The 144179-nt window shown below is 44.8% G+C and overlaps 1 protein-coding gene across 2 annotated transcripts; it reads left to right on the top strand.

Annotated features, from left to right (window-relative positions):
• Positions 1 to 77503: 77503 nt before the first annotated feature.
• On the top strand, positions 77504 to 141018 carry dusp10 (dual specificity phosphatase 10). 2 transcript variants are annotated; one of them, XM_070889529.1, is made up of 4 exons: positions 77504 to 77694; positions 78026 to 78979; positions 129207 to 129575; positions 130630 to 132413. In XM_070889529.1, exons 2-4 carry the CDS (start codon positions 78073 to 78075, stop codon positions 130896 to 130898), a joined length of 1545 nt encoding a protein of 514 aa, XP_070745630.1. In that variant the 5' UTR covers positions 77504 to 77694; positions 78026 to 78072; the 3' UTR covers positions 130899 to 132413. The 2 variants fall into 2 exon arrangements, with proteins under 2 accessions (XP_070745630.1, XP_070745631.1); XM_070889530.1 differs by lacking the exon at positions 130630 to 132413 and adding an exon at positions 140005 to 141018 and having other exon boundaries at positions 77509 to 77694.
• Positions 141019 to 144179: the final 3161 nt, after the last annotated feature.

The raw sequence follows: 144179 nt of genomic DNA, 5'->3' as shown, positions 1-144179 counted from the left end.
TCATGCCTGACGCGAAATTCGGTGGTCATTTTGTCCCGCCGGCTAACGCCATGGAAATCATGATGTCAGTACACGTGCAATGCCTCCTTGGCGCCCTTCTCGCCACATTCACTTTTGCAGCCTCACTTAACAGTTGGTGTCAGTGTCGCCTGAAAAAGTTGGACTACACAAAGTGGAGAAACTAATCTGGGGCTTTAGTTAAAGAGAGTTGCAGCCAGGGCTCAGAGGTCTCGGTCATTGCTGCGTTTGATGCTCGCACAGAGATTAAGGTATTGGCGTCGTACTGCTGTTAACCCGTCAGATTGAGTACTAGTATCTGGGACACATTGTTGGGTTCCATATCGGGAAAATTTGAAAGTTGCATTTTGCTGTGACCTCTGTCAAATGATGGGGGCAGTAATCGCACACCATGATGTCCTGCGCCGCTGACTTGATGCGGGCTGCAGGAACAGCTTAGGGAAAATGTGGATCCTCCATAGAGGAGACACCCCAGACAGCGGGGAAGGAGGCCATACACATCTTGAGATGTCCGAGGAGCAGTGCTTAAGAAGGCTGAGGTTCCGCAAGGAGGTGGTCTCGGAACTTTGCAACCTTCTGCAGACATACCTGACAGCTGACATCGGCACCAAGACCTCACTGTCAGTGGCAGTGAAAGTGATAGTAGCACTGAACTTCGATGGTACTGGCTCCTTCCAGTCTCCTGTAGGCAAAAAATGCAACATCTCGCAGTTTGCAGTACATTGCTGCATTCGCCAGGTGACTGATTCTCTCTACAGCAAACGAGTGGTGAATGGCCAGCCTATACATGTGGGCATCACCTCAACACATCACTGCACACCCTGCAGCCTTCCATCTTTAATAATCAGTGCCTCATCATGTGAACAATCCAAACTTGGTTTATTACAAACATAAATCATGTGTGTTGAAAACATGCACAAGACAACAACTTCATCCCCAACACATCAACATACCCACAAACCCCTTCAAACATTCTCATGGAATGAGTGGCTTGTCCCACAATGGAGAGATCTTTCGGAATCGCAAGGGATTCCATTCCCTCAATGTACAGCTGCTCTGTGATCACAGACAGATGATCCTTGCTGTCAATGCCCGATATCCTGGCAGCTGCCATGATGCCTTCATCCTGCGGGAGACCAGTGTGCCACAACTTTTCAAGCCACAGCATGAAGGCCGTAGCTGGCTCCTGGGTGATAAAGGATATGGTGCGGCCCCCGGCTAATGACACCCCTCCGCAATCCCACCACCCCTATAACACCAGCCATACCACAACTCAGGCTATTATCTATGAGCAAACTATCGGGGTTCTGAAGCAGCATTTCCGCTGCCTTGACAGCTCTAGAGGGGCATTGCAGTACACATCTGATAGAGTCTCCATGTTCACCGTTGTCTGCTGTATGCTGTTCAATCTGGCCGACATGAGGGGTCAGCCATTACCACCAGGGATGGATGATCCACCTCAGGAGGACGACGATGATGATGAGGAAGACTAGGAGCCTCAGCCAAGGAGAAGGCAGCCTGACACTACTGCGCCTGCAACTGCTGCTCGTCAGAGACTCATCGCTCATCGATTCCAATGAATGATTCTTGATGTGCCGAATGACCAGCCTATACACCTGGGCATCAACTTGGTTTATTGCAAACATAAATCATGTGTGCTGAAAATACTAGAGCCACCCTGTGAACAACAGCACTGCCTGATATGAATGGCCACTGAAAGAGAGCAACATTGGAGCCCCACCAGCGATGCACTGAATACAGACTGTGATCAGAAACATTTTAAGACCATACTGTAATCTCAGCGTTGAACTTAAGTCTGTCATGCTTTTATAAAGCAGAAATCAACCAATGCTGAGATATTGTGAAGCTTGCAATTAAGTTATAGTTATATTTATGATTTTGGCAATTTAATTTAAAAGTCAACGGACCTTTAAGTAATCACAAATCCTTGTGAGGGTTTGACCTTATCACTGCAGATGTATTTAAATAGAATATTGTTAATAATGCATCTCTGTGCCTGACTCAATCTTTGATGCCTTTGGTAAATAAGAAGTAAATTGCACTTTGTATTGCATTGAGGTCCTGCTTTTGGCTGATTTGCTTTGGTCAATAGTCAATGGCCTTGATTCGCAATCCCGCTCCAATGTTGTAACTGTGATGAAATAAGAATTGCAATTTGCCGGTGACTAAGAGGTTAGCTCGTTGGACTATTCAGGGTCAGGGGGTTTGAACAAATCCGGCTGGTGCAAATGCCAGTCAAGAGGTATCATGGCCACTCACTGGATGAGGCATAAAATACAACAGTGGAAATCCTTTAGCAGGGGGCTGATTTAAATTCTACAGTAGTCAATCATCTGGGATGTTCCATACCATAATCCTGGCCCAGTAACTCTGATTCCATCATTCCATAGTACAGGGCGTCAAAGTAAAATTATCAAAATTATCTCCTTCATTAAAAGTTGGAATCAAATTAGATTTAACAAAATTATGGGCAAAATGTTCCACAATCGCCCTTACCAGACTCGCTGTCGACATGAATTTCTCTGCTAGTTAAAGAACATGATGCTGCTCTTTATCCTTCTGTTGGCCTCAAATTCATGTCTATCTGCAGTTGTTCACACCTGCATTGCTCTTATTCCTGTCTGTGTTGCTCCAACACTAGTTGAAACTAGTGCTCTTTTGCTTTTGCCTCTGCTGCCAAATGAGCTAGCTCAATCACTGTGTGTAAATCTTTTGCACTTGTCGACATTTTTAAGTATCACTGTTTAATACTGCTCTTTAACACTTCAATTTTTAAACATTTTAAATTGCCTTCAGTCTGCAAATATAATTCCGATCTCAATGATAGCTGACACCAGTCACAATTTCCAGGTTTTTGTGGTCGATATTCTCTCGGGTACAGCGTTATTGGCCACATCCATAAGTGGACCTTGTGTGGCCTGCGGATCACAACTGAGATGTTTTGTGCCATATATTGGCCACTGAAATATTAGATGTGCCACCATGTGCATTCTCCACTTTTATGGATGGTCGCTTTGGCAGGTAGACTGAAAAACATTCTATCAGGACAATGCACAACTTCAATTAGCAACTGATTTATTTTAGATAAAATACATGAGTGAAGAGTTATATGGTTCCCACAGTGAGAACAATCAATTACCCAGTCCTTGGTTATCAAAAACATAAAAGACACAACTTACTAATGCTTTCAAAATTGGCTCACTTCCTTAAGCTAAGTTACTGAAGCAATCTGGCCTGGAGATTTACAACATAATAAACAGCGTCTTACTGATGTTATAAAAACACAGCTCACTCTGTGTGTCCCCGAGAAAGAGGTTTCTCTGTCACCTGTCTAAAGTAGGTGTAATGGGGAATTCTACCAACTGAACCATCAAGGTTACTGCCCTGTTGTGATGAAAGATTATTGACTTGAAATGTTAACTCTACGGGGTCGAAATTGCCCTCTGCCCCAAACAGGGCACACCTTCCATTTTTTAAGTGTTCTGTCCGCCCCCAATGCATGTTTTTTTTTAATCAGAATGGATGTAGGGTCATCAGCGGGATGGAATTGCGGGTGGGTCAGAATGGCCATCGCTCCGAGTCATCAGTGGCGCGCTGATGATGTCGCACTAACGTGTCACAACATCCCTCCTCTTCAGTTAAAGGGGAGGACTGCTGCGAACTCTGTAGCCACTTTAGTGGCAAACACTGGGCCACCAGGGAGGGTTTTGGCCCAGCCAGCGGCCCGGTACCCAAAAGGGGATGCCAAGTTGCCTGTTGGCGGCCCGGCCGAACCCGTGGCCACCATTGTCGGGCTGTCCATACAGTCGGCCATCAATTAAAATAAAATGGCAGCTGCAGCAGTGCACCCTCCCCTTTAAGGGTGGTCGCGCCGCCCAGCCACAAGAAGCTTCCTGCTGGGGAAAGCTGTCGGGGGCACTGAGTGGTGGCTGATCTGTTCTTACCGCGGAGCAGAAAGGGGGTCGTCACTGGTCGGTAGGGGGTGGGCGCATGCCCGACAGGGCGGGAAGACGGCCGGGGCGGTCGCGTACACCGCTCCAAAAATAAAGGAGAGCAATTTTCAAAATGGCGGCCCCTTCGCGCCGAATGAGTGGTGAGTCCTTACCGACCCATAGCCGCCTCTTAGATACAGTCACGGCGCTTATAGAAAGGGGCAATTTTAGCCCCATTTCTCTCTCCACAGAGTTATTTTCCAGCATTTTTTGTTTTTATTTCAGATTTACAGCATCTGCAGTAATTTTGCTTTTGCCCTGAGTGGAATGCCTACCATATTGTGTGTGAGAAAAAGGCTTTGTAAAACCTACCGTAGCTAAGCCATCAACTATGTGAATAGAATGGAACAATGCCTGCCTTCCTGAAGTGTTGTAAAAGGTAATCTTGTCAGTATGGTGTTCCATGTTTGAGATTGTACATGACCCTGCCATTGAGCAACTAATTAACACTTTAAGTCACTATTCTTGAGACTAATTTAAGGTAGAGTAAAGTCTGTGAGTGCAGCTTTGGGAGTTGTCTCCTGATAAGCTGAATCTATCATTACAGAAATATTATGCCGAAAAAATTCAGGTACAGCAACACAACCAAATGCCAACTCATCATACCTGACTTGTGCTAAATTAGCTGAATTCTGCAAGGGGAGGAGTGCAGGCATTAAAGTTGACCTGGGTGTCCCCAGACATGGGAGGAAAAAAGTCAGCAACATTTTCCATTCCAATCACAATCAAGTGCACTTACTCGGAGTGCATGCAGGTATGCACCAGGTGAGGACATCGCCCAACTTGGTTGTAATGGCACTATTCAAATATATCAAATATCCAGGTTCCCAAATTAAGTCAAAACAGAAAATGCTGGAAATACTCAGCAGGTCAGGCAGCATCTGTGGAGAGAGAAACAGAGATAATGTTTTAGGTTGATGACCCTTCATCAGAACTGGAAAAAGTTAGAGATATAACAGGTTTTTAAGCAAGTGTGGGGCAGGGAAAGGGGGGAGGGGAGGAAAGAACAAAAGGGAAGGTCTGTGATAGGATGGAAGGCAGGAGAGATTAAGAGACAAAAGGGATGATGGTGCAAAGCATAAGGAGATGCTATGGGGCAAGTTAAGAAACAACAGATAAGTCTAGATAGGGTGTAAATGGCAGAATCATCAACAGTTTCGTGGGAAAGAGAGAAAACAGAAAAAAGAAAAAAATAGGGGCAAAGGTTATGGTTTAAAATTGTTGAACTCAATGTTGAATCCATAGGCTGTAAAGTGCCTAAACAAAAGATGAGGTTCTGTTCATTGGAACAGTGTAAGAGGCCGAGGATGGAGAGATCAGAGTGGGAGCGGAGCGGAGAATTAAAGTGACAGCCGACCGGAAGCTCGCGGTCACACGTACGGATGGAACGGAGGTGTTCTGCAGAGCGATGACTGTATCGGGGCCATTTCCTGCTCTCGCCCTGATCTAGATAATTTTATTTACTTTGTATCCAATTTCCACCTTTCCCTCACCTTCACATGGTCCATCTCCGACTCTTCCCTTCCCTTCCTCCACTTCTCTGTCTCCATTTCTGGGCCTAGGCTATTGACAAACATTCACTATAAGCCCACAGCTACCTGGACTACACTTCATCCCACTCTGCTTCCTGTAAGGAGTCCATTCCATTCTCCCAGTTTCTCCATCTTTGTCGCATCTGTTCTGACAATGCCACCTTCCACACTAGTCTTCCTTTTTCCTTAACCAAGGATTCCCCTCCACCGTAGTTAACATGGCCCTCGACCATGTCCGTTCTATTTCCTGCACTTCCCCTCTACCACCTCCCAAGCCTAACCAATCAGTTGGCTCAGCATGGGAGTGCCTGTTCTCACTGGCTACATTCAAATCAAACCTGGAAATGGGTCGGGCCTCCCAACATTGGTTTCGGGTGAGCGGACGGCGCAGTTGTGCCCTCAACTTCCCGCCAATTTTGGATGTGAGTCGAAAATTGCCCCTTTCCCCCTCCCCGCCACTGAATTCTTTCTAAGGCTTTTTTTCCACTTTCTAACTCTCCTACATTACAAAAGTGACTACACTTCAAAAAAAGTACTTAATTGGCTGTAAAGCGCTTTAAGATGTCCAGTGGTCGTGAAAGGCATTATATAAACGCAAGTCTTTCTTTCTTTCTTTAACTCATGAAATCCAGAGATGGGTGAACATGTGGAACAGACTGCCCAGGGTAGGCAGCGAGTCAGAAAAAAATGGAGAATAAGATAGATATTTGAAGGAGTGGGCATTAGTTTATGGCACCAGGCGGATGTACTATAGTTTCTTTTCCACTCTGTTTTTTAAAGTTACGATTAATGCTGACTCCTTTACCAAGCTGCTGACCAGAGATGACAGCAGATGACCTCACTGGGAAGAATACAATCAAAGTGGTTCTGCTGGTGATTCACTCTTTACGTTAGCACTTTGATACCAAAGTTCACTGAACATCCACATAAAAAAAATTCAATAAAAGAGCTTTAGCTAATACAGAGGATGCCATTTTCACTGTAATTATCTTGTCTGTCTGCTTATCCTTTCTCCTTATCTTATATCACAACCATTGTCAGTCCTGCTGCATACAACTCATCATTCAACCAATGACATCATCCATTGAAACAATTCAATGCAACAGACTCAGGAGAAAGAGAGATATTTCAAAAAAACAATGATGCTGTATAATATATACTAGGCCCTTAATTCCCTTCTAATTCTACTTTAACACTGCAAAATAATTCTATTATTTTACCTTTCTGACAATCATCATTCTGTAGTAATGACATTGTAGTTATCTCTAATAGTCTTAAATCAATGGTAATTCAGTAATGCTTTTAACTCTTCATCAGCACCGTTTTCATTATACTGAACCCATAATACAGTTACAAAGAGCGGTAAATTCATCTCGGGATTCACAGAACACCCATAAACTAATCAAGCTTTGCTGCTGTAACCGATGGAGCCATCTGAACCCCCGCAGTAAATGTGGCTACAGCTTTATCTCTTTCTACATTCAAAAAGACCTGTGATGCTCAGGGATGGAGCTAAGCACTTAAAAACAATATTTTCTCTTGTCTTTTTTTTCTTGTGTTACTTTGAAAGGGCATGGCAGGGGATGGTGTATGAAGAGATATAGTTGGAATCTATTGAAAGATTTTCCCTACACTTGTGGTCTAGCTATCAGCCTACCTTTCTATTGTTGGTCTTTTTTTTGTAGCTTGTGTGTCACCCTGAAATAAATAAAATGTTATCCTTCAATAAAAATCTAACTACAAAACAACATTAACCAGAACTTTATTGGTCACCCCTAACACCGACAGGTTTAAAATCAGTCTAAAGCTTATATAAAACTATCAGTCCGTCCGTCCGTCTGCCTGTCTATCCACTAGTTAAAGTTCCAGCATTCTGGTGCACTATGGATTCTGATGTATAGATCTGGTTAACATCAGGTACAGCTAGTTAACTGTACAATTCTATATAATCATATTTTGAATTTATGCTGTTATTATGGAGCACTTTAGCTAACCGGAGAATGTAATCCTGTTTACAAAACAGCTGCTAAAATGATGCACCACACTTGCGACTGCAGTGAATTAACTGGGACCATGAAGATTCAACACTAAATAGGCTTGCTGGACAGCAAAAGGAAGTGTGTCCCAGGAAGGTGTGATTCTTTTTTTTCCTTAAGTAAAATGATGCAATACATAGCTATGTACAGCTCCTAGTGAATGAAAGACCCTTCACCCCACGACACTGTTGTACAGTAGGCCATGATGTTTATTGCTAATTGTTTCATCATGGCGCTTGCCTTGCACACAGCAGGATAGCACTGTGCACTACACATCACTGTGAATTACAATTCTGAGTGCGTGTCTAAACTCACTGCAATTTGAATGGAGAAGGTTCAGTTTGCTCTGGTAGAGCCAGGAGATGAATTGAATCAGTGCCAGTTGAGTAAGTATGCCTCATGTTTAAAGCTGGACTGCCCCCTAATTAAATTTTTTCTGTGTACAAGTAGCAACGGCAAAAGGTTAACCATGAATAAATGTTGTTCTACACAAAATACACTTTAAGATTTTTCATTTAGCGATTAATATTGGTAAGAGCACTGTTTGTATACTTACAGCTGTAACCTTCACTCTTTGCATTAATTACGGCCACTCACACAACCAGGAAATAGAGAAACACAGCAATAAATGCTGTCTTTACAGTCACTCAGATACCCACCATATGTCTCCTGTTGTATTCACAGTGATGGTGAGAAAAATAGATAGTGATATTTTTATTAGCTATTTTATTAAATTGCTAATTTGCTTTTATTCACCTAGCAGATGATTTGATGGGTGTGATGGATCTCCAGTTGGGGAGAAGAGAAAGTTTGCTGAGCTCTCTGGCACTCTCACTGGTGTGGGTGGTTGAGGTTGGCGTGCAAATGATTTCTGTGAGTAATGGGGTGGATGGGTGAGTGGAATGGGAATTTGCTTCCATAGTCATTAATACTCTGAGAAGGCTTCAGTCTCGACCTTTTGAGAATCGGCTATTGGCTTTGTGACCACCTAAATTCCTGAATGTCAGGAAGACCCATACTGGTCATCAATACAAAAACAATATGGCCTGCATGAACTTGTTCTGGGTTAAATGTAAAATAAATAAAATTTCATTCACAAAGAAAAGATATCTGAATTGACTGAATTGACACCCACAGCTAGACAAAATGGCATCCAGCATTTGTTTATGTACTTTCTGTGTTTTTCTTTATTTGTTCACAAGATATGGACAATGCTGACAAGGCAGCATCCTTAGTTCCCCAGGGAAGATGGGGCCTTCTTCTTGAACCACTGAAATTCTTGATCCAATCTTTGCTGGCAGGAGAACTGTGCCCGTAATGGCATGGAAAGCAGCCACTTTGCTTATATTAAGCTTATTAATGTTGGAGTTCAAGAAAACTCACATCTGATCCCATTGTACAGAATTCCTAATCTATGTGTAACAATCAAAGACAAACTCATAATCCAAGCATAGAACTTCTTGCAATTCTTAAAATTAAAAATATATACATTTTTGAAATAACATGGGGAGAGAATTCATTAAAAGCAAAATTTTACAAAGACCTGGGCCGCAAAATTCGGTACCAGCCGCAAACTAGGAATTCCTGCACTATGCGCGGAAGTCCCACCCCACGACCTATATTCGAGATATCACCCCCAAGAGGAAGTGCAGCAGAAAATATCACACACTTCCTCTTGGGGGGTGGGGGGGAGAGGGGTACGAAGCCACGCTAAGTTTGCAGCGCTACATGGTGGGATGTGCCAGTCTGCAAGATCACGGCACGGACCCTGCGATCGAACAACAAGAATGCTGTGACTGATAAGTCAGCCTTTTTTGTTCTGCCGCACCTCCCCTATAATTTTTGCCCCATGAGCAGCCTACAGCACAGTACGCGCCCCATGAAGCTGTCGTGGACATCGCCGACTTTTTGCTCCGGGGCAAAAATGGGTTTCTGCACACAGTGATGACGTTGTCATTGCCAGCGCAGTGGAGTGGGACCTGCTGGTTACTGCCGCCGCTAAACTCCCTTGGTGTTATATATGTACCTGTAAATACATGGTTAACCACCAAAGGTCTCATCCCCTGGAGTCCCAAGGGATCCCACAATCTCTTGGGAGCACCTGGACATAAGGAGGCCTCACAGGCTGGAGAGGCACTCTGAGACCTGTAATAAAGGACTATGGTCACACCTTACTTTGAGCTTGCACTTTCTGGTCTGACTCTTTATTCAAGACTTAACAACTGGCAACGAGATACAGATGATGAACCCCACCGCAACAATGCAGAGAACCGTGGGCATGCTGGAGAAATTTTCGGAGGGAGATGATTGGGAAACCTTCGTGGAGCGACTCGACCAATACTTCTTGGCCAACATGCTGGAAGGAGAAGCGAACGCTGCCAAACGAAGGGCAATCCTCCTCACCAACATATGGCCTTATGAAAAATCTGCTCACTCCAGCGAAACCCACAGAGAAGTGGTACGATGATTTGTGCACACTGGCCCAGGAGCATCTAAACCCGAAGGAAAGCGTTCTGATGGTGAGATATCGGTCCTACACGTACAAGAGGTCTGAAGGCCAGGAAGCGGTGAGCTACGTCGCCGAGCTAAGGCGCCTTGCAGGACATTGCGAATTTGAAGGGCACTTGCAGCACATGCTCAGGGACTTCTTTGTACTTGGCATTGGCCATGAAGTAATACTTTGCAAACTTTTTACTGTAGTGACCCCAACCTTGAGTAAAGTCATAACAATAGCCCAGGCGTTTATCGCCATCAGTGACAATACCAAACAAATCTCTCAGCACACGAGTGCTGCTGCAAGTACTGTGAACAAAGTAATGTTGTTTTCGAATCGTAATGTACAGGGCAGGACTTACATGCCTGCAGCTGCACGTCCGCAGGTAACCCAGAGCCCACCATCAAGGGTGGTGAATACAAGGCCATTAACACCTTGTTGGCGCTGCAGGGGTGATCATCGTTTCCATTCATGCTGGTTCAAAGGATACGTTTGCAAGGGCTGTATGTGCAGGCGAGCTACAAATTCTGCTAATCCTGAAAACCACCATGTTGCAGAGGACAGCAGATCCACAGTGGATCACTACGAACCAGAACCTCAGACTGAGGAGGCAGAAGTATATGGGGTGCACACATTTACCACAAAGTGTCCCCTGATAATGCTGAAGGTTGAATTAAATGGACTCCCGATGTCAATGGAGCTGGACACGGGTGCAAGCCAGTCCATAATAAGCAAAAAGACTTTCAATAAATTGTGGTGCAGCAAGGCCTCAAGGCCAGTCCTGACCCCCATTCGTACTAAACTGAGAACATACACAAAGGAACTGATTCCCGTAATTGGCAGTGCTACCGTAAAGGTCTCCTACAATGGAGCGATGCACAATTTACCACTCTGGGTGATACCGGGCGATGGCCTCACGCTGTTCGGCAGGAGCTGGCTGGGAAAGATACGCTGGAACTGGAATGACGTCCGAGCGCTCACATCCGTTGACAACACTTCATGTGCCCAGGTCCTAAACAAGTTCCCCTCGCTGTTTGAACCAGGCATCGGGAAGTTCCAAGGAGCAAAAGTGAAGATCCACTTGATTCCGAAGGCGTGACCCATCCATCACAATACGAGAGTGGTACCATACATAAGAGAGAGAGGGTGGAGATCGAGCTGGACAGGCTGCAACTAGAGGGCATCATTTCGCCGATCGAATTCAACGAGCGGGCCAGTCCGATTGTTCCAGTCCTCAAGGAAGACAGCACCATCAGAATCTGTGGTAATTACAAAGTAACTATCAATCGTTTCTCCCTGCAGGATCAATAGCCGCCACCCAAGGCAGACGACCTATTTGCGATGCTAGCGGGAGGAAAAACATTCACGAAGCTGGACTTGACCTCGGCCTACATGACACAGGAGCTGGAGGAATCATCGAAGGACCTCACCTGCGTCAACACGCACAAAGCTCTCTTCATTTACAACAGATGTCCGTTTGGGATTCGATCAGCTGCGGCGATATTCCAGAGGAACATGGAAAGCTTACTGAAGTCGATCCCGCGCACCGTGGTCTTCCAGGACGACATCTTGGTTACAGGTCGGGACACCGTCGAGCACCTGCAGAACATGGAGAAAGTTCTTAGTTGGCTTAATCGTGTGGGGCTCAGGTTAAAATGCTCGAAGTGCGTTTTCCTGGCGCCTGGAGTGGAGTTCCTGGGGAGAAGAATCGCGACGGACGGCATCAGGCCCACCGATTTGAAGACGGAGGCAATCAAGAACGCACTGAGACCACAGAACGTGATGGAGCTGCGGTTGTTTCTAGGACTCCTGAACTATTTTGGTAACTTCTTATATTGTTAGAACCACTACACTCTTTACTGTGTAAAGGAGATGAATGGGCATGGGGCAAAAGCCAAGAAAATGCCTTTGAGAAAGGTAGGAAACTGTTATGCTCAAACAAATTGCTTGTGTTATATGATCCATGTAAGCGTTTGGTACTAGCATGTGATGCGTCATCATATGGTGTCGGGTGTGTATTGCAACAAGCTAATGAATTTGGGAAATTGCAACCGATTGCTTATGCATCCAGAAGTCTGTCTAAGGCTGAGAGGGCTTACAGCATGATCGAAAAAGAAGTGTTAGCGTGTGTTTATGGGGTAAAGAAAATGCATCAATATCTGTTTGGGCTCAAGTTTGAATTGGAAACTAACCATAAGCCACTTATATCCCTCTTTTCTGAAAGCAAGGGGATAAATATGAATGCATCGGCCTGCAACCAGAGATAGGCGCTCACGTTGTCCGCATACAACTATGCCATCCGCCACAGGCCAGGCACAGAAAACTGTGATGATGCTCTCAGTAGGCTGCCATTGCCCACCATAGGGGTGGAGATGGCACAACCCGCAGATTTAGTTATGGTAATGGAAGCATTCGAGAGTGAGCATTCACCTGTTACCACCCGACAGATTAGAACCTGCGTGCTCCACGGGAGTTGGTCTAATGTCCCATTAGAGATGCAGGAAGACATAAAGACGTACCAGTGGCGCAGAGCTGAAATGTCTATACAGGCAGACTGTCTCCTATGGGGTAATCGGGTAGATGTACCAAAAAAGGGCAGGGACACCTTCATTAGTGACCTCCATAGCACTCACCAGGGCATCGTAATGATGAAAGTGATAGCCAAATCCCACGTGTGGTGGCCCGGTATCAATGCAGACTTAGAGTCCTGCATGCACAAATGTAATACATGTTCACAGTTAAGCAATGCACCCAGGAAAAAGCTACTAAGTTTATGGTCCTGGCCCTCCAACCATGGTCCAGGGTCCATGTCGACTATGCAGGCCCATTCGTGGGAAAAATGTTCCTAATGGTTGTAGATGCGTACTCCAAATGGATTGAATGTGTGATAATGTCGGCAAGCACATCCGCTGCCACCATTGAAAGCCCGCGGGCCATGTTTGCCACACACGGCCTGCCTGACGTCCTTGGGAGTGACAATGGGCCGTGCTTCACCAGTGCCGAGTTCATAGAGTTCATGACCCGCAAGGGAACAAACATGTCACATCTGCCCCGCTTAAACCAGAATCCAATGGTCAGGCAGAGCAAGCAGTGCAAACCATCAAGCAGAGCTTGAAGAGGGTAACTGAAGGCACACTGCAGACGCGCCTATCCTGAGTCCTGCTTAGTTACCGCACAAGACTCCACTCGCTCACTGGGGTTCCCCCCACTGAACTGCTCATGAAAAGGGCACTTAAGGCAAGGCTCTCGTTAGTCCACCCTGATCTACATGAACAGGTAGACAGCAGGCGGCTTCAACAGAATACATATCATGATCGTGCAAATGTGTCAAGCGAAATCGAGATTAATGATCCTGTATTTGTGTTGAACTATGGACAAGGTCCCAAGTGGCTTCCCGGCACTGTCGTGGCCAAAGAGGGGAGTAGGGTGTTTCAGGTCAAACTTTCAAATGGACTCACCTGCAGGAAACACTTGGACCAAACCAAACTCAGATTCACGGACTATCCAGAACAACCCACAATAGACTCTACCTTTTTCAACCCTCCAACACATACACAAGTGGCAACCGACCCAGCGGTTGACCACGAAGCAGAACCCATCACCCGCAGCAGCCCAGCAAGACTCACCATGCCCAGCAGCCCAGCAAGGCCAGCTGCGCAGCAGCCCAGCAAGGGCCCAACAAACGACTCACCAAAACCAGCATTTGCACCGAGACAATCAACCAGGGAAAGGAAGGCCCCAGATCGACTCACATTGTAAATAGTTACACTATTGAATTTGGGGCGGGTGGGGGGGGGGCGCGGGGGAGTGTTGTTATATATGTAAAGCTGTAAATACCATGTTTAACCACCAGAGGGCTCATCCCCTGGAGTCCTAAGGGATCCCACAATCCCTTGGGAGCACCTGTACATAAGGAGGCCTCACAGGCTAAAGAGGCACAATGAGATCTGTAATAAAGGACGACGGTCACACCTTACTTTGAGCTTGCAGTATCTGGTCTGACTCTTTATTCAAGACTTAACACTCGGAATTTCTTGGATGTCGGTAGCGGTGCTGCGCCTGAGCGGCTAATGGGATACGCAAACGGCCTGAATTTTTCCCCCCAATTTTAAAAAGTTATCTAACAGCCCTTTACTTTTGCCATTTTTAAGGAGCTTTCAGCCAGTCTGCTAAAACTGTGAGGATTCACTAAAATGGGCTACTGGGATGGCATATTTTTAGCTGGTTTTCTGGCAATTGGTCAACCAATCCTGGCAGTATTTCATTTGGCTTGAAGCTACCTGCATAAGACTTGCCCTTCAGTGAATCGGTGCCACTAACACAGGCCTCACACTGTATAAAACACATTTATGCTGGTGCTTTAGGCTAGATTTTGTAGACCAGCACCTGTGAGCCGACCAAATCTGGCTCCCAGTGGCAGAATTGTTGGCCATGAAAAAACAGTTACATGATTCTGCCACTGGAATGAAGGAGCAAGATTTAGTAATGGTAAATACTAGGAGCTGGTTCAAGGAAAGCAACTTAAACAATCACCACTATAACAATAGCTTAGAACTCACCCTGATAGGGAATTTAATCAAATGCCTCCAAGGGCTGGCACCGCCTGAGTCAAAAATGAAACAAATGCTACCATTAGCACATTGATGTTGGTGGTCAATTCAGACAACTTGTGTGAATCTGTTTTTCTGTTGTTGCCAAGTCAGTCCCACAGTTAGGATTGGTAACTCTCCCGATTATCCCTGGACTCTCGCGAAAATAAAGATGATTTTTAAAAATTCATTCACGGGTTGTGGGCGTCGCTGGCAAGTTCAGCATTTATTGCCCATCCATAATTGCCCTTGAGAAGTTGTGGTGAGCCACCTTCTTGAATACAACTGAGTGGCTTGCTGGGCCATTTCAGGGGGCAGTTGAGAGTCAACCACATTGCTGCAGATCTGGAATCACAATAGGGCCAGACCAGGTAAGGATGGCAGATTTCCTTCCCTAAAGAACATTAGTGAACGAGATGGGTTTTTACGGCAATCACGGTAGTTTCATGGTAACCATTACTAGCTTTTTATTCCAGATTTATTGAATTAAATTCCCCAGCGTCCTTGGTGGGATGTGAACTACATGTCTCTGGATCATTAGTCCAGGTTTCTGGACTGCTAGCTCAGTAACATAAGCACAATGCTACCGTAATTGCCCAGACATTTCTGTAAGCGACCCAGGACAAAAATCATAGGAGTATTTTCTTCGCCTGTTTCACTCTGGCTAAACTCATAACTGCAGGGCTGCAACCTAGGTGCATGCACGCTCTAATTAGTGAAACCATGTGATAGATAGTGTGGTAACTGGAGCACAGAGAATTGTGGATAGTATGGTTCCCATTATTGACCGATTGCTGTGAGGATTGACATGTCGGGTGACCAATGGGAGCATGGGGAAAAGATAGTTGGAGGTCGGTGGTCATGTGAGGAAACCTCCCAGAATACCATCCAACCATCCTCACAATCCTGCCCACAGTACATATTGCAGGACTATTTCCAATGGTAATATAGATGGGGTCTCAAATTCTATCCGGACACTCCAGCGATGGTGAGTTCCAGGTGTTCTTTCTTTTGTATGAGAGACCAACATTTTATTGGAGAGTGCGAATGAATATAATGCAGTCACTGATTAGAGTTTTCTGTTGTGTAAAATAAATTAATGTGGTTAAAGTACTGATGCTGTTGGGAGGCATCTCTACAGCCTCAGCTATTCACACATTCTCTGCGTCTTTACAAATGCCTTTAATTTCTTTCATTATGGCTCCTGTTGTCTCATGTTAACATCACTTCAACCTCTTAATCATCTCCTGATTTCCACTTAGCGCTTTACAAGTCATGGACGTGTATATTCGGTACCGTCCATTTTGAGGCGTTAATCCAGGTGGAGCAGTAAGTATAGCGCCTTTAAATAGTTTGCGCCTCCCACCAAGAAATTTGCTTGAATCGGATTGAGAGTTGAAGGGAGCACCAAATCAGCTGTTACACACCTGACCTGTGGGGGTGGGGGGCACAAATGAAAATCTTTGCGCTACATTTTGTAAACCATTGTGCATGCCCAAAGATCGATTTACATCCTGGAAAAAGCCATGTGTTAAAGACATGGCATGGTAAGTATGTGCATGCGCTGCTCCAGCTCCTCAGTGCCTTGAGAGCAGGAAATGGAGGAGCAAGGAGGAAGGCAGCGAGCACACCATCTCTCGGCCACAGCCCTCGAGGCCTTGCTTGAGGCAATGGAGAGGCGCAACACTGCACTACAGCCTGGAGAGGGATGAAAGCCATCGCCAAGGGTCAATGAGCCTATGCTTGTCCTGCTAAACTGGGAAGTGGGCTCAACGAGTGACAGTGGGGTCCCAGAGGCGTTCCATGGTTGATGTGGCAGCAACCATGACATCACAGGCCGAAGCCACGCAAGGTTTTCGTGATGTCATGCAGTCACTAGTTGCTGGCATGCATTTTCAGATTGCTGTATTTCAAGCTCAGTCTGCTCTGATGCAGTCTCAGAGTGATGCCATGCAAGCAGTGACTGCTGTCATCCTCTCTGTCATTCCCATAGTCCAATGGGGAACAGACGGTGCCGCAGCAGGCCAGCAATCTATGCTCCCAGATATTGCTCCGGATGCTGTGGCTCTGCCCCGGAGGATCGGCAGTGTGCCGCTGGAAATGGAAGGTGCTGTCGTTCCTCACGATGACAGCATTCCTACTCCCGCCACTGCCGTTTGCCTTTGCACTCAACACAGCCTGCACCCCAGCCATCTGAGACTGCTGCTGTCCATTCCGAGGTGGTGCAGTCAGCAACCGGGCCTTCCAGGCCCACAGCTGGTCCAGGGCGTTCTCGTAGGCCGTCTGTCCTGTCTCCCTCAGACACAGAGCAGCCCTCAAGCAGCCTTGCTGCAGACACTGAGGTCAAACTAAGGAGGAGCAGTAAGCATGGGAGGATGGTGAGACAGAGAGGTGGTAAATGCCTGCGGAAGACCCACTAATCACATGTGTCCTCATGGGAATATGTCGCTGTTCATTACAAATGCTTGCCAAAATCTCTTTGGTGTTCTTACACGTCTGCTACTGTTGTAAGGGGCTATTGCTAAGATGGGACATGGATACTGTTGCAGAATGAGGACTGACAGGGGTGTTTGTACATATGTTGTTGATGTTCATTATGTATTCTGGTGTTTGATGAGGCTTTTATTATTTGCTGGCATGGGATTTTTGGGTTAATTGAGGGATGTAAATAAATAAAATGTTACTTTGACCATTTCATTCAGCCTCTGGTGTATGACTGTTGACTTGTGACAGAGATGTGGCATTATCGTTGCACAATACGCGGTCATTATTAGCTGCATCCCTCAGTTTACTCCAATTATGCAAACTGATGCCTTATGGACCGCGGCTGAGTAGCCCTTGCACCGGCACCATTAGCAAGCTGCCTCCTCCGTGGTTGCTGCTGGTCCTCGTCATCTTGCTGGACATTTGGGGCCTCGCCAGGCTCCTGTTCCTCTTCCTCCTCCTCCACCTCCTGAGGAGGGCCTGCGATCCCCACTGGCAAGGCCTGGGCCCTCATGATGGCCAAGTTGTGCATGCAGCACACCACAATGAATAGCGAGATCTGGTAAGGGGAATATTGAAGGCTGCCTCCAGAGCGGTCCAAGCATCGGAATCGCTGCCTCAGCACCCCTAATGTCTGCTCGACGATGTTTCAGGTGTCGGCATGGCTCTCATTGTAGCGTTCCTCTGGTTCTGTGGTGGGGCTCATTAGCCAAGTGGCCAGGCCCAAATGGTGCTTGCAAGGCCACATGCATGCAGTCAATTGCTCTTTGAACCCTCGGGAAGCTCGTTCTTCTGGCAAACCCACATGCGTGCTCATTCTGTTTCTTCCTGGTCATCGGGAAGGTAATGTAGTCCATTCTGTATGTGTAGAGAGCCTGTGTAATGTTGTAGATGCAGCAATCTGCTGTGAATTGTGAGACGATATATATGTCCCCTGATGCAGCCTAGAAGGAGCTGGAGGCATAGAAGGTAAGTGCCACCGTGACCTTCACTGTGACGGGCAGCGCAGTCCTGGTGCCAATGTGAGGTTGCAGGTCTTCCTGCAGGACGTGACCTATCTCTGTAACTACCTCCTTTTGGATGGAAAGCCTTCTGACCCACTGCTCCTCGGACAGGTCCAGGTAGGAGCGTTGCCACCGGTAAAGCCATGGGGGATAAGGCCTCCTATCCCAACGTCTAGGGGCTCTCCTTCTTCAGCCGCCAATATGGCCAACAGCCCTTCTCTCTTCATGATGCCTTGCTCAAGCATGTAGAATGCGATGCTGCCGAACTAGTAATGCTCCCATTAAAGTTTTCAACTTCCCTTGTTATCAAGCTGTACTGTTCGGTCTGTCTGCCGCTGCAAACTCAGAGCCTCACGCATCGTGCTGTGTGTAAACGTTGCACTGATTCAGACCTCCGAGGGAAGCGCTTCCTCGTCCCTTTAAGTAGCCACCAGTTAACGACTATGGAAGGTTGTACTGACTGTTTTTTCAGACGTGATTATTGGCCGTCGCTAAATGAGGCGACCGCACCTAATTTAGCGAGCGGGGCACAAGCGTGGCCATTGCACCAGGGCTGACATCAGGATCACACTGATCGCCAGCAGCCAGGCGCCAGCATTTGGTGCCGCTGGTAAACCTCAACTAAATTTTCCAGCTGCAAGCTGTGCACTCTTTTGGAATTTATTACGCTCGTATTAACGTCCCTCCTGATCACTAACTGAGGCTCAAGGCAACCAAATTTCCATCCCATGGTATTTTTTCTTGTGGGTGTTTCTCCCCTTCTAAACCTTCCCTTTGATCTGTTCCCTTTTAAAATATAGTCCGGCTGTAATATCCTCCAGTTATTACAGAGGGTCTGCGTCTGAAGCATTAACTTGTCTGTTCTCTGCACAGATGCTGCCTGATTCTCTGGGTGTTTCCAGCATTTGCTGCTTTTGTTTCAATTTTGCTACTGTTCGTCCAACAGAGCACCATGTCAGGAATTATTTTTGTCGACATCACTGGTAGCAGTAATCAGAGCAGCAATGCAAGAATAAATTTTGGATATCCAGCATCCATATTGTTTTGCTTTTATATGCAAAAATACATGTTGGTGGTCATGAAACCATGTCTTCTGGCTGCGAGTGGGTCAGAAGCCCCGTAATAGCTCCTGCTATTCCCATGTTGTTCAGTGGTGAAAATTATAAGTGATCTCTATTCAGGAGAGACGTGTTCAATTTTACTAATATTAAAATAATTTCCTCCTATCCACTTTTCCCCTGGCTCTGTACTTGCTTACAAATTGTTAAATCTCTAACTTCTTCCCCGTTCTGATGAAAGGTCATCGACCTGAAATGTTAACTCTGTTTCTCTCTCCACAGAGGCTGCCGAATTGTTTACAACATTTTCTGTTTATATTTCAGATTTCCAGCATCTGCAGTATTTTGCTTCAATTTTACTAATGTTTTTACTGCTTAAGTATTGATTAAAATCACTGTGGGTGAGTAAACCAGACTGAAAGGTACAATTGCTTCTATCATTATTTCATTACCATTATGGAAATGTCTTCAAATGCCTTATCATTAAAAGCCTAAAGGGTTGCATTGTATTTGTATAATTACCGATGACTAGGCGACTGCAAAGTAAAACCCAGAAGTACTGCAGGGATGATGTCACAGAGCACTGATACCCTGCTGTGAAGGTCAGCCTACACTGGAGTCCACTGTTCAGTCATTATGAAAACTGCCATACATTAGGAGAAAACACAATCTAAAATATTTCAAAAGCAGGGTATATTTTTAAAAGGGATACCTTCCCACTGGTCAGAGGTATCTGGCAAGATCGCCTATCAAGGTGAGCTTTGGTGTTTCCAACAACACTGGTGTTGCTTTGTTTACCTTATAGCCCTATACATGAGAGACCAGAGACCTTCTTGAAATAGTTCTTTAAAGAGTTTTACCATTAATTCATATCCCTTACTTAGATTCTCAATTAATCTTTATATCAGACAAATTCCCTACAATAATTTCAGGTGTGAGATTGTCAGACTCTGACAGTGATGACATGATGGTCTCGAAATCTCCGCCTCCCCAGGTCTGTACTGAGTATGTACTTCCTCCACTTACACATGCTGAGCACCTCGAGTCTCGTTGCCAAGAGTATGCAGAAAACAAGCGCAGGCAGCGGAAGGAGCGTGTGGCAAACCAGTCCCACCCACCCCTTCCTTCAGCGACTGTCTGTCCCACCTGTGACAGAGACTGTAATTCCTGTATTGGACTGTTCAGTCACCTAAGAACTCACTTTTAGAGTGGAAGCAAGTCTTCCTCAATTTCGAGGGACTGCCTATGATGATGAGTGTGTACGAACCCGGGAAGGCATCGCAAAAGCCGGTTTTCAGCGCACAATGCGTATGTGCCGAAAACCGGCTTTTCCGATCTGTCAAGCTCTGGCTCTTGACAGATCCAATGCATCTCAGCAGCCAAAACATTCGTATGGGCAAGATTGCCGTATTTACCCATATCTTGCCCAGCGGATGTCCTGAAAACTCTTGCGTCTTATAAAAGCAGGCACATGGCTTACTTTTACAAGCGGAAGAGTTATAAAACAGACAAAAACATCGTAAAATAAAATTTTTAAACGACATAAAAACCTACCCACTAAGGTAAGTTTATTTTAAATCATAATTAAAAAGTTTTTTTTTAAATCGGAAAAATTTATTTTTTATGACATTTATTAACTTTCATTTAAAATAATCTTAAATATGTGGTGCATTTTTTCTATTTTTTATTTGTGTTTGGGTGTATGGAGGGATTTTTCTCAATCATAATAATGAGAATTCCTACTTACAGAGTTCCCATTATTATGAATGAGAAAATACTGTACCTGGATTGGCTGCCCAGTGCCATGTGACTCCAGCTCCAGCTTACGGACGTACCGACATGCACGCGCTCCGATGTGCAGGGAGAGGAGGCCTCAGGACTGGGATCATTGGTGGGCACAGCAGGATAAGGTAGGTACGCATCTTTTTTTACCATTTTCTGTCGAACACCCGCAAGAAGCAGAGGACCGGGATTTCAGGGCCAATATAAACCAGGTGTGAGTGAGTTATAATACTGTAATCTAATCTAATCTAAGTTCGGATAATAATTGCAAACTACTTACAGCTTTGTGACATCACCCAAACCCCTTTGTTAAACTGCATATGTGCGTTACCAGGTAGGTATACATTGTACATGTGTTAGTAGTTTTGTGGAATTACTTTCAACACCACTGTTTTCAGTAAACAGTAACAGAAATAGCACAAGATTGTGAACAGGCTTTGAGTATTTGATGCTTTATGATCTGTTCTCCTTAGAGCAGAGAGGAGATTTGATAGAAGTGTTCAAAATCATGATGGCTCTGGACAGAGTAGATAGAGAGAAACTGTTCCCATTGGCAGAAGGGTCGAGAACCAGAGGACACCGATTTAAGGTGATTGGCAGAAGAACCAAAGGCAACATCAGGAAAAACTTTATTACGCAGTGAGTGGTTAGGATCTGGAATGCACTGCCTGAAAGGGTGGTGGAGACAGATTCAATCACGGCTTTGTAAAGGGAATAGGGTAAGTACCAGAAAGAAGAACATTTGCATGGTTATGGGGTTGGGCAAGGTAGTGGGACTAGCTGAAGTTTTCTTGCAGAGAGCGGCATGGGCTCGACGGGCCAAATGGCCTCCTTCTGAGCTGTAACCATTCTATGATTTTATCTCTGCACAGACATGTAGAACTATTTTTACAGTCTTATTTAACCACGTAATGTACAAACTAAATAAGTTATTCAAAAAAGAAATATTGACAAGCATGTGTAAATCGTAACATTTATTTATTAGATAACCCTTTGGGCACTGCAAAACCTTTCGGACTAGAAATTTGGTATCGCCCACTTTGAGGCAGTGAGGCTGTTGGTGCACTACTTTTAGCGGCAGGTAATGTTTACAGCCTCAGTTATTCAGTTGTATCGCACCCAGAGAGTGCAGCTCTAAGAGAAGCGTAACACACTCCTCTTTGGGCACTAACGGAGTGATAGGGCAGGAGGCCCACTCAATCTTTGGCGGTAGGATGCCGGCATCCTAGCGTCTAAAGATGAAAAAAAAATCCTATTGAAAAATTCAATAAACCTCATCCACACTACTGCAAATGAGTAAAAGTTGAAAAAGTGAAATTTCAATACTTACCTTGCACTCCGGACAATATCGCCTCGGGATCGTCGCTGGACTGACTGTTTTCCCCTGCTGGTCTCAGCACCAGGCAAAAGACTGAATTTTGCAAACACGACACCACGGAGGCATTGCACACTCAGTAGCGCCACTAGCGAGCACAGCGCAAACTGTCAGCACCGCCGCTAAACTTTCACTGAAGTTTTCGGCAGGCACTGATAGCGCAGCGCTCGGGCAAGAGGTGCTTCTCTCTGGGGCGCTAATGGTGGTGCTAACCAACTGAATTTCTAGTCCTTAAGGTTTTCAATACATATCAGGCCTAAAATTGAGGTCGGGGCTTCCTTCGTACGAATGCCTCCGACCCCCAAAAAATCTACGAATCTACCTGTTGGCCTTGGAAAACGTAAGATACCAATCGGAGGCCTAGATTCGCTGTGCATCACATGGGGACCTGTCTTCAAAGTACGTAAGTCCAAGCTGGAGTCACGTGGGCCTGTTTGTACGAGTTCCCATTACTATCAATGAGAAAAAAAACCTAAAATACCCAAACACAGCACAATAAATAAATAAAACACCTCACATATTTAAAATTAATTGAAATTAAAAGTAACTGAATCGTTTAGAAAAAAACATATTTTTTGGAATTTTTTAATTGTGTTTTAATAAACTTACCTTACTGGACAGGATTTTTACTATAAAAATGTGTATTTACATTTAATTTTTGTATGTTTTAAAACTCTTACACTGATAAAAGTAGGCTATGCGCCTGCTTTCACCAGGCGTAAAAGTTTGAAGGAGATTCGCTGGGCATGAGATGGGCAAATAGCCCAATCTCTCCCGCGCGAATGTCCTTCTCCCGGGGATGCGGAGGATCTGTCAAGAGAAATCTTTGACAGATCGGAAAACCCGGTTTTCGGCGCATGCACATCGTGCCCCGAAAACCGGCTTTTGTGGGGCCTCGCTGGGTCCGTGCGCACTTCGTATGGACCGGCAAGGCCGGAATTTTAACCCCAATATTTCTTTCATGTATCTCCAAAAGTTTTTTTTCTGTAAATTTGTAATCATGGGGTCTATACACTGAAGAAATGTATAAAACATTGCCTAATTAAGGTGTCAGCCTTAGTTCAGTGGTAGCATTCTTGCCTCTGAGTCAGAAGGCCATGGATTTAAGCCATACTCTGGAGACTTAAGCATATATTCTAGGCTAACATTTCAGTGAAGTACTGAGGGAATGCTGCACTTTCGGAGGTGATGTAGTTCAGATGAGACGTTAAACCAAGGCCCTGTCTGCCTTCTCACACATACATAAATGATCTCATGACACTATTTGAAGAAGAGGAGGGGCTTTCTCCTGGTATCCTTGCCAACTTTTATCTCTCAACCAGTATCACTGCAACGGATTATCTGGTGTGTGAAAGATGTCGCAGATGCAGGGAGTTGAGGGGAGTAATTGTGAGGACAGCAGCAGGTGCAGAGTGTGGAAGAAGCAGCAGAAGGAGGCTCAGTGGATTGCACTGCAGTTATTGGAGGATAGTGATGAGAAGCAGAATGGGGAAATCTTGTGAGTATTGGGGCTACAGGTGTTGCAGCGCAGATTGTAAAAGAGCTGTAAGTAGGAATCTTACCGTTGCAGCTCTGATCAGATCACTGAACTATTTCCTAAATCGCAGCCAGGTTGTGGGTCATATGCTCCATGCATTCACCCGCTCAGCCACATCTGTCCACTACTGCAGAGCTATTTGCCTTGGCACCCTTCGTCCATCAACTGGAAACAGGACCTTCTTCCTCCTGCTGACCGCCACAGTTCTGACAGTATTCTTCATGATCAAGCACAGAAAGTGGTACGTGCAGTACAAAGTACACCTCCTATTTAAGAGGTGCAGGCTGCTTTTAAATTGTATCCTTGCTGCCCAATTTCCCAGCTACCCCGAACGACTGAGCTATCAATAACCAGCATAAATAATACTGACAGTTCTCGCATCATAGTCAAATCGGGGACGAACCCTAAACCAAATTTGTGTTCAGCATCTCGCCCACGTCATCAGGCGGGTACAGTGATCACCCTGCCCATTTCACATCCCCATGAGTAGTTGAATTTCTGCTCCATCAAGTTTCAGATGAATGACAATTCACAACTCCTCAGATAATGAGGCAGTCCATTCCCACATGCAGCTAGACTTGGACAACAGTCAGGCTTGGGCTGATAAGTGGCAAATAACATTCGTGCCACACAAGTGCCAGGCAATGACCATCTCCAACAAGAGAGTCTAATCACCTCCCCCTGACATTCAATGGCATAACATCATCAAATCCTCCATCATCAACATCCTGGGGGTCACCATTGACCAGAAACTTAATAGGACCAGCTACAAGAACATGTCAGAGGCTGGGTATTCTGCAGTGAGTGTCTCACCTCCTGACTCCCCAAAGCCTTTCCACCATCCACAAGGCAGAGGTCAGGAGTGTGATGGAATACTCTCCACTTGCCTTGATGTGTGCAGCTCCAACAACACTCAAGAAGCTCGACACCATCCAAGACAAAGAAGCCCGCTTGATTTGCACCTCATTCACCACCTTAAACATTCATTCCCTCCTCCATCGGTGCACCATGGCTGCAATTTGTACCAACTACAAGATGCACTGCAGCAACTCACCATGGCACCTTCAGTAGCACCTCCCAAACCCTCGACCTCTACAATCTAGAAGGACAAGGGCAGCAAGCGCATGCGAACACCATTATTTCAAAGTTCGACTCTAAGTCACACAGCCTCCTAACTTGGAAATATATCGCCATTCCTTCATTGTCACTAGGTCAAATTCCTGGAACTCACTCCTGTAATAGAGCTCCCCCTAGTGGACTACAACTCCACCCAGTGGACTACTGCAGTAATGCAGTAAATACAATAAAAGTATCATATGACAAGGTCACATTACAAGTTCCTCTAGAGCCATCTTATATATGTGTTGGGATGTCATAAAGAATGTATCACATTGGCAAACGAGGATAGGATTTCTGGATTCCCTTGCTGAAATTTGTGTTGTTGGATGAATCCTGCCAAACAACAGAGAGACTTTGAGATGTTCTTTGTTTTGCAGCATAGCTAAAATTTCAAGGTAAATTTCATGCACACTTGTCTTAATTGCCAGAGTCCAGATGGCTGTACCTATGGAAATAATAGGGCCCTAGATGAGTACCTTTGTGACCAAGAGACTTTTTGGAGCGTATGTGGAGTGGCTAGAAATGTTTTTCCACCATAATTAATGGCATCGAAGTCCCCGATGATGAAAACCATAACCAGATAGAAAACGGGCTATTTTCCTGACTGAAGTAGTCCCCGACGTGTATGACACCCTGAAAAATGTGCTTGTTCCCGTCAAGCCGAAGGACGCAATATTGATGGAGATTCCACCATGACAGTCCTGAGCCCCCGGAAATTGCTGAAAGTTATCATTTTGGAAAACAAAATCAATTAACTGACGAGAGAATCAGTGAGTACATTGTAGCATTAAAAAAGCTATCCGTTCACTGTCATTTCGGAAACATTCAGGACCGAGTATTGCATAACCACTTTTTTTTTGGGATGAAAAATGAAGCAATCAGAAGAAAGTTGTTGACAACCCCAAAATTGACTTTTGATTTAGCTTGTCAGACAGCTATGTCAATGGATATGGCCGACCAATACTCCCGAGAATTTCGCGCCATTTACGGTCATCAGACAACCAAGGTGAATTGCCTGCAGGTTAATAGTAAAAGGCAATTGGGCCACAAGGCCTCAGCAACTGGCCAAGGTAACAATAAATTGAAATCATGCTATCGGTGCCTAGGACAACACATTGCTCAAAGTTGTTTATGTGTGAAGGTAGAGTGTTTCTTCTGTAAGAAAACTGGGCATCTTGCAAAGGCATGCCGACTGACGAGAAAACAGACTTTCAATGCTAGAAGTAGAAATTGCCAGACAAAAAGCAACAGGTTGATGTTTTGGAGATAAACATCATCAGGGGAGCATGATGGTATCTAACAGCGATTCGCAAAGTATCGTCATCCAAGTAGACATTGCAGGAAACAGGATACCCATGGAAATCGACACTGGTGCATCCATGAGCATAGTACCTGAACCGCTATATCTCGACAAGTTGAGTGATTTTCCTCTGCAAAAGTCGAAGATAGAGCTGCGAGGCTACTCAGGAGAGCAAATCCCTGTGATAGGACGTATCACCGTACCGGTGAAATACAAAGATCAATTTCAGAGCTTGCCTCTCTTAGTAGTAGCAGGAGACTAGCCTGCCTTAATAGGTAGAAATTGGTTGGGATCACTGAAGCTGGATTGGAATGAAGTTTTTCGTGTTGTAACGAGATTTGCATTGGAGAATGATGTCATCAAGCAGTATCCAAAGGTGTTCCATGAAACAGGCAGTCCGATCCAAGGCTTCAAGGTGAGTGTCAGAGTACAGAAGGATGCTAGACCAGTTCACTGCAAGCCACGTCCCGTACCATACTCATTCAAGGAGAAAGTTGAGCAAGAACCCAAAACACTAGAAACTGAGAACATTATCTCTAAGATAGAACTAAGTAATTGGGCTACACCCAATGTTGTTGTACCTACATCAGATGGTAATGCTGATGCTATGTCCAGGTTGCCATCTCCATCACAAATTACACCCAATAGGGAAGAGGTGTTCTATTTTTCATACATTGCTGAACTGCCAGTCACAGCTGAAGAGATTGGTGGAGTGACGCAGTTATGTCAAAGGTGTATGATTACATAGAAAATGTCTGGCCAAACCAGGTATCAGAGAAATATATTCATCCATACTTCATTCATAGGAATGAATTATTAGTGGATAAAGAGATTGTATCACGTGAGGTGCAAGAGTAGTTATCCAAAATAAGTTCAGGTCCAAATTATTAGGAGATCTTTATGACCAGCACCTGGGAACGTGCTTGATTAACAGTTTTGCATGCAGTTGCTTATAGCAGTCAGGTCTAGATACATCGTTAGTCAGTGTATAACATGTCAATGGGTAAGCAAGAAACCATCATCAGTACCATTATAGCCATGCAAATGGCCTCCCAGGGTATGGCGAAGGTTACATGTAGATTTTGCTGAGCTAGAGGGACAATAATTGTTCATTATGATTGATAGCCATTCAAAGTAGGTAGAGGTGTTTCCGATGCTGAAAATAACAACAAGTAAAACACTAGACAATTTGCGAAGATTGTTCTCTTCCTATGGGCTTCCAAAAGAAATTGTGTCTGATAATGGGCCATAATTTTGTTCAGAAGAATTTGCACAGTTCATGAGCAGAAACGGTGTGAAACATACCAAAGTTCCACTGTACCACCTGCTTCAAATGCTGCAGCAGAGCATACAGTACAAATTGTAAAACATGCCCTCATCAAGCGACTGTTGGATCCAAATCCAAAGACACGCCAATTGTCCTTGGATCACAAACTAGCAAATTTTCTAATTACTTGTCGTAATACTCTTCATACAACTTCTGGTCGAACCCCAGCAGAGTTGTTTCTCAAATGACTTCTCGTTGATAAGCCAAACCTGGCACGGTCAGTAGAAGAGAAACAGAAGAAGAGTAAGAGAGGGAGAGGTGTGAAATTGAAACAGAAGGTAAGAGTGAAGAACCATCACCATAAATAGTTAAAGTGGTTACCAGAAAGCTGGAATGATTTGATTATTTCTGATGAGTCAAATATTCTTGTTACAACTACAGTACAAGTAGCAAATCCTGCATCAGATGCACTAGAAACAAGTACAAGAGAAAGTCAGAATTTAAGTCTGAGTCCGAGTCAGGCAGACAAACAGTCTAAAGTTGTAGAGAGTCAAAATGTAGATCAAGGGTTGCCCTTGGAGAAAAACTCTCATCAGGCTCAGCCCAGAATGAGTCTAAGTTCGACACCAAGTTTGGAAAGTTCTGTTCAAGAGCGAAGGTATTCTCTTCAAAACAGAAAACCAGTGGTTAAGTTTGATTTGTAAATATGGCAAAATAAGTCCATGGGGCCAAAATTGCCCATTTGCTTAAGGCCTCTTAACATTGGAAAGCAACGGCCATGCTGCTTAATGCAATGACCACCAACTTTTCGTGTAATGACTGTCATTATCAAAATTCCGCTCCCGTTTTATCCTGGCGATGACCTGCTCCCCTCATTCCGCTCCGCTGCTGCCGATCCATGCTAAGAGTGTCATCACAGTGCACACCACCGATCTAACCCCCCGACGGCGAAATTCCACCGTGAACATTTTCGGCCCGCCCGGCAGTGCCAAAACCTCTTTGTTCCTGGTGATCCAGTGAGGTTGAGGCTTTCTGCAATGGCGATGCAGCTTATCTTAAAGGGGAGGACCTACTGTCACTGCCACCATGTTTTATTTTCGGCCGACTGCCATGTTGGCCGACAATTATGCCCCGAGTTTGGCCGGACCACCAACAGGCAGCCTGGCACCCCCTCTTGGGTGCCAGGCTGCTGGCCTGGCCAATGCCCTCCCTGGTGGCCCAATGGACCGAAGTTTAAAGTTTGCGGAGACTCTCCCCTTTAAGTGAAGGGGAGAGCCATGGTAACATGGGTGCCATGATGACATCATCACAACAGCCAGTCTGCACCACCCTCAACTTCCGCCACTGCAGCATAACCACCCCCATTAAGAGTGACTTCCAGACCTGAATAAAAAAAAACAACAAAGAGTGGAATGTCGCTCAAGAGGCGACCTCAATCACCGTGGCAGTAAAAACCATTGAAACGGGGTGTGTGCACCCGTTTCTGGCAGGACGCAATTTCAACGTCCATATCTTTTGTTGTGTATAATCATGCAAGTTATTAATGATGATTATTTTGTTATGATTACTTCTTCATTCAGGAGGGAGAAGTGTAATAGAGCTCCCCCTCGTGGACTACTGCTCCACCTAGTGGACGACTGTGGTGATGCAACTGCTGATGTAAATACAATAAAATAATCAAGTGTCAAGGTCACATGACAAGTTCCTGTAGAGCCATCTTGTGAATGTGTGTGTTTGTGATGTTGTAAAGAATATATCACACCTCCCGAACAGCACTGTGGGAGTACCTTCACCACACAGATTGCAGCATTTGAAGATGGCGGCTTACCCTCACCTTCTCAAGGGATGGCAATTAAGGATGGACAATAAATATTTGCCTTGCCAACGATGCCCACATCCCATGAATAAATAATGTTTTTTAAAATTCCTGCAGAAAGTTGTTTTAGTTGTACAGGTATGATCTCCCAAATCCGGAGTTCCAAAATCCGGAATGTTCCAAAATCCGGACATTTTTTTCACAACAGTAAATAATCTCCGCCCCCATCCCCAACACACACACACACACACACACACACATGCACAGACACACACACAAAAAAATGTTGCAAAAAATAAGAAATCACAAAACATTCACAAGACACTTACCTATTGATTCGCTGCAAAATAATTAAATAATAAAAACGTTAACGTACCTTTTTTGCAGGTCTTCATACCTACAGCTGTCGCAAGGGCTGCAATGCAGGTTTTTCCTGGGTGGGTTTTTTTTCTTACTAATTACGGATCACCGCTGAGCCAAATTGGTTTATGGGTTTGGGACGTTGTATTTCGTCTCTGAAATCTGGAAATACCCAAAATCCGAAACGGCCTCGGTCCCGAGGTTTCCAGATTTGGAGCGTCGTACCTGTACCTTTCCTTGAAGGCATGGCTAAGACTAAAGATTAGAAAATATACGGGGTCATCTTAACTTGGAACAATAGTGTAAAATGGCTGATATCAAATTAACACCACATCCATTCTCTATTCCGTTGAAGTCAATAGAAGGGAAGATTGGATGAGGACTATAACGGGAGTCAATTTCATAACGACTATTTTACACTATTGTCCAAATTAAAATGACCCCCTTTGAATTTTAAGTATTTTTGATTTTATTTGTGATTTTGTATCATAATATTTTGTAGTCCTTAAAGCATTGAATAAACTGTGGTTAACAACCTACTGTATGAGAAGAGTACTGCAATTTAAAAGTCAGAATGAAATATGTTTGAACAGCAACTGCTACTACTTACTTTATGCAAATACTTTAAAGTGTATTGTGCAAAAATAGTAAAAATGAGTACCCTACCATCTTCCGTTCAGTAACAGAATAGCTTTCAGTCACAGACTGTGTTTCAGAACTTCTCTGAAGTTACTTATTATGGGCTCAATTTTCCCAGGTCATTTGCGCCATGTTTTTGGCACGCGCCGTTTTTTCTGGCATAATTATTTAATTCAAAGTTTCCCCTGATCTGCGCCGGTGCTTTAGTTACGATTTTTCTACGTTAGGTTTTTTTGACAACATAGCGATCCCTCATGTCTGCGCCAGTTTTCAGCATTTTTCGCAGTTTGCCCAAAAATGTTTATCCGAGGTTGGCGTATCTGGCCACTCCCGAAAAACCTTCTGGTGAGTTAACAGAAAGCAGCGCGCATTGAAAAATCGGTGCTAAAAATCGCCATTGTTTTTCATTGAAGTTTTTGGAGGAAGTCTCTAACACTTGAAATATCCATAATAAAGTTCAACTTTTTTTACCTTTGAAAGTTTCTTGGATTTCTGAAGTTTTCATATTTTTTTTACTCACAGGCCATCAGGCTAGAGGGTCATAGCATCGGCCGTCAGAATCGGCCCCGCGTCCGGACACAGGGGCTCGGGGCTCGGCTGGAAAACAAGCCCAGGGGCGGCGGGGGGGGGGGGGGGGGGTCGGTGGAGAAGTGTTGATAGCAAGGCTTCTGCACTGACCCCGGAGAGGGAGGTGCCAATCGGAAGGCTGCTGCACTGAGCCCAGGGAGGGAGGTACTGATCGGAAGGCTGCTGCACTAGGCACAAGACAGCAATGAGTTGGGCAGGGTGGGTGGGGAGAGAAGTCCATCCACACAGACCTTGGGGAGAGAGAACAAAGAAGCTGTCCTGCCTGCTCTGTTAATAATGGAACAAATAATGAAAATTATTCAGATTTAATGTAAAATATATTTTATTCAAAAGTTTAACAAACAGTTCTTTGTACTTAACTTTAATAAAGTTATTCTTGTATCAAACTTTAAAGTTTTCAGTTACGATCACTTACAAACTTTAAGATCACTTACATACTCAAATTTTTTAAATGATCTTAAAGATCACTTACTAACTTTTAAACTTGTAAATTTGCATAACTTACAAAAATGTTTTAATTTGAGAACAACATTTACAAGAGTAACAATAATAACAACAATAACAACAACAGCAGCAGCAGCAAAGACTGCACCCATCTCTCCTCCACCTTATTCTAAGACCATCCGCCGCATTTGTTCTTGGCGGTGGCGCAATGTTTCTGGGATTAGTACCAAGCTTATTCTTTCTAAGATCTCGGGTAGTGCACATTTGTTGGGGGGAGGGTGGGGGCTGGGCAGCAGGCGGCAATGTGGAGGGCCCGGCTTGGGGCTCTTCAGAGGCTGGTGTGGGGATTGGAATGGGAGTGGCAGTTGATTCTGACAATGGGCGCGGGGTCTGTGTGTGTTCCCTTATTGCAGCAGCTAACTCCAACATGCCGTCACTCATGTGTCCTGACAGTGCTTCAACGACCTGCAACATTCCCTTCCTCATGTTGAGCAAAACTGTCTCAACTACCTGTGACATTCCCTTCCTCATGTTCAGTGATAGTGTTTGCACATCCCTGACATTCCCTCCCTGAGGTTCACTGACAGCGCATCACCTACCTCTGACATTCCCTCCCTCATGGTCACACATCGTTCCCATTTCTCGTGAGATTGCTGTTACTTCTCTCGACAGTCCCGCTACCTCATCACCCACCCCACTGATGGTGTCCAGGAGTGATTGCATAAGGTCAATGCTCTCCCCACTCATGGTCATCATCTGAACCACATCTGTTCGATTCTGCACCTCAGGAGAGCGCAGTCCAACTCTCCTTCCCCTCCTCCCCATGGGTGCGCCTCGCTGCACCACACCACTGGAATCCGCAGCCTCGATAGGTGGGGCCCTGGGTGTGCCTCGCTGCACCCCACCACTGGGACCCGCAGCCTCAGACATCAGGAAACCATGGAATGTCCCACCAACACTCAAAGCACTCGTCATGGAAGGGGCTGTCACCACAACGGGTGGCACCTGCACCTCCTCCAAAGTCTGTAAAACAATGGGGGCTTCATCCATCTCCATCCCCTCCACTCCCCCTCACCCCCATGCTCTTGATCTGGAGGTTGGGATTGGAAGATGATCTCCTCTTCCAGCTCATCCTCATCTGAATCTTCTTCTGCATCGCCAGGGTTGGCCTCAAGTTCTGAAAAATATAACAGAACACAGACTAATGGTTAGCAGCAGAGGAGGGGACAGGATGGCATGAGTAGGTTCACACCATGCAGGCAGCAGGCTCATTTGAAAGACCACGATGAATCTTAGCACATTGCATCAACTAAAACGTAGCTGACAGAAACATCCCCAGGAACTGAAGCATGGCTAGCCCGCACAGTACTTAACATTTAGCAAAGCCAGACTGTGGAATTTGCAGGACTTACCCTCTCCCTCGAGTGTGGGCCCAGCTTGTGCAGTGGTGGTTGCTTTTCTCCAGGCAAGACCCATCAAAGCAGTGACCCTCTCTTCCAAGGATGTCAGTGGCTGCAGATTTGCCGGGCCTCCGCCTGTTCGAGTTCTTTCCCTTTTTATTAAGTGCCACCTTCCTCTGCAAAGATGAAAATGCAACTTTTTAGAGAGGGTGTCTTTCTGCTGGGTGCAACATATACAGCTGGTCACATTTACAATTGCAAATGCATTGAATAAATGAAAATATTACTTACACTAACTACTTGACCAAGGTCCTGCCACTTCTTTTTACACTGACCTCCAGATCTCATGGTGGTCACCATTGCGCAGTAATCTTCTGCAACTTGGTTCCAGCGTTTCTTCATTTCTTTGGCTGAAAGTTTTGTGTGACCTCAGCTGGTGTCCAGCTCCTGCCATCTGGTCTCAATCACAGTAACTAGTGCCTCCACTCCACTGTAAGAAATTTTTGGTCCTTGTACCGCATTGCATGTTGTATTGCAGCAGATTCGATTTTTTTCAATGCCCTCACACAGCATTCCTTCTCACACACTCAACTGGCTCTTTAAAAATGGCCAATTGCTAACCCAGAGCTGTACTGTGCATGTGTGGCCATTGAACTAACGTCAAAAAGTCACATTTTTGTCGCAAATGCGTAGAAGGTGCGGCATCATCTTTTTGGCGCAGACAGCAGGCTCCACGCCCGAGGCGACTGGACACGCTGCGGGACGCCAAATTTGAATTATACATCAGGGAAACTTTGGCAAAATATTTCTGGCGCATTTCTGGCCTAGAAGAACGGGCGTAATTCTGGCAATACACTAGAAAACGGGCTTGGGCAAAACTGAGCTCTATATGTGTTTCCTAGTAGCAGCAGAGCTGGGGGCAAGGAAGTGACTGAAAAAGTGGAAGATGATTCCTTGGCCTCGGATTACTAGCATATGCACCTCAAAGCAAGAATGGATTTCAAATGCACCAGTGAAAACCTGATAAAATCAGATAGTCAGAACAAAATTAAACTGTGGCCTAAGCATAATACCAACTCAGCAAGTTTTCTCCTATTGTTCCAAGGTGAGTGGGTGGGGATAGAACAGAACATTTACATTTGAGTGATATCATCTCCCTTAATGAGTCAGTGGGGAAATGCACCATCTAATGTGATACTGAGCCTTTGAGATCAGAAAGGTCCCAGGTTTAATTGACTGTCTGTGGGTACGCCGTTGATCTCAGCCAGGGCTACAGAATGGGTGATACAACTGACCTCAGTGTTCTTGAGCTAGGAAGGGAGAAAAAAAAATCAACCTGGGTTCCTGCTCCTGATTGCTGTTTAGGCACTGCTTTGAAAAACTCTGTTCAATTTGTCAAGCACAACTAGTCTTTAACAAATCCGTGCTGGCAGTCCTTGATTGACCCATGCATTTCTAACTGCCAACAAATTTTATCTCAATTTATGGATTCTGAAAGTTTGTCCACAACTGATGTAGGACTAACTGGTCTATATTTACCCAGTTTATCTTTCTCTCCATTTTTGAACAAGGGCACAACTTAGACTGCTCTCCAGCTTACTACGCAATTTACATAGGATTTAAAAATTGTGGCCAGAGCCTCTACTATCTCCTCTATGAATTCTTTCAACAGCCTAAAGTGCATACCATTAGGACCCATTGACGTATCAAACCTGAGTTCTGCTCATTATTCAGAACCAATTTTTTTATATAGTTAATTCCATCAAAGTTTCATATCCTCCTCTACATTCTCACTGCCACCACCATTTGTAAAAACAATATATTTATTTAATATTTGACATACCGTCATCCTTCATAATTATACTCCCTCGTTCATCCATGATTGGCACTACCCTCTCTGTAACTATTCTTTGACTTTATATATGCTTATAAAAGCCTTTATCACTTCCTTTCATAGTACCGGCTCATCTTTTTCAAATTCCCTTTTGGCCTTTCTATTGTTCCTTTTTTTTTTCTCTTTTCACTCCTTCTTTATTCCTCGTTACCATTGACAGCTCTAATTTTATCATATGCTTCCATTTTAAGCTTTTTTTCACATCAAGCTTAACACATTGATGCACCCCTTTTCACCTTATTTTGTACTTTACCCATCTTGTATTTGAAGATTTCTCACTCACTTACTCATGGCACAGAGGTGTCACGAGCAGCCTGCAGCAACCAGTGAAGGATGTGGAGCCGTGCACCTCCAATGTCACTGCAGCCCTGTCAGAGTGATTTACTTAAAAACACAGTATCATTGAGCAGGTCACATCTTCAAGGCCTTCTTCAGGGAGCACCAAAGCAGGAAGGGAACAATTAAAAAACAATGTTCTCCCATGAGTGTTAAACTGCTGCCATTGAATCCTTGGACGCCCGTTTACAAAAAAACCGTTGCTGCGATTGGCTGTGATTGGCTGGGAGATTATTTAGAAAGGGTTTTACCAACATCAGAGATTGTCTACGGATTATTTTCAGGCAGGTTGTGGGTCATCCAGCCATCCTCCCTGCATTGGGGTATGTCAAGAGAACTGTCTAATGAGGCACTGCATCCGCCCATCCTTTCACTCAAGAAATCCAGACAACAGACGTGACTCCAGCTGTTGAAGGGACACTGCATGGCTCTGTACCCAGAGGTTTAAGGTCATAACCATTCCTACAGGGCAGCAGCACCCAAGAAGTCTGTCACCACAGATGTTCTTTCGATTCAGGAGGAACTTCAACATAGTCAGGTGAAGGAAAATTTAGATATCTAAAGAAAAAAGTCAACGTTATAGAGCAGTTTAGCAGAGTTTGACAGGAAGGGACCAGGGGCTGGATTTTCGGTTGCCTAATGCCTCAGTTAGCGGCCAAAGGGAGCGTCAACGGGAGCATAAGAGGTTACTGACTGGGAGTGCAGCGTTTAGCGCCCTGACCGAAAACTCATTAGAGGCTCACCAGAGCACAAACCCGCAACGCCTGGCTGTTGACAATCAGTCCGATCATGACGTATGTCTGGTGCAATGCCCATGTGTGTGACCCGGTCGCAAAATTAGGTGCAGCGGCCTCATTTAACGGCCGCCAAAAACAACGTCTGAAAAAACAGTCGGTACAGGCTTGCAGAGTCGTTAACTGTTGATTACTTAGAGGGATGAGGAAGCGCTTCCCTCGGAGGTCACAGTCACTGCAATGTTTACACACAGCACGGTGGTAAGCCTCCGAGTTTGCAGCGTCAGACAGATATACCAGTTAAGCTTGAGAGAAACTTATTTCTAAAACTTTAATGGGGGCATTACTTGTTCGCCAGTGTCGCATTCAACATGCTCTAGCAAGGCATCATGAAGAGAGAAGTCATGTCGGCAGCTGAAGGAGGAAAGTCCCTAGACATCGGGGCAGGAGGCTTTACCTCCCACCGCTTTACCGGCAGCAATGCTTATACCTGGACCTCGCCGAGGAGCAATGTGTCAGAAGGCTGCGCTTCCGAAAGGAAGGTCATTACAGGGATATGTCATCTCCTGCAGGAAAACTTGCAGCCTCACATCAGCACCAGGACTGCGCTGCCCATCGCAGTAAAGGTCACAATGACACTAACCTTCTATGCCTCTGGCTCTTTCCAAGCTGCATCAGAGGACATATGCAACATGTTACAATTTGCAGCACATCGCTGCATCCGCGACTACACCTGTTGAATGGACTTCATTACCTACCCGATGAACAGGGAGAAACAGGATGAGTGAGCATGTGGGTTTGCCAGGATAATGTACTTTCCGAGGGTGCAAGAAGCAATTGACTGCACACACGTGACCTTGCGAGCATCATTCCAGAATGCAGAGGTATTCAGAAACAGAAAGGGATACCCCTCCCTAAATGTGCAACTGGTGTACAACCACACGCTGTGCATACTCGCAGTCAATGCTCACTATCCCGGAAGCACACATGACGCCATTATCCTGCAGGAGAGCACTGTGCCTCAACTGTTTCAGCACCACGGCTTGGACGGGCGGGGCATGTCCAGAGAGACTATAGAGAGCTTTGATGGTGTATAAAGCAATGAGGAGCATGGCCTGCCACATATTGAGACAGTGTGGGCAGTGTGAAGTAGTGAGGCTCATATGAAGGCATTGCAAGGATAATATAACGGCCTACTCACCCTGATGACACTAGTCAGATCATTGAAATTTTTCCGTCATTGAGTGACCATCCTGAGCACCCATGTCATGGGCAGAGATGTGCTGTGCCACCTCCCAACACAGCCTCCTAAACATTCTGAGGGATGGCCTTCATCCCCCTCCAGGCAGCAGGTCATCTTGGCTCCATTGTACTGCCATGGCCAAGAAGCGGTGCACACGTTGTCGACCTGCCTCCACATCCAACCTCCTAGTCTCAGGTAAGTGAGAGTCTTGAAGTGCACATGCTTATAGTTGAGTTGCCACACCTTTGAGGGGCAGCTATTCCCGAGGTCTGACTCGGAGTTCCGCACATGCGCAATGGGTCCGCCAAATTTACTATCCAAACTTTTGTTGTGGTTCCCGCAGCTCTAGTGTGCAATGGCTGATTAAATGCCCCTGTCAGCTCTTCATGTGAATGTGACAAATTTCTGGGCGGAGGATGCAAACTTTTTCAAGGCGATAAAATTACCATTCTGCCTGGGTTGCCGCCCCAAATGAGGCGCAATCAAATTTCCACCACAGAGCGTTTAATAGTAGCAGTGCAGCAGAGAATAAGGTCAAAGCAGGGAATAATGGTTAAAAAAAAAATTAAAGTCTCTTTATCTGAATGCATGGAACATTTGTAACAAGATAGATGAACTAGTGGCACAAATAGAGATAAATGGGTTTGATCTAATAGCCATTATGGAGACGTGGTTGCAAGGTGACCAAGGTTGGGAACTAAATGTTCTAGGGTATTTGATGTTTCGAAAAGACAGGCAGAATGGTAAAGGGAGGAGGATAGCCCTGATAATAAAGGATGACATAAGGACAGTTGAGAGAAAGGATCTCGGCTCGGAAGATCAGGAAATAGAATCAATATGGGTGGAGATAAGGAATAACAAGGGGCAGAAAACAATGGGAGAAGTAGTATATAGGCTCTCTAAGAGTAGCTATAGCGTTGGACAGAATATTAATCAAGAAATAATAGGTGCTTGTAACAAAGGTAATGCAATAATCATGGGAGACGTTAATCTTAATATTGACTCAACAAATCAAATTGGCAAAGGTAGACTGGAGGACGAGTTCATGGAATGCATTTGGGACAGTTTCCTAGAACAATACGTCATGGAACCAACCAGGGAACAGGCTATATTAGACCTTGCATTGTATAATTCGCAATCTCATAGTAAAGGATCCTCTGGAGCAGAGTGTTCATAATGCGATAGAATTTCACATTATGTTTGAGAGTCGAAGTCCGAAACCAGAGTTTTAAACTTAAATAAAACCAATTACATAGGTATGAAGGGTGAGTTAGCTAAGGTAGATTGGAAAAATAGATTAAACGGTATGGCAGTAGATAAGCAGTGGCTAGCATTTAAAGAAATATTTCATAATTCTCAACAAAAATACATTCCAGTGAGAAACAAAAACTACACAGGAAAAGTGATCCATCCATGGGTAACTAAAGAAGATAAGGATAGCATTAGATTGAAAGAAGAAGCTTATAATGTTGCAAAGAATAGTAGTAAGCCTGAGGATTGGGAGAGTTTCAGAAACCAGCAAAGGGTGACCAAAAAATTGATTAAAAGAGAAAAAATAGACTATGAGAGAAAACTAGCAAGAAATATAGGGCCCGAACTTGGTGGAAGCTAAGTTCCGCCCAAGTGCATCCCAAAGGACCGCCAAGATACCTGACAGTATTTTGGCCGGGAGTTTCGTAAAAAGATCCTTGAAAGACTGCCCAGCGGCAAAAAAAGTACTTATGCCGTGAATCTGAGTGGCAGCGAGCGAGAGCTCCCAATCTTAGCGGCAAATGCAATTCTCACCAAAGTGTCATCGAGGATTGAGTCGGGCCGAGGTAGGGGGGAACACATAAAAATAAAAATTTACACACCAAAAAAAAGATTAGAAAACCTTCAGGGGACCCCATCCACATAAATCGCTGAAAAAAAATAAAAGTTCACTAACCTTTTTTGCAGGTCTTCATACTTAGACCTGCCTCCATGCAGCGGTCCTTCCCCCTGCTGCCACCAACTCCCGCCCACACCAATCTGGCAGCTCAACAGGCGGGTGGCCACTTACACGCCTTGCACGCTAGCAGCTATCAGCGGGCGGTTCCCAGCGGTTCTCCCCTCCCGCTAACAGGAGGCCTAGTGGAAACTAGCACCAAGGGAAGACCGCCGAAAAAACTCGGCAGAGGGCGGTAAGGCCACCAAGTTCAGGCCCATAAAAACAGATTGTAAGAGCTTCAACTAGTATGTAAAAAGGAAGAGAGTAGCAAAAGTAAACATTGGTCCCTTAGAGGCTGAAGCAGGAGAAATTATTATGGGGAATAAGGAAATGGCAGAATCTTTAAACAAATATTTTGTATCTGTCGTCACAGTAGAAGACGCAAAAAGCATACCTAAAAAGGTGGGGAACCAAAGGTCAAATGAGGGTGAGGAACTTAATAGAATTAATATAAATAGAGAAAAAGTGGTAGAGAAACTAATGGGTCTAAAAGCCGACAAATCCCCTGGACCTGACGACCTACATCCTAGGGTTCTAAAAGAGGTGGTTGTAGGGATAGTGGATGCATTGATTTTGATCTTCCAAAATTCCCTAGATTCTAGAAAAAAAGTGGGAGACAGAAGTGTAAAAAGAGATTAAAGGCTCGGGTCTGAAGTGGCAATCAAAATGTGCACGCAGATAGACACAGGTGAAAAAAAAGAAAAAAAACGGAAATTCAAATTACATGGTAAATAATACAATAAGGAGTATACAATAGTAAAATCAGTATAAAAAAGATTAATTATAATTCAACAAAATTAAATAATATATACAATAATTATGAATTAAGTTAAAATGAGAAAATCAGCAATTGAAGAAAATTAAATCAGTTTTTAGCTTTCTTTAAAATTCATTCCCTGTCCAGTGATTCAATTATTATGGAAGAACCAATCACTACCCTCCATTTTTGTGACACTATAATATCATTACTTTTTATTTCTCATTTTGTCCCCTTGACCGGTCCGTTGACCTTGTTTTCGCTGCTCCAGGCTCGCGCTGCCTCCGATGTCAGGGAACATGTTTTCAAAACTCCCTCCAGCGGCTCCAGGCTCACGCTTAGAAAATCATAACATGATTAAGCAGAGTCAACATGGTTTTATGAAAAGGAAATCATGTTTGACAAATTTATTAGAGTTTTTTGAGGATGTAACTAGCAGGGTAGATAAAGGGAAACCAGTGGATGTAGTATATTTGGATTTCCGAAAGGCATTCGATAAGGTGCCACATAAAAGGTTATTACACAATATAAGGGATCATGGGATTGGAGGTAAGGTATTAGCATGGATAGTGGATTGGTTAATAGACAGAAAACAGAGAGTAGGGATAAATGGGTCTTTTTCAGGTTGGCAGGCTGTAACTAGTGCGGTGCTGCAAGGACCAGTGCTGGGGCCACAGCTATTTACAATCTATATTAATGACCTAGATGAAGGGGCCGAATGTAATGTATCCAAGTTTGCTGACAATACAAAGCTAGATGGGACAGAAAGTTGTGAGCACAACACAAAAGCACCTGCAAATGGATATAGATAGACTAAATGAGTGGGCAGTTAGGTGGCAGATGGAGTCTAATGTATGGAGATGTGAGGTTATTCATGTTGGTAGAACAAATAGAAAAACTTAATTTTTTTAAATGGTGAGAAACTTTTAAATGTTGGTGTTCAGAGAGATTTGGGTGTCCTTGTGCAAGAAGCAGCTTGCATGCAGGTACAGCAAGCAATAAGGGAGGTAAATGGCATGTTGTCTTTATTGCAAAGGGGTTGGAGTATAAGAGTAAGGAAGTCTTGCCACAATTGTACAGGGCCATGGTGAGAACACACATAGAGTACTGTGCACAGTTTTGGTCTCCTTATCTAAGGAAGGATATACTTGCCTTGGAGGCAGTGCAACGAAGATTCACTAGATTGATTCCTAGGATGAGAGAGCTGTCTTATGATGAAAGGTTGTGTAGAATGGGCCTATACTTTCTGGAGTTTAGAAAAATGAGAGATGATCTAATTGAAGCATACAAGATTCTGAAGGGAATTGACAGGGTAGATGCTGAGAGGTTGATTTTCCTGGCTGGAGTGTCTAGAACTAGGGATCATAGTCTCAGGATAAGAGGTAGACAGAGATGAGGAGGAATCCCTTCAATCAGAGGGTGGTCAATCTTTGGAATTCTCTTCACCCGAGGGCTGTGGATGCTGAGTCTCTGAATATATTCAAGGCTGAGAGAGATAGATTTTTGAAGTCTAGGGGAACCATTGATATGGAGATCGGACAGGAAAGTGGAGTTGAGGTCGATGATCAGCCATAATCTTATTGAATGGTTGTTTTGGATCGAAAATAATAGACCCAGGTTCGGGATCTGGATGAATGTTAAATAAGAGACAAGACAAATGAAGTAAAGAATAAGATACCGTTTACTGAGAGAAAAGAAACATATTAATACAGTTTACGAAGAAAAGAGAAGTATGATAAGATGCAACAATGCTCACGGCCTTCCGCCCGTCGGGAACTCCATAAGCGACGGCTGGTCTGGAGCATTGGGGGTCCCGGCACCGCTCGCGAATCACGGTCCAAGGTGAAGTTCAAAGAGCTACAGGACAGTGCTGTACCTTTGTACTATCAAACAAACATACTATTGAACAAAACATGGGTGCTTGTGGCTTATGGCCAACTCCTAATCTGTAAGGCCCCAGCTGCTCGTCCACAAAGCATGAGATCTCAAGGCGCCGAGTGTCTCATAACAAGCTGGTGTGCGTCCCAAGGTCGCTTCCCTCTCTCTCTCTCTCTCTCTATATAGTAACAACATTCCACGGGGCATGAAGCAGAGACACACTGTAAATGACTAAATATCATAATTAACAATATGTGGTTAACCCCATACAATACCCCAATCCACCCTTGATATTTAGACATTCTAAGTAATATAATCAAGTTGAATGCGTAATGCATCAGTTACACGTTGAGTTTGCGCAAGCAACGCCCGCAATCTACACCTAAGAATACATACAAACAGTAATATCAGTAATAACGCGACGAGTAAAACAACGATAGGATGTATCAACAGCTTCAAAGTGGCGGATGTTTTTGGGGACCATCCGTAAAAGATGTCCCACCAATACAATCCACCCTTGATTGTCTTGCGTACGATCAGTGTTAGCTAACCACCACCCTGTACGGCCATCCCATGCTGTGTTTGAGGATGGAAGTAGCACAGTCACAGATAACGAGACACAGAGACTTGCCAGCACGATGGTAAGTCACCATTTTTGCCAGAATTCCTGTGGGAAGAAGTACAAGTATATTAATTTCAGCCTTGTTTAGTCAATTTACCCTTGTCAACACAGAGAGGAATATCTTGACCAGTCAGGAGCACCCAAAAAATGTTTCCTTCTCCTTTCGCTAAGATTTCCCCTGCTTGTAAGGATTTCTGGGGGCACTGCACCCACACTTTTCCTCCTTCACAAACTGTGTCCTGAGTCTGATTTTCTTTTTCAATAGTAGGGATACTAACTTTGCCTAACATGTGGCTTATGGGAGTTCCCCCCCGCAATGGTCGGTGATTCAGATTGCGCACGACTTGTGGAAAGACCTTTAACCACCCTTGCAATGTGTTAGTGGGAGTTAATATTTTAATCTGTTGCTTAAGTAGTCCATTCATGTGTTCTATTAACCCTGCAGCTTGCGGATAATAAGGTATGTGGAACATCCAATAGATCCCGTTGTCTACCGCCCACTGTTGCACTGTTTGACCTGTGAAGTGCGACCCATTATCGGATTGTATTTCTGCTGGCTCACCGTAGTACGTGATTAAATTCTCCAGTCCTTTAATTGTATTTTGTTGATTCGCTTTAGTCACTGGATAAGCTATCAAAAGTCCAGAATAGGTATCAACAGCAGTGAGCAAATATTGAAACCGTTGTTGCAATGGTAAAGGTCCTACATAATCAACTTGCCATATTTGTGCTAGTTGAGTCCCTCTCTTAATATGGGCACTGGGTTGTCGTTGTCGGGGAAAATGCTTCATCTTTTGATAAATTTCACAGGTGTTTATGATCTGTTTAACACCGTCCGTAGTCAAATGTAACCCCCTATTTCGTGCCCATTGTATCGTACCCTGAATGCCCAAATGTCCAGATTTGTGGTGGGCCCACTTGCCTATGCCATATTCTTCCTCTTCCGTCTCTTTGACAGCCCGTACCCGGGCTATATTATCAATGGTGTTATTATATTCAGAGATCTTTGAAGTGTTTTTCATGTGAGCATCCACATGATATACAGTTATTTTTATCTTCTGGGCTTTGGACCATATTTGTTCCCATAGGCGCTTTCCCGACAAGTCTTTCCCAGTTATTTGCCAGTTATGTTCATGCCAGTTTCGCATCCAGCTCGCCATGCCATTGGCTACTGCCCATGAGTCAGTATATATGTGTACTTGTTGCTGTTCCTCTTCTAATGCAAGGAGCCTCCCACCCCCTCATCATGCACAATTGTCTGGGTTTTTGGATTGAAGGCAGCGGCTCACCATCGCCGAAGGCCATTTCGCTAGACCGCTGAGCCATCTGTGAACCAGGTATGGCTACGTTCTTCAGGTGTTAACTGTTCAAAAGACACGCCCCAGAAGATCGGTGACTCTTGGGTTAAACTGACAGACGACTGCGTAAGTTCACTCTCAGCTGTTTGTGGGTATTCAGCCACATGCTCATGTATTTGGGTGATTCCTTCTTTTCCTTTACTTGCTCTGTCTGCAATATATCATTTCCAGTGCACTATGGAGTTTTGCTGCGCTCACCCGACCTTGTGTGTCTCATTTTCTGAGAGAACCCAGGATAATATGGGTAGGTCTGGTCTTAAACTGACTTTGTCGTCCCCTGTCTGTCCTTCTGTTTCTGTTAGGGCCCAATAACATGCTAATAATTGTTACATCACCGACGTAGTGTGCCAGTGAGACATTACGAGCCAACGTGCACATATCCAGGTCCCGGGCCACCAACCCGTGGCATAGGGTAGGGCTATCTAGGTAACCTTGAGGTAGGCGTTTAAACATGTATTGCCTCCCTTCCCAAGTGAATGCAAACGGGTCCTGGGATTCTTCCGCTATTGGAATGGAGAAAAAGGCATTGGCCAGGTCGATTACTGCATACCACTCCGCACCTTCTTCAGACAGCCGCTCTGTTTTAGTTACTACATCTGGGACAGCGGTTGCCAGGGGAGGGGCAAATTTGTTCAGTTGTCGGTAGTCCACAGTCATCCTCCAACTTTCGTCAGGTTTCTGCACAGGCCAAACAAGGCTATTGTAGGGGGACACCGCATGTCTAATGATACCCGCCTCCAAGAGCCCTTATATGGTTTCCCCTATAAGGTTCAGACTTTCTGAAGACTTCCCACATACAGGACAACAGTATGAAGAGTTAAAAAAACCTTCACTCTGTTTGAAAAAGTGGGTGGAGCGAAAACAAACAGGCAGCTCCACCACCTTTCCAAACAGGCTTTCAGACACATGAAAAAATTCATTCCGCAGTCAAAAAAATCACACAAGCACTTTCATTCACAGACAGACATTCACAAAGTTTTTCTTCATTCAACAAAGCTTATCATGATTACTCCCCTGCCAGGTAAGTAATCGGATATAAAAGGGGTCAGAGGGTCTAGGAAGGAGGAACTGAGGGAAATCCTTATTAGTTGGGAAATTGTATTGGGGAAATTGATGGGATTGAAGGCCGATAAATCCCCAGGGCCTGATGGTCTGCATCCCAGAGTACTTAAGGAGGTGGCCTTGGAAATAGCGGATGCATTGACAGTCATTTTCCAACATTCCATTAACCCTGGATCAGTTCCTATGGAGTGGAGGGTAGCCAATGTAACCCCACTTTTTAAAAAAGGAGGGAGAGAAAACAAGGAACTATAGACCGGTCAGCCTGACATCAGTAGTGGGTAAAATGATGGAATCAATTATTAAGGATGTCATAGCAGCGTATTTGGAAAGAGGTGACATGATAGGTCCAAGTCAGCATGGATTTGTGAAAGGGAATCATGCTTGACAAATCTTCTGGAATTTTTTGAGGATGTTTCCAGTAGAGTGGACAAGGGAGAACCAGTTGATGTGGTGTATTTGGACTTTCAGAAGGCTTTCGACAAAGTCCCACACAAGAGATTAATGTGCAAAGTTAAAGCACATGGGATTGGGGGAAGTGTGCTAACGTGGATTGAGAACTGGTTGTCAGACAGGAAGCAAAGAGGAGGAGTAAATGGGTACTTTTCAGAATGGCAGGCAGTGACTAATGAGGTACCGCAAGGTTCTGTGCTGGGGCCCCAGCTGTTTACATTGTACATTAATGATTTAGACGAGGGGATTAAATGTAATATCTCCAAATTTGCGGATGACACTAAGTTGGGTGGCAGCGTGAGCTGCGAGGAGGATGCCATGAGGCTGCAGAGTGACTTGGATAGGTAAGGTGAGTGGGCAAATGCATGGCAGATGAAGTATAATGTGGATAAATGTGAGGTTATCCACTTTGGTGGTAAAAACAGAGAGACAGATTATTATCTGAATGGTGACAGATTAGGAAAAGGGGAGGTGCAACGAGACCTGGGTGTCATGGTACATCAGTCATTGAAGGTTGGCATGCAGGTACAGCAGGCGGTTAAGAAACCAAATGGCATGTTGGCCTTCATAGCGAGGGGATTTGAGTACAGGGGCAGGGAGGTGTTACTACAGTTGTACAGGGCCTTGGTGAGGCCACACCTGGAGTATTGTGTACAGTTTTGGTCTCCTAACTTGAGGAAGGACATTCTTGCTATTGAGGGAGTGCAGCGAAGGTTCACCAGACTGATTCCCGGGATGGCGGGACTGACATATCAAGAAAGACTGGATCAACTGGGCTTGTATTCACTGGAGTTCAGAAGAATGAGAGGGGATCTCATAGAAACGTTTAAAATTCTGACCGGTTTAGACAGGTTAGATGCAGGAAGAATGTTCCCAATGTTGGGGAAGTCCAGAACCAGGGATCAAAGTCTAAGGATAAGGGGTAAGCCATTTAGGACCGAGATGAGGAGAAACTTCTTCACCCAGAGAGTGGTGAACCTGTGGAATTCTCTACCACAGAAAGTTGTTGAGACCAATTCACTAAATATATTCAAAATGAGTTAGATGTCTTCCTTACTACTAGGGGGATCAAGGGGTATGGCGAGAAAGCAGGAATGGTGGTGCAGGCTCAAAGGGCCGAATGGCCTACTCCTGCACCTATTTTCTCTGTATCTATGTTTCGATGAATGTGTGGCCTCAGATTCCCGAGAGCTTGGGTTGATGTGGTTCTAATGGGGAGTGCTCCCCGATCCCGGCCACACCCCTAGTCGAGGGGATCTTCTACATCCTCTAACTGTCCTAACAATAGGCAAGCGTGTCCCACCCGCTGCCTTTGGGCTGGTCCCAATAATGCGAGTAGTGTACCCCTCATCACAGGAGGGCCACTCTTCATCAGCCTGCTCCGCATTCCTGCCGTAAAGAGCTCCTGATCTGGCCCCCCATATGGTTGGTGATATATTCCTCTCTGTTTTGCCATGTTGCACAACTGTATCGCACCCTCCGCCATAGTATTCCAAGGTTTTACCTCCCCTTCCCAATCAACGGCAGAGGGATATTTTTGCCGGACCCCTATAGTAACCATGTCGCATAGCGAACTTGTGCCCTGGGCATTCCCTGGCATTGCTGTGATATGGCGGTCCGTAGTCATAATCCGCATTTTTTCTTAATTCTTCGGGGTTAAGTATTTCTTGTAGCTCACTAGCAGTGAAGTCACGCACCCCTCTAGTGGTTACCGGCTGTTCCCTATCTTGCTGTTTCGTCTTATTTGTCATAAGGGATCTAACTTCTGTGCCCGGAGCGTATGGGGGAGGGTTTTTAGTTTCCTCCCGTTCCCCCATCTCTCCATCATATTCTGAGTCAAAGGAGTACAAAATATTTTTGGTGCACCACCCACAATTTTTTCCAACTTGTATACATTCCCCACATGATTTCACATTGGCTTTTAAACACTCACTGGGGTCTGATTGAGCAAGTCCAAACCACATGCAGCAGCAAATCCGTGCAATACAAAGGATATATTTCAAATCCATCTGTAATTTCCATGGTCTGCCTTTCTTTTTATTTTGTCCTGTCGCCAGACGGCATATTAAAGTTTCTGATTGTTCATTGACCTTGTCTGCCCGCTCTTGTGCAGTGCGGACCACTTCAGTCAGGGTCAAGTTTTGACTTTCCAAAATCTTAACAGCTGTTTTTAACTATAGATTTTCTGCCTCACTTTCCTTAAGTTGTTTACACATCGCCCTTAAGGCTATCAACAAATTCCATCCCATTTGTGGGGGACTATTTTTCTCCTGTGGGAGGCCCACTTCCTCCAGGAGAGACAGTACCGCGTGGGGTACGGCTCTATCTTTGTTCTGTTCCAATAACTGCGTATCCCCATGTTGCGGGGGTCCAAACCGGGCTAGCACCTTGGCAAGAGAGCCAAAACCCTCATCCCTTGTGCCCCACCCTGGTATTCTATACTTCTCTCCCGCAGGAGGAGACTGCTTCTTGTCTTTTCTCTTAAACATTTTACCAGATCCTGTTCGTGACGGCAAAATGTTTTGGATCGATAATAATAGACCCAGGTTCGGGATCTGGATGAATGTTAAATAAGAGACAAGACAAATGAAGTAAAGAATAAGATACCGTTTACTGAGAGAAAAGCAACATATTAATACAGTTTATGAAGAAAAGAGAAGTATGATAAGATGCAACAAAGCTCACGGCCTTCAGCCCATTGGGAATTCCACAATGACGGTTGGTCTGGAGCCTTGGGGGTCCCGGCACCGCTCGGGAATCACGGTCCAAGGTGAAGCTCAAACAGCTAAGGGGCAGTGCTGTACCTCTATACTATCAAACAAACATATTATTGAACAAAAAGCATGTGGCTTATGGCCAACTTCTAATCTGTAAGGCCCCAGGTGCTCACCCACAAAGCATGAGATCTCGAGGCGCCAACCATCTCATAACAAGCTGGTATGCGTCCCAAGGTCGCTTCCCTCTCTCTCTCTATAGAAAGAACATTCCACAAGGCATGAAGCAGATACACACTGTAAATGATTAAATATCATAATTAACAGTATGTGATTAACCCCATACAATACAATGGTGGAGCAGGCTCGAGGGGCCGTATGTCCCACTCTTGCTCCTATTTCTTATAGTCTTAGGTTCAGGACTATGACCAGCACACTTTAGAGGGGAGCCAAAAGATAGCACGGGTGTAAGGCCAAGAGCAAATGTGCACTCTACATTGTACTCAATAAATAGAGATAATTTGATTTCTCTTTGTATGAACAGGTTCCTTTGGGTAAACGCAAGTAAATGGAATCAGTGGTGGGGGTGGGCGGGTAGGGGGAAGCTGAAGGATGGAGGGCAACTTAAGTGCAAGCAATTGCACCATGCCCTTTGGGCGACAATATATGGGTGTTCTCATGGAACATCAAAGTTGGTCTTTGAAAAGAGGTGTCCACTACTGGAAGTAGTTGTCTACAGTCTGCTTGCCAGGGCATTCTTTCTGTCCATGCCACCCAGCTCCTCTCCCTTACCAACTTCATGTGGGATAGTAGAGCCAAGGGCTTCATCCTCATCCCAATGCATGATTGCTCTTCTTCCGATGACAACAGTGAGCACCATGAGGACTTTGACTATACTACAGAACAACACCAAACAATGGAATAGTTGCTTAGCATCCCTATTGTGTGCTCCACAGTAACTTACATGGTGGCATGGGCCTCTTGGTATCTATGGTCCACTGCTGTGTCGTCATTTCTGATTGTGGTCATCAGCCATGGCTGCAAAGGTAACTCTGGATTCCTAAGGGCCATCCATACTCTGCAGCTCATCAAATAATTCAGGCATTGTGGACTATTGCAGAATGAAGCATTGTGGTTGCATTCTGGCTAAGGGGCATTATATCCAGGATGATATTTCTCTGGTCTGTATATTTATGAAATGGTGCTCTTTCCTGTTGATGTATGCAGTGTGGTTGACACGTGGACCTTATCTATAACACCCTGGACTCTTGGGAAGCATAGAAGGCAGAAACCATTCAGTGCCCTGTCCAGTTACTTTCCAATAGAAAATGATAAAGAATTATCCCCAGGCATACATGGTGTCAATTACTTGATTTTTACAAGAATTAACTGTGGATTGGCTTAACTGGCAGTTGTCTCCTGCAATGGATTGGAAGATCTTTTGTCATAGGCCCTGTAGAGACCTTCACCGCTGTGTCAGTTCTTGATATTGTCTCTAGATCATCCTGCAGCAGATGGCATAGCTCAGTCACTGCCTTTCATGCAAAGGGTAGGTATCAAAAATGAGCCTCCTCTGATATAGCAACGTAGGAGCGAGTGTGTTCTATAAACATGAGCTTTGGCTATTGGCAGCAGTGAGCAAACCCCAAGCTGTCATTGGATCTGAAGATGCTGTGTTGTCATAAAATGGTCTTCCTCATTCAATTCATGCAATACTATTGGAAGAGCCTATGGGGTTCCCACCATCCCAATTTTGTTAACTGCAACTTGTACTGCAGCAGTAATTACATAAGAACATAGGAAATAGGAGCTGGTGTAGGCCATTTGGCCCTTCGAGCCTGCTCCACCATTTAACAACATCATGGCTGATCTTCTACCTCAAGTCCACCTACCCACACTATACCCATATCCCTTCATTCCCTTAATTCCCAAAAATGTATCGACCTCTGGCAAAATGGACACAACTCCAAAAAAATGTGCCTTAGCAAAATGAAGACTTCAACTAAAAAGGTAAAAGTGTGGTGGAAAAGAAAGTAGTCAAAATGTTCAATGCAGAAGAAGAGAAGTGCTCTATGACAGGAAAATCAAACAATTCAATCAAATAATGAAGCAAACTAGCTTTAAAAAGAAAATGCTCCAAAACAGCCCAGGGGCAAGAACCTGCACTTTTGTGATGGTGATATTTCCGGCATGGGCGTTAAAAAAGGGTTTTCAGATCGTCAGCTTCTTGCCCATTCTCAAAGCACCTAGTTTCCACTTTTGAAAATGGGTGTCACCGCGGGCGATATAAAATGGGTGGTAGTGTTTAATTTTTTTGATCTTCTGCCGTAAAGTGTGGCCGCCCTTAGCAACGGCATGGCAATGCTTGATTCCCACGATACTGGAGGTCAAGGGTCATCATGACATGCGCAGAAGAGGACACAGAGAGAGAGGAAGCTCAGAGGGACTGAAGGCGTGTCTGGGTGTGGTGTGGCTGCTTTGGGAGGAAGGAGACTTTAGAACTTCACAGCAAGTAGGCAAACAAAAAGTAGCTGTTACCAACTACATTTGACTGAATTTGGCCTATAATGGAGAGAGAGAAGGAGGCATCACAGCATGCTGTGGAGACTGATGCTGGAGAGAGCAATGACGTGGGGGAGGAGCACATTGGAGGGTGCAAAAGAGCCAGGAGGTTCTCAGATGAGGCAAATGTCTCCCTCCTGCAGGAGGTCGAGTTACGCTAGGGGTGTTGACACAGGGTGGGCGTGGGAAGCCCATCCCAAAGGCATACCGGAAGATATGGACCGAGAAAGCAGAAGTGGTCTCATCAGCGACCAACGAGGTGCGTAAGGGCAACCAATGCCGCAAACGATGGAACGACCTTGTGGGATCCGCAAGAGTAAGTATTACATTGATTTACATGTACTTATGTATTTATATAATTTGATTTGTAACAGTAATGTATGACTATCATCAGATGTGAGGTCTTTCACTTTTACCAGGAATGTTTTACTCAAAGCCTGCAGTCACGGTGTACATCTTTAGGTAAACAATGATAATTATCATAATAATCATGATTATATCTGTTGGTTATGTGCTGTATCAGTCTCTGTGACAGTACCTAGCAATGATATCACGCAATGATCTTATGCCATGTCATCCTGTCACCTTTTACAAAAGAAGTTATCCACAACGAGTTCCATGCAGAGGCGAACGGGTGGGGGGCCACCAGTCCCCAGTGACATCACTGACATGGAGGAGCGTGTGCTCGCACTCGTAGGGAAGCACATCTGGACAGCCATGGACACATCTGCAGACCCTGAAGTGATGCCATGTGAGTAAAGCTTACACCATTGCGTGATGTAAAGTCAATAGATGCCACAGCCACTCATATCCGAACAATCATATATGATAGATGATTTCTAAAATGGTCATATAAATAATGATGGCCTAATGAGAATCACTAGAATGCAAATGTGTTGATGGTCATGAAATGTGATGTCTGTGATGGTTTTTATAGCAGTGGTGCTTTTGTCGTACATATGCTGTGTGTAGCGCTGGACTCACCTTGTCAACCTAGCACCCCCTTCTCCTCTAATAACCTCATTTGTGTTTTGCAGCTCAGCCAGCAGCGCGTCCCAAGGCAAGACCGCAGAGGCCAGAAGGTGGGGACGTGGGACAGGAGTCGGCGGATGATCCTACTACATCTGGTGCTGAGGAGCACCGATTCTCGGTCATTAATCCACTGGGTCTGTTCTCCACGGATGAGTGCGCGGACTTCGAGGAACCTGCATCTCCACGCTCCAGAAGCCATTCCACCCCAAGGCCATCCAGTGGTCCTCCAGTCATTCCCGCTTCCACTCTGGAGGTACCGGCCCCAAGCACCTCGCCACAGGGCACCCCATTTGTCCCCAGGACGGCGCCGACCTCACAGAGGTCCCGTGGACGCGTCAGGTCTGTTGCACAAGTACCACATGACAGCGGAGAGATGGTACAGTTGTCCAGGAGGACTGTAGACATTGGTGACTAGCTTATCGAAGCATTGGGGGGCATATCCCGACAGCTGGCCACCATCTCCGGCACCATGACCGAGTACATTCGGCGGATGGCGGAGTTCCTGGATGCGATAGCCAGGAACACTGCTGCCACAGGCCTCCCAGTGGTCCACGAGCATGGCACTCCACCCTGAGGTTCCGCACCACCACTGCGAATGACAGATGAGAGCAAGGGCCAAGATCCTGCTTCTGCATCACAGAATGTTGCTCCCTCGGCACCCCCGTGCCCTTACCTGTGCACCCACCACCTCTGCCTTCACCCCCCCCCCCCCAATGAGGCACCGCCTGAGGAGCTCCTCGGCCAGTTGCCGTGGAGCGAGGAGGGGAAGGGGTAAAGGTGGAAAGAAGAAGGGGAGGGGGGAAGGAAAGTGAGGTGCCTGTCTGCAGGTGATGACTGTGTTACATCTCCATCTGGGTGCATGCAATTTGGTGCAATGTATGGGGACTGGGGATCACGCTCTTGCTTTGCCTTTGTATTCTGTGTTGTTGGACATGTTGAACATGTGATTAATGCCAATGGTGGAAAAAGTGGGGTGTGGGCAGGGGTTGAGTGTTATTGTCTGTGATGCTTATGATTTCAGACCAAAGTTGGTATAAAATTTTGGTTGTTGAACATAACCTTGTTGCGCATTGTCTCAGATAGCTGCACCGTTAAACACTGGTGATTCCTTACCATGAAAGGGTTAAATACAACTTAACATCAATCAACGTAAACTTTAACTGGCACCAAGGTGATGGGCACCATTGATGTCTGAACTGCACACACACAGCAGTGTGTCAGCGTTGTCACTCACATCAACGCTCGTTCAGGCAAATAATTCAGATATCAGCTCCTCACGTAAGAGTGGGATTTTAAAAATGCCAGCCATACCGCTGGCATTCATTCAGAACAGTTCCACTTTTTGTGGGAGTTATTTTGGGCGCGCGATATTGTGGCCGATATGTGTGCGAGGTGGTGAAATTGACGCTGAGCGATCTGCTGGGCGTTAGTTTCGGTAAACATGTTCTTCATGACAAAAAATTGGGCAGGCGTTAATATTGAATCTCGGCGTTAAATCAGCGCGGAAAATAACGCTGGGCGATATTATGGGTGTTGACTTCACCCATTCTGATGATTTCGCCCCAAAAACGTGGGCAGGCGGTAATATTTTTTCCTGGCGTTAAGCACATGTGGAAAGTAACGCTCAGCGATAAGTTTCCTAAAAATGGGCGTTATCCATTTGGGCATTATACATCATTTCAGCGGTAAAATGGGCATTAGTGGGCGTTAAGCATATAAAAAAAGTGCAGGTTCTAACCCCAGTTTGACTGTCATGTACCCATGGGGTCAGAGCCTCACTGAACTCATAAAATTCAATTTACATAAATAACACAGGGTAATATGGGGTATGCTTTCCTGCAGAAAGACTTTTTTATTTTCACCAAAATTGTGGTGAATTAGGATACACAAAGTCTGGGCTGGATTTTCTAACTACAGATGGAACCTTGGGGAAATTAGGGCTGAAATGTGCGCTGGTGTTATTGACAATTTTATGATGGATCTCTCAGATATGAGGTCTATATACTTATTTGTTAATGTTCTTTTGCATGAAGTTTTAAATTGCAGGTGGCTTTGATTGTTTATATATTTCTTTATTTGTAAAAGTTTGTTAAATGATGCGCTGTATTAATTTAGCAATGTTATAGATTTTTGGTAAATAACAGTTCAACAAAAACAAATACAACTCTAAACGCAAATTGATCTAGATTTGCTTTGCCAATCTATGCACACAATGCACCTCACTAAGATAAATAAGGTTGTTTCTGTTATAACAGAGAAGGATAATGAACTTCAGTTCATTCCCTCCCGACAGGGAGGGCTCCAGAGACAATCGACGGTTATGAGTTTGTTCAAATAACATAAATTCTTATTTTCAAGTCAGACTTGATTAGGCAACTAACAACATGCAACTAATAAAACATGAGTTCTGACGAAGGGCCATCGACCTGAAAAATTAACTCTGCTTCCTCTCCACAGATGCTGCCTGACCTGCTGAAATTTCCAACATTTTCTGTTTTTATTCCAGATTATTTTGTTACATGCAACACCAACCTGGTCCTCACTCCAAAAGCAATAAATGTTTTTTTCAAACTCAGATTGCTAAACGCTTGGAGTAATTTACCAAATGAGGAAAGAACATTGAGATTATTCAAAATACAATTAAATTCCGTGTCAGAAGTGTTACAGCTGGTGGTGCGTGGGAGCATGACTTCTGTCTACCACACCAAGCCCAAACCTTTTTCCTGTGTTGGGACGTTAAAAATGCAGAGTTAAAAATACCACCATTGCCATCCAGCAAGTTTCAGCAGTGTAGCAGTGGGACACCGACTGCAGCACCAAAAGGAGGTAGGATACAATTAAAAGGGGCTGAAGCACCACAAAGACTTTTTCAGACATAGTAAGTCCTCAGAATGATCCAATGCCTATATATAGCAAGTAATGGGGACAAAGTGGAGCACTCAACATGTACCGTCACCTTGCTCCTGCAAGGAAGGAAAGAGGCCAAGAAATCATCCAGTTTTATTTCCCAAGTCCTGCTGCTGCTCATCATAATTTGCATGCAGCAAGGTGATTAATGATTAGCAATTGAAATCCTTGCTATGGTGATGTAAAAACATTTTCAATAGTGGTTTCAAGGGTAGGTATCCAATGGTAGACCTCTCTGGTCCATTTTTCCTCCTTCTCCACCATTATTCAAGCAGTGTAATGGAGGAAAGTCCAAGCCTTAATCTACTGCAGGAATGAGCTTTGAAGGGCTGATGGCCTTTCCTCATGCATGACTTTGTTTATGTTCCTTTGTATATGCAAAGCTGTACAGTTAGCGTCAGCATACTGAGGGAATGCCAGTCTAAGCTTCAGAAAAACTTGAATCCCAACATGATTCAGAATCTTATTAGTCTGATCTCGGAATCTTAACTCAATTTGGAACTTCATGAATTGCATATCCAAATCCCAACTGGATTCAAAATTTCATTACTCTGATATCTGAATCACCAACTGTGAATTCAAAAGTTTGATGCACAGATTTCTGAATTCTATCTTCAATCTTAGGATCTTAATCCTTGAATTTCCTAACCACCTTCGGTCTAAATTGCTTTCCCAGTTTTCAATGGTATATGTTCAGTTTTAATCAACTACATACTTGCACTCAATTACACCCTGGAGCTGCACTAGTTCTGCAAATGATCTGTAGAATCCGACAGAGATTGCAGTAGATGAATTTAAAGAGTAGAATTAAATCTGAATGAATCCCTTTTATATCAGAGTGAATTCAGGAATTACTTTGCAGACAAATACTTACTGAAGTTGTACAGGTCCAGAGGCTTCAAACCACCACAATATTGTATTCCTAAAATATAATAAAAAGATGAAATATATTATAGGTCATGCTTTTGATTTTATTTTCTGCTGAACAGACCAGGAGTTTCTACAGTAGAAGTTTACACACAATAGGAAATTTAAATTATTAAAGGAAGGCTTAGTTCTCAGATAGCTTGACGACAGAGGTTGGAGTGCTCTTGGACCTGGCCTGGAGACGGCGAAGGTTGAACAGGTTCCCACTGGTTCTGTAGTTTAGTTCCACTCCAGCGGGGAGCTTGTCAACTGTGAGGTGGAGCATTTCAGCGAGGAAGATTGAGAAGAGGGTTGGGACGATGACGTAACCCTGCTTGACCCCCTGTCCGGATGTGGACTGGGTCTGTGATGGATCCGTTGGTAAGGATCAAGGCCTGCATGTCATCATGGAGCAGGCGGAGAATGGTGACTTACTTTTGGGGGCATCCGAAATGGAGGAGGATGCTCCATAGACCCCGCGGTTGATAGTGATCGTCATCAAGATCCACGGCGTGGCCCTGGACAATGTGGACCCTTCCCATATCTCGGAAGCCTCCGATCAACAAGAGCAGGCATCGACGACAAGATCCAACACCGCCTCAAGTGTGCCATTGCAGTCTTTGGCCACCTGAGGAAAAGAGTGTTTGAAGACCAGGCCCTCAAAACTGTCACCAAACTCATGGTCTACAGGGCTGTAGTAATACCCACCCTCCTGTATGGCTCAGAGACGTGGACCATGTACAGTACACACCTCAAGTTGCTGGAGAAATACCGCCAACGATGTCTTCGCAAGATCCTACAAATCCCTTGGGAGGACAGACGCACCAATGTTAGCGTCCTCGTCCAGACCAACATCCTTGATCAGCCCCGCTGGGCAGGCCAGACACGAGACTCCCAAAGCAAGCACTCTATTCGGAACTCATCCACGGCAAACAAGCCAAAGGTGGGCAGCGGAAATGTTACATCATCATCATCATAGGCAGTCCCTCGGAATCGAGGAATACTTGCTTCCACTCCTAAAGTGAGTCCTTTGGTGGCTGAACAGTCCAATACGAGAGCCACAGACCCTGTCACAGGTGGGGCAGCCATTTGTCTGGGGAAGGTGGGAGGGGTGGGACCGATTTGCCGCACGCTCCTTCTGCTGCCTGCACCTGACCTCTTCACGCTCGCGGCTGATTCCGGAGATAAGGGGGTTACCTTATGATGATAGATTGAGTAGACTGGGTCTTTACTCGTTGGAGTTCAGAAGGATGAGGGGTGATCTTATAGAAACATTTAAAATAATGAAAGGGATAGACAAGATAGAGGCAGAGAGGTTGTTTCCACTGGTAGGGAAGACTAGAACTCGGGGGCACAGCCTCAAAATACGGGGGAGCCAATTTAAAACCGAGTTAAGAAGGAATTTCTTCTCCCAAAGAGTTGTGAATCTGTGGAATTCTCTGCCCAAGGAAGCAGCTGAGGCTAGCTAATTGAATGTATTCAAGTCACAGATAGATAGATTTATAACCAATAAGGGAATTAAAGGTTACGGGGAGCGGGCGGGTAAGTGGAGCTGAGTCCACGGCCAGATCAGCCATGATCTTGTTGAATGGCGGAGCAGGCTCGAGGGGCTAGATGGCCTACTCCTGTTTCTAATTCTTATGTTCTTATGTTCTATGTTGAGATTCGAAGAGCTCACCGCCCTCCCGGATGCACTTTCTCCACCTAGGGCGGTCTTCGGCCCGGGACTCCCAGGTGTCACTGGTGATGTCGCACTTTACCAGGGAGGCTTTGAGGGTGTCCTTGTAACGTTTACGCTGCCCACCTTTGTCTCGTTTGCCGTGAAGGAGCTCCGCATAGAACAATTGCTTTGGGAGTCTCTTGTCTGGCATGCGAACTATGTGGCCTGCCCAGCGAAGCTGATCGAGTGTGGTCAGTGCTTCAATGCTGGGGATGTTGGCCTGGTCAAGGACGCTAATGTTAGTGCGCCTGTCCTCCCAGGGGATTTTCAGAATCTTGCGGAGACATCGTTGGTGATATATCTCCAGCGACTTGAGGTGTCTTCTATACATCATCCATGCCTCTGATCCATACAGGAGAACGGGTATTACTACAGCCCTGTGGACCATGAGCTTGGTGGTAGATTTGAGGGCCTGGTCTTCAAACACTCTTTTCCTCAGGTGGCCAAAGGCTGCACTGGAGGCAATGTTGAATCACCGCATCAATGTCTGCTTTTGTTGATAAGAGGCTCCTGAGGTATGGGAAGTGGTCCACGTTGTCGAGGGCTGCGCCATGAATCTTGATGACTGGGGGGCAGTGCTGTGCGGCGAGGACAGGCTGGTGGAGGACCTTTGTCTTACGGATGTTAAACGTAAGGCCCATGCTTTCATATGCCTCGGTGAATACATCGACTATATCCTGGAGTTCAGCCTCAGAATGTGTGCAGACGCAGGCGTCGTCCGCGTACTGCAGTTCAACAACAGAGGTTGGGGTGATCATGGACCTGGTCTGGAGGCGGCATAGGTTAAACAGCTTCCCACTGATTCTGTAGTTTAGTTCCACTCCAGCGGGGAGCTTGTTGATTGTGAGGTGGAGCATGTCAGCGAGGAAGATTGAGAAGAGGATTGGAGTGATGACGCAGCCCTGTTTGACCCCGGTCCGGACGTGGATTGGGTCTGTAATGGAACCGCTGGTAAGGATCACTGCTTGCATGTCATCATGGATCAGGCAAAGGATGTTGACAAACTTTTGGGGGCATCAAAAACCGAGGAGGACGCTCCATAATCCCTTACTGTTGACAGTGTCAAAGGTCTTTGTAAGATCGAAAAAGGCCATGTATAAGGGCTGGCACTGCTCCCTGCATTTTTCCTGCAGCTGCAGAGATCATGTCCGTTGTGCCCCGTAGGGGATGAAATCCACACTGTGATTCCAGGAGGAGCTCCTCGGCCACAGGAAAAAGATGGTTGAGGAGAACTCGAGCAACAACCTTTCCAGTGGCTGATAGCACGGAGATTCCCCTGTAGTTGCTGCAGTCGGACTTGTCCCCCTTTTTAAAGATGGTCATGATCACTGCATCTCTGAGATCTCCCGTCATGCTCTCCTCCCTCCAGATGAGAGAGATGAAGTCATGTATACGCGCCAACTGCACCTCTCCACCATACTTTAGCGCCTCAGCAGGAATTCCATCTGCACACGTAGCTTTGTTATTCTTGAGCTGTTTTATAGCTTTGCCTACCTCATGCAGCGTTGGGGTTTCACTGAGGTGGTGGCGGGTCACGTGCTGCGGGATGGAGTTGAGAACCCTTGAGTCAAAGGCAGAGTTTCGATTGAGGAGATCTTCAAAGTGCTCCTTCCAGCGGGCCTGACAGCCTCGGTATTCTTGATGAGTGTTTCCCCGTTCTTGGCCAGGAGTGGGATTGTCATGTATCTTACATTATTATATTTAACTGTATCCTAACATGCTATACATGACTGTAATAAGAAATGACCTGTAACCACCAGCATATCTTACCACCAGGGGTGCACTTGCAAGAGACAGGTATATAAGGACAGGTCTCAGGCAAGTGCAGCATTCCAGAGCTGTAAAATAAAGGTGCAGGTCCAGCGTGACCTTGACTTCACTACATGTCTCATGTGAATCTGTACTGAGGGGACAGGACTTTACAGTGGCGACAGGTTACGGGATTACAGAATCCACAGAATGGCAAACAACGGATCAGATGAAAAGTACAATGCGGGAGACAATTGGGAGGACTTTATAGAAAGGCTCCAGCAAAGCTTTGTAACCAAAGACTGGTTAGGCGACGATAAGGCAGACAAGAGAAGAGCCCATCTCTTGACCAGCTGTGGCTCGAAAACATACGCTTTAATGAAGGATCTGTTGGCACCCGAGAAACCAGCAAGCAAGTCGTTTGAAGAATTGAGCACACTGGTAAGAGAATCACCTGAAGGCAGCGAGCAGCCTACACATGGCCAGACACAGGTTCTACAACTACAGACGCTGTGTGGGTCAGAGCATACCCAACTTTGTGGTGGAACTTCGGAGGTTGGCAAGTTTATGTGAGCTCTCCAATGAACTGAGGAGAGAAATGCTGAGAGACTTTTTCATTGAAGGAATAGGCCACGCAGGCATATTCCGAAAGCTCATAGAGACCAAGAGCCTGACCTTAGAGGCAGCAGCACTGGTTTCACAGACATTCTTGGTAGGGGAAGAAGAAACAAGGTTGATTTACAATGCAGGTACGACAACTAACGAAATATCGGAACAATAAGTTCACAGCACTAAACAAGCTGCTACTCCCACACACAGACAAAACCGGGAGAGCAGACTCTCGACAGCAGGCAGAAGCCATCAAGCTGCTACCCCCACACACAGACAAAACCGGGAGAACAGGCTCTCGACAGCAGGCAGAAGCCATCAAGGGCCACAGGAACGGCCGTTCACACCTCATCAACCCACAATGCGAGCAATCAACTACAAACTGAGAGAAGCTCAAGAGAGATCAGCCAGATGCAGCTCATTCTTTGGGAACTCTTTGAACAATGGAACAGGTCTGTGCTGGAAGTGTGGGGGTGGGCACTCGTCAAGGGGATGTCGATTTCAGCAAGCTGTTTGCAGAAATTGTGAATATACAGGGCATTTGGCCCGCATGTGCAAAAAAACGGCAGCTCGGCTGGTATACGAATCAGATGGGTCGGAAAACGGATCAGAAGATGGTGGGAACAGTACCCGGGACACCGGTGTACAGCGGGTCAACACGATCAATGGCCGCTGCTCCTACAACAGGACGCCTCCTATAATGATGAGGGTCCTACTCAATGGGATATCTGTCAACATGGAGCTGGATACGGGAGCGAGTCAATCTCTTATGGGCGCTCAACAACTTGAACAACTGTGGCCGCATAAAAGAGACAGACCAAAACTCATAAGGGCTGACACCACACGAAAGACCTATACCAAAGAAATCGTACCAGTCCTCGGCAGCGCCATGCTCTCTGTCACACACAAAGGGACAGTGAACCGACTTCCCCTGTGGATTGTCCCCGGAGACCCCCCAGCACTGCTGGGGAGAAGCTGGCTGCCAAAACTAAACTGGAAATGGGATGATGTCCATGCCATGTCATTAGAGCAACGGATCTCCTGCTCAACAGTTACAAAGCGATTTGAACATCTCTTTCAGCCAAGTGTGGGCGCTTTCAAAGGGGCCAAAGTCAAAAGCTACATCACACAGGATGCTAGACCAGTCCATCACAAGGGCAGAGCTGTACCCTATGTGATGAGGGAAAAGATTGAACATGAACTTGACAGGCTTCTGCAGGAAGGCATTATATCACCTGTGGAATTTAGCGACTGGGCAAGTCCCATCGTCCCAGTCATGAAGCCTGATGGATCCGTACGAATCTGTGGGGATTACAAATCTACCACAAACAGAGTCTCCCTACAGGACCAGTACCCGCTGCCCAGAGCAGATGACCTATTTGCCACATTGGCTGGAGGTAAACTTTTCTCAAAATTAGACCTCACATCTGCGTATATGATGCAAGAATTGACCGAGGAATCCAAGCTACTCACCACCATCAACACACATCGAGGCCTTTTCATGTACAATAGATGCCCATTCGGCATCAGGTCGGCAGCTGCCATATTCCAGCGCAACATGGAGAGTCTGCTCAAGTCCATCCCGGGGACGGTTGAATTTCAAGACGACATACTTATCACGGGCAGGGACACCGACTCCCATCTCCGTAATTTGGAGGAAGTACTAAAGCGGTTGGATCGGGTAGGCCTACGAGTCAAGAAATCCAAGTGCCTGTTTCTCGCACCCGAGGTTGAATTTTTGGGCAGAAGGATTGCCGCTGATGGAATCCGCCCAACAGAGTCCAAAACAGAAGCAATTCGCCTGGCTCCCAGGCCCCGGAATGTCTCAGAACTGCGCGCCTTTCTCGGGCTACTCAATTACTTTGGGAACTTTATGCAGAACTTAAGCACGCTGCTGGAGCCTCTCCACATGCTACTCAGGAAGGGGTGTGATTGGTTTTGGGGGGACGCCCAGGAACGCGCCTTCAATAAGGCACGCAACCTTCTGTGTTCCAACAGTGTTTTGACTTTCTTTGACCCAGGTAAAAAGCTAGTTCTCACATGCGATGCGTCAGCGTATGGGGTCGGGTGCGTTTTGCAACATGTCAACAGTGCGGGCAAATTACAACCCATAGCTTATGCCTCCAGGTCACTTTCGCGGGCGGAGCGCGGGTATGGAATGGTAGAGAAGGAGGCGCTCACGTGCGTGTACCGTGTCAAAAAGATGCACCAATACCTTTTCGGGGCCAAGTTCGCATTAGAAACCGACCACAAGCCCCTCACGTCACTCCTATCCGAGCGCAAGGCAATAAACGGCAACGCCTCGGCACTTATGCTGGCGTCCTACGACTATACCATAAGGCACAGACCAGGCACAGGCAACTGTGCTGACGCGCTCAGCAGGCTACCCCTGGTGGCCACGGAAGGGTCTGACGAACAGGACTGTGAGATAGTCATGGCAATCAATGCCTTTGAGTCCACAGGTTCGCCCATGATTGCTCGCCAAATCAGAGCCTGGACGGCCAGCGACCCCACGTTATCCTTAGTAAAAGGTGTGCCCTAACCGGTGACTGGGCAGAGGCTCACGATGCCTGCCCCGAGGAATTAAAACCCTTTCATAGGCGCATGCATGAGCTATTACTACAAGCAGACTGCCTGATGTGGGGCAGCTGAGTAGTCATGCCTCTGCGAGGCAGAGAGGCATTTATCCAGGAACTCCACTGCGAGCACCCGGGGATCGTTCTCATGAAGGCCATAGCCAGATCCCACGTCTGATGGCCTGGTATTGACGCGGACTTGGAGCTCTGCGTCCGAAGGTGCACCATTTGCGCCCAACTCAGCAATGCCCCCAGGGAGGCTCCACTGAGCCCCTGGCCCTGGCCTACCAAACCATGGTCGCGAGTGCACGTAGACTATGCGGGCCCATTCATGGGCAAAATGTTCCTCGTAGTTGTAGATGCATTTTCAAAGTGGATCGAATGCACCATTTTAAACTCGAGCACAACCTCCACCACTGTGGAGAGCCTTGCAACCATGTTTGCAACGCACGGAATCCCTGACATATTGGTCAGTGACAATGGTCCGTGCTTCACCAGCGCAGAATTCCAAGACTTTATAATTGACCACGGCATAAATCAAGACGGCACCGTTCAAGCCGGCCTTCAATGGCCAGGCGGAAAGAGCAGTGCAAATCATTAAACAAGGCATGCTCAAAATCCAAGGTTTCACGCTGCAGGGTCGCCTGTCGTGACTGCTGCTGGCATACAGATCTCGTCCACACTCACTGACTGGGATCCCCACCGCGCAACTGTTGATGAAAAAGACTTTAAAAACAAGGCTCTCATTAATCCTTCCAGACATGCACGAAATCATTGAGGCAAAGCGCCGTAAGCTGACTCAGTACCATGACAGAAATTCGAGGGGGAGATGGAATGAGATAGGGGACAAAGTGTTTGTACTGAACTATGGCAGGGGTCCCAAATGGCTTGCAGGGACAGTAACGGGCAAGGAAGGAAACAGGCTACTGGTAGTACAAATGGACAATGGCAAAACCTGCCGGAGGCATGTAGACCATGTCAAAAGCAGATTTACCAACAACACTGCGGAACCAGAGGCAGACTACAATGTGGAACTCACACCACACCTGGTGGACAGACAGAGGGAACAACCTGAGGAAAGGGCAATCCCAACAGACAGCCCAGGCGAGTCAACAACAATCACACCAATCGAAACAGACAGCCCAGGCGAGATACCAGCAACCACACCCAAAGAAAAACAGACACCAAGGCAAACAACTGAACCACAACTCAGACGCTCTACGCGAGAGCGTAGACCACCTGAGAGACTGAACCTATAAAGACAATAAGACCTTGGGGGAGGGTGATGTCATGTATCTTACATTATTATATATAACTGTATTTTAACATGCTATACATGACTGTAATAAGATATGACCTGTAGCCACCAGCATACCTTACCACCAGGGGTGCACTTGCTAGAGACAGGTATATAAGGACAGGTCTCAGGTAAGTGCAGCATTCCAGAGCTGTGAAATAAAGGTGCAGGTCCAGAGTGACCTTGACTTCACTACATGCCTCATGTGAATCTGTACTGAGTGGACAGGACTCTACAAGGGTGGGGTCTTGGGAGTTTGGACCATTGGTGGCCTTGACTGCAGAAGAATCCTCGCACATCATGGCTGTCAGCCAGTTGTTGTATCTCCTGTGCTTTCTCCATCCACCACCTGTTCTTTAGGTCCCGGGTTTTTTGTTGGACCTCAGCCTTGAGCCATCTGTAACATTGCTTTGCAGCTTCGAGTTGGGTTGTTGCTTGAGGCTCAGATATGCTCTGCGCTTATGATTTATTAGTTTGTGGATTTTCTGATCATTTTCATCAAACCAGTCTTGATATTTTCTGGTTGAGTGTCTCTTCACAGGCACTGGTTATGGAGACCTGGAGGTCAGACCAAGCACTGTGGGCATTCAGCATCTCAGGGTCATCAAGGCATGCCAGATTAGCTGTGAGGCGCTGGCTGTATAGGGCTCTCTTAGCTGGATCTTTAAGTGCCTCGCCATTAACTTTTTTGCGGCACTGCTTCTGCTGCCCCCTCTGCTTTGGGGCTATGTTTATATTGATGTTGGATCAGATTAGGCAATGATCCGTCCAGCAGTCATCAACTGCTGTCATGGCACGGGTGATGCGCAACCGCGCATGTGGGTGATCGCCACATCCTTGCGATCCCTGGCTCGGTCGATGACATAGTCGAGCAAGTGGCAGTGTTTGGAGCGAGGGTGCTGCCACAATGCCTTGTATTTGTTCCTCTGGCGGAACAGGGTGTTGGTGATGAGGAGTTCGTGTTCTAGACATTTTGTCAGGAGTAGGGTACTGCTGGAGTTGGCTTTCCCTACCGTCTCTCTCTGTCAATCAAGTGTCCCCTTTGCCGACCCTGGCATTAAAGTCACCTAGAAGGATCAATTTGTCGCCCGTGGGGATGCGGGACAGGGATATCTCGCGGTTGGAATGAAAACCTTCTTTAGCCTCATCCGTTGAATCGAGTATTGGGGCATACGCACTGATTATTGTGGCGCATTAGTTCCGGGATAGGATAAGGCAAAGAGTCATGAGGCATTCGTTAACCCCGCAGGGGGAGTCTTTGAGGCGATTGACCAGTTCATTTTTGGTGGCAAAGCCTACTCCATGAAGGCGGCGTTCTTCCTCTGGTTTTCCTTTCCAGAAAAGGGTGTAACCTCCACCATGTTCCCTGAGCTGGCCTTCCCCTGCCCGCCGGGTCTCGCTTAGGACGGCGATGTCAATGTCAAAACGTCTAAGTTCCCGGATAACTATGGCGGCGCAGTGTTCCGGCCTGTTACTGTTGGAATTGTCCATGAGGGTCCTGACATTCCAGATCCCGAACTTCATATTAGCGAAGTGGAAGGTGCCTGTGTGTGAGTTCTTTTAATGTGGGGTGGCCGCTGCACACCGGCAACCACACGGGCTTAGCTGAGCAAGGTCTTGGTCCAGAGGCAAGGGGGTCCTCGTCGACTGGAGACCAGGCACTTGCAGCGAGGTGTTGGCCGCAAGCTTGGCGCTGAGTAGCGTCATTGATGGTAGGTGGCCCGAGGCTTGGTTGGGGGGCAGGCATTAGGAAGGTCAGCTGTCCGCTGGGGTTCCGAGGGTGTTTTGGAAAGTTTCTTCCAAGGTTAAAAATTTCCCCAAAGGTTTCCAAGTTTTAAAAGTTTAAGAGTTTAAAAGTATTTCCAGATTATTTTTTTTAAAGTTACACAGGTTGATTGAAGGTTTAATAAATAGATTAAGGGTTGGTTAAAAGTTGATTAAAAAGTCTAACATGTAAATCAAGTTGTTTAAAAGATTAGTTTTCACCGCTAGCAACCTAGGGCAGGTACAGCCCATTACTGGGCTATGCCGGCTGGCCGAAGGGACCTGGAATGCGTCGTTGGGCCGGGCCGGCTGGCTGAAGGGACCCGGATTGTGTCGTTGGGCCAGGCTGGCTGGTCGAAGGGACCCGGAGTGTGTCGTTGGGTCGGGCTGGCTGGTCGAAGGGACCCAGAGTGCGTCGTTGGGCCAGGCTGGCTGGCCGAAGGGACCCGGAGTGTGTCGTTGGGTCGGGTTGGCTGGTCGAAGGGACCCAGAGTGCTGAATATACTCCCACAATGTACAAAATCCTGGCTAGACCACACCTGGAGTAGAGGCCCAGACATCTCCAAAGGTGGCCCGAACGCCTGGACGCCGCCGGGGAGAGGTCTGGACACCACCAGGGGCCCGAACGCCTTGGCTCGCTGCAGTCCCGGGCCGAATGGCCTCCCTGCAGCTGGCCCGCTGCAATGTGGGCAGAACTGGGGTGGCTATGGCATGGATGAATGCTCAGCGATGGTGGGAGTGAGGTAGAGGCATGAGGAAGCAGCCCTCCACAAGTCGTGACGGTCCGGATGTGGGTTTGAAGTCAGCTCAAGATCTAACAACACATTAAGGTTGAGCATCTTTGTGGTCAGTATGCGTGAGCAGTTGAGGAGGGAGACAGAATCCTAACCCTAACCTTAACCCTCATGGACAATTCCAACAGCAACAGGCCGGAACGCCGCACCGCCATAGTTGTCCGGGAACTTAGACATTTTGACGTTACAAGGATACCCTCAAAGCCTCCCTGATAAAGTGCGAGATCCCCACTGATACCTGGTAGTCCCTGGCCAAAGACCGCCCTAAGTGGAGGAAGTGCATCCGGGAGGGCACTGAGCACCTCGAGTCTCGCCGCCGAGAGCATGCAGAAATCAAGCACAGGCAGCAGAAAGAGCGTACGGCAAACCAGACTCCCCGCCCACCCTTTCCTTCAACCACTGTCTGTACCACCTGTGACAGAGACTGTGGTTCTCGTATTGGACTGTACAGCCACCTAAGAACTCATGCTAAGAGTGGAAGCAAGTCTTCCTCGATTCTGAGAGACTGCCTATGATGATGATGAGTTCTCAGCTACATTGAACAGGAAAAAAGGGTGGAGACCTATTACATCAGGTCTCTGCCCCTGCTGTGCTGCCTGGAACTGAGATGGGAAAGACCGTTCCTCGATTCTCGCCTTGTCCTGCTCTTTGTCAGACTGTGGGCTGCCATCGCAGAATGATACCTGTACAAACATGTCAGTTTGATTGTGCCATGACATCTGTGGGCTTGTGAGGTCCAAAGGTCAGAGAACAGTCCAGGAATAGCTTTCTTAGTTGCGCCCTTCTCTCCCCAATGTGATGGGGCTTCTGGCTACTGCTCTCCTTGTGCTTGGAATGCACGAGTCATCATGCAAATGGCCCAGGACAGAATTCTCAGCACTCCCTTCCTCTTATAAGTGCAGTGCACCTCAGGTAATCTGTGTCTGTTGGGTGCCCAGAGAGGCCAATCTACACTCTTGTGAATGTACTGGTGTATGTCATGCAATCCTTTCTCGTCCACTAATCAGATTGCAGAACTAGGGACCAGTATCCCATCAGTCAAAGCTAGAGACCAATCAGATGTTGTGCTGTTAATGTTTCATCTAATCAAACAAACCATCAATCACATTGTACCAAAACAATTCATACAGCAACCATGACAGTTTCTCATACATTTTACTATATATAGCCCTAAAAATAAACTTAAAATTAATACATTAAAAAATCAATAATTCAATTGAAAACAAAATCACAAATTTACCCCCAAACTTACCCATCCTATCCTTTTTCACTCCAATATCGCTCTCAAGATACAACACCCTTACCTCTTTTTTTTGAATCATTGATACACTACAATCTGTTTTTTTCAGTTTTATTTCACTGCTTCAATTGCCTGAGGGACGCCCTTTCATGCTCGCCGATAGCACAACACATACTCACAATGCAGAAATTCTGAGCCTAGTACAATGTCCTAAGACACAATATGAAAATTGTATGCACATCAGATCAAAGGAATGCACGTGCTGATAATTCTATCAGAAAATGCTGGAAATCTCAGGAAGTCAGGCAGCATCTGTGGAGAGGAAGCAGAACTCTGCTTCCTTTCCACAGATGCTGCCTGATCTGCTGAGATTTCCAGCATTTTCTGTTTTTATTCCAGATTCCAGCATCCACAGTATTTTGCTTCTGATAATTCTATCCTTGCTTCCCATTTGCTACCACCTCCAGCCTGTCCATGCTGTGCTCCTTTTTTTCCTTTCAATGCATTTCTCAGTGCTGTGATTCTACTCCTGCTTCCCACAGTTCTGGAACCAGCTCCTGTGGCTCTAGTTCACTACTTGGATTCTCTTCAACTCTGCACCTTAAGGCTAGACCTGCCTCTAACTATCCAATCTGAAAGACAGACTGGCCACTCCAACAGACATGGTCAAATAGCTAGTGATATTTGGATTCATGGAGTCGATAGTCCTCATTACATTCCATCAGGCAAGCAATGCAGTGAAATAAAACTGAGAAAAACAGAAAAAGGATGCCAAAAATTCCTAAAAAGGGATAAGTATTAAGATGTCATAAATTGCAGGAATGATAATAGCTTCACTCTCATTGGTGCAGCTTTTCAATGTCAAGAGTTTAGGGCTTTCTCTGATTTTTGCATTTATATGATAAAAGAAAGGGTTTAGGAACGAAAACATCGAGTCAGGATTTACAATCGTCAAAGCCAGCAAGTAAAAAAGCAAATAAGTGCAATATGGAGAGAGATTTAAGAGGGGGGCAGAAAAAGTAGAAGAGAAAAGCACAGAGAGCAAAACAGAAAGACAGTTACAGAAAGAAAGACATTTAAAAAAATGTCTGTGAGCAATGCCAGCGAAGGTGAACTAGTCTGGGATTATTTTTGGTCTTGCAGCAGAAAAGCTGCTGCTGTGCTATGAGGGTTATAGACCAGTTGTTACCCCACCAGGCATCTGGGAATGTATCAGTAAAATTTGGGACAGCCTAAAATAGACCAAATTAATACACCAACATAAGAGCAGTTTGACTGTGGAGGATGTGACTGTGTCTGTATCTAATTTTGTATTAACAATAAGCTAGATTAGATAAACTTTTCAAATAATATTAAATTTAAGTAGGAGGTTCCTTTAAAAAGGAAAATTGCAGGTATGATATACATTTAAAAGGTTGCAGACATTGATTAAAATTCAAAGTTACACTTTCTTCAAGTGGCCATATTTGACATCTGCATCTTACTGCGCACAGGGAAGCCTCCAAAAATTGGCAGATGTGTTTGCACAAATTAAACTGTGAGTCTTATTTTAGGCTGCACTTGTGGCCAGACAAAATTTAACTTTCGGCCCACAGTTTAACCTTTGTGTATGTATGTGTATCTATTTAATATAACCAGTATTATTGCCTTGTCTCTAAAATGTGCAAGTATGCCACATATAACTATGTAGCTTTCAAAATTATCTGTCACCAAAGCTATCATGTTGACTGTTCTATTAAAAAAGAACAGCACTTGTAAATTGAGCCATCATATGCCCCTGCTTAGAATGTACTGCCGCACAGGTCTCTAGCTACACCATGTTTTAGAAAATTATGGCTAATATAGGCGATATTTTTCCATTCATTATGTCAGATTTGAACTCATATCTTGGGACTAAAACAGCAGTATAATACATGCTAACACAGCAGTGTAATACATACTCTAACTACTGTAAAAATAACCATCTCACTGACTTTGTCTACATCATTTCTCTATCACTGCTGGTAACTACGTTACAATGTTATTGCATAGAAAATTCTATGGTTTAGGTAGGGAGTTTCAGATCCTGGGGCCAAGGCAACAGAGGACAAGGCCACTAATGGTTGATCAATTATAATCAGAGATGCTCAGGAGTGCAGAATTAGAGGAGCTCAGACATCTCGGGGGGTTGTGGGGCTGGAGGAGATCACAGAGATAGGAAGGGGCAAGGCCATGGAGGGATTTGACAATAAGGATGAGAATTTTGAAATCGAGGCGTTGCTTAACCGGAAGCCAATGTAGGTCAGCGAGCACAGGGGTGATGGGTGAGTGAGACTTAGAGCGAGTTAGTTTCATCTGAAATATCTGAAATATAACCTCCAACAGTGCAGCACTCCCTCAATATGCACTCATATTGCAGCCTACATTATGTGCTCAAGTTGCTGGAGTGGGACTTGAGCCCACAACTTTCTGACTCATTAGCAAGAATACATCTTAATTTAAATTGTGCTTTTAAATTAGGCACAGAGGATGGCAGTACAGGAAAACCTAGTTGTTATGCTTAGAGTAACTCCACAAGACTGAGTACTGTAGGCGTAAACTGATGTGATCATAATCTCTTTAATAAAACTCCAGAGTGCCAAAGCAGCATGGCAGACAACTTTTTATACTCGCTTGCATGAAGTGTGCAGGTGACCCTTGGGCCTCCAACAGTTGCGCCCTCTCGTCCCTGAGTTCAAACCCTGGCATGGGTGAGTTGGTCGGGCCATTGCTGCACTGCAAAGCGGCTGGTCTGACCGGACTGTTGGGCATGGTAGGTTCATCCTTTTGATTAACGGCGAGGTCGATTGCTGGTTGGTTGTGTGTTGGTGGATCGATGATGGTGATGTCCTCTTGAAGTTGTTCCTGGTTGTCAGTGAATAGCAGTTTGGTCTGATCCAAATGCTTTCTGCACATTTGTCCATTACATAGTTTGACAATAAACACTCTATTCCCCTCCTTGGCCAAGACAGTGCCAGCAACCCATTTGGGACCATGCCCGTAATTAAGGACAAACACAGGGTCATTTACATCAATGTCACACGATACAGCCACGCGATCGCGGTACATATTTTGCCAGGGGCGCCGTGTTTGCACATGATCATTAAGATCTGGGTAGACTAAGGAGAGTCTAGTTTTGAGTGCTATCTTCATTAATAATTCTGCCGGAGAAATCCCGGTAAGCGAGTGGGGTCGCATCCGGTCGCTGAGCAAAACCCGAGATAAACGGGTCTGCAGGGAGCCATCCGTCACGTGTGAAGAGAAAAAGATTAGTGAAGACAAACGTAGGTCCCTTGCAGGTAGAATAAGGTGAATTTATAATGGGAACAAAGAAATGGCAGACCAATTGAACAAATACTTTGGTTCTGTCTTCACGAAGGAAGACACAAATAACCTTCCGGAAATACTAGGGGATCGAAGATCTAGCGAAAAGTAGGAACTGAAGGAAATCCTTATTAGTCAGGAAATTGTATTAGGGAAATTGATGGGATTGAAGGCCGATAAATCCCCAGGGCCTGATCGTGTGCATCCCAGAGTACTTAAGGGAGTGGCCCTAGAAATACTGGATGCATTGGTGATCATTTTCCAACAGTCTATCGACTGTGGATCAGTTCCTATGGACTGGAGGGTAGCTAATGTAACACCACTTTTTTAAAAAGGAGGGAGAGAGAAAATGGGTAATTATAGACCGGTTAGCCTGACATCAGTAGAGGGGAAAATGTTGGAATCAATCATTAAGGATGGAATAGCAGCGCATTTGGAAAGCAGTGACAGGATCGGACCAAGTCAGCGTGGATTTATGAAAGGGAAATCATGCTTGACAAATCTTCTGGAATTTTTTGAGGATGTAACTAGTAGAATGGACAAGGGAGAACCAGTGGAAGTGGTGTATTTGGACTTTCAAAAGGCTTTTGACAAGGTCCTACACATGAGATGGGTGTGCAAAATTAAAGCACATGGTATTGGGAGTAATGTATTGATGTGGATAGAGAACTGGTTGGCAGACAGGAAGCAGAGAGTCGGGATAAACGGGTCCTTTTCAGAATGGCAGGCAGTGACTAGTAGGATGCCGCAGGGCTCAGGGCTGGAACCCCAGCTATTTACAATATGCATCAATGATTTAGATGAAGAAATTGAGTGTAATATCTCCAAGTTTGCAGATGACACTAAGCTGGGTGGCGGTGTGAGCTGTGAGGAGGACGCTAAGAGGCTGCAGGGTGACTTGGACAGGTTAGATCAGTGGGCAAATACATGGCAGATGCAGTATAATGTGGATAAATGTGAGGTTATCCACTTCGGTGGCAAAAATTATGAAGGCAGAATATTATATGAATGGCGGCAGATTAGGAAAAGGGGAGGTGCAACGAGACCTGGGTGTCCTGGTAAGTTGAAAGTTCACATGCAGGTACAGCAGGCAGTGAAGAAGGCAAATGGCATGTTGGCCTTCATAGCTAGGGGATTTGAGTATAGGAACAGGGAGGTCTTACTGCAGTTATACAGGACCTTGGTGAGGCCTAACCTTGCTATTGAGGGATTGCAACGAAGGTTCACCAGATTGATTCCCGGGGTTGCAGGACTGACATATGATGGTGAGACTGGATCGACTGTGCCTGTATTCACTGGAGTTTAGAAGGATGAGAGGGGATCTCATAGAAATATATAAAGTTCTGACGGAACTGGACAGGTTAGATGCAGGAAGAATGTTACCGATGTTGGGGAAGTCTCTCTTGGGGAAGGACTGAGATGAGCAGAAACTTCTTCATTCAGAGAGTTGTTAACCTGTGGAATTCGCTACCGCAGAGAGTTGTTGAGGCCAGTTCATTGGATATATTCAAGGGGGAGGCAGATATGGCCCTTATGGCTAAAGAGATTAAGGGGTATGGTGAGAAAGCAGGAAAGGAGTACTGAGATGAATGATGAGCCATGAGCTTATTGAATGGCGGTGCAGCCTTGAAGGGCCGAATGGCCTACTCCTGCACCTATTTTCTATGTTTCTATTGTGTTCAGTTTTGGTCTCCTAATCTGAAGAAGGACGTTCTTGCTAATGAGGGAGTGCAGCGAACGTTCACCAGACTGATTCCCAGGATGGGAGAACTGACATATGAGGAGAGACTGGATCGACTGGGCCTGTATTCACTGGAATTTAGAAGAATGATAGGGGATCTCATAGAAACATATAAAATTCTGATGGGACTGGACAGGTTAGATGCAGGAAGAATGTTCCCACTGTTGGGGAAGTCCAGAACCAGGGGACACAGTCTAAGGGTAAGGGGTAAGCCATTTAGGATCGAGATGAGGAGAAACTTCTTCACTCAGAGAGTTGTTAACCTGTGGAATTCTCTACCGCAGAGAGTTGTTGATGACAGTTCATTGAATATGTTCAAGAGGGAGTTAGATATGGCCCTTACGGCTAAAGGAATCAAGGGGTATGGAGAGAAAACAAGAAAGGGGTACTGAGGTGAATGATCAGCCATGATCGTATTGAATGGTGGTGCAGGCTCGAAGGGCCGAATGGCCTACTCCTGCACCTATTTTCTATGTTTCTATGTTTCATGCTCTGCTTGATAGTTTGGTCTGCCCAGTCCGCTTGACCTTTGGATGCAGGCTTAAACGGGGCAGACCTGACATGCTTAAAGCGAGTGCGGGGCCTAAACGCGTTGAATTCCGAGCTGGTGAAACACGGTCCATTGTTACTGACAAGAACGTCGGGCAAGCCATGGGTGGCGAACATGGCCCGGAGGCTTTCAATGTTGGCAATGGACGTGCAGGACGACATGATTACACATTCAATCCATTTAGAGTAAGCGTCTACTACTACTAAGAACATCTTTTCTAGAAGAGGGCCAGCGAAATCTACGTGGATCCTGGACCACGGTTTGGAGAGCCATGACCAGTGGAGCCTCCCTTGGTGCATTGCTCAACTGTGAACAAGTATTACATTGCGGTACGCATGACTCCAATTCCGAATCAATGCCAGGCCACCAAATGTACAACCTGGTGATAGCCTTCATCATAACTATGCCTGGGTGGGTACTGTGTAGGTCGCGTATAAACGTTTCCCTGCCTTTTTTTGGCAAAACCACTCAATGACCTCTTAAGAGACAATCCGACTCGATGGACATTTCATCTTTACGTTGGTGAAATGGCTTAATTTCATCTTGTATTTCCCCAGGAACAGCTGACCAGCTCCCACTGAGGATGTAACTTTTTACTAGTGATAGCACAGGGTCCAGGCTAGTCCAGATCCTGATCTGGTGAGCCATGATGGGCGAGCCCTCGTTCTCAAAAACTTCCATGACCAGAAGCAAGTCTGCGGGTTGCGCCATTTCCACCCTGGTGGTGGGCAACAGTAGCCGACTGAGGGCATTAGCACAGTTCTCCGTGCCTGGTCTGTGGCGGATAATATAGTCATAAGTGGACAATGTTAGTGCCCATCTTTGGATGCGGGATGAAGCATTGGTGTTTATACCTTTGCTTTCTGAAAACAGCGAAATGAGCGGTTTGTGGTCGGTTTCAAGCTCGAACCGGAATCCAAATAGGTATCGGTGCATTTTCTTAACCCCTTATACGCATGCTAACGCCTCTTTCTTGACTTTACTGTCGGCTCTTTCAGCCTTAAATAGACTTCTAGACGCATATGCAACCGGTTGCAGTTTGCCTGATACACTGGTTTACTGTAACACATACCCGACCCCGTACGAAGATGCATCACAAGCTAGCACTAATCGTTTACACGGGTCATACAATACAAGTAACTTGTTAGAAAATAGTAGGCTTTTGGCCTTCTCAAAGGCTGTCTTTTGAGATTTACCCCAAACCCAGTCATCACCCTTATGTAGCAACATGTGCAATGGTTCCAGCAAAGTACTCAATCTGGGTAGAAAGTTACCAAAATAGTTGAGGAGTCCCAGAAACGAACGCAGTTCCGTCACATTCTGTGCTCTGGGTGCGTTCTTGATAGGCTCCATCTGCCGCAATCTTTCTCCCCAAAAATTTAACCTCTGGCGCCAGGAAAACACACTTGGAGCATTTCAGACTGAGTCCCACTCTGTCTAGTCGACTTAGAACCTCTTTCAGGTTGTGCAGGTGTTCGATAGTGTCACGATCAGTGATCAGGATGTTGTCTTGAAACACAACGGTGTGCGGAACCAATTTCAGCCAACTCTCCATGTTCCTCTGGAAAATGTCAGCAGTTGAGCGAATCCCAAAAGGGCATCTGTGTTATATAAACAGTCCATTGTGCATGTTGATGCACGTCAATCTTTTTGAAGATTCAGCCAGCTCCTGTGTCATGTAAGCGGAGGTTAGATCCAATTTGGTGAACTTCCCCCCTGCTAATGTTGCGAATAGGTCATCCACCTTGGGTAGTGGATACTGGTCTTGTAACGAGGCTCAGTTGATCGTAACCTTGTAGTCTCTGCAGATTCTGACCGCGCCATCGCTTTTCAACACCGGAACAACTGGGCTGGCCCACTTATTGAACTCAACTGGTGATATGATTCCCTCTCATTGAAGTCTGTCTAGTTTGATCTCGACTTTCTCTCTCATCATATGTGGAACCGCTCGAGCCTTGTGATGACTAGGCCATGCATCAGGGCCTGGATGGATCTGCACCTTGGCGCCTGTGATGATGCCTGGTTCAAATAGCGACGGAAATTTGCTCAGCACTTAAGCGCACGAGGTGTCATCCACCGAAAATAGTGCTTTGATGTCACCCCAGTTCCATCTAATTTTTCCTAGCCAGCTTCTGCCAAACAGTGTTGGGCCATCGCCTGGTACAATTCACAGTGATAATTCATGCACAGCTCCATCGTCCGATACCTTCACTGCCACACTGCCAATGACTGGTATGAGCTCTTTGGTGTAAGTGAACAGCTTTGTATAAATCGGGCTCAGTTTGGGCTTTTGTGCCTTGTTGTCCCAGTTTCTCAAAAGCCTTCTGGCTCATAATTGACTGACTCGCCCCCATGTCTAACTCCATGGAAACTGGAATATCATTTAATTTGACTTTCAGCATTATAGGAGGGCTCTTGGTGGTGAAGGTATGTACCCCATACACTTCTTCCTTGGCCTCGGGTTGAGTTGCCTCTCTTACTCGTTCTGCGTGATCCGCTTCGGATCGACTATCTTCTGCCGACTCTGCCACGTGGTGAGTCGCAGCACGTTTGCACATTCGCTGGAGGTGCCCCATTGTTTTGCAGCCTTTGCACACGTGGTGCTTGAATCGTCATTGATGGGCACCCGCAGCGCCAACATGGTGTTAATGGATTTGCATTCACGCCCCACGGCAGACTCTGAGTCATCCTAGGTCTTTCAACTGCAGACGTGTAGGCCCTGCCATGTACAGTTCTGCCTGCTAACGACGTTATTTTATGCGCAGTACTTGCTGGTGAGCTTCGATGCTGAGAAGATATCAGTTTAGTATTATCGTTCGTTGACATGAAAACTTGTGCTATCGTGATGGCCTTGTTCAGGTCTGGAGATTCGGCAGACAGCAGCTTGCGAAGAATGACCTCGTGGCCGATTCCAAGCACAAAAAAGTCCCGCAGCATTTTCCCCAAATATCCAGCAAAATTGCAAGGTGCCGCAAGGCGTCTTAGGTTGGCGACATAACTCGCCACATCCTGGCCCTCAGAGCGATGGAGCAATAGAAGTGATACCTGGCCATTAAGATGCTTTCCTTCGGCTTGAGGTGTTCCCGAACCAGCGTATACAACTCTGAATATGTCTTTTCCGTTGGTTTCATCGTTGCTAGCAGATGCTTGATGAGGCCGTATGTTGTAGACCCACAAACGATGAGGAGAATCGCCCTGCGTTTGATCGCTTTATCATCTGCATCCGGCTCATTGGCCACGAAGTACTGGTCGAGACGTTCAACGAAGGCTTCCCAATCATCACCCTCTACAAATCGCTCAAGAATACCAATGGCAACCATAACCGCGTGAAAGTTCGTGATCTTTTACTTGTCGCCAATTGTTATGTTTAGAATAATTCCACAAGACTGTGTACTGTAAACTTAAACTGATGTGACTATAGTCTCTTTAATAAAACTCCAGAGTGCCAAAGCAGCATGGCAGACAACCTTTTATAATCGCTTGCGTAAGGTGTGCAGGTGACCCTTGGGCCTCCAACAGGTGCACCCTCTGGTGGCAAGTCTTACACTGTTATAATGTTTACATACATAACACTAGTGATGTGTGTGGAGTGTGATTTGTGGGCCATCAGCAACCCTCAGGGGGATATTTTCCTGATATTACACCTGGGCATCCTGCATAGAAGAAAAACGGGTGGGGAGCATCACACACCAATAAATAACACTGCCCAATTTTCCTTCCATAATTTAAATGGACAAAATGGCCACCGTCCGATCCCCCACTCAATTTTCCACTATGCACTATGCCCAGTTGATACAATACGCCCAAGTGCACTAACAGGAACATCTGCCCCCTAGTGTATTCATAGTTGATGGAGTTTAGATAAATGTATTTATAGTGGAAAGTAATAATACTTAACCCTGTCGAAGTAATCTCATGCAAAAGATAAATGATCTCAAATATTATGATCAACCTTGCTTTAAGTAATGGCACCACCCTGTGTGTTGGATTCTGTGTGAGAGCCTCTTGGTTGTGTACCCGACCATTCACAGAACGAGTTTTTTTTTATCAGTTGTGTCTCTTTTCTCGTAGATCTCTCACCACATGTGGCCAATAACAAAAATGTTGTTTAAAAATGTCAATTCCTGCTATCAGTTACCTGGCCGGCCCTCGCCACATCAAGTGATGTCCTTTTTTGTACCATGCAATATTCTTCAGCTTGAGCTGGTGCATTGGTGTCAGGTCCAGCGCAATGTTGGCGGGCTTTTTCATGCAGCACCATATGCTCCGCCGTATGCTGCTGACGTCTGGCGAACTTTGTGATGTTACTACTGCCTACAGAGGGAAGCCCGTCCGTCCCCGGCACATCGGGCTCGGGAATGCAATGGGGATCGAGGCGGGCTGTGGGAACGCAGTTCTGCTCTGTTGCAGTTCATCTGCACAAACAGAAAGAAGCGGGTCATGTTGCACATTGTGCGGAGTGGGCACGGCATGATTTCATCTTTTTTTTTATTTTCAAAAAAAGGTGCCTGGACAAACATTGAGTGGTCTGACAAGAAGAGAGAAATGAAATGGAAAGTGGTATTAACAATGCGCCTGCCCTGCGAGCCCTTACGCCGTCCCGCTGCCTGGGGCTGAATGCAGGGTCAGGAGCGAGACACAACGCCAGCTCGGCTGCCGCCAGCCCATTGGCTGCCAATGATGTCATGCTTGCGACAAAGCGTTCCCTCGCCCGCCTCTTGCGCTCGGCGATTGGTCGGTGGCTGAGTGGGCGTGTGGAAGCCGGGGCCTGTGCGGCTTGCCATTGGCTGCGCGCGGTGTCGATTGTCCGGCCCGGGCCCCGCCTCCCCCGGGGCCGGCTCGCTCGAGGCGCTGTATAAGTGTGTGATGGCCAAGTTAAAGTGGCAGTGCCGGCCCAGCGTAGGCGCGGAATGAGTAAAAGTCTGGAAAATCATCATCAATAAATACATGAATAAACAAATAACAACACACAGTAAATAACGAGAGAGCGGCGGGCGCAGGTCGGCGGAGTCTTAGCGGCATAAGTTTGTGATGTAAGTAAATGTGAATTGGCTCTGCTTCCCCGATTTGGGGCTGGCAGAGTATTTGCTGCAGACTGAAGGTGCCGTGCCTCTGTGCAAGTGTGTGTGGCTGATCCCGGCTTCCACCTCAGCCACTTTATTAGGACAATAAATTAGGAGTTTATTTAAAGTCGGTGCGCCGGTTGCCAAACGAATGCGCCCATCCCTCGAGTTTATTTTGAGTTGCGATCCCCTTCTATTTGCAGCAGAAATAACCATTGCGTGCCTTTTAATTTATTCCCCCCCCCCTCTCTCTCCCCTCCCCTCTGTTCTGATGCTGACAGTACATTTGATCCCGTTTCAGTCCATTTACTCCACGGATCGACAGCAGCGCTCAGCAACATCTTCCTGATGCCTCCATCCCCTCTAGACGAACGAATTGTTGGTGTGGTGGCATTGCCGAGGCCGGTCAGACCGCAGGAACTCCATCTCCGCCTGGATAACACCTACGTGGCTTCTCCTCCAGCGACCGCCGGCGACCCGCACATCTCCAGCACCACCCTCAGCCCCGCGGCTGCGGTTTCGTTCCGAAGCGCTAACTTTACGTATATGCCATCATCCAACGGCTCGGTGCGCTCCCTGTCCTGCGGATGCAGCAGCGCTAGTTGCTGCACTGTGACCACCTACGAGAACAAGGGCAACCACGCTGGCGACCAGAGCCAAGCCTCAGTGGGCGGCAGCAACCTGGTGGCAGCCCCCGCTTCCAAACTCGGGACTACTTCTGTAAAGTGTGCCTCCTGTGCCAGTAACCAGATGGTGAGCAACAACAACAGCAGCAGCAGCAACAACGAGAACGGTGGCACTCTGAACACCCCGGCTTCTGCAGCGGCTGGGGGACCCCTGTCTCCTCCAGCAAGCGGGGCCGCCAAGCAGATCGTCGGCGTCCGCACCATCTACCCAGCCGAGTTAGCCAAGAAACTGACCAAATGCAGCAAGGGCCCCCAGTCGCAGAGCCAAGGTCCTGTGATCATAGACTGTCGCCCCTTCATGGAGTACAACAAAAGCCATATCCAGGGAGCCGTCCACATAAACTGCTCGGACAAGATCAGCAGGAGGAGGCTGCAGCAGGGCAAGATCACCGTCTTGGACCTCATCTCTTGCAGGGAAGGCAAGGACTCTTATAAAAGGATTTTCTCCAAGGAGATAATAGTTTATGATGAGAACACTAATGAGCCCAACCGGGTGATGCCCTCTCAGCCACTTCACATAGTGTTGGAATCGTTGAAACGAGAAGGCAAGGATCCACTGGTTTTAAAAGGTAGTTGTTTTGAATGTTTTATTTAATATATATGAGAAGGTATAACGATCGGAGGTTTTAGGAGTTGGTCAGTGTTATTGTGGCACGGTACAGTACTATATAGAAAATACAAATGAATCAATTTTTGATTTTTTTAAATGCAATTTTATACTTATAGAAAGTTACATAAGGAATTGATAGTAATGTGTAAACACACCATCTAAAACTAAATCCGTTCTTTTAAAATCTCCAGTATACTATTAAATTCTATACTATTGTATTCACTTCAGTTATATATTAGTTTACCGTTTGCCTGAACTTTTAATACATCAAGCATTTGAGTTTGAATTAAAGAAGGTGACTTGTATGTTTGAAACTGGTTATTGAATGAAAGCTCCTGCTATGAAATGTCACATTCCAGGAAATGCAGGAAACCATCCTGAAAACGGAATATAGTATGTGTAGCACGTCACACTGGCTACTGTGCATTACTGCTTTTCTAGCACAGAAAGCGAGAAACAAGTCTGTTAATGATGATTCATGGTCTGAAGATATTAACAAGTTCGGGAAGGTCCTGATTGCATGACAAACAGAATCTTCCGTGCAGCATCATTAGGGACATTTGACTTAATGATATTGACCTTGTTTGGTATCGAATGCAATGCAGTAAATGCATTTTTCAATTTCATTGCAGTTAATTATCATGTAAGGAGTGAGCAGCAGTAGTATTGATGTCCTTTACAATACAAAATGCAGAACAGCGTAACAGCTGCAGCACTGACCTTCCGAACAGATTGATATGGGTTTGAGTCCTAAGGCAGCTTGTCACTCAAAGCTGCCCGCAACAGTTGGGATTGAATTCTACCAGTCTTAGCCAGGCTGCTAGGTGGAGCACTTTTGCTAGCAGTGTTTGCTTCAAGGGCAATGAAAAAAATGATATTGCCCATCTAGTCTCACTACAGCATGCCTCCTCCTGTTGGTTAACTGCAGAGCATGATTGGAGAAATCTGTGACATTCACTGTCAGTAGGCCTGCATGGAAGAAAGAGGCCTCATGGTGGAAAATGTGCAAAGGTGGTAGGATGGGGGAGAATGAATTAGAAAATGCACGATGGAAGAGTAGTGCAGTATTAAAGCAGCTACACCATGAGTAACACACTACTTTGTGAGCTATAAAGGACATACAAATAAAATGATCTGGTCATGGAAAAAGAACGTAAGAATTAGGAACAGGAGTAGGTCATCTAGCCCCTCGAGCCTGCTCCGCCATTCAACAAGATCATGGCTGATCTGGCCGTGGACTCAGCTCCACTTACCTGCCCGCTCCCCATAACCCTTAATTCCCTTATTGGTTAAAAATCTATCTATCTGTGACTTGAATACATTCAATGAGCTAGCCTCAACTGCTTCTTTGGGCAGAGAATTCCACAGATTCACAACCCTCTGGGAGATAAGTCATTGGTTTGGCCATAGGTTAAATAATTGAGTCCAGTTTTGAGTGCCCTACTTTAAGAAAGATGTCAATACCATGCAGAGGTCGCAGAAGAGATTCGCTAAGATGATTCCAGTGATTAGAGGCTTTATGAGGAGAGAATGGAGAAAATGGAGCTGTTTTTATTAGAAGCCTCTACTTGTGTAGTTAAGCAATCTTGTTCAACAAATGATAGACAGCATCAAGCTAAAAGGAAAGGCTTACACAAATGCATGAAAGGTGGAAATTAAGTGGACTGGAAAGGAAAGGTATAGAGTGCAACAAAGGGATACAAATTTAAGATTTGCAAAAAGTTTATATGAAAAAACTTGCAAGGAATATCAAAGCTAATAGTAAAAGTGTATATAACTATATTATTATAGAGTGGAAAGGGAATGTAGGCCTATTAAAGATGATTGAAGACAAGACTATAATGGATACTAAAGAAATGTAGACTTATTAAATTAGTACTTTGTGACTGTTTCCAGAGTGGAGAAAGGGAACCAAATACCCACAGTACAAGGGAACCTATAAATAAACCAAGGAGAAGAACTTAGTATATTTAATATACGTTTTAAAATATGGTACTGGGGAAAATGATGGGACGTAAGATAGACAAAGCTGCAGGGCCTGATAGGTTCCACCTCAGGATGTTAAAAGAAATAGGTGAGGAAATTGCAGATATATTAGACATAATTTTCCAAAGCTTTCTCGATTCTGGAATTCTGCCTTTGGATAGGATATGTCACTCCATTATTTAAAAAGGGAGGGAGGAAGAAAACAGGTAACTACAGACCCGTCAATTGTGCGGAAGTTACTGAAATCAATCATTAGAAGCAGAATGACTGAGCACTTGGACAAGTATCAGCAGATCAAAGAGAGTCAGGTTGGATTGGTCATAGGTAGACCATGTCTGATTAATCCAGTTGCATTTTTTGAGGAGGTCACTGGCATGGTGGGCAGGGGAGTGTCTATGGATGTTGACAATATGGACGTTCAGGTGGCATTTAATAAGGTTCCGCACAAGAGATTATTAGCAAAATGGAGGGCACATGGAATTGGAGGTAACTTTGTGACATGGGTCAGTAATTGTTTGGGAGGTAGGAGACAGAGATAGGGATAAAAGGAGTGTTCTCTGGTTACAAGCATGTGACAAGTGGTGTTTCCTGACGATCTGGGGCCTCAGCTTTTCACCATATATATTAATGACTTGGCTTAAGGAATACCGCATTGTATATCCAAACAGATGACACTAGCTTAGGAGGTACAGTAAATTGTGTCAATTGGAGCACATATACTAAGTGAATGGGCAAAACTATGGCAGATGGAGTTCAATGTGAGCAAGTGTGAGATTGTGGATCTAAAAACATTAAATCGGAGTATTTTTTGAGAAACTGTGAAATGTAGAGGAGCAATGAGATTTGGAGTCCAAGTACACAAATCATTTAAAGCTAGTAGACAGGTACAAAAAGCAATCACAAAGGCTAATGGAATGTTGGCCTTTATCTCAAGAGGGCTGGATTACAAAGAGGAGCAAGTTTGCTTCAGTTGTATAGAGCCTTGGTCAGATATCATCTGGTGCACTGCGTTCAGTTTTGGGCACCGCACCTCAGGAAAGATACATTGGATTTTGTGGGGGTGCAGCGCAGATTCACCAGGATAATACCGAGTCTGCGAGGGTTAAATTACGAGGACAGATTGCAAAAACATGGCTTGTATTCTCTTTTGAGTATGGAAGACTGTAGCAGAAGGGGTGATCTGATCGAGGTGTGTAAAATGTTAAACTGACTCAAAAGGGTAGATACAGAGAAACTATTTCATCTGGTGAAGGGACATAATCTTAAGATGAGAGCAAGGCCATATAGCAGGGAAATCAGGATGCACTTTTTCACACAAAGGGGGAGTAGAAATCTGAAGTTCTCTCCCCCAAAAGTCTGTGGATGCTGAGGCAATTGGAGCTTTCAAGACAGATCAATAGATTGTTGTTTGGTAAGGTTATCAAGGGATATGGAGCTAAAGTGGGTAAATGGAGTTGAAGTACAGATCAGCCATTAAATAATGGATAGGCTCGAAGGGCTGAATGGCCTACTCCTGTTCATATAAGTTACAAGGTAGCAATCTGGACCATAATCATTTTACCTCCTTTCTGGCTGGGGACATTACCCAATCTTAGCTGAGATAACTAACTCAGCACAGATGAGAATTATATAGGTAATACAGTACAGAAACAGGCCATTCAGTGCAACTGGTCCACATGAGCCTGACACTCCAGTGCAGTGCTGAGGGAGTGCTGCACTGTCGGCGGTGCTGTCTTTTGGATGGGACATTAAATCGAGGTTCCGTCTGTTCTCGCAGGTGGACGTAAAAGATCCCATGGCACTATTTTCGAAGAAGAGCAGTGGAGTTATCCCTGGTGTCCTGGCCAATATTGATTCAACATAACAAAAAAACAGAATATCTGGTCATTATCACATTGCTGTTTGTCAGAGCTTGCTTGTACACAATTTGGCTGTGTTTCCTGCATTACAAAAGTGACTACACTCCAAAAGTACTTCATTGGCTGTAAAGCGCTTTGAGAAGTCCGGTGGTCATGAAAGGCCTATATAAATGCAAGTCTTTCCTTCTAGTGAGAGGTCAGTCAAGTGCATCATCTAAAATCTTAAAAGGACGTTAACTGAGTTCTACATCTTTGTTTTTTTTTCTGTTGGTCACCTTATCCATAATAAATAGTGGCTCTCGCATTGAGTAGATCTGGGATAAAAATGTTTGACGTATTGCATATCACAATGTGTTTGGTTTCTAACAAAGTAGCCCTACCTGGATTTGTGGCCAATACTAATTGCGGAGAATGGATAGTTAGTATTTAAAGGTTCAGTGCATTTGAAATCCGAGGTGACTAATCTGGGAAAATGCAAGTGTGGTTATGAAACCTGGATGAGTCTTTCCCACAGTGTATGCTACATGTAGAATTACTATTATTGTCATCCATCTGCCAATGAGTATTTCCCTTGAACCAACAAAAAAACAAATCAGTATATACAATTAATGACCTGAAAAAGAGGGCACTTTTTGTTGGATTCCTCCCTCCACCCACCCCGCCCAAACTCACATGTTAAGGGAAATACAATTGTGCTTTTGTATCACACAACCAGCTCAGGTACATTTTGGTCTTCTCCAAACTTGGTGTTCAGCAATGCCTGGGTAAAGCACAGAAAGATAAATGTGGTGGGGAGGATCCATTGGATCTAATGGATTCATTGAAATGAATAGAAAGAAAATCCTGTGAGTTCTGTAAGGGCCATGTGATGTTCCCTGACAGATTCTCCTTTCTGCAATCCACCCAGGAGTTACTTAATGCCCCAGCAGTAAAGACCAAACTATACCCATGGACTTGTGGTGCAATTGTCCTCCCTGTGTTTGACACTCAAGCTGTTCAGAGGTCAGCACGGCCTGCAAATTAATACTGTTTTAGTTACATATCTTTGAAGAAAACAGCTTGCAAGTACTATAAGGATTTTCAATGGCTCAAGTTACATAAAATTTAAAAGGCTATATGGGGAAAGGGCAAAATAACGCAACTTAGAAAGCACTTTAAAAGATCCAGATGGGCCAAATAGCCTGCTGTGTGTTATAACATTCTATGATTTTAGTATAAACATATGATTTTTTAAAAATGATGTGGCATAAATATGGAAGAATTCTAGTTCTGTGTGATTCAGCATCGCATTTGTTTCAGCCTTGCTCTTCAAATGATCAGTGTATATTTATATATATATAATCTAAACGACTGCCCCAGTATCCAATCTCCGTTTATGTTTGTAAACACCGTTGCTTAGAGATGCCCTGTCTAAGTCCAGAGTCTGGGACTGCATGTTGTCCACTCCAAGTTTGGTATTGGCTGTCGGGGCTATTACTGTTTCAGTGGTGCAGAGGTTTCTGGATATAAATTGATCAGAAAGCCACAGTGTTGTTTTTGGGATTGAATTACTGTTTTAAATTGATGGTTGTTCGGGAAGGGAGGGTGGTGGAGAAAAGCTGCTGATAGCAATTCAGATTGCTCAAAGCTCTCATTTTATTAACTGGAAATAGACAGTTTAGATCGATGGAACAGGTTGAACAGGAAAAAGGCTGTTTTATCCAGATTTGCATATAACCTACTGAGTCAGGAAGGACTTCTGACAATTTGCTTGTATCAGGACTTTACAAAGGATTTGCTTACATCTGATTTGTGTATGCATCTGACTTTTTCTAGGTCAATCCCGGCGATCTCAGAAAGTATTAAAGTTGTAGAATTAAACAAGGCTTCAACAGTGTCCAGTGCTTTCAGATTCGGTTTATTTTTAAAATGCAGCTCAATAAGTATATGGAATACCTTAACTCAATTCTTCAGCTCCAGTTGTCAACCCTACCATTTAACTACCTTTAAAGACCCTCTTAACTATCTCAGTTGTCTCATCCGCCACTTAGGGTGGGGTTTGTAAAGGTTAGGCACACCCAGGACTTGGGAAACTTACACAGAGGTGGATTCAAAACGGGATACTGCCCCGCTGTCAATCGTTAACATTTTGACAGCAGACCCACCTCCGAACCTGCCCTCTGAGCGCCGGCAAAATCTAGGCCAACATTTCAGGTCGATGACCCTTCGTCAGAACTAGACAAAGTTAGTTAGCTGATTTATGTATATATTTATTTACCCGAACTGAGTAAAGAAAACACTAAGGAAACAATCAACAATAATATTTCTATCTGTAGGAAGATCTCTTTCAAACTAACAAACTCTTGCATTGCTCTCCTTTCACACACTGACAACACCCTTCTTGAATCAGCACAAGATCTGATATACCGTAAGCAACACCATTGGAGATCTGGTTATGTATATCTATATATATATAATTGGGACAGATTTTTCTGAAATGATAATGATGTCTGAACAACACATGCCAATGAACAAATGGGCCAGCAACTTGAACCGTGAGTTGCGAATCACCACAAATTGCTAGCCGATCTGTGCGCTGCGGCGTTAGCTTTGTGAAAATGGCATCTCACGCTTACTGTCCCGGTGAGTTTCATGAAGTTGTTGTATTTGCACATTAATTGCCCATTAAACTCGCCACAGAAAGTTAAGCCTAGTAATTAAAAGCGTGATAATTGTTAATGACTGCCAGCCAACCTCTCTTGCCGAGAAAGTAAACAATTAGAATCATTCCTTCAGGTTGTGAATTGTTTTGGGAGATATTTTTTCTTATACCTTTCTATATCTTTTTTTTTCTCTCTCACTTAATCCAATCTTTCTTTCCATCTCTTTATTTTTCTTTCTGTACTGATTTGACATTGAATTCACCCACTTGAATGCACCCTCCTTTTCAGGCTTACCTCTGTTTATTTCTCAACCTTTAAATCTCATTGGTTAAAGAGATAAACTGTTTGTTCCATTGCTTACCAAGGTTCCAGATGGTTTGTTGATGTCACTATGCCATTATCAGCTCACACTTCCAGCAACTTTGTGGGCAATTTTTTTTAAAACCTAAAGGTGCATGAACAAGTCTAACTATTAGGGCATGCCATGCGATGCCCTGCTCCAGCAAATACTGGCCCCGGGTGCGCGTCACTCATGTTGGTCATCACACTTTCGGCATCATACTTGAGTGTTGCACTTTTTTATCTGCGAATTTTGTGTTGCACTTAAAAATTGTATTGACAAAAATAGATAAACTAATTGGCCTGAATTAAAAAATGTAGGGCAATTATATCTTGTCAACTTGAAGGGGCCCAACACTTTCATATTAGCATTAGAACATACATTGCTTATGACTTGGTATAGTCTCCTGTCTTTATAAAGCTGCACATTCCCTGACTTACTGTGTGCAGTTCATGGGATGTCTGTTAGTATGCTTAATAAGCATTCACAATACTTTTATTTACTACTATTGCCATTAAGTTTATCAGAAAGCTGCAATATTGTCTGTAAAATTGATTTGTGAAGCATCTTCAATTCTGGTTAAACTTTGCTAGCTGAACAAAACTAAATATATTTGTTATTTTAATAATAAGTTATGACCAATCCTGTATTTCATTTGTTGACTGCTGTAGTTTTAACATGCTGGCTTCCAAGTTTAATCAGGATGTTCTTGTTCTATCTAAGACTGAGTTTACTGCTTAATGAGAACGCACTTGGCAAGTATTTTGTTCAGTTTTGTAGGGTGTTTTTGTAAACAATTAAGTAAAGACTTGCCAAACACTTCATAAAAAAGTCACTGCCCTTTAAAATGAGAGTACTCTGTAATTTATTACTTGTTCATTATAACCATCTCACTAGTTTCTGAAGGCCATAAAGTATATATTTTATGCATAGCTCAAACTCAAAAGAAATCCTCACAAAGTCCACCAAAAACATTCAGTAGCTTACACCACTGATAGCACAGAAGTATTTCTGTACTTAATTTATAAAGCCCTCCCTGAGAACATTCACTTCTTGTAGGGTCCTTGGCATCATTTGTTATTATATCCAGTCTGAACTTTTAGCAACTGGACCCTAAAGACAAGTGCCTTGAAAACGAGTTTACCATCTGTATTTAATCGAGGAGTGCCTGCTGATACAAGTGTCGACCCTGTGATCTTATTCTGTAGAAGATCACCCGCTACTCATTACTTTTGTAAAACAAATTTCCATTTAAAAAAAGGCATTTCTGCCGTGGTACAAATGTACCAGTGGCTATTTCTGAGCACCGTAGGTTTTTCTTTTCCATGCTGACTGTTCCAGTAATTTGGCCTATGTGAAAATTCCCTAAGGAGCTGAAAGTTTTTTTTTAATTGAAAGTCCCAGAGCCCTGGGCCCAGATTCTGATATTATTTGTGATCCTCCTTCAGCAGGCCCAGCTTTTTAATAATATAGAACCATACAATGTTACAACAGTGTGGACATTTGACCCATCTTGTCTATGCCGGCTCTGCTAGAACATTCCAGAACTAATTCCCCAAAGCTGTATATTTTCTTATGGATCAAATATGTATCCACTTTTCAATTTAAAAGATGCCTCAATCACGCCCTGTAGCAAAGCATTCCATGCTTTTATAACTCTGCATAACTTTTTTCTCACCCACCCCTCAGTCCCTTGTTAAAATGATAGCCACTTGTCACTAATTCCCCAGCCAGAGGAGGTGGTCGCTCCCTGTCATTCTATCAAAACCCAAAATGCTGTTGGGCTTGTTTTTTAGCTTTGCTTACCTGCACTTGCAATTTAATTGATTTATGTATTTGAATCTCTTGGTCTATCTATTTCCATTGAGTGTATCCTCCAAGTCCAAAATCAACGTATCCACATTAAATTGCATGTGGAGACTCCGGATCTTACAGTGTGGGCACAGAAAGAGAAGTCATTGAGTATCATGGAGATACTCTGGCAACGATCACATAGGTAAGAGTGGAACCATGCAAAGGTAGCCCCACTGAACTGGACAGTGGAGGAGAGCCATTGGATGAGTTGTTATTGTCCTGTCAATCATCCAATTTTCTGTCAATACTTCTACTTTTCCTCTTTTACGATACATTTGAATATGGGAAGTATTGCTATTTCAGTCAAGGCACCACAACATGAAGATTGGAATATTGACTAATCAACTTGTTAAATGGCATATGACGTGGAATTGGTGCAGTTTACAATAACACCCTAAAATGTTTTGATTAAGGATGAATTAACTTTTTTAAAATAAGACTTAAATCCCAAAGATAGTCTTTTAGTGTTGCTGTGCAGTTTAACTTATAATAAAGCAATTGAAAGGGAGAACTGAATACATGCACTAAGCATTATGACCGTGTGCCCAGTTTGGCTTATGCATGCCAACAAAGGAAGGGATGGTACCGCTTTATCTCCTTTGTGGATTATTAACATAAGAACATAAGAAATAGGAGCAGGAGTAGGCCATCTGACCCCTCGAGCCTGCTCTGCCATTTAATAGGATCACGGCTGATCAGGAAACATATTTGCAAGGGAAGGTGGTTGATTGAACAGATGGGCTTGGTCTTTTTCAGTAATTTACACCTCTACTTCTGACACTGATTTGAAGCCCTCCACTTGCCTTGTCGCTATGGAAATGCGGTGGAGCTGGATAATAGCAGTGACATCAGTTGGCATGACATCAATCTCTTAAATACTAACAATACAAGGGTTACTACTTTGTTTAGGCTATAGAGTGGTGGTAGATGATGTAATCCTAACAGGTGGTGCTAGGCATACTGTCTAGCTGAAAAAAACACAGATAATTTAAGATCATTATATGCAAATTATATGTATATTTTGGAAAAGGCCATATGCTTTGTATGACAATAGTTGTCAGCTTATGATTCAATTTGATGTGTACAAAAGTGTACGTGGGAGAATTTGTAACTCATAGTTGATGGAATATTTCTATTTCTGGGGTTTCTAAATTCATTAGCTGTAATTTATACTAACAAGACATGAGCTCACAACTTGTGTTTTAAAAATAACTTGTTTCGTCAACAGTCATTAAAGAGAACTTCAGGGAACAAACATTGTGGTTTTGAAGATGTACAATGATAGTGGGTTTATCTATCAATCAATTTATTGCTGCTTCATTCTGGATTTAAAATCCTGATTTCTTGCATTCATCCAGGATAGATGAATGAATCTAAAAACCATGCATAATTGTACTTCATTTTAAAACTAGATTGGATTTATCCAATAAGCCCAAATTCTACCGGCAGACTGAGGCATAGCAGGGTATTGTCTGCTATGAGGTATTGGTACGGATGTTGCTGTAAATTGCAGAGTCAACAAATGTAAATATGTTTAAATAGGGCCTGCAGTGTCCCAGGTATGCTATAAGAGTCATGTTGTGGGGAGAACGGAAAACCTCTGCAGAAGTAGGAGTTATGCCCCAGATAAACCCTCAGTGGTTGATTGGGCGGGGGTGTGATCAGATAACACCTGAAGGAGAGACCTATTTTATTGGTTACAAAACCTGATGCTCCTTTAAGGGATAACGAAAGTCCAGGAGGAAGCAGGGAAAATGAGCAATAAGGATGGTAGTTAGAAATAGTTGAAGAAATGTATAACAAACTTCAGGGAGCTGGAGCTGGACCTGCATGTCCTCTTAAAAGAGATACAAAGCAGGAGCAAATGGGCTGTTTGGTTCGCAGTCAGTGACCCACCAAAATTATGGTTCTGCATGTTGTAGAAGGAGGTGGTTGTGGCAGTGAGTGCTACCTCCTTGAAAAGCATGGTTCCTTTACAATGCAGGAAAACATTTAATGACCTTAGCAGAGCAGAGTAGTCTGCATTCCTGATCCTTCTAATTTCTTCATTTATCACCTAGAGGAATCAGAAGTGAAAGCAGAATTTGACAGTGGGGAGTGAAGGCTATGCAGAATTCATCCACAGGCTCCTGAGCCTGTGGGCTCAGATCTCTGTGGCCCAGCTCTAAAAAGAAGAATGTTAGATGAGCATCACCCTTATGTGGAGGTGTTGAGGAACATCTCGGAGGGCCAGAGACGGATAGCAATGGAATATCGGAGAAAGATTTGACACAGTTCAGCAGTACCTGGCACAGGTGGTGGCAACACTAACATCTCTATCCATCCACTTTGAAGGAGAGACCTTCAGACGAGTCAGTGCATTGAAAGTGGATTCTTTGACAAACTGGTGTTCAGGCCTCAAACACTTCTGCTTCTCGTAGCCCCACAAAAATCTTAAAAAAATGAAAAACGTATCTTTTTGGAGAGGCTTCCAGCGGTCTTTTTAAGGATTCTTGACACCTGGAGCAAGTGGGTCTGGCATGTGCCATGAAAAAAGGTGGTTGGCAGTTGAAAATCTCTGATATTTCGGACAAACATTACGGACAGGCAAAGCCTGTGAACTCAACCACTTCCTAGTTTGACAAGTCACGCTGGAATACATGGTGGATTTTCTGTCACAACAACTTTTGTCCTCATTACCGTCTCATTTGCATATATGCCTAGATGCATCTCCTCCCAGTGACCTGGTGTTGAACAAGTATTTTAGATTGGGAGTAATACTGACATATCTGATTTGCACACCAAAATCCAGCTCTCAATGCTAGAACTACACCATTACTGTCCCCTCAAAATTGTAGAACTTTGGTTCCAGTGTGTTTTCCTCCTGCCGATGCAGAAGTTATGAATTGTGCTTACAAGTTACTTCATTGCAGATCAGAAAAAAATATGTAGTTGTTAACATTTTACTTTATAAACACATCAGTGAAATTCACAGAAGAGCTACTTCGATTCAGTAGAGTTTTTCGGGGACAAATTCAGGACGTTTGCTGCTCCCGTTAGTGCCCCCAAGGGATGCTAATGGGGCGCAAACAAATTTTGCCCGGACCCGACGCAGCAACCCGTTTTCGGCCCATAATGAAGATTCGTTAGGGCTCCCTAAAGCAGCGCCTATCGATGCTAGCGACTGCTTCAGGGGGAACGTACTGGGCTGTAGGCCGCGAGCGGGGCAGCATTTAAAGGGGAGATGGCGATTTGAAAAAAAAAGACTGACGTACCGATCGCGCCCTGCTGGAATCGTGGGGTCTGTGCTGCAATCTTCCAGCCTGGCACTCCACTTGTGTGGTCCAGCTAGGGACCCCTTTCTCCCCCGCAGAGTCGACAGCTTGGCCCTCCCCTTTAATGAAGGAGAGGGCCCTGTCTATATGGTAGCGCTACATGTCCCACCGCATAGCCCTGTGCCGCTCACTGATCCCTTCCGCCTCGCTTGCACCCCACAGAGCAAGTGGGGTGCGATAGTTTCTGCTCCCAAATGGGGCGCTATGCAATTTCACCCCCCCCTCCACCCCAAATTTTTTAACTCTGCTATCTTTCTGAATGAACTGACTGCGAAGTATCAATGGATGAGATGCTTGAATAAACTGTTCTAAAAGAGAACATTCAGTAGTTATAAGGACTATCATCAGGAGTTTTTAATATCCTGTTTACACATTATTCAGATGTCACAATATTGATGAAGCACTCTTTCTCCTGCCTAAAACTTGATAGAAAATATAGTACAGATTAAGGTGAAGGTTTAAACAGTGTAATCCTTGACGTGGTGGTGTCAAATTTGTATAGCTCACTATGAAGTGGGAGTCAATATGAAATTTATAAAATATTCTACAATGTTTTGTGAAGGACAAGTAATGTTTTTAAATTAAAGATTATGAGTTCCCTTTGGTAGGCATCTCAGAAATTACAGACTGAGTTCGACAAAATATGTGAGTGGACAGAATACGAGAATAGGAATTTTAATACAAACAAGTGCAAACTACTGCATGTAGGAAGGGAAAATAGACATCACATCTACTCCATGAAAGGTACTGAATTAGCTAAGGATGAAACTGAAAGAGACCGAGGAGATTTAGCAGAGTCGATGCAAAACATGCCCAACCATTGCAGAGCAGCAATCAGCAAAACCAATGGAAAGTTGAATTACTTCTGCAAAACAGTAGATTACAATTCAAACTTTAGACTGTTCTGGTCATATTATACCTTGAGGACGGCATCCAGTTCTGGTCACAAAGATACAAGGCGGGTATTCAGGCACTGGAGGCAATGCAGATAAGAGCCACACGTCTGAACTTTAATGACAGTGTCCCAGAATTATTAAGATGAGAGAGAGTTGGGCTTTTCAGTCCAAAGAAGCACCTGAAAGGTGATCTTACTGAGATATATAAGATTGTTAATAGCAACAACAACTTTTATTTACATAGCGCCTTTAACGTAGCACAACGTCCCAAGGCGCTTCACAGTAGTGATATACTACAAAGCAGATAAATTTGACACTGAGCTACAGAACAAGAAATTACAGCAGATGACCAAAAGCTTGATTAAAGAGATAGATTTTAAGGAGCGTCTTAAAGGAGGAAAGAGAGGTAGAGAGGCAGAGAGGTTTAGGGAGGGAGTTCCAAAGCTGAGGGCCCAAGAAGCTGAAGGCACGGCCACCGATGGTTGAGCAGTTATAATCAGGGATACTCAAGAGAAACATAGAAAATAGGTGCAGGAGTAGGCCATTCGGCCCTTCGAGCCTGCACCACCATTCAATAAGATATGGCTGATCATTCACCTCAGTACCCCTTTCCTGCTTTCTCTCCATACCCCTTGATCCTTTTAGCCGTAAGGGCCATATCTAACTCCCTCTTGAATATATCCAATGAACTGGCATCAACAACTCTCTGCGGTAGGGAATTCCATATGTTAACAACTCTCTGAGTGAAGAAGTTTCTCCTCGTCTCAGTCCTAAATGGCTTACCCCTTATCCTTATACTATGTTCCCTGGTTCAGGACTTCCCCAACATCGGGAACATTCTTCCTGCATCTAACCTGTCCAGTCCCGTCAGAATTTTATATGATTCTATGAGATTCCCCTCTCATCCTTCTAAACTCCAGTGAATACAGGCCCAGTCGATTCAGTCTCTCCTCATATGTCAGTCCTGCCATCCCGGGAATCAGTCTGATGAACCTTTGCTGCACTCCCTCAACAGCAAGAACGTCCTTCCTCAGATTAGGAGACCAAAACTGAACACAATATTCCAGGTGTGGCCTCACCAAGGTCCTATACAACTACAGTATGACCTCCCTGCTTCTATACTCAAAACCCCTAGCTATGAAGGCCAACATACCATTTGCCGCCTTCACTGCCTGCTGTACCTGCATGCCAACTTTCAATGACTGATGTACCATGACACCTAGGTCTCGTTGCACCTCCCCTTTTCCTAATCTGCCGCCATTCAGATAATATTCTGCCTTTGTGTTTTTGCCACCAAAGGGCAGAATTTGAGAAGCGCAGACATCTCGTAGGGTTGTGAGGCTGAAAGAGATTACAAAGATAGGGAGGGGCGAGGCGATGGATGGATTTGTAAACAAGGATGAGAATTTTGAAATCAAGGCTTTATTTAACTGGGAAAGGAACAATATTGGGGGGAAAATTGCATTTGGAGGCTTCTTTCATATGAACGCCACCGACCCGTAAAAAAATCGGCGAAAGTACCTGGTGGTTCCGGAAGAACGTAGGATTCCGGTCGGAGGCCTAGATTTGCTGCGCAGCGCATGGGATTGTGACTTCGAGTTACGAACAAGCTGGAGTCATGTGGGCCTGGACCAGCAATCACTATGCAGTATTCTCATTGATAAAAATGGGAGTTCTGTTTGTATAAGCTCCCATTACTATAAATGAGAAACACCCCCAAAACACCCAAACATAACATAATAAATAAATAAAACACCTCACATATTTAAAATTAATTGAAATTAAATTTATTAAATGTTTTAGAAAAAAAATATTTTTGGAATTTTTTTAATGTGTTTTAATAGTGTTAAAATAAATTTACCTCAATGGACATGGTTTTTAATTTAAAAAATAGTGTTTACATTTAATTTTTATATGTTTCAAAAGTGTAACGCTTGTAAAGTTAAGCTCATCATCATAGGCAGTCCCTCAGAATCGAGGAAGACTTGCTTCCATTCTAAAAATGAGTTCTTAGGTGACTGAACAGTCCAATACAGGAATTACAGTCTCTGTCACAGGTGGGACCGACAGTCATTGGAGGAAAGGGTGGGTGGGACTGGTTTGCCGCATGCTCCTTCCACTGCCTGCGCTTGGTTTCTGCATGCGCTCGACGATGAGACATAGAAACATAGAAAATAGGTGCAGGAGTAGGCCATTCGGCCCTTCGAGCCTGCACTGCCATTCAATAAGATCATGGCTGATCATTCCTTCAGTACCCCTTTCCTGCTTTCTCTCCATACCCCTTGATCCCCTTAACCGTAAGGGCCATATCTAACTCCCTCTTGAATGTATCCAATGAACTGGCATCAACAACTCTCTGCGGCAGGGAATTCCACAGGTTAACAACTCTCTGAGTGAAGAAGTTTCTCCTCATCTCAGTCCTAAACGGCCTGCCCCTTATCCTAAGACTGTGTCCCCTGGTTCTGGACTTCCTCAACATCGAGAACATTCTTCCTGCATCTAGCCTGTCTAGTCCAGTCAGAATCTTATATGTTTCTATGAGATCCCCTCTCATCCTTCTAAACTCCAGTGAATAAAGGCCCAGTTGATCCAGTCTCTCCTCATATGACAGCCCAGCCATCCCTGGAATCAGTCTGGTGAACCTTCGCTGCACTCACTCAATAGCCAGAACGTCCTTCCTCAGATTAGGAGACCAAAACTGAACACAATATTCCAGGTGGAGCCTCACCAAGGCCCTGTACAACTGCAGCAAGACTTCCCTGCTCCTATACTCAAATCCCCTAGCTATGAAGGCCAACATACCATTTGCCTTCTTCACCGCCTGCTGTACCTGCATGCCAACTTTCAAAGACTGATGAACCATGACACCCAGGTCTCGCTGCACCTCCTCTTTTCCGAATCTACCGCCATTCAGATAATATTCTGCCTTCATGTTTTTGCCCACAAAATGGATAACCTCACATTTATCCACATTATATTGCATCTGCCATGTATTTGCCCACTCGCCTAACCTGTCCAAGTCACCCTGCAGCCTCTTAGTGTCCTCCTCACAGATCACACTGCCACCAAGTTTAGTGTCATCTGCAAACTTGGAGATATTACACTCAATTCCATCATCTAAATCATTAACATATATTGTAAAGAGCACTGAGCCCTGCGGCACTCCACGAGTCACTGCCTGCCATTCTGAAAAGGACCCGTTAATCCCGACTCTCTGCTTCCTGTCTGCCAACCAGTTCTCTATCCACGTCAGTACATTACCCCCAATACCATGTGCTTTAATTTTGCACACCAATCTCTTGTGTGGGCTCTTGTCAAAAGCCTTTTGAAAGTCCAAATACACCACATCCACTGGTTCTCCCTTGTCCACCCTACTAGTTACATCCTCAAAAAATTCCAGAAGATTTGTCAAGCATGATTTCCCTTTCATAAATCCATGCTGACTTGGACCAATCCTATCACTGCTCTCCAAATGCGCTGCTATTTCATCCTTAATGATCGATTCCAACATTTTCCTCACCACCGATGTCAGGCTAACTGGTCTGTAATTACCCGTTTTCTCTCTCCTTTTTTAAAAAGTGGTGTTACATTAGCAACCCTCCAGTCCATAGGAACTGATCCAGAGTTGATAGACTGTTGGAAAATTATCACCAATGCATCCACTATTTCTAGGGCCACTTCCTTAAGTACTCTGGGATGTAGACTATCAGGCCCTGGGGATTTATCGGCCTTCAACCCCGTCAATTTCCCTAACACAATTTCCCGCCTAATAAGGATATCCCTCAGTTCCTCCTTCTCACGAGTCCTTCAGACCCCTGGTACATCGGGCAGGTTATTTGTGTCTTCCTTTGTGAAGACAGAACCAAAGTACTTGTTCAATTGGTCTGCCATTTCTTTGTTCCCCATTATAAATTCACCCGAATCCGACTGCAAGGGACCAACGCTGATCTTCACTAATCTTTTTCTCTTCACATACCTATAGAAGCTTTTGCAGTCATTTTTTATGTTTCCGGCAAGCTTCCTCTCGTACTCTATTTTCCCCCTCTTAATTAAACTCTTTGTCCTCTGCTGTATTCTAAATTTCTCCCAGTCTTCCGGTTTGCTACTTTTTCTGGCAAATTTGTATGCCTCTTCCTTGGATTTAACACTATCTTTAATTTCCCTTGTTAGCCACGGTTGAGCCACCTTCCCCGTTTTATTTTTACTCCAGACAGGGATGTACAATTGTTGAAGTTCGTCCATATGATCTTTAAAGGTCTGCCATTGCCTATCCACCGTCAACCCTTTAAGTCTCATTTGCCAGTCTAATCTAGCCAATTCGCACCTCATACCGTCAAAGTTACCTTTCCTTAAGTTCAGGACCCTAGTTTCTGAATTAACTTTGTCACTCTCCATCTTAACAAAGAATTCTACCATATTATGGTCACTCTTCCCCAAGGGGCCTCGCACAACAAGGTTGCTAATTAGTCCCTTCTCATTGCACATCACCCAGTCTAGGATGGCCAGCTCTCTGGTTGGTTCCTCGCTATATTGGTCCAGAAATCCATCCCTAATACACTCCAGGAAATCCTCCTCCACTGCATTGCTACCAGTTAGGTTAGCCCAATCAATATGTACATTAAAGTCACCCATGATTACCGCTGTACCTTTATTGCACACATCCCTTATTTGTTGTTTGTTGCTGTCCCCAACCTCACTACTACTGTTTGGTGGCCTGTACACAACTCCCACTAGTGTTTTCTGCCCTTTGGTGTTCCGTAGCTCCACCCATACCAATTCCACATCATCCAAGCTAATGTCCTTCTTCCAATTGCATTAATTTCTTCTTTAACCAGCAACGCCACCCCGCCTCCTTTTCCTTTCTGTCTATCATTCCTAAATGCTGAATACCCCTGGATGTTAAGTTCCCAGCCTTGGTCACCCTGGAGCCATGTCTCCGTGATGCCAATCACATCATACCTGTTAACTGCTATCTGCACAGTTAATTCATCCACCTTATTCTGAATACTCCAATCATTGAGGAACAGAGCCTTCAGGCTTGTCTTTTTAACACACTTTGACCCTTTAGAATTCTGCTGTAAAGTGGCTCTTTTTGTTTTTTGCCTTGGGTTTCTCTGCCCTCCACTTTTACTATTCTCCTTTCTATCTTTTGCTTCTGTCTCCATTTTATTCCCCTCTGTCTCCCTGCATAGGTTCCCATCCCCCTGCCATATTAGTTTAACTCCTCCCAAACAGCACTAGCAAACACTCCCCCTAGGACATTAGTTCCAGTCCTGCCCAGGTGCAGACCATCCGGTTTGTACTGGTCCCACCTCCCCCAGAACCGGTTCCAATGTCCCAGGAATTTGAATCCCTCCCCTCTGCACCACTGCTCAAGCCACATATTCATCTGAGCTATCCTGCGATTCCTACTCTGACTGGCACGTGGCACTGGTAGCAATCCTGAGATTACTACTTTTGAGGTCCTATTTTTAAATTTAACTCCTAGCTCCCTAAATTCATCACGTAGGACCTCATCCCGTTTTTTACCTATATCGTTGGTACCTATATGCACCACGACAACTGGCTGTTCACCCTCCCTTTTCAGAATGTCCTGCATCTGCTCCGAGACATCCTTGACCCTTGCACCAGGGAGGCAACATACCATTCTGAAGTCTCGGTTGCGGCCGTAGAAATGCCTATCTATTCCCCTTACAATTGAATCCCCTATCACTATCGCTCTCCCACTCTTTTTCCTGCCCTCCTGTGCAGCAGAGCCCGCTATGGTGCCATGAACCTGGCTGCTGCTGCTCTCCCCTGATGAGTCATCCCCCTCAACAGTACCCAAAGCGGTGTATCTGTTTTGCAGGGGGATGATCGCAGGGGATCCCTGCACTACCTTCCTTGCACTGCTCTTCCTGTTGGTCTTCCATTCCCTATGTGGCTGTGTACCCTGTACCTGCGGTGAGACCAACTCACTAAATGTGCTATTCACATCATTCTCAGCATCGTACATGCTCCAGAATGAATCCACACGCAGCTCCAGTTCCACAACGCAGTTGGTCAGGAGCTGGAGGCGGATACACTTCCCGCACACGGAGTCATCAGGGACACCGGAGGCGTCCCTGATTTCCCACATAGTCCAAGAGGAGCATAACACGTGTCCGAGCTGTCCTGCCATGACTTAACCCCTAGATTGACTTAATATGGCAACAACAATGCTAAAAGTTACTTACTGAAATAGAAAAGAAAAAGAAAAGCTACTTAACAATCACCAGCCAATCACTTACCCCCTTGGCTGTGATGTCACCTTTCAATTTCTTTCTACTTCTTTTTTGTCTCCCCACTGCAGCTGCACAAGCACTCCTCAGCAACGAACTCCCGACTCTGCTCGCACTCTGGGCCTTTTGTAGGCCTGCCGACGCTCTGACCCCGGGACTCCCGTCTCTCCAACGAACTCAAGGTGCTCAGCGCCCTCCCGGATGCACTTTCTCCACTTAGGGAGGTCTTTGGCCAGGGATTCCCAGGTGTCAGTGGGGATGTTGCATATTATCAAGGAGGCTTTGAGGGTGTCCTTGAAACATTTCCTCTGCCCACCTTGGGCTCGCTTGCCATGCAGGAGTTCCGAGTAGAGCGCTTGCTTTGGGAGTCTTGTGTCAAGCGTGCAAATAATGTGGCCCACCCAGCGGAGCTAGTTGAGTGTTGTCAGTGCCTCGATGCTGGGGATGTTGGCCTGGTCGAGGACGCTAACGTTGGTGCGTCTGTCCTCTCAGGGGATTTGCAGGATCTTACAGAGACATCGTTGGTGGTATTTCTCCAGCGATTTGAGGTGACTACTATATATGGTCCACGTTTCTGAGCCGTACAGGAGGGCGAGTATCACTACAGCCCTGTAGACCATGAGCAATGTGCCTGCTTTTACCAGGCATAAAAGTTTCAAGAACATTCGCTGAGCAAGAGATGGGCAAATAGCCCAATCTCTCCCACGCGAATGTCCTTCTCCCGGGGATGCAGAGGATCTCTCAAGAGAAATCTTGACAGATCGGAAAAGGCTGTTTTCGGCGCATGCACATTGTGCCCCGAAAACCGGCTTTTGCGAGGCCTCGCTGGGTCCGTGTGCACTCCGCACGGACCCGGTGAGGCCGGAATTTTTGGCCCATTACTTTAAATTAAATTGTGAGAGTATGACAAGGGGTTTCAAGTTCAAACTAGTGATTATGACTGATATCAGCAGATTCTTCTTCACATAGAAGGGGTCATTTTAACTTCTGCAATAATGTAAAACAGGTGATATTGAATCGGCCGCCTGTTGTATTCCTCACCCAATAGTTCCATTAAGCTACACGGCCACGCAGTGGTCAGGAGGTCCCGTGCAGGCCGCTCACCGGCTTTTCAATGGGAATAACCACGCATGTGTGAAGATTTGAATGGTCCGTGCAGCCTGTTAAATGGTCCACAGACGGAAAACAATTAATTACAGGGATCATTGCACCTCACTCAACTTTCCTTTCCAGTGAAGCCATTGGAAAGGTAAGTTGGGCAAGAAGCAACCAATCTGATGATATCCATTTTACACTATAGCCAAAAGTCAAAATTACATCCAGACGGAGCTAAAAACCCTGAAATTATTTAAAGAGCAATTGGATACTGCTGTGGGGGAACTGCAGGATCTTTCTGGATGGATGTCCCTTCTTAGCCCTAATTATCTTTTGGTTTGTGTTAACTGCTAAGGAGTCCTCTGAGCACAACATTGAATCAGAGCCCCAAAGCATTGTGCCACCTCTTGGTAGCACTCTGGTTTCCTAGTTGGTGAGTTCCTAATCTTAGCAGAGCCATTATGGGAACCAATCAGAAGAAGCTAGGTACTTCCCTACCATACAGAAGGGATTTTTTATTACTATTCATTCTCAGGATGTAGAAGGCAAGGCTGATATTTATTGCCAATCCCTGGCCCTGAGAAGGTGGTGGTGGGCTTTCTTCTTGAATCTTTACAGTCTATGCCATGAAGGTGCTCCCACAATGCAATTAGGTAGGGAGTTCCAGGATTTTGATCCAGCGATGATTAAGGAATGACGATATATGTCCAAGTCAGGATGGTGTGTGACTGGAAGGGGAACTTGTCGGTGATGGTATTCCCATGATATTGCTGCTCAAGTGCTTTCGGTGGCAGTGTTAGTAGCTGCTGTCAAAATAAAATCAATGGCCTCGATGATGTTCCAATACATCTGTTGCCCTTGTCCTTCTAGTGGTGGAGATTGCGGGTTTGGGAGGTGCTGCCAAAAATGCCTTGGCGAGTTGAAGAACCAGTTGCTTCAGGCCGTATTTGTGCACCCACTAGCAAACAGCTGTAGTGCAGTCGTGGCAGAGGCTTGCAGGCAGACTTTTTTCTCAGACAGGGAAGGTTTGAAGCAGGAGGAGACATAGATGAAATAGAAGAAGTCATTTCCAAAAAAGATTAAATAAATTTCCAAAACCAAACATGTACATACATTTTGAATTGAAGCAGTTGGAGTTCATCACTACAGATGCTGCCAAAAGATATAACTACAGTCAATGTTCAGTCTACAGCAAATCATTTCTTCCAACATACAACCTCCAGACTGTTAAAAGTTGACAAACTCCCTTTAAAGTGAAAGTAAAAGATACACAGGTATTTGTTTTTAAGAAAAGAAACGTTTGATTTTTATTTGCTTATTGATATATCCTACGCTGTGTTTACGCTGAGACCTGTTGCCATCATATAACCTATTTTTTTATTCGTTCATGGAATGTGGGTATCGCTGTTAAAGCCAACATTTATTGCCCATCCTTAATTGCCCTTGAGCCGCCTTCTTGAACCGTTGCAGTCCATGTGGTGAAGCCACTCCCGCAGTGCTGTGAGGGAAGGAGTGCCAGGATTTTGACCCAGCATCAAAGAAGGAACAGTGATATAGTTCCAAGTCAGAAATATATCACCTCAGGTGAACTTGCATTTTTACTAGTGGTACATCACAGGCAGCTATTTTCCTTTTTAATTAATCGATATTGTAAGCCCATTTTTTGGGCGGGTGGAAGAGGTTATTATCATGCAGGAGGATCATCCAATAAGTATTAGGCTAGGAATTAATTTTCAATCAATACAAATATGTCCAAAGCAATAATGCTAATGAGTCTTTTGGTGCACAAAATTTAGCTTTTATCATGTGAAAGGAAGTCAGTTCTGGTCTACAATCCGACCTCTAAACACGAGTGGTACAAGTTGCTAGTTGCGTGAGTCTAAATTAATAAACTTTGTACCAAAGATTAAAGCACCTTTAAATTGACAGCCATTAGCTGAGAGGACTTCATTAAAATTTCCAAGATCAAAGCTCGCTAATCCATTTTGTTTATTACTCTCGAGGTATTTGAAATATAGCTGTTCAAAGGAAAACATAGTTCAGAGCTGTCAAGTGGGTTATTTTGGCAGGGTCAAAATGTTATGGCATTAGTCTATAACATAGCTATCAAATAGCTGTACTTTTTATATGTTTAATTTTAGTTGCTGAATTTTCTTCAGTTTTCTCTCCCCCTCCTCCCAGGTGGATATGCAACTGCCTCTTTTCAGCACCTCTTTCCTTGATGTGGTTTAGATTGGGAACATCACTCTATATTTATATGTTAATACTTATCACTACTGAATAGTCCCATTAACATTGATCTTGAAAGGGTGACATTGATCATACAAATGGTATGTTGCCCTTTATTACAAGAGGATTTGAGTATATGAGTAACAACGTCTTACTGCAATTATATAGGGCCCTGGTGAGACCGTACCTGGAGTATTGTGTACAATTTTGGTCTCCTAACCTAAAGAAGGATATTCTTGCCATAGAGGAAGTGCAACAAAAGTTCACCAGACTGATTCCTGGTTTGGGGTGATTGTCCCATGAGGAGAGATTTGAGTAGACTACGCCTATATTCTATCGAGTTTAGGTGATCTCATTGAAAAATACAAAATTCTTACGGGGCTTGACAGGGTAGATGCAGGGAGGATGTTTCCTCTGGCTGGGGATCCAGAACCAGGGGTCACAGTCTCAGAATAAGAACAAAAGAAATAAGAGCAGGAGTCGACCCTATGGCCCATCGAGCCTGCTCTCCGCCATTCAATAAGATCATGGCTGATCATCGACCTCAACTCCACTTTCGTGTCTGATCTCCATACCCCTTGATTCCCCTGGACTCCAAAAAACTATCTATCTCAGCCTTGAATATATTCAGAGACTCAGCATCCATAGCCCTTTGGGGCAGAAAATTCCAAAGATTCACAACCCTCAAAGTGAAGAAATTCCTCCTCCTCCTCACCATCTTAACTGGTCTAGCCCTTATCTTGCGACTATGGGCCCAAATTTCCGCATGAGTTGCACATTTTTTTTGGTGTAACTTGATTTTTCTGCTTTATCTTTTTAGTTGCAAGTATGGTAATTTAATTTGCGCCAGTGTAAGTGAGTTAGTTAGGTTTTTTGTTAGGTCAGTTTTTTTTTCAAAAGGGGGCGTTCCCAGCCACTTACACCATTTATGCCAATTTGGCCAGAAAAAAGTTGTACTAAACTAACTTAGGGCAGCGTATGTGTCCACTTTTGTCCACACAGAAAGACCTTACTTACAGTGAAGGAATCAGCGCAAGTAACAACATTTAAAGCACCACCAAGCACCAAACAAAACACAAAAAGTAATAAGCAATTGATTAACAAATAAAATAGAAGGAACCCTGCACCTAACACACCAAGACGAAAGTAATAAGCAATCAATAAATAAAAAACAAAAAAATAGAAGGAACCCTGCACCTAAAACACCAAAATCAATTGTAAATAACAAATAAAAACTAGAACTCCGACCTTAGGGAATGCAGCGGGCCGCCGATGAGGGAGCCCATTTGGCCAGGGCTAGGGACGGCGTGCTTTAGCTCCTCCCACACAGCCTGCTGCGCACGTTTGCCGAAACGGCTTGCCAGGAGCTACTGCACATGCGCGCTGACTCTAGTGCGTATGTGCAGCGGCCCCATCACTGTTTTCAGCACCGGGACCTAGCTCCGTCCCTCTCTTTCTTCTGCACCACGCCAGCACCACAGGCGGCCTGAGAATCGGCCATGATCGCACGGATTTTTTTTGCCGCTGCTTCTGATGTAAAATGTTTGCGGGGGGCTCGGAGGTGCGCCGAAAAAACCAGAGGGCCAAATTTGGGCCCTATGACCCCTAGTTCTAGACACTCCAGCCAGGGGAAACAACCTCTCAGTATTTACCCTGTCAATCCCCTTTAGAATCTTGCATGTTTCAATGAAATCGCCTCTCATTCTTCTAAATTCCAGAGAGTATAGGCCCATTCTACACAATCTCTCATCATAAGACAGCCCTCTCATCCCAGGAATCAATCTAGTGAACCTCCGATGTACCGCCTCCAAGGCATAACTTTGCACAGGTTTCCAGGTATGGTCTCACCATGGCCCTGTACAATTGTAGCAAGACTTCCTTACTGTTATACTCCAACCCCCTTGCAATAAAGGACAACATGCCATTTGACTTCCTTATTGCTTGCTGTACCTGCATGCTAGCTTTCTGTGTTTCTTGCACAAGGACACCCAAATCTCTCTGAACACCAACATTTAAAAGTTTCTCACCATTTAAAAAATATTCTGTTTTTCTATTCTTTCTACCAACATAAATAACCTCATTATACTCCATTACATTATACTCCATCTGCCACCTAACTGCCCACTCACTTAGTCTAGCTATATCCTTTTACAAACGCTATGTGTTCTCCTCACAGCTTACTGTCCCACCTAGCTTTGTATCGTCAGCAAACTTGGATACATTACACTTGGTCCCTTCATCTAGGTCATTAATATAGATTGTAAATAGCTGAGGCCCCAGCACTGATCCTTGTGGCACCCCACTAGTTACAGCCTGCCAACCTGAAAAAGACCCATTTATCCCTACTCTCTGTTTTCTGTCTATTAACCAATCCTCTATGCATGCTAATACATTACCTCTAATCCCATGAGCACTTATCTTGTGTAATAACGTTTTATGTGGCACCTTATTGAATGCCTTTCGTAAATTCAAATATACTACATCCACTGGTACCCCTTTATCTACCCTGCTAGTTACATCCTCAAAAAACTAATACATTTATCAAACATGATTTCCCTTTCATAAAACCATGTTGACTCTGCCTAATCTTGTTATGATTATCTAAGTGCCCTGATACCACTTCTTTAACAATGGATTACAGCATTTTCCCGATGACTAATGTCAGGCTAAGTGGCCTGTAATTCCCTGTTTTCTCTCGCCCTCTCTTGAGTAGCAGTGTTACATTTGCTACCTTCCAATCCGCTGGGACCATTCTAGAATCTAGGGAACTTTGAACGATCAAAACAATGCATCCACTATCTTTGCCACCCCCTATAGAACCTTAGGATGTAGGCTGTCACGTCCAGGGGATTTGTCTGCTTTTAGTCCGATTAGTTTCTCCAGCACTTTTTCTCTACTTATATTAATTACATTTTTCCTCACCCTCATTAGACTCTTGGTTCCCCACCATTTTAGGTATGCTTTTTGCCTCTTCTACTGTGAAGATAGATACAAAATACTTGTTTAACATTTCTGCCATTTCCTTATTCCCCATAATAATTTCTCCTGCCTCAGCCTCTAAGGGACCAATGTTTACTTTTGCTACTCTCTTCCTTTTTACATAGTTGTAGAAGCTCTTACAATCTGTTTTTATATTTCTTGCTAGTTTTCTCTCAGTCTATTTTTTTCCCCTTTTTATCAATTTTTTGGTCACCCTTTGCTGGTTTCTGAAACTCTCCCAATCCTCAGGCTTACTACTATTCTTCGCAACATTATAAGCTTCTGCTTTTAATCTAATGCTATCCTTATCTTCTTTAGTAGCCACGGATGGATCACTTTTCCTGTGTAGTTTTTGTTTCTCAATGGAATGTATTTTTGTTGAGAATTATGAAATATTTCTTTAAATGCTAGCCACTGCTTATCTATTGCCATACCTTTTAATCTATTTTTACAATCTACCTTAGCCAACTCACCCTTCATACCTATGTAATTTACTTTATTTCAGTGTAAGACTCTAGTTTCGGACTTGGACAAGTCACTCTCAAACATAATGGGAAATTGTATCGTATTATGATCACTCTGCCCCAGAGGATCCTTTATTATGAGATTGCCAATTAAACCTGCCGGCCTTTTAGGACTGAGATGAGGAGAAATTTCTTCACTCAGAGGGTGGTGAATCTTTGAAATTCTCTAACCCAGAGGGCTGTGGAGGCTCAGTCATTGAGTGTATTCAAGACAGAGATCGATAGATTTTTGGATACTGAAAGAATCAAGGGACATGGGAAGAGTGCAGGAAAGTGGAATTGAGGTAGAAGATCCGTCATGATCTTTTTGAATGGCAGAGCAGGCTCGAGGGGCCAAATGGCCTACTTCTGCTCCTATTTCTTATGTTCTTAAAAAAACATTCTCTAAAATAATTAATTGAATGCTCCTAATATCATGCTCCTCATTTGCTAAAATAACATGCTCCTCATTTACTCATGAGCTTAGGAAAACATGTTGTGCAATTTATATTGAACTTTTAAAGGAACCACCAGGAATGTTGAGTTACAGCCAAAAATTTTATATGGGTTGTCTTTGATAGTTGGGAGCTTAGGTAGGCAGGTCAAAAAAGGATAATTTTCCTTTCAAGATCAATGTTAATGGGAATATACAGTAGTGATAAGTATTAACATATAAATATAGAATCATGTTCCCAATTTGAACCACGTCAAGAAAAGAGGTGCTGGAAAGAGGCAGTTGCATATCCACCTGGGAAGAGGGGAAGAGAAAACTGAGTGGGAGATTTGAATGTGAGTAACTCCTGGTGCCTTCTACTGGCCAGCTTCAGGGGGAATTCATGGAGATCCTTTCAGTCACAGCCTGCCAAAGGAAAGGGGACAAAAAGAATCTTGTCCAAATACCCCCATTAAAAATAATGTAAAAGGGAAATCAGTGTGAATGCAGTAGCAATCAAACCTCATCATTAGAGTTACCCTCATCCTGGCATAACCATCGCCGAATCCCCCACCATCAACATCCTGGGGTCACCATTGTCCAGAAACTTAACTGGACCGGCCACATAAATACTGCGGCTACAAGAGCCGGTCAGAGGTTGGGTATTCTGCGGCGAGTGTCTCACCTCATGACTCCCTGAAGCCTTTCCAACATCCACAAAGCACAAGTCGGGAGTGCGATGGAATACTCTCCACTTGCCTGGATGAGTGCAGCTCCAACAACACCCAAAACGCTCAACACCATCCAGGGCAAAGCAGCCCACTTGATTGGCACCCTTTCCACCACCTTAACTCCCTCCACCACATTCACTCCCTCCACCAATGCTTCTTCAACAGCAACTCCAAAACCCTCGACCTCTACCACCTAGAAGGTCAAGGGCAGCAGGCGCATGGGAATACCACCACCCCCAAGTTCCCCTCCAAGCCATCTGACATGGAAATATATCCCCATTCCGTCATCGTCGCTGGGTCAAAATCCTGGAACTCCCTTCCTAACAGCACTGTGGGAGTACCATCACCACACTGACTGCAGCGGTTCAAGAAGGTGGCTCACCACCACCTTCTCAAGGGCAATTGGGGATGGGCAATAAATGCTGGCCTTGAGAGCGAAGCCAACATCCCAGGAATGAGTAAAACAAAAAATCAAATACAGCTGTAACCTGACATAATGGGCAAAATTTAATATACAATTGCCATTATGATCTTTTTTGTCTTTAAAACAGCAGAATGTGATCTTTTATTTTACTGCTGTAATATAATCTGGGCATATTTCAAATATATTTGAAGCACTTTTTCTCTGTACATTGTGTCACTGATATTACAGGACCATGATTTGATGATGAATTGACCTGCCTTTCGTTCCATGATTTTTGTTCATTCATTAATAAGGTCAAGCATAATCCGAATTGAATCACTAAGTGTGTTTTTGTTGGTATTTTGTGTATCCTCAAACGGTCTGTGCAGCCGGTCTCTGTGGACATCTACAATGAAATACTGAGGCAGCTTGAGCACAGCCGTCCCGATGCAGCACACTTTCAGGGCAACTGATGGTGGGAAGGGGAGAAAGATATGTAAGTGCAGCTCCCAAAATTGGCCTGATTCCACACATAATTCTCTTGATTTAAATTTTCTTAAATGAGACATTTAGGGGTAGAAATTGGTATATGTTGCACCCACTTTTCAGGAGTAAAACGGGCACGAAACATACCAATTTAGCAGTGGAATGGGTTCCCCCAACTTGTGCAGTTATTGGTTCCACTGCCAAATTCGTGGGGCCCATTCTTTAAGAGGTCCCAGACCAAAGCCTAAAACAGTTGTTCGGCCCCTTGAATATGTAAAATAGGGGCATAATGCCTATAAGGACCCTGTTGACAACTTCTACCGCTCCTAGGATTCTTCCGTGCCCTCCGCAGCCACCAATGACAGGTAAACGTTTTAATTTTTTTCAAGAACAAACAGGAGTCGTGATCGGTTCCTCGGTTCCACTCCAACCTCACCCCTACGGGACTTGCTCGAGGACGGCCCAAAATTGATGTCGCCAATGAGTGAGCTGCCTGTGGGGTCACAACCCAATTATACAGATGAAGCCGGAGGACCAATTTCCGGGTGCAAGGAGTCTGGACTCAAAACCAGGCCCAGACTAATTTCTACCCCTTAGTATATTTTTTTTAACAATTTATCAGCGTTAGGATTGTAATTGCCCTAGTAACGATTTTATGTGGCTGTTAATTTTAGTTAACCAGAACAAAGGGGAGTGTAAAGGAGGTAATGACTGTGAAGATTGATATTTGAAATTGGAGTTGGAACTCACTGTCCTAGATGTAAGCTCAATTAAAGTGTTTGAAAGGGAGGTGGATAATTAATGGTGCTAAGGGAGCTAGAGAATTGATATGAAAATGGGTGAGGCCATGGCTGGCAAAAAAATGGTGCAGCAGACCCAAAGGGACAAACGGCTTACTTCTGTTGGTATAAAGCAGTGTTGTCCAATACATATTGCTGACTACTCACAGGTGTGGCTATGGCAGCAACGTTTTAGCCACATGCACTAATTTTAGTAGAAAACACCTTATGCACAATACAAGTAAATGTACTTTACAAGTTCATATTTACGTAACAAATATTCAGTGATCCCTCGCCATACAGAGTTGCTGGTGTTTCCATGGTGCTGAAGTTTTAATCTGTGTTCAACATCATTTTAACTGATAAAAAATAGGTGCAGGAATAGGCCATTCGGACCTTCAAATCTGCACCACCATTCAATAAGATCACGGCTGATCATGCAACTTTAGTACCCCATTCTTGCTTTCTCACCATACCCCTTGATCCCTAAGGGCCACATCTAACTCCCTTTTGAATATATCTAACAAACTGGCCTCAACAACTTTCTGTGGTAGAGAATTCCACAGGTTCACAATTCTCTGACTGAAGAAGTTTCTCCTCATCTCGGTCCTAAATGACTTACCCCTTATCCTTAGACTGTGACCCCTGGTTCTGGAACTTCCCCAACATCGGGAACATTCTGCCTGCATCTAACCTGTCCAATCCCGTCAGAATTTTATATGTTTCTATGAGATCCCCTCTCATTCTTCTAAATTCCAGTGAATATAAGCCTAGTCGATCCAGTCTTTCTTCATATGTCAGTCCTGCCATCCCGGGAATGAGTCTGGTGAACCTTCGCTGCGCTGCTATTGAGGAATAGCAAGAATGTCCTTCCTTAGATTAGGAGACCAAAATTGTACACAATATTCAAGATGTGGCCTCACCAAGGCCCTGTACAACTGCAGTAAGACCTCCCAGCTCCTATAGTCAAATCCTGTCGCTATGAAGACAAACATGCCATTTGCTTTCTTCACCGCCTGCTGTACCTGCATGCCAACTTTCAATGATTGATGTACCATGACACCCAGGTCTCGTTGCCGCTCCCCTTTTCCTAATCTGTGACCATTCAGATAATATTCTGCCTTCGTGTTTTTGCCACCAAAGTAGATAACCTCACATTTATCTACATTATACTGCATCTGTCATGCATTTGCCCATTCACCAAACCTGTCCAAGTCACCCTGCAGCATCTTAGCATCCACCTCACAGCTCACACTGCCACCCAGCCTAGTGTCATCTGCAAGCTTGGAGATATTACATTCAATTCCTTCGACCAAATCATTAATGTATATTGTAAATAGCTGGGGTCCCAGCTCTGAACCTTGCGGTACCCCACTAGTCATTGCCTGCCATTCTGAAAAGGACTCGTTTATTCCTACTCTTTGCTTCCTGTCTGCCAACCAGTTCTCCATCCACGTCAATACATTACCCGCAATACCATGTGCTTTAATTTTGCATACTAATCTCTTGTGTGGGACCTTGTCAAAAGCCTTTTGAAAGTCCAAATACACCACATCCACTGGTTCTCCCCTGTCCACTCTACTAGTTACATCCTCAAAAAATTCTTGAAGATTTGTCAAAGCTGACTTGAACCGATCCTGTCACTGCTTTCCGAATGCGCGGCTATTACATCTTTAATAATTGATTCCAACATTTTCCCCACTACCAATGTCAGGCTAACATTGGTAGTGGGGAAAATGTTTTCTTCCCTGTTTTCTCTCTCCCTCCTTTTTTAAAAAGTGGGGTTATATTAGCTACCCTCCAATCCATAGGAACTGATCCAGAGTCTATAGAATGTTGGAAAATGACCACCAATGCATCCACTATTTCTAGGGCCAGTTCCTTAAGTACGCTATGATGCAAACTATCAGGCCCTGGGGATTTATCGGCCTTCAATCCCATCAATTTCTCTAACACAATTTCCTGACTAATAAGGATTTCATTCTGTTCCCCCTTCTCGCAAGACTCTCGGTCCTCTAGTATTCCCGGAAGGTTATTTGTGTCTTCCTTAGTGAAGACAAAACCAAAGTATTTGTTCAATTGGTCTGCCATTCCTTTGTTCCCCATTATAAATTCACCTGATTCTGATTGCAAGGGATCTACATTTGTCTTCACTAATCTTTTTCTCTTCACATATCTATATAAGCTTTTGCAGTCAGTTTTTATGTTCCCTGCAAGCTTCCTCTCATACTCTATTTTCCCCCTCCTAATTAAACCCTTTGACCTCCTCTGCTGAATTCTAAATTTCTCCCAGTCCTCAGGTTTGCTACTTTTTCTGGCCAATTTATATGCCTCTTCCTTGGATTTAACACTATCTCTATAAACAGTAAACAAGGAGGTAAAGCACATACAACAGTCAAAAGCACTTGAACCCTCTGATTTTTATCTTACCATTTTACCAACAAACGCACAAAAAGGTTAATGCATACACCGTGCAACGATGAATATTGAGATCATATGACTAACGACAGTGTATTACTCATTTTTTGTTTAATTATCAAAACTGCAATTCGCCATATCTAGATTTCCAGTTAGCCACATGTAGCTGGTGGCTAACACATTGGATAACACTGGTATAAAGTAATGATTATTACCAAGCATGAAGTTGGAGGTTACAAGAATGTTTTTCTTGCCACGGATTATTGAGGCTAAGTCAATCACAGAACTTAAGAGGGAATTCGATAAATGCTTGAAGAGGAAAAATATTAAATGTTTGAGGAAAGACTAAGAAAATGGGATTGGAGCAGATAGGTCCTATGTGGAGCCAGCACTGGCAGAGGTACAGTAAGCTGTGTAATAATTCCAGTACATTGGATAACAATGAGAATGTGCTAGTAGCAACATAATGTTGCATTTACCCATTTGCTTAAATTGAGTAAACAGTGTTAAATATCAAATTAATGCCTTAAAGCCAGTTTATTGATCAGTTGTTAAAGATGCCAATGAAGGTTAGTTGGATGTAAAAATTGGTATTCTCAATAAAAAATAGTGTCATTGCAAATTGATCTTTTACTTTGAACATTGCACCACAGAGCAAAGTGTTGTGGGTAAGCACCTCTTTGGATGTATCTCAGCAGGCTGCTGGTTTCACACATTAAGGGACTGAGTTTTCCTGACATCCTGCAGGATTTTTACTCGCAAAAGTTCTACTCAGTTGGAAGGAAGTGACTAGTGGTATCCCACAAGGATCTTCTGCAGAGGCCTCAACGATTCACTATATTTATTAATGGGTTCGATAACATGATAGTGAGCCATATATTCAAGTTTGCCAATGACACAAAGATTCATGGTACAGTAAGTAGTGTAGAGGGGAGCAAAAAATTACAAAGAGAAATTGGTGGTTTAAGTGAGTGGGCAAAAATGTGGCAAATGGATTTCAATACAAATGATTGTGGGTTCATCCATTTTGGACCAAAGAAAGATAGATCCGAGTATTATTTAAATGGTAAAAACCTAGAAACAGTGGTGGTCCAAAGAGATTTAGGGATCCATGTACGCAGATCATTAAAATATAGTAATCAGGTACAAAAAAATAATCAAAACGGCTAATGGAATGTTAGCCTTTATAACTAGAGGGCTAGAATATAATGGGGAGGAAGTTTTCGTCGAGCTATATAAAGCCCTGGTTAGACCACATCTGGAGTACTGTGTACAGTTCTGCACACCGCACTGTAGAAAGGATATATTGGCCTTGGAAGGAGTGCAGCGCAGATTCACCAGAATGTTATCAGGGCTCCAAGGGTTATATTATGAGGCTGGGAAAGCACACGCCCACTGGATCTGGCAATTCCCGCCTCCCTTTAGCTGCTGGGTTTCTCGAGCCCTGGGAAATCCGATCTGCGGCCAATAAATTCAAATGGCTACCATAATTTGAGGTACTGCTGCAATAAAGGTGCAGCAGTTATAATGGGTGACTTTAATATGCACATAGATTGGGCTAACCAAACTGGAAGCAATACGGTGGAGGAGGATTTTCTGGAGTGCATAAGGGATGGTTTTTTAGACCAATATGTCGAGGAACCAACTAGGGGGGAGGCCATCTTAGACTGGGTGTTATGTAATGAGAAAGGATTAATTAGCAATCTCGTTGTGCGAGGCCCCTTGGGGAAGAGTGACCATAATATGGTGGAATTCTGCATTAGGATGGAGAATGAAACAGTTAATTCAGAGACCATGGTCCAGAACTTAAAGAAGGCTAACTTTGAAGGTATGAGGCGTGAATTGGCTGAGATGGATTGGCGAATGATACTTAAGGGGTTGACTGTGGATGGACAATGGCAGACATTTAGAGACCGCATGGATGAACTACAACAATTGTACATTCCTGTCTGGCATAGAAATAAAAAAGGGAAGGTGGCTCAACCGTGGCTATCAAGGGAAATCAGGGATAGTATTAAAGCCAAGGAAGTGGCATACAAATTGGCCAGAAATAGCAGCGAACCTGGGGACTGGGAGAAATTTAGAACTCAGCAGAGGAGGACAAAGGGTTTGATTAGGGCAGGGAAAATGGAGTATGAGAAGAAGCTTGCAGGGAACATTAAGACGGATTGCAAAAGTTTCTATAGATATGTAAAGAGAAAAAGGTTAGTAAAGACAAATGTAGGTCCCCTGCAGTCAGAATCAGGGGAAGTCATAACGGGGAACAAAGAAATGGCGGACCAATTGAACAAGTACTTTGGTTCGGTATTCACGAAGGAGGACACGAACAACCTTCCGGTTATAAAAGGGGTCGGGGGGTCTAGTAAGGAGGAGGAACTGAGGGAAATCCTTATTAGCCTGGAAATTGTGTTGGGGAAATTGATGGGATTGAAGGCCGATAAATCCCCAGGGCCTGATGGACTGCATCCCAGAGTACTTAAGGAGGTGGCCTTGGAAATAGTGGATGCGTTGACAGTCATTTTCCAACATTCCATTGACTCTGGATCAGTTCCTATGGAGTGGAGGGTAGCCAATGTAACCCCACTTTTTAAAAAAGGAGGGAGAGAGAAAACAGGGAATTATAGACTGGTCAGCCTGACATCGGTAGTGGGTAAAATGATGGAATCAATTATTAAGGATGTCATAGCAGTGCATTTGGAAAGAGGTGACATGATAGGTCCAAGTCAGCATGGATTTGTGAAAGGGAAATCATGCTTGACAAATCTTCTGGAATTTTTTGAGGATGTTTCCAGTAGAGTGGATAAGGGAGAACCAGTTGATGTGGTATATTTGGACTTTCAGAAGGCGTTCGACAAGGTCCCACACAAGAGATTGATGTGCAAAGTTAGAGCACATGGGATTGGGGGTAGTGTACTGACATGGATTGAGAACTGGTTGTCAGACAGGAAGCAAAGAGTAGGAGTAAATGGGTACTTTTCAGAATGGCAGGCAGTGACTAGTGGGGTACCGCAAGGTTCTGTGCTGGGGCCCCAGCTGTTTACACTGTACATTAATGATTTAGATGAGGGGATTAAATGTAGTATCTCCAAATTTGCGGATGACACTAAGTTGGGTGGCAGTGTGAGCTGCGAGGAGGATGCTGTGAGGCTGCAGAGTGACTTGGATAGGTTAGGTGAGTGGGCAAATGCATGGCAGATGAAGTATAATGTGGATAAATGTGAGGTTATCCACTTTGGTGGTAAAAACAGAGAGACAGACTATTATCTGAATGGTGACAGATTAGGAAAAGGGGAGGTGCAAAGAGACCTGGGTGTCATGGTACATCAGTCATTGAAGGTTGGCATGCAGGTGCAGCAGGCGGTTAAGAAAGCAAATGGCATGTTGGCCTTCATAGCAAGGGGATTTGAGTACAGGGGCAGGGAGGTGTTGCTACAGTTGTACAGGGCATTGGTGAGGCCACACCTGGAGTATTGTGTACAGTTTTGGTCTCCTAACCTGAGGAAGGACATTCTTGCTATTGAGGGAGTGCAGCGAAGGTTCACCAGATTGATTCCCGGGATGGCGGGACTGACCTATCAAGAAAGACTGGATCAACTGGGCTTGTATTCACTGGAGTTCAGAAGAATGAGAGGGGACCTCATAGAAACATATAAAATTCTGACGGGGTTAGACAGGTTAGATGCAGGAAGAATGTTCCCAATGTTGGGGAAGTCCAGAACCAGGGGTCACAGTCTAAGGATAAGGGGTAAGCCATTTAGGACCGAGATGCGGAGGAACTTCTTCACCCAGAGAGTGGTGAACTTGTGGAATTCTCTACCACAGAAAGTTGTTGAGGCCAATTCACTAAATATATTCAAAAAGGAGTTAGATGAGGTCCTTACTGCTAGGGGGATCAAGGGGTATGGCGAGAAAGCAGGAATGGGGTACTGAAGTTGAATGTTCAGCCATGAACTCATTGAATGGCGGTGCAGGCTAGAAGGGCCGAATGGCCTACTCCTGCACCTATTTTCTATGTTTCTATGTTAATTAAATATTATAATTACAGGTTTGCCTCTCCAGAGCGAGTTACTCAGAGGCCCATAAACCCACCGCAAGTAAATCGGAAGTAGGTGCGCTCGTGGCGGGTTGGGGTCGGGTTTCACATTTTTACTGCTTTTAACCCCACCCCCCGCTTCCCCGCTCCCCGCCGCCCAATCCTTTCATGTCCATCATGGGGGGGTTCACATTTCCCCCACTATTCCATGTGTAAAAGCAATCATTTGAAAACAGTTGTAAAGTGATATCGGATTATAGAAAGGGGTGACAAGACACACAAGATGAAGAATACTTTCTTTTACTCGAGGTTTTATTGTAGTAATCTGATATTAATGTACAGTATTTTTATATAAAGCCCACCCTTTAAAGGTGAAAACGTGCTTTCTTTTTCTTCAAAGACGTCACCAGTAATTAAATGGCATTCTGTAAATTAGAGGTATTTTAGGGATTTAAACATATGAAGCTGTTCAGGGAACAAAATGGACAGATTGATTTCAGAAAGGCATTTTTTTTTAAATGAAAACACTACTGTTTAATACTTAATAAAGTTTAAAGGCTTCAGACTTTTGTAACCTCATTTTTTTTAATGATGTATTAAACGATAAGGGGATAAGTGGTTATGGGGAGCGGGCAGGGAAGTGGAGCTGAGTCCATGATCAGATCAGCCATGATCTTATTAACTGGCGGAGCAGGCTCGAGGGGCCGTATTGGCCTACTCCTGCTCCTATTTCTTTAGTTCTTATGTAAATAGTCTGAATGCCCAGATCATACATTTTAATCTGATAAAGGGTTAAATTATGAGACAAGGTGCATACTTGGTCTGAGTTTAGAAGGTTGAGTGGTGATCAAATTGAGGTTTTTAAAATGATAAAGGGACTCGATAGAGTAGGTACAGATAAACTATTTCCTGATGCTGGAATCTATCACAAGAGGACACGATCTTAAAATTTGAGATAGGCTATTAAGGAGTGAAATCCGGAAGCACTTTTCCACACAAAGGGTAGTGGAAATCTGGAACTTTCTTTCCTGAAAGGATGTGGATGATAGAACAATTGAAATCTCCAAGATTGCAATGGCTAGATTTTTGTTAGGTAAGGGTATCAAGGGATATGGAGCAAAGGCGGGTGAATGGAGTTGAGGTAAAAATCAATCATGATCTAATTGAATGTGGAACATGCTTGAGGGGCTGAATGGTTTACTCCTGTTCCTATGATTAATTGCCGAAGATTAACTCATACCTAGCACAAAGGAAGATGGTTATGGTTGTTGGAGGTCAATCATCACAGCCCCAGGACATCGCTGCAGGAGTTCCTCAGGGCAGCGTCCTAGGTCCAACCATCTTCAGCTGCTTCATCAATGATCTTCCCTCCATCATGTCAAAAATGGGAATGTTCACTGATGATTGCTCTGTGTTCAGTTCCATTCGCACCTTTCCAGATAATGAAGCAGTCCATGCCCGGATGCAGCAAGACCTGGATGACATTCAGGCTTGGGCTGATAAGTGGCAAGTAACATTCGCACCACACAAGTACCAGGCAATGACCATCTCCAACAAGCGAGAGTCCAACCACCTCCCCTTGATAGTCAATGGCATTACCATCACCGAATCCCCCGCCATCAGCATCCTGGGGGTCACCATTGACCAGAAACTTAACTGGACCAACCATATAAATATTGTGGCTACAAGAGCAGGTCAGAGGCTGGGTATTCTTCAGCGAGTGTCTCACCTCCTAACTCCCCAAAGTCTTTCCACCATCTACAAGGCACAATTCAGGAGTGTGATGGAATACTTTACACTTACCTGGATGAGTGCAGCTCCAACAACACTCAAGAAGCTCAACACCATCCAGGACAAAGCAGTCCTCTTGATTGGCACCCCATTCGCCACCTTCAACCAGCATACTGTGGCTGCAGTGTGCACCATCTACAAGATGCACTGCAGCAGTTCACCATGGCTTCTTCGGCTGCACCTCCCAAACCCATGACCTCTATCACCTAGAAGGACAAGGGCAACAGGCGCATGGGAGCACCATCAGCTGCAAGTTCCCCTCGAAGTCACACACCATCGTGACTTGGAAATATATCGCCGTTCCTTCATCATCGCTGGGTCAAAATCCTAGAACTCCCTCCCTAACAGCACTGTGGGAGTACCTTCACCACAAGGACTGCAGCAGTTCAAGAAAGCGACTCACACCCACCTTCCTAGGGGCAATTAGGGATGGACAATAAATGCTGGCCTTGCCAGCGACGTCCACATTGTGGAACGAACAAAACAATTTTTTAATGTTAAATCCTTTATATTCCTACTTAAAATATTTGGTGAACTATTGTTTTATCTTGTTGGTTTTTTACCTTTTACGCTTTTGTTTTATTATGTGATTTAAATTTGTATGACTAAAAATGGAGGTGAATGGCTCAGAACACCAGCAAGGTTGAAAAGAAAAGTAAAAGATGAAGGCCTGTTTAGGTGAGGTTAAATTCTAAGTCTATGAGAGATGAAGAGTTTTAAAATCCATGAACTAGTATGTGGCTGGCTGCTAAGTGTGCTCCAATCTCCCTTAATCATTTTGTAAACAGGACTACATGTAATTATTTCTCTACTGAACACTTTCACAATTGATTAGTTAAATTATTAACTCTTTCTTAAATCCATACCTGATTAATTTAATGTTAACTCTTGGAACTGTAGCTGTAAAAAGAAAACAAATTGAAGCTAACAATTATTTGGATATAATTCCCTGAAAGTGCAGGTAGATAAAGCCATTAAAAAAGGTCAACAACATTTTGGACTTTATAAATCCTAGTAAAGAAGTGACAATAAATTTGTACAAACCATTGGTTAGGCCACACTTAGAGACATATGTGCAGTTTAGGGTACCCCATTATAGAAAGGATATTAAAACCACATTGCGTGTAAATTTACCAGAATGATGCCAACAATGGAAAATTATGGATATGAAAAGAGACATGAGATACTGGGACTATTTCCACTGGAATAGGGAAGGCTAAGAGGAGATTTAGTTGAGGTTAATCAAATTTTGAAGGGCTTTGCTAGAGTGAATAGGGAAAAACTATTTTCTCTGGTCGGGTGTAAGTGACAAAATTGTCACTAAGTGCGGAGGGTGGTTAACAATAACAAGCACTTGGGTTTTATACTGCATTTAATATAGGAAGCGCTTCACAGAGGTGTAACAAAAATGTATACTGAGCCAAAGAAGGAGAGATTTGGAGGACTGACCAAAAGCTTGGTCAAAGAGGTTGCATAAAAAGCGTACAACACAGATCCTCTCGGATGCTGCCTGGTAAGAGAAAATACAAATACGAAGAAAGATGATAATTTGGACTGTTTTCCCTAGAACAGAGGAAATTATAGGGTGATTTGATAGAGCTGTTTAAAATTATGAAGGATTAAGACAGAGTAGATAGAAACAGACTGGGGTGAATAAGAAACCAAAATCAGGAATGGAGAATTCAAGGGGGTTGTAGCACTGGAAGAGGTCACAGAGTTAGAGAGAGTTGAACCATGGAGGGATTTAAACAAATGGATGAGAATTTTTAAATTGAGACAGGGAGTCCAGTAGGTCAGTGAGATGAGCGAGCAGGACTGGGTCTGGGATAGGATATAGGCAGTAGAGTTTTGAATGATCTGAATTAGTGGAAAGGATACGGAGTTTGTGGCAGGGGGCAGATGATAATGGCTTTGGTCTTGTCAATTTTTAGCTGGAGGAAATCGTGGCATGTCCAAGACTGAATGTCAGGCAAGTACAGAGAGAGTGGAGGGGTCGAGACTGGTGATGAAGGGTTAGAGCTGGATGTAATTTGCATGCATGTAAAAGCTGACCCCATGGCATTAGATGATGTTGCCAAGGGACAGCATGCAGATGAGGAAGAATGGGGATTGTGTGGTGGGAGGGGCAAAGATTAATCTAGAGATGATGATGTGGGGGTGGGATGAGAAGCAATTGACAGAGCTCCTCTGACTATGATTGGATAGGAAAGTGTGGACCATGCTACATGAAGCTGGACAACAGAGACAACATTGGAGGAGGATTGTGTGATTGGCTGCATCGAAGGCTACAGAGAAGTCGAGAAAGATGAGGAGGGATAATGTACCATAGTCACAGGCACAAAGAATGTCATTTGTGACTTTGGTTAAGGCTGTTTCAATGATGTGGAAACTTGAGTGGAGGAATTTAAACTTGGAATTGTGGGAGAGGTGGGTACGGATCTAGAAGGCGACATGTTCAATCACCTTGGAGAGAAAAAAGAGGTTGGAGATGGGATCGTCGGAAGAAATTTCTTTACACAGAGGGCTGTTGGAGCATTTGGAATGCTTTGCCATGGGAGTGTTTAAGGCTGAGACCATTGCTGCTTTTAAGGGAAAATTGTATAAATATTTGAAGCAGAGAAAGTTACAGGAAAAGCACGAGCCAGTGGGGTTAGTTTTGGGTTATTCTAGCAAAGAACAGGCAAAGATATGATGGGCCAAATTGCCCCTTTGTTTGCTGTAAATTCTTATGGTTCTATGGGCTTGAAACAATAGCAGAAGTACATGAATTGAAGTACCTGGGCATCCTGTTCCTGTGTATAAATGTGTTCCCATCAGCAAAGACAGAGCAAGGGCACTTAATGGCATCAGGCTGCTTGATGTCTCAAATTAACCCATTCTCAGTTTCTTATAATTTCAGAGGAAGCAAACTTCTTATTTTATTATTCTATGGTTATTTACAATGCCTGGCTCAGATGGTGTAGCAAATGGTCTGTTCTCAGGCCTCTATTGCTGATATTTTTAACTTGGCTTCCAAGAGATGTTTGAGAGTGATTTTCCAGTTTCAGATGATCTAGTTTTGCTCACTGTAGCCTTCAGACAATATGAATGGAACTTCCCTTGAGGAAATTCCTGTCTTTCTACCCCAGAGACAGAATGCCATGAATCTATAGTATGAGTATAACTTTATAAAGAAAATTAATTAACAGAGGCTAAATTCTACCTACTGTAATTCTGCAACATAGAGATTAAATCAGATTATCCATCCTTGAACAGTAAAGGCCCGGAATTTGCGGTGGGCAGTGATGGTGAACTGTCAGCGTTCGCCGTCATTACCCCTCTGAAACTAACCGCAACTTCAGGATTTAGCACTTGCGTATCTAAGCGCAGAAATTCTGAAGTTGCAGTCAGTCATTCACTGCTACGACACTGGCTGTGCTGAGGACTACCACCCCCCAGGACCCCCCCCGCCCCGTCTGCACCCCCCGCCATAGCTGGCAATCAGTGTAATCAGTGAAAACTTGGGCTATCCATGGTAATATCACTGTTAAACACCTCATTAAACGTTAAGCCTTGTTGGAATAGGTGTAACTGGATTTTTAACAGCATATTGACTGGTAAACAAATGTTCTGGTCCCGATAAATTAAGTTGTGGAGTGTCAAATTTCTCCACTATAATAAAAATTAAAAATATTTTTAAAATTAAAAAAAATAATGTTTGTTCATGATATTTCAGCTTCCAACTTATCCCCATGTGAAAGTCCCAATCTTTATTTTGCTCTTTGTAACATTTTTTAAAAGTCCGGATAAAAGCAACTTCTCGTTTCCTGGCTGCGAGAATTCTTCAATGTGATTGGCTGCTTAGACAGCTTGTTGACGTCACTGCAGCATCGCCATAGGAATCCCTTATTCACAGCACTGCAATCAATTGAACGTCAAACGTCAAACTTCTCACCATGAGATCATGGCATCTCTGTGGGCAGTTTTCTTCGGGGCTGCTGGTGAGTGCTTTTGCTTTGTTGCTGACCGCAAATTACAGGCCATTGTTTCTACAAGACAATTGTAAAAGAAGCAATATTTTTAAGCTGATATAAAGCAGCCTTGTGAAAACAAGAACTGAGTCCAAGCACACACCAGCATAGGCAGTACCTCGGAATCGATGAAGACTTGCTTCCACTCTTAAAATGAGTCCTTAGGTGGCTGAACAGTCCAATACAAGAGCCACAGTCCCTGTCACAGGTGGGACAGATAGTCGTTGAGGGAAGGGGAGGTGGGACAGGTTTGCCGCACGCTCTTTCCGCTGCCTGCGCTTGATTTCTGCATGCTCTTGGCGATGAGACTCGAGGTGCTCAGCGCCCTCCCGGATGCACTTCCTCCACTTAGGGCGGTCTTTGGCCATTATTTGACACCTCATTTACATGACATGCAATGTCCAAAATCTTGTAAAAAAAAACAAGACTTTTACTCTTCCCTGAGCTGAAGTAATATACTGTTCTTTTTTAACTCAGCGGTCGGCTGCCCCATGTTGACATGCCTTTCCCTAGAGATAGCATGTATGGAGCACCTATTCATAAAGCATGCTTCAAATGTATTCAGATTGATAATGGCAGTGATAACAATGGAGTTTCAGCTATTACCATTAGTAAATTGAACCGGAGTAGTTAGAAATGGAGACGAAGATTCATTAGTTGTGCATGTTATTGTCACAACTCACGCAGGTTGAATTATGAGTCTTCCTGCTTGCATAAAAGTTGCCATAACTCACCATTATTCATCAGGTGGCCATGTGCTACCCTTCAGCCTGATATTCCTGAAAAGAGAAGCATTTCACTGGTTGGTTGGTTGGTTGGTTGATTAAAATAAATTATACTTTACCCTTAACTTTCTAACTTAAAGCCAAGGGCTAGATTTTCCACTTATTTTGCATGCTTAATGCCCACTTAACATCCATTTTACTGAAATGATGTACAACGCCCATATATCGCCCATTTAGCCACAAAATGGAAACTGACGTGCATTTTTGGACACTTATCGGCAAGTGTTACTTCCCCCATGTGCGTAACGCCAGGAAAAAATAATACTGCACGTCCACTTTTTTTGGGCACAATCATCAAAATGGGCGAAATCAACGCCCATAATATCGCCCAACATTAGTTTCTGCACGGAATTAACACCGAGATTCAGTAATACCGACTGCCCATTTTTTTTTGTCAGAAAGGTCACATTTTCCGAAACTAACGCCCACGCGATCGCCCAGCGTCATTTTCACCACCTCGCACACATATCGCCCACAATATCGCTCGTCCAAAAAAACGGCCAAAAGAAGTGGAACTGTTCTGAACGAATCACTGTGGTGTGGGCGCCGTTTTTAAAATTGCAGGTCGCTTCATTCAAAAGGGGGAGTTTGGATTGACTCTGGAGTTCTTCTCAGGTGAAGTGACAATCTCAGCAGACATGTTTTCAGACTCTGGACTATTGGAAGTTTGCTGTAGGTGTATTTTAGTGAGGAAATTATTGCTTCTGATCAATTGCTATTATACTTTCATTACAATGGGGCCAGCCATTTCTCAGCCTGCATTGATTAATACGCAGATGCTGCAGAATGCAAATGGCTCAATGTGTGATGCACATCATTATGTGCCCAATTTAAGACGTGCAAGAATGAGGAGGAGGGCCAGACCATACACATCCCGCATTTACAGGGAAAAGAGGTCTTACCTCGCGTGTCCAACCACACCTGCCTTCGGAGACTGTGCTTCCACAAGGTGGTGATCAATGAAATATGTGAGCTCATCAGGCCACATATGCAGCCTGCCATCAGGACATCGGTGTCAGTCGAAGTCAAGGTCACCACGGCACTGTCTTTCTACACGTCCAGTTCCTTTCGGGCCTCTGCTGTCAAGCTTTCCCCTCTGTCTCACCATGCCATCCATCACTGCATTAGACAGGTACGTGCGAAGGAGGGACTTTATCAGCTTCCCCATGACCACGGAGGCTCAGACTGACAGGGCTGGAGCATTCTACCGCATTGCTAAGTTTCCCAGGGTGCAGGGAGCAATACAGTGCACTCACATTGCTATGCATGCACCTTCTCAGGACCCAGAGCTTTTCGTAACAGAAAAGGATTTCACTCCTTGAAGGTCCAACTAGATGTCGATCACAACCAGATCATAATGGCAGTGAATGCAAAATGACCAGGCAACTTCGATGAGGCTCACATCCTGCGTGAGAACGTTGTCTCTGACATGGTTAAGAGCGGATGCTTGGTGATAACCGATATGGCCTAGCCACCTGGCTGATGACCCCCCTGCATGACACCCACACTGAGGCTGAGAAGAGATGCAACCAGAGCCACAGAGACACACGCAATGTGGTCCAGAAAACAATAAGCAGCGCTTCAGATGCCTGGAGCACTCAGGAGGGGAGCTACAATACAACCCTAAGCAAGTAGCTAAAATCGTGGTCGTGTGATCCATGCAGCACAACCTGGCTATCAGTAGGGGAAAGAAATGCCAGAAGGGACTGATGCTCCACCTCAGGAGAGAGAGGAAGAGGAGGACGAGGGGCTGGATGCTAGATGCTAGGGCCAGACAATCAGGCATGCCCACCACCCCTCCAGACCGCAGGAAAGGGCCCATGGTGGCTACATAGCTGCAAGACTCTTACGTGAGGAGCTGATATCTGAACGATTTGCCTCAAAGAACCTTGCTGTGAGTGACAACGCTGACACACTGCTGTGTGTGTGCAGCTCAGACATCACTGGTGCCCATCACCTTAGTGCCAGTTAAAGTTTACGTTGATTGAAGTTGAGTTTTATTTAACCCTTTCATGTTAAGGAATCACCAATGTGTAATGGTCCAGCTATCTGAGACAATGCGCAACAAGGTTATGTTCGATAAAAAAAAATTTCTACCAACATTGGTCTGAAATCATAAGTATCATGGGCAAAAACACCCAACCCCTGCCCACACCCCACTTTTTCCACCATTGACATCAATCAAATGGTCAACATATCCAGCAACACAGAATACAAAGGCAAAGCAGGTGGGTAGTTCCCTCCCCGCATACATTACAACAAATTGCATACATCCAGATGGAGATATAACACAGCCATCACCTGCCGACATGCACCTCACTTTCCTTACCCATTCCCCTTCTTCTCCCTACCTCCACCCCTTCCCCTCCTTGCTCCACGGCGCCTGGCCGAGGAGTTCCTCAGACGGTGCCTCATTGGGGGGGGATGAAGGCAGAGGCGGTGGGTGCACGGGTACGGGAGCAGGGGTGCCGAGGGAGCAACATTCTCTGATGCAGAAGCAGGATCTTGGTCCTTGCTCTCATCTGTTGTTTGCAGTGGTGGTATGGAACCTAGGGGTGGAGTGCCGTGCTCCGGGACCACTGGGAGGCCTGTGCCAGCAGTGTTCCTGGCTATCGCCTCCAGGGCCTCCACCATCCATGGAACGTTCTCAGCCAGCTGTCGGGATATGCCCCCCAATGCTTCGAGGATCTGGTCACCAATGTCTACAGTCCTCCTGGACAACTGTACCATCTCTCCGCTCTCATGTCGCACTTGTGGACCAGACCTGCTGCGTCCATGAAACCTCTGCGTGGTCGGCGCCGTCCTGGGGACAAATGGGGTGCCCTGTGGCGAGGTGCTTGGGGCCGGTACTTCCAGAGTGGAGGTGGGAATGACCAGAGGAGCACTCGATGGCCTTGGGATGGAATGGCTTCTAGAGCATGGCGATGCAGGTTCCTCGAAGTCCACTCTCTCATCCGTAGAGAACAGACCCAGCAGATTGACGGGCGAGAATCGGAGCTCCTCAGCAGATGTAGGATCACCTGGCAAGTCCTGCACCATGCACCCCACCTTCTGGCCTCTGTGGTCTTGCCTGTGGCTGCGCTGCTGGCTGAGCTGCAAAACACAAATGAGGTTATTAGAGGAGAAGGGGGTGCTCGGGTTACAAGGTGATTACAGCGCTACACACAGCATATGCACGACAAAAGCACCACCGCTATCAAAATCATCACAGACATCACATTTCATGACCATCAACACATGGTGCATTGCAATGATTTTCATTAGGCCAGCATTATTACTAGGACAATTTTAGAAATCATCTAGCATATATGATTGCTCAGGTATGAGTGGGTGTGGCATCTATTGACTTTACATCACGCAATGTGTAAGCTTTACTCACATGGCAACACTTCAGGGTCTGCAGATGCGTCCGTGGCTGTCCAGGTCTGCTTCCCCCCGAGCGCGAGTACCCGCTCCTCCATCTCAGTGATGTCTCTGGGGACTAGTGGCCCCCCACCCATTCACCTCTGCATGGACCTCATCATCGATAGCTTCTTCTGTAAAAGGTGAGAGGACGACATGGCATGAGATCACTGCGTGATATCATTGCTAGGTACTGTCACAGTCACTGATACAACACATAACCGACAGAAGTAATCATGATTATTATGATAATTATCATTCTTTACCTATAGACGTGCACCGTGACCACAGGCTTTGACTACAACATTCCCGGTAAAAGTGAAAGACCTCACATCTGCTGATAGTCACTCATGACTGTTACAAATCAAATTATATAAATACATAAGTACATGTAAATAAATGTAATACTTTTGCGGATCCCGCAAGGTAATTCCATCATTTACGGCATTGGTTGCCCTCACGCACCTCGTTGATCGCCGATGAGACCACCTCTGCTATCTCGGCCCATATCTTCTGATAGGCCTTTGGGGTGGGCTTCCCATGCCCTCCCTGTGTCAAATCACCCCAACGTAACTTGACCTCCTGCAGGAGGGAAGCATTTGCCTCATCCGAGAACCTCCTTGCTCATTTGCGCCCTCCATTGTGCTCCTCTCCACCTCACTGCTCTCGGCAGTGTCAGTCTCCACAGCGTGCTGTGACGCCTCCTCCTCTCCCTCCATTATAGGCCGAATTCAGGCAAATATCTAGCTGGTAACAGCTAATTTTTGTTTCCCTATTTGCTCTAAAGCTCTAAACTCTCTCTTCCTCCTCCCAAAGCAGCCACACCACACCCACACACACTTTCAGTCCCTCTCAGCTCCCTCTCTGTCAGCTCTCCTGTCACCTCTCCTGCGCATGTCATGATGACCCTTGACCTCCTGAATCGCGGGGATCGAGCGTTGCCATGCCATTGGACAGCGACACTTTATGGCAGAAGGTCAGAGAGATTTAATGCTACCACCCATTTCATATCGCTGGAGAAATATCACCAATGATGTCTCCGCAAGATCCTACAAATCCCCTGAGAGGACAGGTGCACCAACATCAGCGTCCTTGTCCAGGCTAACATCCCCAGCATTGAAGCACTGACCACACTTGATCAGCTCCGCTGGGCAAGCCACATAGTTCGTATGCCAGACATGAGACTCCCAAAGCAAGCACTATACTCGGAACTCCTTCACGGCAATCGAGCCAAAGATGGGCAGCGGAAACGTTACAAGGACACCCTCAAAGCCTCCCTGATAAAGTGTAACATCCCCACTGACACCTGACCCTGGCCAAAGACCCCCCCTAAGTGGAGAAAGTGCATCCGGGAGGGCGCTGAGCACCTCGAATCTCATTGCCGAGAGCATGCAAAAATCAAGCGCAGGCAGCGGAAAGAGTGTGTGGCAAACCAGTCCCACCCACCTCTTCCCTCAACGACTATCTGTCCCACCTGTGACAGAGTCTGTAGCTCTCGTATTGGATTGTTAAGCCACCAAAGAACTCACTTCAGGAGCGGAAGCAAGTCTTCCTCGATTCCGAGGGACTGCCTATGATGATGATCGCCCATGGTAAAGCCCAATTTCAAAAATGGAGACTAGGTGCTTTGAGAATGGGCGACAAGCCGGCGATCTGAAAACCCATTTTTACCGCCCACGCCAGAAATAACGCCCAGTTTTGGGCGAACTGCACAAAAGTGTAAAATCTAGCCCCAAGCGTTTTACACATTCTTCGATAAAGGATAACAGAGGCTTATGCGCATTACATTACAGGAATTACACAGAACTCTACAAGGAGAGATCGTGTGAAGTTTGGGATGTACTAGTGGAGTAGAGGGTGCTTTACAGAAGTAGTAGTTGAGGAATATTATTAACAATTTAGGCTACCATGAAGCCATGTTATAAAAGATTCGTGCTTGGTTCTGCGATACATACCAAATTATTGATTCGGTAGGATTAAACCCGAGATTCTGTCTCTTCTCCCTCTCTCTAAATATATTTAATTGGTGCACATAATCACTGCAATTATTTTAGTTCATTGAAGCAGGGTATTTATTATATTGGGCCATAATTTGCTGTAGCAGGCCCTCTAACAGCATTCGCCGTTAGTTAGACTTGCCCTTGCACGTTTAGTTTTTTTCAATTTTGTGCGCAGTCAGTTGCTAAAAGTGTGAGCTGATAACATCGCAGTGAGGGAAACAGCATCTGGGACATGTGTGAACAGGGCAAACAACTGTATCTCTCCTTAACCAATCAAATGGAAGGATTGTGAAATTAGCAGCGAATGACTGAGAAGGAAGTGTAAATTAGAATGGGGGTATTCAATGCCAAATCTGGTAAAGAAAGAGAAATAAAAAGAGCAAAAGAAAGACTGGATTAAGAGAGAGAAAAAAGAGATAGAAAGGAAAAGTTAAAAGAAATCATTTTAAATTTTACATTTAAAAAAATCTCCAACAACAATTAAAATCTGAAGAAATGAGACTCCACACTTGTAATAGTTCATTTTCAGTGCCAGAGAGGTTGACTGACAGTAATTAACATTTATCACGTTGTTAAAAGGGTACTTAGACTGAACTGGACAAGACTGAACTTTCAGTGGTAGTTTATTCCATCTATGTGCAAATGCAGCAATGTCACACCATTCAATGCATTTTAATGGTGAGGCAGATAACGAGATGCCGTTTTTACGAAGCTAACAGCAGAGTGGTGCAACTCCGACAGCAACTTTTCGATATTTGCATTTAACCATACATCTGCCCCTCGTCTGAAGTTGCTGTACCATTTGTGCATAAATTACACAAAGCACCATTAGTCTCACTGTTATTTTGACAGCAAATTATGGCATATTATTTTTAAATCTTATATGCATTTAAGCATCATAATTCCTTTTTATCTGGTTATCTATTCAACAAATGTCTTAATGTCTTCACATACAACAAATATCTATTCATACTTTGTGTTCATAGTTCAAGTGTTCAGCAATGTGTCAAAACTATGCTCGGATCCAGTTGGAAAACTCAGTTGGCAATATACTTGAATTGAAGTATAATTTTACAACCACAGGAATGATCTTCATTTTGCAAAAACATACTACAGAAAAAGTCACATGTTTACTGTGGCTTCTAAGAGATTACCACAGGCTTTCACTGATAGAATCCAAAAAACCTAAAGCCACAGAACTGACTGCCTTTCGATGTTCTGAAAGCAATATCTGTGTTACAAGCAATGCCCATGTTAAACAAACATATTTGGGAGTAGTATCCAGATGCTGCTTTCCTGACCTGCGGAGTTCTTCCAAATGAGGCATTTCCAAGCAGCAATCCTGCACTAATACAAGGATTTGGCAGCTACAATATAACTTGCGTATTAGTACAGAAAGTCACCCTAGGTGGATTTTATTCAATTTAGAAGTAAGAAGTGAATCAAACTGGATTGTTGGTGAAGAATCTCAATGGTTACATCATGGTGCAACATTTCATACTGTGCACCAAGGTGCGCTGGTGCAGAAATCTGTTGATTCCCACCCTTGATTACTGGCTTAATCTTTGAAGATCTTATGTAGAATTGGAGCCCAGAACCAGCGTTGAACCAGCTTCAAAGTATAATGGCAGTATTAGGACCTTGACCGTGATTACACAGCCAATAGCTATTGTAAGTTCTGGAAATGGATTCTATTACCAGAACATACAACAGCTCTTAGCTATTTATTCCCCATCTGAGAAACTGCTGTATTTGAGTGCTGCCACAATACAAAAGACTGAAAATAGTACGTTATTTCTTTGTAGAGTATTGCAGCAAGGTTGTTACCATATTACAGTGTATACAATAATATGTGAGGCACTAAATTTGTTGTTCTTTTTCCATTATGATAACTATAATGATCAATAAAATGCAATGATCATTAACCCTCTAATCCTCCTAAAGACACAGTGGGCCAATTTTAACAGTTTGTGCAAAAAGAGGGCAGAAATTCAGCCAGTTCCGTGTCCGTGTACACAGAGCTGGCTGACATTCTGGGTCTGACAGAAAGGCTGGAGCTGATCCTGAGGGAAGGCCGCACAAAGGCCAACAGGAGGCCAGAGTATTTCGATAGGCCCAGGAGGATCATTCCTGCTTCTCTTGACCCCTCAAAAATAGACGGTGAAAATGGTTTTGGGTTGTTTTTCCAGCAGCCTCCAGCAGTCCCTTAATGCAGGCACAAATGGGCGGAGCTCGCTCTGTGCACATTGCACCTGACAATTGGAAACGGGATGCTATATGTGTCATAGGCCTCTGTTCTGCATATTAAAAGTGGCCTCTCACCTGAAACAGGAGGGTTCTCCAGCTGCCATCTAAAGACCCTTAGCAAGATGGTGGTGGCCAGAACACCAGTGTAAACGGGGTGGTAACTGTCCCGATACTACTTTCAGGCCATTACTGCTCCATTTACACCTGGCTGCCACACTTAACATTGGCTCCGTGCCTTTTTGTCCAGTGGTAATTAATTGGGATTAATTGTGAAACTCTAAAAGTAAGAAACAGACATCAGTTTATTTTTTAAAGGAGAAGGACACAAAGTCCATTTGTAAAACTTGGTGAAATCATTCAGTAATAATAATGAAACACATATTTGCAATTGGATAAATAGTTGAAGTAGAGGAAGAGAAGGGTTATGGGGAGAGAGCAGGGCAGTAGGATTAGTTCTGAATTGCTCTAGAAAAGATATGCTGAATAGTTTCTTTCTGTGCTATATACTATGGCCTATGCATGGTATTGCAACAGAAGAATTACTAGATTTGCTTGACATTTGTCTTACTGTAAAAAAACATTACTGCATGGCAACTCCAGTTGAGAGTATTGTGAATTATTTAGTTTAGCGCAATGCAGTTGGGGCACTGGGAATGTTCTGGAATTCTACAAATGGCTAACTGTGTTCTAATTTCTTCTCTTTTTTTGAAGGTGGGCACAGCAGTTTCAAACAGCACCACGAGAATCTCTGTGATCACTCCCTGCAGCTTCAGGAGTGCCCAGATGCAGGGGGAGCCTCAGCAATTCCAACACAGCTACCTCAGTCCATCCCCACCACCCCTGACATTGAGAATGCCGAGCTGACTCCCATCCTACCCTTCCTGTTTCTAGGAAACGAGCAGGATGCTCAGGATATAGAGAAAATGCAGCGGATGAATATCGGCTACATCATCAATGTAACTACCCACTTGCCTCTTTATCATTATGAGAAAGGTATCTTCCATTACAAACGGCTACCTGCCACCGATAGCAACAAACAGAATCTCAGGCAATACTTCGAAGAGGCCTTTGAATTCATTGGTAATTATTTTTTCCTTTTCTACTGTTTTTCACCCTCTTAAAACAAAAGTATATTCTGTGTTTCTGTTGCCAAAGAGCTTTTTATTATAATGTGAGTTTAGTACAGTCGGTGATTTTGAAGGATATCAGCTCTTAAAATTACATTTTAGTGTAATGTATTTTGCTGCCTAAGTAGGTTACAAGCCATCAGTATTCTGGAATTGTAGACTCGCAGCCTCTAAATCTAGAGAATAAATGAACCAAAATGTAGTGTAAATGTGATACTAGGCCAAAAATCCAATTACAGCAAATCTGGAATTGTCCACCTCCATTTAATTTCCTGTAAAATGCTGCTTTTTAAGTTGTATCTTTGGTTCTGCTTTTTTTCCTGACCTCTTAAATGGAAGGGAGCAGTTCCCTTTTGTAACCCGAACGGTTACAATGTTGTGTATGCCGTAGATACGTTCTCTGGTCCAGTGTCGCTATTGCTCCGGTAAGCGGTCTGAGTGCCCTCCCTCTATAGGAGTTGCCTAACACTGACCTATATCCACATGTGTGATTACATATTCCAGAGATTTAACAATAATATCCCCTTGTGATCTGGACTTTATTTGCGTCTTTTGCAAATGTGCTTCACTTTCCCTGAAAGCAGACCGAGCAAACACTTGGTGAGAGGAGGTCTGATACAAATCAGCAAGCTTTATTTCGCAAGAAAGTTATGATCAGACACACTTACTTCAAGCAGTGCACCTTTTCTTTGCATGATGATATAAAATAAAGAACAAACTATGCTTCTCCACATCAGTGGGTCATTTTACTTGACTTACACAAGATGTCATCCAACCCTTCAGCATTTTAGGAGTGTGGCTAAAGCTTTCAGAGCTCTATTTTAATGAATTAACTCCCAGCACTTGAGTCTTTGTTCACCTCTTTCGCATGTCTGCAGCAAATTGGAGCTTAGTTCCTGACCCTTTAACAAAAGGTCATCGATCTGAAATGTTAACTTGGTTTCTCTCTCTCCACAGATGCTACTTAGCATGCTGAGTATTTCCAGCATTTTCTGTTTTTATTTCAGATTTCCAGCATCTCCAGTATTTTGATTTTGTAATTCAAAAACTTGTTTTGGTAAGGCCAAGAGAAGCAGACGTGTGCCTCCAGGCTGCACAAGGAAAGTCTGGACCTGTGCTTCCCCAGGCTTCCTCATTTCCCTCCTGCAAAATGACCGCTTTGACTTACCTGGGTACCGTCGAGCAGACTGCAGGTCCTCCGGTTTTGATCTGCCCGAAGCCAACCAGATGCCGCTTGCTGCCTGTTTTGGTTGTATACGATGTAAATGAGGCCTAAGCCTTAAAATATCCCAGGTCTCAAACTGATGACATCTGGACAGGTTTGATGTTCGCCCCAACTCCCGGTCGTCCAAAACCCACTCCCAGTTAAAATGTACCCCCGACATTTTATCTTAACATTTAAAAAAAAATGTAATTTAGGTAGAATTTCAATTCATTTTTGTGGCCTACACACGATAGGGTAGATTTTCCAACTCCAGGGAGATTTAATTGAGTTGTATAAAATTATGAAGGGCCTAGATGGAGTGGATAGGAAGGACCTGTTTCTCTTAGCAGAGGGGCCAATAAACAGGGGCACAGATTTAAAGTAGTTGGTAGAAGGATTAGAGGGGAGATGAGGGAAAAAAAATTCACCCAGAGGGTGGTGGGGGTCTGGAACTCACTGCCTAAAAGGGTGGTAGAGGCAGAAAACCTCATCACATTTTAAAAGTACTTGGATGTGCACTTAAAGAGCCGTAACCTACAGGGCTACGGACCGAGTGCTGGAAGATGGGATTAGGCTGGGTAACTCTTTTTCGACCGACACGGACATGATAGGCCAAATGGCCTCCTTCTGTGTCGTAATTTTCTATGATTCTATGATTCCTTGCCACACCTGATGGCATGTGAGGCATCTTGTCACAGGTTTGAACTGCGACAATCTACCCAGTTGCATCATATATAATATTTAAATTATTTTGAACTTACTCTAATGCATGCTATTAATAAATTCCACCATCTGCAGAAAGACTGTATTGGACACTAAACTGTCTTTTTTATAATCTTTCATTACTATGCTCCAGTGAAGTGTAGATATTTTTAGAAGTGGGAATTGTAAAGAAAGAAAATATTTACTACAGGAATGATTCGTTTTGCAGTTAGCCTGCAGTTATCATACCTTCTGTGGTGTTTCAAATCACATTTTCTACTCCAGATGGCACAGAATTGGCTTCATCCTGTTCTATGAAGGATCTCAGCAGTGCTACATTTGCCATATTTAAGCTTGTTGTTATATTTTGGTGTACCAACAGTTACAATGTTTTTTACAACACTTAAATGCGGCTCAATTATTGTTGATAAAAACGAGTCATTTATGAGTTGCATATTTGCCAAGTGCCAGGGAAGCCTAATTGGAAAACCACTGTAGGTGCTGATTGATATTCAGTCAGATTCTCAAAAGATGGCCTACAGATGCTTCACTCTCAATACAATCCCACCTCCTTTATGGAATATTGTTCATCCTTCATCTATCTGTGCAAAATTACAGAAATCAAATAATGCCTTCATCAAGTATAACAGGCCTAGTCCCTCAAGAATAATCATTAAATCCTTTCGTTTGGCTTTGATCCTGTAATGCTCATGGATATTAAAGTGTCCAAGGGATTGTGGTTTGGTAGGGTTGTTTTGCATGGCTTGCCTCAATCTAGCTGTGCATTAGAAACTATTCTTTATTAGTTTCTTCAACATTTAATAGATGTTTTCTTTTCAAATTAATTTTTAAAAATCAAGCTTTCAAAGTCATAAGACATTTCAGGGCATGGAATATCTTCTGAATGCCTTACTATGTCATGATTTCCAATGGGAAGTATTATAGAATAAAACCAGCACCCTGTGTGCACCTATAGACACCCTGTATAGCATTGCTGCAGAACTCTTTAACAATGCAGCAGTAAATGTGTAAAATAATTACTGACTCAATTGACGTTTCTGGAAGTTCACATGGTATAAAGCTGTTTTAAGCACTCTGAAACACCAATTCAGAAGATTGTTCCTTTATTGTGTCTGTTGCATTTCCAGTGCTTTTTACCTGTGACCATTGCTGTTAGCAACTGGTCAGCTGTGTACCAAATCCAGGATTGATTATGTTTTCTGTGCTCAAATGGACTGTTTGATTTGTCACTCACTCAACCTAACAAGCACCAAATGTCTTGGATTATCCAGCACTGTCCATATGAACCTCTTTTAATTACTGAAAATAGTACAGCTGTATTGCACGTTCTGGTTTTACTGAACAGAGGAGATGAGAAAGCCTAAGATGCTGTTGAGCTTTAGGTTGAACGAGTGAGTTCAATTGTAATTTTGACATGTGCCAAGGCATTTCTTCAGCCGTAAAACAAAGAGCAAGTATAATAGAAAGGAGAAGTCAACAACTGCAACAAAGTTTCAAGCCATTCAGGTTGAGCCTACGTATTCTGATAGAGGAAATACCTTCTGCACTGTCATGAACATCTCTACTTGTAGGGAAGTTGGAACTGTCCAACTCTCAGGAGAAAGATAGTACAAGTAACAGTGTTTAAAATGAATGGTATCCAAGGCCAACGCTAGTTTTAAATCATTGAGAGTGTAATGTGACTGGACCAACAGAGAAATGAATGCCCCCTAATCGGGTAAGTGCGAACTGCATTGTGCACACATACACAGGACGGGGCCGAAATTCAGGGTCCCAGGAAGGACCGTTACCGTGGGTTTTCGGCAGCCAAACGGCAAAATCGATTGGCCAACACGTTCTGGTCCATTGTCCCCCCCGCCGCCAGCTTTTTGGGTCGGTACACTTTGCTGTGATACTCAACACCACTGGAGGAGGACAACAGAGGATTCCCGCGATCGGTGGTATTTTTGCTGCAAACTTTTGGTGTTGGTTTTGTGGATTTGTTTAACCTGCTGTGTGCTCTTTATCATTTTTTGGAGAGTTTTCAGGATGTTAAGCTCTGACTCATTACTGGGGGCCTATAGGCCCCATTCTGTGCTCCAGAGGCCTGCTTGTCAGGGTGCAACCTTCAAACACAATGGGATCAGTCTTGGCAGGGGAACGCCTTGTACACCTTCTTAGATGCAGGGCGGCATGCAGAAGGCGGCACCGTCAGCAATGTGCAGAGAGGCAGCAGGCAAGAGAGGCAGCAGCCATGCCTGCCCAACATCCAGAAGGGCCTGCAGATGTGCGCAGACCTGCACGTAGAGAGGGTGTCCAGGAGGAAGATGGCGTCAGGAGGAGGGTTAGGTACGCTGACCCCCCCCGCCCCCCCTGCCACCACCACATACTGGGCCAGGAGCCTTGCCAGCAACAGCCTGCAGAGGCGCGTGACCATGAGGAGAACCAGGGAGATTGCCATCATCAAGCTGCCATGGTAGGTGGCCAACTCAGAGCTGGGGGAAGGAGGCCCTACCCTCAAAGGGTCTACAGACATCAGTTCTCCTTCCTTGAGCTCAGTGATGAACAATGTCTGCGAAGGCTGTGATTCAGAAAGGAGGTACTGAGGGAGCTCTGCAATGTCCTGCGACAAGTTCTAGAGCCTCACCCAAGGCTCACGATCACTTTGACCATTGAGCCATTGCTCTGAACTTTTATGCTACGGGGTCTTTCCAGTCTGCAACTGCAGACATTTCCAACATGTCTCCATTCTCTGCACATCGCTCCATCCGGCAGGTTACCGATGCACTGTACAGGAGAAGAGTGGACTACATCTCATTCCCGATGACGAGGGACAAGCAGGTGGAGCGGCAGGCCGGATTTGCCCTAATTGCAATGTTCCCCCAGGGTGCAGGGTGCAATCAACTGCATACACATTGGGCTGAGGGTGCCACAACACCACCCCGAGATCTTTGTCAACCGCAAGGGGTTCCACTGCCTCAATGTGCAGATCGTGTGTGACCAGCAGCGTCAAATCCTGGCAGTTGATGCGAGATACCCAGGCAGCAGCCATGGTTCATTCATTCTGCGCCAGACCAGTGTGCCTGCCCTCTTCACCGGCCCAAATCAGGATTGTGGTTGGCTGCTTGGCGACAAGGGATATCCCCTGTCCAATTGGCTCACTCCACTGTGGAACCCCAGGACAGTGGCAGAACATGCTTACAACGGTGCTCATTCTGGCACCAGGTGCACTATCGAGCACTGCATTAGGATCCTCAGGCAGAGGTTCCGTTGCCTGGACCCGTCTGGTGGCGCCTTGCAGTACTCTCATGAATGGGTCACCATATTTGTGGTGGTGTGCTGTATGCTGCACAACCTGGTCCTCATGAGGAGACAGCTGCTGGAGGGCGAGCCAGCAGTACCACCTGATGAGGAGGCACAGAAGGAGGAGGAGACGCAGGAGGACGAGGCGCAGGAGGAGGATCCCCGTTGCCACCCAGCCAGGAGGCGTCGTCGCCATCGCAACCCTGCAAGGGAGGTGCAAGTACGTCTGATAGCTGCACGATTCACATAATCTCGTCCACACATGACCCTTCAGCTCCCACTTTCCATGGCCATCCCAAGGAGTGCCTTCACACAGAATTGCCCACTCCCAAATGAAAGACCTGGCCAGATATATGTGCAAAAAATAAAGATTTATCAAATGATGCAAGTCAGTTCAAAAACACAACAAAACCAAAAATACTACCATAAACTAACACAAATCATCATTTTTTACCCCATGTACATGTCCTTATAACACCTCTTACACGTGCCTATCCTAACATTATTCCTCAGTGTCTCCCCTGTGGCTGCATCATGAGTCTGGGAAGGCTGCTGTGGTTGTTGTGTTGAAGCTACAGAAGTCCTTGTTGGGTGTCCTCGAACACCTTTGGGCCTGGAAGGGCCGGGTGCAGACTGGCCAGCACCCTTCTGAGAGGGTGCAGTCTGGTTTGGCTCAGGTGAGGCTATGCGTGGAGGCACTGACGGAGTGGCAGGTCTGGGGCCAGGAATGTTGTGATCCTGAGAGAGCAGATCATCAGGATCCTGGTCTGAGGAGCCTGAGTCATTCACCGGGGGTGGCACATTACCACCACCACCACCAAGCTGAGGGAGGTCAGATCGTGGTGTGGCGTGACACCGGAAGGTCCCACGTGGCCCGTGTTGGACCCAGCTGTGAACGCAACACTGAGGTGTCAGGTGGCATCAAGCTGAGACAGCATGAGAGCTGCCAGAGTCTCAAATCCACCAGAGATGGCAGCAGTAAGACGCTCTGTGGCCAGTTGCCCAGAGTGCATAAGAGCATTCTGAGCTTCCGGGGCCACGGCCATCCTCAACAATCCAGAAATGGCAGTTGTCACATCACCTGCAGGTTGTGGCAGCACAGCTGGATCCACACGGTCAGTCTGGGAGTCTACCGTCGCCTGCACACAGGCAATGGTGGGCTCCATGGTATGCGCAGAGCTGTCGACAGTGCTGGAGGTGGATTACTCCACACTCCTCACCACTTCTGAAAGCCTCTCTGGCACCCTTGTCAGTGCCCCCAACATCTGGGAATGCATGGCCTCCACCCTTCTTTCGTAAGTCGCTACATCGATGGCATCATCTGAGTCATTGTTGGCAGAACTCCGGTGCGGCCACGCTCCCCGGAGAAGTGGCAACTGAGGTTGCCTATCCCCATCACTATGCTGCAGCCTGCTAGTCCCCGGTGCAACACCCAGTGCAGACCTCTGTACCACCTCATCTATATCACACCGCGCACTCCCAGTATCTGAGCTGACGCGTGTGGGTGGAAGCAATGATGCATTGGTGCCATCAGTGTTTTCTTCTTCCACTTCTACCTCAGTGGCATCCCCAAACAATAGAGTGCTGTGAATGTGCTCAGCAGGACTGGAATCTCAATGTCCTCACTGCTGCGACTTGACATTTCAGGCCTTATGTGGAGAAGGGTGTGATACAGGCCTCCAGCTGGTCTGCGACGTCTCTCGTGACTGGCGACTGTGCTGGATGTGCTGCCAATCGGTCTGTCATCTGCAAGCATAAATGGGAGAAGGACTGTCATGAGAGGGAGGTGGGGGATTGATGCATGGAGCCTACAAATAGCAGACTTTCAGAAGGAAAGGCACAGTAGACGCTGGCGCATTCAAATAGAGAGCGCATTCAAAGACATCCTCACTTACCCATGCTGACCACATCGGCATCGCCAGTACCACAGCCCACAGCGGCAGTCTCATCTGCAAGTATAGATGGGAGAAGGGCTGCTGTGAGGGGGAGGTGGGGGATGAAGGCATAGAGGAGGCAACTAGCAGACTTCCATGAAGGAAAGGAATAGTAGGCGTTGGGGCATTGAAGGAAAGAGCGCATGAAAGGAGGGCCTTCACTTACCCAAATCGGTGTCAGCACTACCCTAGCCTACAGGGAACGCACCATGTCCACCGACCAGCGCCTCAACCCTCTCCTCCAGAGGTGTGAGTACCTGTGTGCCCACCTCGCCACCACTGGTCCTCCTTTGCTCAGCTCTATTGTGAGCCAATTTGGCCTACAAAAGAAAGAGTGGTTGGTGAGTACCACTCTAATGATGCATCAGAAATGAGTGCACAAGTGTTTGTCCCTGATATGCAACTGCAAGTCTGAGATGAAAGGGAGCCTCCATTGCGAGAACATACACATATATGTATAGAGGCATGAACAATGAAATGCTGCTTGAGTTTCGAAATAGTGAGTATGGAAAATAAGAGAATGTTGAAGGAGAGGCTCGCAGATGCAAGGTCAGCAGTTGCTGGAAGAGGTACTCACTTTCATAAGTCAGATGATGTCATGGAATCGTTTCCTGCACTGCATGGGAGTCCTCTGATGAATGAGGTGCCTGAGCCCTCCTCTGCTATCTCCCTCCATGCATTAGTCAAGACCCGCCGAGTTGGTCTCCCCACGTCTGGGTACAGCAGTCTCCTCCTGCCCTCTACACCCTGTAAAAGGGTCTCCAACTCTGCATCAGTGAAGTGGCTTGCCCTCCTTGCTCCTCTCACACCAGCCATCCTCAAAGTAAACTCCTTCCCCTCTCAGGGCCTAGCTGCAAACCCAGGGAGCAGCTGGCTCGTTAGACCCACATTAGCAGCATGCTGAATTTCTCCGTGGGGATCCCGCTTCAATTAACACATCCACAACGCTGCTAAGTGCACTTTGGAGGCAATCGTTAGTGCAGGAACCCATTCTTTCACTTTTTTGGCTGAATATCGATCGGGGTACCGCCGTTTTCAGCTGTGATGGCCCCAAAAAGCCGGGAGCTACACCAGCTTTCTTGCGGAAGTGAATTTCAGCCCCTATGTTTTTTGTTCGGGCTCTTTAGAAATTGCTTTGTATATCTATATGTAAAGTTCGGGATTTCTGGAATCTTTTGGTTAATTATTGTTTGTGGTTGGATGAATCACTGAATTCGATCAGTTCTAAGCTTCAACTAGGTGTGTTTATAAAAATATACTTCGGTATTAGTTAAAGTTTATTTGAACTTCAGGGAACCTATATTTGGGTAATGGCAGATGGACACATTTATATTTTATTATTCTGCTAAACTCAAGAAGAGTCTGTAAAAGTCCACAATGTTCCATATTACAGTATAATTGCAGCATTCATATAAGACCTGTCTTTACACAATGAAAAGCTCAGTCCATTAACTGAAAAATATCAGAATTTGGAGCTGTATAAAGTGAGCAGAATGTTAAATAGACAAAGTTATCTGATCAAAGCATTATAGTTATTGAACTTTTGAAGTTTGGAGATTATGAATAAATTATTTGGAGAGCAGGGGCCGTATTTTACTTTCAGAGAAATTTGTGAAAAGAGAAAAACACAGGGAGCAAACTTGCCCTTTTTTATAGACCTATTATAGATGGGGGGTGGGGGGTGCTAATGGGGTGCAACTAGGCTATCGCCCAGGGGGAGGGGTCGATTGCGCCTCCGGGGAAATTGCCCCGGAGGTTTGGGGGAGCAGTGTGTCATTAGCGCTGCGCCCCACGATTTGCACCCCGGGCTGGTGCACTCACGGCGATGATGCATCGGCATGCGCACCAACCCTTCACCGCCCCACCACCGACTCCGTTGCGTCCCGCAGGGGAATTGCAGGATGCGAGGATGGCGCCAGCTGATGTCACCGCCAGCTTCGCGGGTCACTGGGGCGTCCCTTAAAGGGGAGGCCATTTGCACCGTGGCCCGCCATATTTTCCTGTTGGCTGACTCTTCTGTTGGCCCGATGATGGTGGCCCTCGCCTTAACCGGGCCGCCATCCTGCAGCCTAGCACTCCATTATGGGTGCCGGGCTGTTGGCCAAGGGCGTCCCTGGTGGCGCAGCGGCCCTTCCCTTTAATTGAAGGGGAGAGGCGTTCTGCCACGTCAGCACTACATGGAACATCTGTGTAGCACTGACATTGCCGGCGGGGCTCCGAAGCGTAGCGCTGGACACAGCGCCGCTCTACCGCCCCGGGAGCGCTCCTCCGATAGCTCTCCACCTCCGTTGAAGGGCAAAGGGCCAAATTCCATGCTGGGGATGGAATTTCCAGGCCAGGCGATAAATGTCCTGGCCCCAGAAGGTTACCGCCACCAAATGGGGTGCAGGGCAATTTCGCCCCCACAGTGTCTTGCTTGTTAAAGGCCTTAATAAGGCCAACCATGATATTTGTAATGAACATGTTACTGAATGCAAATGAAATTCCTCTGTGCACTATTTTTACAGAGGAATTTTATATGAACATGGTAATGTGGTTGTTACAAATATTATCGATATTTTACCCCCTTGCTTTTTGTTACCTGTTCAAAAAGCTGTTTCATCCATATTTCTGCTCAACATATTTTCACTTTCAAATATGTTTGACAATATTCCACATGATAAATTTCTAAACAAACTAAAAGCTATAGGAATTCATAGTGGAATAGGGATAGAAACCAGTTAAGAATAAGAAACTGACAGTTTTTATCAGATGAGTAATGTCAGACTGGGGAAGTGCTGTATGGAGTCCCATAAGGGCCAGTGCTTGAATGCCTATTGTTTCTGATGTACATAAATGGCCAGGAGAGCAAATCCTACTGCACATTTGGTGATGACAAGAATAAGGCAAGCAATAGAGACAGACATTTGCAAAATAATGATGATCAGTTATACAGTTAGATAGATAAATGGAAATAGAAATTTAAGACTGAAATGTAAAATATTATATATGTATAGTTTGGAATAATTAACTAATCAAGGAAACAACGACAAAAAACAGAGTTAGTATATATACTGAGTAACCTTTTGCATTCCTATTTTCATATTATTAATCTGATATTTCTATTAATCTGTCTTTAGATGCTAAAATTGAATTCTGATTATGTTCAGACTCATCAGAAGATGTTGGAATTGATTGTATTCTTTGCTAGGCCAGCCAACAAAGCGTACCATAACTTATTTTGTTTCCTTTGCTTTCAGAGGAAGCACACCAGTGTGGCAAGGGGCTGCTCATTCACTGTCAAGCTGGTGTCTCTCGTTCTGCTACAATTGTTATTGCCTATCTGATGAAGCACACACGGATGACCATGACCGATGCCTACAAATTTGTTAAAGGAAAGAGACCAATCATTTCCCCAAACCTCAATTTCATGGGACAGTTACTGGAGTTTGAGGAAGACCTAAACAACGGAGTCACTCCTCGAATTCTCACACCAAAGCTGGTCGGAGTGGAGACAGTTGTCTAAAGTGACTTGGCTGACTTTTTGCAGCAGTTTTTTTGAAAGGAGATGTTTATCTCCCCTTGATGCTTTGAAGCGTCTTGTAGTATGCTGGAACTAAGAACCTAAAAAAGACTGCACTGTCATTGATTGTGGAATTATACAGTTGGTGGTCTGTGCAGGTTCATAGACAGCAACAAACAACTGGAAATGAAGGGAAGAAAATGATAGTGGGGATATGGTCTGGAGATTTCCCAAGCAATATCCTTTCAATGCATCTAAAGGTTGCCAAAGCAGATTGGTTGCTGTGAGGGAATCCAGCACGCACATAGCTGCAACTAATCTCCACTAAACTAATGAAGAAAGACATATACCTGTAAAGACAAACCTGATTATTTTGTGTATTCAGGTCCTGTTGATGCTGGTTATATTTTTCTATGAGGGTTCAACACAATTGTAGGAGTTAAATTAAAAATGGTCTTGTCCATTACATGCCTTTTGAGGCTCATTGTGCAATAATTGATTTGTGTGTGGAAAACCAAATGAATGGAGCTGGATGCATTTTCCTTATGTAAATAGACAGTAATATGCACCTGTTCGTAGCTGGGAGAAAAAAATCAATTTTAGTTTTGATTTAAATTCTGATCACAGTGCCATATGTACTGGTGCAATTTCTTAGAAACATGCTGGATCAGAATGTTAAGGAAAATATTTTTCACACACAATCTCAGTGTGTTACTGTTGTCTGTGTATAATTTTCTTTATAAAAAAATTATGTATAACCATTTGGAGTATATTTTTGTGTCTCTCTGTCAGGTTTTCTAATTGCAAAAAACACATTTGTAGTAGCTATAGGGACACATGACTGAACTGCACTCTCTCTCTCTCGAGCTGCTTCCTGTATAATACAATGAAAGAGAGAAGAATATAGTATCAAACATGATAAAGTTACACTAGGCAGTCTATTGAGAGTATATTTATAATAAATGTTGCACAATTCTGTTAAGAGAAAGCCCCATCGCCCCCCAAAATCCCTTTTGTTCCACTTTTATATGGAACTGTATGGACTTTTTTTCAATGTATCGGATTTGTGCATGTATAGCATTGAATATTTCATATTATGTGCCAGTGTAGAATCCTTCCAAACAGCATAATTGTGGTGGACAGTAAGATAAGTGAGAAGGTAGAGTTCTAGATGGACTTTTTGATGATTGAATGCAAGCTATATTTCCTTTATTATTATTGCTACTTCTTTGTAACTGTTCCAGAACTGTTCCATCTGTGCCAGTGGGAATGTTCAGCGGGGATGATAGATGAGCTCTGAAACAGTTTTTTAAAAATTGGTCCAATTTGGCAAGTATTGGCGAGTAAAATGTATTTATTTTACTGAGACAAAGCTCGCAGCTGGTTGAGTTCAGCTTTAGTGTTATTTCGGTAACAGGTTTAAGATTCGGCTTGAAGTGGAAGCTGCGCTGTCGAAGAATTAATTGGGAAAGAATTTGAATACTGAGCACTGAATTTGCAACCTGAGGTTTGGATTCAGATTGCACTGAAGCACACAATCATCTTGGCAAGAGGTAGGACTTTAAGCTGTAATGTAGGAAGTCAGGACATGAATCAGAATTCAGAGTTCCACTTTGGTTTCACAAGCTAGATACAGACGGGGAAGGCCATTTGACCCATAAAGACACAAAATTTAGATTGCAACCCCAGAGTATATGGGGGTGAAATTGGCCTTCAGCGATAACACCAAATGTTCTCCCACCACCTTCCCCATGAAAATCCAGCCCAAGTAATTGTCGGTTTGGCCACCGGGCACTTGAAGTCTCCAGGATAGTTTAGGTTGGGTTCTTACTTTGTGTGTTAGTGATTAAATAAGAGATCTCTGTGAGAGATAGACGAACTTGGTGAAGGCCAAGTCCCGCCCAAGTGCCAACCAAAAGGCCGCCGAGAGACCAGGCAGCACTTTGGGGGGGAAATTGATGAAAAATAATTTAAAAGTTGGGCCAGTGACAAACAAACAATGTACATCGGTGGCGAAGTGGGAGCTCCCAATCCCGGCGGCAAAAGCTCTTTCTGCCGAAGTGCTGCCGTGGATGGAGTCGGGCCCACGAAGGGTCAAAGACCTGAAAATAAAAATGATTGGGAAAAAAAAATTACCTGGAAGACCTTCGGGGGAACACATTAAGGTCAGTCGCTATGAAAAAAAAAATTATTAAAAAGTTCACTAACCTTTTTTTTCAGTTTTTTAACCTTGCCCTGGGGGTTAGACCAGCCTCCTCGTGGCGGTCCTTCCCCTGCTGGTGCCGACTCCTGCCGACTCCTGCCTGAACCAATCTGGCATCTCGGCGGGCGGGAGGTCGCTTGCGCCACTTGGCCGTCCGTTGACGTCAGCAGGCGGTTCCCGGCGGTTCTTCCATCCCACCCGCTCCAACCCAAGTGCAAACTGGCACTGGGCACAACCCGGAGAGGAATGTCAGTGGATCTCGGCGGCAGTGGGCGGTAAGGCCATCAATTTCAGCCCCAGTGTATCTATGTGTGTTTTCTTTTAAGGTGGATTCAGGCCTATGAACCCTACTCTAACCTAAAGTGGGAGATATGAAACAACAACAATAACAACCTGTATTTATATAGTGCCTTTAAAGCAGTAAAATGTCCCAAGGCGCTTCACAGGAATGTAATAAGTCAAAAACTTGACACCATGCCATATAAGCAATGAGGGCAGACTTGGTCAAAGAGGTAAGGCCCGAAATTCAGTACCACTGAAAAGCTGGTGCTCCCCCCACCTTTTTGTGGCTGGGCCACCCCATATTTAGCTCCAAAAGTGAACAAATGGGTTCCAGCGCTAATGAACCCTTCCAAAGTGGATTTTTCAGCGATGTGGCTGTCTTAATTTGAGCGTTATCACCACTGAGAAATTCAACATGCAGGTAAGAGTTTCTAATGAGTCAGCTGCTCCCTGGCCTTTAAAGCCCAGGGTTTGCAGCAAGGCCCTGAGGGGGGAAGGAGTTTGGAAGGATGGCTGGTGCAAGAGGTGCAAGGAGAGCCAACAGGTTCACTGATATGGAGCTGGAAACACTGATGGACGGTGTGGAGGACAGAAGAAGAAAACTGTTTCCTGACGTGGGGAGACCTGGCAGACGATCAGTACATAATGCATGGAGGGAGATTGCAGGGGAGGTGTCAGACACCACCATATATGTGAGGACGCACCCTCCCAGGATGGTGTTGGCCTGTCTGCACCCAGCCCTTCCAAGAGGCAATGGGTCGATGCCTCCTAGCTCTGCGGCGACGGGGATCCTTCTCCTCCTGCACCTTCTCCTCCTCCTTAGGTGGTACTGCTGGCTCAACCTCCAGTGGCTGTCCCCTCATGATGGCCAGGTTGTGCAGCATGCAGCAGACCATGCTGATTATGGAGACCCGTTGAGAAGAGTACTACAAGGTGCCACCAGAGCAGTCCAGGCACCGGAACCACTGCTTAAGGATGCCTATGCACTGCTCGATGATGCACCTGGTGGCACAATGAGCATCATTGTATGCATGCTCTGGCATTGTCCTGGGGTTTTGCAGAGGAGCGAACAGCCAAGTGGACAGGGGATATCTCTTGTCCCCAAGCAGACAACCGCAATCCTGATTCGGGCCAGTGGAGATGGCGGGCACACTGGTCTGGCACAGAATGAACAAATCATGACTGCTGCCTCCCTTGCCTGCACGGTGCTGACGACGACGCCTTCTCCTGCGTGCCGCCCTGCTTCTGAGCAGGTGTACCAGGTGTCGCCCTCCCAACACTCCTCCCATCCTCAGGGTGAACCCTGCCAAGCAGGTCTCTGCAGCCCACAGGACTCTACTAAAGTGTCAGATCTGAAAGTTTTACAAAAGTATGTGTAAACCTCTGAGCAGCACTCAGCAGGTTTAATGGAGCCAAAACAATGAATA

This window comes from Pristiophorus japonicus, chromosome 9 (assembly GCF_044704955.1).
Source record: "Pristiophorus japonicus isolate sPriJap1 chromosome 9, sPriJap1.hap1, whole genome shotgun sequence".
NCBI lineage: Eukaryota > Metazoa > Chordata > Chondrichthyes > Pristiophoridae > Pristiophorus > Pristiophorus japonicus.
This window is presented reverse-complemented; position numbering and strand designations above follow the sequence as displayed.

Excerpts from the sequence above, each read along its gene's own strand:
- dusp10 (XM_070889529.1), top strand. The coding sequence starts at position 78,073 with ATGCCTCCATCCCCTCTAGACGAACGAATTGTTGGTGTGGTGGCATTG. Across the intron at positions 78,980-129,206 it reads GGATCCACTGGTTTTAAAAG|GTGGGCACAGCAGTTTCAAA; the intron begins GTAGTTGTTTTG and ends CTTTTTTTGAAG. Across the intron at positions 129,576-130,629 it reads AGAGGCCTTTGAATTCATTG|ATTTCCAGCATCTCCAGTAT; the intron begins GTAATTATTTTT and ends TTTTTATTTCAG.